Genomic DNA, 144,179 nt, shown 5'->3' on the forward strand with positions numbered 1-144,179 from the left:
TTTGACTGACAAAGATGACTACCAAATGTTGTCTTGCATTTTACTGGTATGCAGTCTCCACTAGCAGCTCTTTTTCTCTTATATTTTAAAATTATTTCCCTAAATATTTCTAGTACAAGACCATCCATTCCCACAATTAAAGATCAATTTCATAAATGAGAAGTTTATAAAACTGACAAAACCTAAACAATGAGACATACAATGCTGGCATTTCATTGGCTTTTGGTCGAACGTTGTTACCTCCGCCAGGAGGTATTGTGATCACTTTGCTTTGTGTGTTTGTTTGTTGCCTGTTTGTTTGTTTGTTTGTTAGCAACTTTACAGGAAAACTATTACAACCATCTATACCAAATTGTACCCACAGATAGGCCTAGGCCCTGGGATGAACCCATTAAATTTTGGGCCAAGTAGGCCAAAGTTCAAGGTCACAGCAAGGTCACAAAATCTCAAATTTTCCTATCTCTCATCATTGAGCAATTTTCGAAAATTCATAAAAAATTCAAAACAACTCTGATTAGTCTCCAATTTCATACGCCCATCGCTCATAACAATATCTTGTATCTGGCACAAAATTGTCCACATCCACTGTGGAATGTGGACTCTGTGGACATTGCAATTTAACATTGAAAATCCCATTTACAACACATTTTTTCATTCTAACTCAACAAATATTGATTGGAATTTAATATAATTTGACATACACATGACTGGTACCAAGCTTCAACTTTTTCTGCTGTATGGAACAACCTTGAAACTGTTTAATTTAAAAAGAAATAGTTGATCCACACATGCACACCGTTCGGGGAGCTTGGTGGAGGTTTGCGTTCTCTGAACACTTGTTAAGGTTTGTGCAGTGACAATATGTTTCAACGTAGTTTGGGTTGCCTCACCCCAAATGGTTACACAAAAAGAAAGATCATGGCATGCATACTTAATTATAGTTTTAGGGAATAGATAGAGGTCAAAATCTTGATGAATTACTAGAAGAGACCAAGAAAGACACTTTTTTTTTTTTTTTTTACTAAAGTGGTAAGTATTTGGCTGGCTACTACACCAAATACATCAGATTAAAGATGTAACATTTTTCCTATTTTAACTCATTTTTATTTGTCAGTACCTACTTTTTTAAATTATTTTCTTTTCAAATTCACATTAAACCTATGATAAGATACTAGATCCAGTTTGGTTTCAAGTTTTTGTTGAACATTTTTATTTCAAATATATGTCTAAACACCATCACATAAATGTTTATTCAATTTAAACTGCTCCTGAAAAGGAAAATTAAGCCTTCTGGAATTGATAAAGCTTCTGAGAAAATGCAAAAGTTGCCACTTTTTTTTTTTTATTTTTTTTTTTCAACACCTACCCATATTCACCACCAGGGGGCGCTGTAGTTTGACGCACGTCCCTCTGACAACCGGAAGTCAGCCTGTGTTTGTTGCTCCCTGTAAATATGGCGGAGGGGACGCTGCGGTTCGGAAGGGGAGTCTACAACATTGCACAGAAAATATGCCGCCGTCCCCTCCTGGAAAATGTAAACAAGCAGAGAAAAAGTGCGATACGTATTTCGTCTCTGTCTGCGGGGTGTTTGTTGACTGACACCTCAAACGGTAAACTTTATGGAGCTGAAAAGGCCGTGACCCAGGGAGTTTCACCGGACGGTTACACAAGGGTAAAAATACAAGTCGGTGTCAACACGAATAGGTTCGAAAGGGAAGCTGTCACTGCTGTTGGCGGATATAACGGACTAAACAAACACTATCCACTTAAGAAACCTCAAGTTAAGTTTTCTGAGAGGAAACTCCGTCGGTGTTGGACTCACCCGGTTGTACGGAGGACTCTGGGGACGTCCAGGTGTGTTAGCCGGCAGCAGAGCCTCAGTGGCCGGTATGAGTGGTGTGTTCACGGACCGTTTGTGTTTATCCGGGCTTACAGCGACAACGGAGGCCGCTCACAGCCTCTGTACAGATCCAAAACGGGTTATTATGAAATCTTGGATGTGTCACCGACTGCCACCCAAGCCCAGATTAAAACAGCCTACTATAAACAGTCGTTCATCTACCATCCGGACAGAAACGCGGGCAGCGACGAGGCCACCGACCGGTTCTCGGAGATCAACGAGGCCTACACCGTACTGGGGAACAAGGCGCTCCGGAAGAAATATGACCGGGGTCTGCTGAGTCAGTCCGACCTCACGGCAACAGGTAGACCCTCCGGTAAGGGCACCACCGTGAGCTCCGCCAAGAAGCAATCCGACAGCCGGCGGACCGTCATGGGCACCGGACAAGACCGCATCTTTGACTTCGACCAGTTCTACAAGGAGCATTATGGTGAGCAGCTGCAGAGAGAGAGGGACCTCCGAGCCCGGAAGGAAGAGATGAAGAAGAAGAAAGAGGAGAGCATGGAGGACATGAAAATGGACGGGCTTCTGGAGCTGGGAGTGTGCGTGATGCTGGGGCTGGTTTTCGCGATACTGGTGAGCCACAAACGGGGCTGAACCTCATCAGGATGGGACCAGAATCAACACCACCATACACTGCTGTGCAACTAAACCAGGGGTCTCACATCTAAGGTTCTGATCTGGTTCACAGCTACACTGAAGATTTTAACAGTCAACAATGTCAAACTTTTTTAACAGGAAAAAATTATTAGACCATTTTAATACCTGGTACAACTGAAGGTACATTTGTTCAGACAAATATAACAATAACAACAAAAAGAGCTCATAAGAGTTTAATTTCAGAGCTGATGTCTAGCCATTTCCATGTTTTCTTGATAATAACCAAAATCACTTCAGTGCTTACATCAATATCTATGTCATTGTACTGCCAAAAACAGTGGTTTTAGGCATTCCATGTTTTCTTTTCTGTCTGTTTTAGTCACATGATACACACAGGAGTTAGTACTTGATTGCATAACCACTGTTTTTGATGACTTTTGATGGTCTAGTAATTTTTTCCACAACTGTAGTTCAGGGGCCACATACAGCTCAATTCCATTTCAAGTGGGTCAGACCAGTAAAATAATAGCATAACAACTTGGAAATATTGACAACTTCAAATTCCAAACTCTAAAATGTTAACAATATTGTGCCTGTTACTAGGTGTTTTTGTACTGTTGCTTTGTAGATTCACTGTGAACTGTAATTTCTAATGCACATGTATAGATAAGTTGAGGCATAATGTTAAAAATTTTACTTCAGGTTCAGATTATTCACGTTTTTTGATAGTTTGTAAATGTAAACATGTATAATTTAACAAAGAAAAATATGGAGTTGTCATTATTTATTGGCTATTATATGATTATTTTACTAGTCTGGCCCCTGAACTAAAATGAGTTTGACACCCCTGTGCTAAAGACTGTCCTTATTCATCTCTAGTCGGATCTCTGTGGAACAAATATTGTGCACATAAATCATGGGGTCACAGGGACAATAGTGGCAATGGGTTGAATGACAAGGTCCTAGATTAAATATTCTGCTGCAATATGCCAACCAAAAAGCAGTCAGTCGACTGGGTTATTCAGTGAAAAACAAAATACTTGATTTGTATTCATTGCAAATTATTTTATTAGATTAATATGCAATGCCACAAGCTTCTTTAAGGTAAGGATTGTGTGTAATCGTCTTATATCAGTGGAATGAATATCTTTAGGAGTTTCCTTTTGAAGCATTTTAGAAATCTTACCTCAGGAGTATTTTTGCAGATTAGTCGATCAGTCAGTGGATTAATGGATCAAGGTAGGACTGTTCCATACCTTGTCAGTGTTTGCAGTGTTTATCAGATTCCCTGGAAAACAAAATGCTTCATAAGGAGACACTGTTGTGTCATTGCTTGTTTTTACTTCAACCTCTGTCACACAGTCCGACTCCCATCACCTCTCTGTGTTGAACGTGTCGTCACACCCACACAGGAAACTTCATTGGTTGATTGACGACCTGGTGATAGCACTATAGTTCTCTTTTGGCTTTTATAAAGTCATCTGTTTTACAGATTTCTTTATTTATAGAGTACCTCAAGCAATGTAAATAAACAAGTGGACAATAATATCTTGAGTGGTTGGATCAGAATCTATAAATACATGCTCTGATGGTTGAGTTTAAGAATGTGCCTTGGATGATATAATATTCAAAGGTTGTATTGTCCAGATATTTATTTAAATAAATGACTGTCAGTGCACAGTGAACTACTGTAAATGTTACCTTGATCTCTTGCTTCCTGAGCATCAACACTGATTTTTTCTTTTCTTTTTTTTTTTTTTTTTTAAAACAGTACAATAACTTCTAACCTCAAAAACTAGCAAAAATACCCAACAAGCCAACTGAAAAAAAAAACAGCACAAAAAAGTATGGAAAAGGTTGTATTTTAAGGATCAAAAACTGACAATTTAGTGCATTAACAAACTCACTGTTCACATAACATGAATAAATAAATAAACTGCATATTAGTAATGAATGAATAAAAACTACAGTGTTTCAACACATACAGAAAACCTACAGTATTAAATACAATTAAAAGTGCTCACATTTCAACATAAAAAGTCAACATAGCTTATCTTTTTTCTTTTCATCTCCTCGAGTTGTGTTTCCTCTGACTGGGATGTAAGTGTGGACCAGTCCGAATAAATGTCTGCTGATGAAGTTTTATGAAAAAAAAAACTTGAGCTCACAGTAGAAATATAGATGCCAGACTAGTCGTGTTGAAGTCACAACCAAGCCAAGATGAGCACGGGAAAAAATCTGAATCTTACCAAGTGTATTTTTCTCATTTCTGGTCAAAATATCTCATCACACTTAAAATAAGACATAAATACCTAAAATGGTAACTTTTCAGTGAGATATAAGAACTTATTTTTAGACAATAGATCTTGAAAATCTTATTTCAAGAAATCTTACCAAGATAATTTTCACTTGTTCTATTGGCAGATTTTTGCTTGAATTAAGCAAAAAAAAATCTTGAACCAGAAGCACTTGGAGAGCGCAGACCTCCGCCAAGGCCGATCAGTGGGGCCCCCCCACCCCCGATCACCACCAAAATTTAATCATTTGTTCCTTGTGTGAGTATCACCATTTCCTGAAATTTTCATCCAAATCCGTCCATAACTTCTCGAGTTATCTTGCACACAGACAGACAAACAGAGGAGGTAACTGATCTGCCTTGGCAGAGGTCTGCGCTCTCCAAGTGCTTTTCTAGTTTTAAGTGTGATGAGATATTTTGACTAGAAATGAGAAAAATACACTTGGTAAGATCTAGATTTTTGCAGTGACATACACAGCAAGGGGCTTCCAGATACTACACACTGATACGGTGTAAAAGGTGAGATTATTTCTTTTCTCAGTGAGTATCAGAATGAGGCAGCCTGTGGAAGAGTAAAATCAAGCATCAGCAGAAAAATTTTACTCCTAAAGAACAAGTTTCTAAGTGTTTTTTTTTTTTTTTTTTAACTACATTAATAACAACAAATCGGAGAAAGCACCAGATATATAGCGACACCCCTACAGCTGTGGTCTTGACTGGCCTCAGGGTCCTGTTTTCAGCCTTCATGTACAAATTGCTCATTTCTCCTTCTATTCTTCCATCTGTGATAATGAAGTCTAAATAACCCCAGCCCTTATTCAGTCATTAAATGCTTCTAAATGTCTCTGCAGATGTTTACACCTTAAATAACAGGGTTGAGGGCGTCGTAGAGTCGCTGAACCGCCAACTCCACCATCTCTCTCAGCGAGTCGTCCTCTGTGCACTCGTCCTCGCAGCACACCGACTAGTAAAAGACTCAGAATCACATCAAACACACTCCACCAGATGTATGATTATTCTGTAATTTAATGGACTGTGACAGATTCTCACCCTTGTTTCCACACAGATGTGAACCGTCTTCCCATCTACAGTCACAGCGATGTTTCTACCGTCACTGAAATCTACACATTCCTCCCCAAACATGTCCCTGAAGACGGAAAACACACAGATTATCACTGTGATGCAAAATAAGACACTAAGAAACACAATTTGGTAAACTGAATTTTTTTCAGATATCTATAGTTATGCAGATATGTCATAAAATAAGTTAATAAAAGCGAAACAAATATGGATAGTGTTGTATTTCAAGTGTTAACTCTTCTTCTCTGTATTACAGTTATATTAAAGAGGTGGGCAATGAAATTAAGTTAAAAAAAATCACCTCAGAACAGTGTCAGAATATGTGTGACACTGTTTTTTCAACCTCATGTTCTGACTGGTGTGAATTTTGTTGTAAAAACCCTGTTTGTTTTTTTTATGAGACCAAAAATAAAATCACACTGAATGTTATCTGGTCGTGCCTGCTGGAGGAGCAGCTGTGGAAGTGCCAAAGCGAGTCACAATTTTCAGACCGATCCAAAAAATGAAGCATTTTTTGAAGATATTTGGAAAATCATACAACAAATTCTGCGTCTGCAAGTCCTGCATGACACAAACGATTACAGGCTGACCCACCAACAGTTTAAAAATTAGAGACATTCATGAGATTGAGAGTCTGTTTTCTGTTAAGACTGACAAATTACTTACAGTGGCAAGAAAAAGTATGTGAATCCTTTAAAGTTTTCTAGTTTTCTGCATGAATTGGCCATAAAATGTGATCTGATCAGCATCGAAGACAAACTATAGACAAACACAACGTTCTTAACCACACAAACAATTAGAATATTCTTGGTCAAGTCTCCCTCGAAAAAGAGGTTTAATCTCAAGGGACTTCCTGATTAAATAAAGGTTAAATAAAATAAATAAAATATTGCAGGCCTTCATTGAACACAGCTGTGAAACACTCAGTGCTGCAGGCAAAAGTAAGTTGGGTCAATATATAATTTAGGGACTTTTGAAGTCCATGGGGTATATCTTGCACACATCTTTATTAAAAGTAAAAAAAAAAAAAAAACTAATATTTTTTTATGTTCCATAATTATTTAATTATGGAAACAATCACTTGTTAATAAATGATTAATAAATGAGTAGATATACTAAAATGTCAACTAAATAACCATCCAAATTTAATAACAACCACCTTCTAATTCACTAAACAATAATAACATGAGCTTATTCAAAAATTGTTTTGATTGTGTTCTTTTTATTGAGATAATCATGACAGATGGTTTTGGTTTTTTTTGTTTTTTTTAGCAATATATCTAATTTTATATGGAAAATAACAAATAATATCTGTGTCAGAGAAATCAGTTTCATCTAAGTTACCCATTATAAAAACACTTCTAAAGGAAGTGTGTTAATTCCGAATCACATGACCTACTCCACATGATGTCATTTCCTCCTGGAGAAAACACTGACAAGACTCCAACATATGTTCTTTCTCCTCTTTCTTAGTTATTTAATATAAAGTAGTGTGTGGGTCAAATGTGTATTTATTACACTCTTATGTCAACAGTGTTACTACAATATCTTTATAAATAACTTTCAATTTCAATTTTACTCAATTGTATAAATTATATTCAGAAGAATCTTTCTGTAAAAATGCATGTGGTGTTATGGTTATGTTGATTTTAGGTCTCAACAGCAAAAATGTTAACTATACCTGTCAACTATGCTACCCTGTAAAGGGAACTCAAAAAGTCCCACAATTATATATTAATTCAGTTAACCCTTAGGTTAACGACTCCAAAAAGAGATAATGGATGGAGTCAGGACTTAGAATACCTGAAATCCAATTAATGAAATAAGATTTGAGCCAAGTGTGGAGCCACTTTGACCCATACAATCTAACTCACACTTCAAATCACATTTTCGAACCATTTCATGCAGAAAACCAAGAAATTTCAAATGGTCAACATGCTTTTTCTTGCCACTGTATATACTTAAAGATGGACAAAATAAATCATGTGTTTATATGAATAGTAAGAATGGTGGGTACTTCTGTGGTTTCCTGTCATGGTTAAGTTGGACTTGTGAAAACTCATATACAAAGAATAAGAATGGTACTTGGTGTTGGTGAGTGGTCTTAAAGAAAATTGAGTATATAAAAAAGAAAATAAAAATGTAACAAAAACAGTATGGATGGAGAAAGTTAGTAGAGCACTCACTGCAGCATGACTTCTAACCGGGTCTGGAAGACATCCATGTCCATGATTGTGCTCTGTGTTTCCATAACTGTTGATGAAACACAGTTTGATTCCATTAGATCAGTGGTTCCCAAATTTTATCAGCTCAAGACCCAAAATATAACATGTTGCATCTTCTCTAGAATTATAATTTTACATCATGTACTGTCATAATGGCTGCATTTTTACTGACTCTTCTATCATAACAAGAATACTGAAAAAAAATGCATTTAATGACAGAAGTGGTCGTATTTAGATCTAACATGTCTTTAACCCTTTTGTTCAGACAATATGAGATTTATGGCATTCATTTTCTGATGTTTTATACCAGGTTTCATTCAACATGTCAGATGTTTCTAACTATTTGTGCTGCTTCTTGTCATGGGGTCAGAGGTCACACTAAATAATGACTTTAACCTTTAAAACTCATTTAGTTAAGTTTTTTTGTGTCTTTTAAGGCATATTTCCTCTATTTTGTTGTTGAATCTGAAGATGAGAAAAATATATATATGATCATTTCAACCCTTGGGGGAAAAAAAAAAAAGCTAAAGGTGGAATAAGACTTTTGCACAGATCTGTATATACTAAGTTGTTTACCATACGTACCTTTTTGAGCTTTTGGATTCGACTGGACCTCCAGCACTACTGTGGTGATCGCATCTGCGTACATGTCATTTAAAGGGTTCGCGATCCACTAGGAAAGTAGAAAAGGTGAAGACATTAACTGAAGCCTTTATAGTGACATCTGGATCTGAGAGTGTTGAGATCTGAACAGCTGTGATAATATGTAACATCAGCTGATCTGAACCTTAACCCATAAAGACACCAGTGCTACTTCTGTGACAGTTCCCAAATCAACTTTTCTCTCTATTTAACTTTTCTTCACTATTTAATATAATATAATCCTCTGTATTTTACATTTTTTAGTCAAAATTAGGTATTTTCCATCATTTAATTTGTTAAATCATGTAGATGTTCATTAAAGCTCAAAGTAAATTCAAAGGTTATTATATCAAAAACAGAGAAAACTGAAGAAAAAGTGATTTTTTCAGTAAAATATATCATTAATTGAACATAAACCAAGTGTCTAAAACCACTGTCATTGATCCAACTCCATGGGTTTTACTGGTGAATCAATGTTGTAGAAGATGATGGTGTTTCCACGTTCACTGCGGAGCCTCTGAACGTCTAAATGGGTCATATCTGATGACCGTGAAAAGATGACAAACTGTATTTTTACATGTATTATTAGGATTAATGGATCAACAGGTATTAAACATTTAAGATCAGTACGGTTTTGGTCACCAGTGGCTGTTTGGATCTTTATGGGTTAATGTTCATGTGAAGACAAGACGTCAGTGGTTAGATCTGACTCACCTCCAGCAGCACCATGCCAACCTCGTGGATCAGAGTGATGCTTTTAAAGATCTTCAACGTGTTCTTCTCTGTTCCCTCTAGTTCCTCTACATCACCTGAGAGACAAGGAAACAAGACTTTATTTATACAGCGCATTTTGTCCCAGGTGGAAGTATGATGTTTGCACAAGGTGTAAAAAATATAACAGCAACAAAACTGTTAAAGCTCAGAATAAGACCTCATAAAATATTTTCACTGATTAAAAAACAATCCAGTTTTACTGATGTTGACTGATATGAAGTTTGTGTGATGATATCTTGCAGAACTATCTGTATCTGTATCTACATCTATATCTATATATCTGTATCCATATCTGTATCTTTAGCTATATCTGTATCTCTATCTGTATCTATATCTATATTTATATCTATATATCTATTTCTATATATGTATCTATATTTATATCTATATCTGTATCTATATCTATTTCTATATCTGCATCTATATATATCTATTTCTATATTTATATCTATATCTGTATCTATATATATCTATTTCTATATCTATATCTGTATCTATTTCTACATATATTTCTATATTTATATCTATATGTATATTTATATCTATATCTGTATCTATTTCTATATCTATAGCTATTTCTATATCGGTATCAGTATCTATATCTGTATCTATATATATATCTATATCTAGTATAGCTATACTTATATCGGTATCGGTATCTGTATCTCTACCTCTGTCTGTATCTATAACTGTATCCGTATCTATATCTAGTATATCTATAACTGTATCTGTATCTATAACTGTATCCGTATTTATATCTAGTATATCTATAACTGTATCTGTATCTATAACTGTATCCGTATCTATATCTAGTATATCTATAACTGTATCTGTATCTATAACTGTATCCGTATCTATATCTAGTATATCTATAACTGTATCTGTATCTATAACTGTATCCGTATTTATATCTAGTATATCTATAACTGTATCTGTATCTGTAGGCTACTGAAATCAAACATGGCGGACATAAAAGTGAAAATAACGGTGGTTTTACCGGTGAGGTTCCTCAGATGGCAGACGAGCAGTGAGTACGGTCCAGTGAAAGGGATGGCCTGGGTCTGTTTAACGGTGCTCATGGCCAACTCTGTGTACGCTGCAGCACAAAGACACAAAGAGGTCACCACATAAAGCCCTTATATGTTTATCAGGAATCAGAAGATGGAGATGAGGCTGCTACTCCAATGCTACTCACTTGACAGGTCTGAGGGGTTGAGGATGTGGTAGTTGAAGTTCTTCTTCACCAGGATGCCCGACACCCTCTGGCCCTGGGCACACTTCTTATCGGCCAGAGAACCCATCACCTGAGACCAGGAGAAGAGTCGGTGAGGCTCCTTCTTTCTCATTTTGGACTCTATTAACCATTCTTTATTTGTAAATTTCCCTGTTGTACATTTTATAAAGGATTTTGTTATCTTATCTTGACAACTGACAATACATGAAAAAACACAAGTGCAATATTTAGTTCAGACGATAACTAATATGTCATTGTGGTTGGTTCTGCTGTCCATCCTGTTTGACTGCTGTATATTTAATCTGTTCTGTCATTTGTACATGCAACCTGTGCAGCTATTTATTCTGTTTGTGTGCTGCCTCTTGGCCAGGTCGTTATTGTAAATGAGAATCAGTTCTCAACTAACTTACCTGGTTAAATAAAGGTTAAATAAATAAAAAAATAAATAAAATCACAAAAACATACAAAACAAGACATACAAGCAATTCATTATCAACAATGACCAATAATATCTATGAGACTATTATGACAGTGTGTTATCTAGTTGATACACAATTTAGCCTCACATCAAAACAACCAAAAGAGATCATCATTACAATAAATAACTGACACTTTGTGTAACTGATGCACAATTAATATTTATGAGGTAATTTCTCTGTCAGTTCCTGAATCATTATTTTATCATAATTCCATGATGCATCTGGAGTATTGAGATACATTTAGTTTTTTTATTTATGAAATAAAAAGTAACTACGTATTAATGTGGCTGAAAATATTGTCAGTTTCTCCATGTCCTACAGAGACCATGTTTACATCTTAATTTTTCTCACTTGAGTTTTTATTGAATTTTCACACAAAAAATAATCTTGAACAGATTAATTATTATCAAATTAAACAGTTTCTGTGTCTTTTGTCATAAAAATATTCTCTTTTATTCAATATTTTGGTTAAAAATGTCTTCTTTGGTTCCCAAACACATGTGTCAACTTTTCCACAACAAGAATATCCCAAATAATTTCCATGTTTACATCTTTTTTCAATTATAAAATCACCAAATTATGCTGTTTTTCAAGGGACGTGCACATTTTTACATAGAAAAGAAGCACAGCAGCATTTATTGAATCACCCTATCTTAACTTGACTTAACTATAATATTTATATTTTTATACTTTAAGTCTATTTTGTTTGTATATATACTTTTATCTGCTGTGACGGGAATTGTATAATTGTATAATCATGTGTAATGACAATAAAGAATCTATCTATCTATCTATCTATCTATCTATCTATCTATCTATCTATCTATCTATCTATCTATCTATCTATCTATCTATCTATCTATCTATCTATCTATCATGTGTTATATCAAGAGGAAAAATAGGACCGACCTTGGCCAGTTTCTCTCCTCTGAAGTTGAGGGTGACGGCTTCAGTGTTACGTGGGTTGTGGACTTCGATGTGGACCTGGTCGTTGTCCTCGTACTCCCTGATGAGTGCCGCCTTCAGCCGGGCCATCTCATTCTGCTCCCCGTGGACCAGGATCTGAGGACCGGCGAGCACAGGAGGCTTAAAGCGCCGTCTTGTAAAACTGAAGTAAAGGACGGTTCTGTTTCCTGTTCTCTCACCACATGCGGCGGTTTCAGAGCCCGGATGAACTCGCTGGTCTGCTGGTAGTCGGTGTGAGCAGAAAAGGAGATGTAATCCACCGACATCTTCAGCTGGAGCTTCTGTCCTGACATGGTGGTGATCTCCTCCGGCTCAGACATGATGTGCTGCAGAGAAAAAACAGGAGAAGAAACACCCCAATGCTGTGATCTTTTCAAATGTAGAATAGAATAGAATAGAATAGAACAGAATAGAATAGAATGCCTTTATTGTCATTATACATATGTACAACGAAATTAAGAAAATGTAACTGGAAACGTTCCTTTTTAGCTGCACTTTCCAATAGTTTGGTTTCTATTAATCATTATTTTCTTTTACAGGCTTTAACTCATATGTTTTATCATCTTAAATACTATTTAATCCTATTTTTTATTTTTTATCTTACTTTTTTATTGGTTTTGATTCATATGCCTTGGTAATTTCTCCAGGTGGCAACCATCTTGTCTTATTTTATTTTATTTATGGTTTTTAACTCACATGTATAAGTTCTGCCTTCATGCTAATTGGGCTCATTAAGGTTTTATCTTTACACTTACCATTTACTGAAAAACTGTAGATTTAAAACATTTAGAAAACAATACAGTTAATGTGGTTGCTTTTAAAAATGCACTAAAATCATTGTTAAACTCGTCCTTTATTAATCTCAATTTTTTCTTGTATTATATGATGTGTATGATCAGATACTGTTTTTATTTATTTGTAATGTATGAAAATGCTTTGTTTAATGTCTTGATATATTGTTCTAACAGTGTCTGTGCTGCTCTATTGATCGAGTCACTTTTGGAAAAGATATTTTTAATCTCAATGAGGATTTCACCTGGACCACCCAAAAACACCTGTGGTTTTGGAGATGTTCTGACCCAGTCATTATCACAGTTTGGTCCTTGTCAAAGTTGCTTCCATCCTTATGTTCAACCATTTCGCTGCTTCCAAAGTATCAGCTTCGAGGACTAAATGTTCACTTACTGTCCGATATATTCAGCCCACTGAAAGGTTTGCTTTGCTGTTTGTGATCATTTCTGACCTTGGCCAACGTTCCCTCCACGCAGTATCCAGCAATGATGACTCCATTCCTCTTGTCAGTGCACCAGCTTTCAAACAGTTCCCTGGACAGACCGCTCTGCATCATCCCTGGAGACGCCATGACCACACTGGGGCCGATGTCGTCAAAGTGATCCATGCTCTGGAAAGAACAGACGGATATGACAAATCATCTGCTGACGCTACATATAAATGATCGGCCTAAACATGTGACAGACAGATAGAGCTCTGACCTTGAGGTTGCTGATGTGTTTGAAGACAAATGGGTTGTTGATGTTGATGGCCTTGCGGATCTTGTCGTTCATTGCGTTGACGTACGTCTGGTACACAGCCATGCACTTCTTGGCCAGAGATGAAGCGTAGTAGATGGGGATGTCATGGAGCTCCGGGTGATTCTGCCAATACTCATCTACAAAAGAGCATGAAGCCAAGGTTAATACAGTGGCTTGCAAAAGTATCCATACCCCTTGAACTTTTCCAGACTTTGTCACTCTACGACCACAAACATAAATATATTTTAGTGGAATTTTATGTGAAAAAATAGAAATACTTTTGCACATCGCACTTTTCAGTTTTTTATTTGTAAAAAAAATTTAAATCATGTATCATTTTCTTTCTACTTCACAATTGTATGCCACTTTGTGTTGATCTTTGACATAAAATTCCAATAAAAATATATTTATGTTTGTGGCTGTAACTTGACAAAATGTGGAAAACGTCAAGGGGGATGAATACTTTTGCAAGCCACTGTATTATGCACAGAATCTAACAAAAAATATAAAACTAGATGTAAAAACCTGAGATAAAAATAAGTGAGATTCAACAAATATATTAGAACCAACTATTTATTGTATGTTTGGAAAACTAATGAAAATAGACAAAAATACAAGAGAAAATGTCTTTAGTCGTCACCTTTGGAAATTTATTTCTCTCATCTGACTTTTGTTGTGTCAGGTTAAGTACTTGTGGATAATGACACAAATGATCAGTCTGACCCACCAAGGTAGATCAGTGTGCACCCCCCCCCCCCCAATCACCACCAAAATTGAATCATTTGGTCCTTGTGCCAGTATCAACATTTCCTGGAAATGTCATCAAAATCCTTCCATAACTTTTTTAGTTATCTTGTTAACAGACAAACAGACATACCTCAATGAAAATGAAATAAAATAAAATAAAACGTCAAATGGTCTGATGAGGAGTCATGTCTCTCACCCAGGATTAGCAGCAGTTCCTGAGCTCGACCTAAAGCGAAAACAGGGATTAAACATCGTCCTTCTCTGTTGACGATGTCGTGGACGGTGTTACAGAACCGAGCTTCACGCTCCTCCCTCTTTTCATGGATGTGGGTGCCATAGGTCGACTCCTGCAGAGAAAACAACATTTACCACCTTGCGATCAATGAAAAGTAGATTATAATACGAACTCTGATTATATACAGATGTTATAACTGCTTCATACTATGATCAGGATGTCAGGTTTGACACTGGGGATCTCAGCTGCCATCAGATGCCTGTCCTCTTGTCGGGAGAAGTCTCCAGTGTACAGCAGCTTTGCAGGGACAAATTAGAGAGGCAGAAATAGTAAATATGGGAAGGAACATTGCTGTTATAAGCTAGAATTTTGCATTTATCCAAGTTTTTCATGGCCTTTTCTGCAAAATGAATGCTTGAATGAATGATGTTGCAAAATCCTGAAGCACCAATCCAAACAGTTTAATAGATCTGAATTATTTAAAGTTTGTCCATCACAGATACATGTAATCATTAGTTTAATTATCAGATGAAACTTTACTGACTATTCCTGTACTCTAAGCCTCACATGATGCTTATTTTTCACTGGAATGGGTTGAAATTTGCATCATTTAAATATATTGTGAATATATTCAATATAGACAAAATCCTCATCTATAGCAATACATGTAAAAAAAAAAAAAAAAAAAAGTGGTGAAGATGGAAAGTAAACCTGGGCCTGCCTTGTTTCTAATCATAAGTAACTTTGATGCTTATTTTATTTACCAATACATTATCAATGTGTAGGTGTCTCCAACCTATAGAAGATAACTAAAAGCAAGTACCATGGTGTTGATAGAAACCCTAATTCTTTGTTACGTTTAACAATTAGTTAAGCCTTAGGTGAAAATGTCATGATGCAACAATATTTTCAGGCACATTTTCCTTTTTTATGGAATGACCTTTGTTGTGTACAAAACCTGTGAAACTCTTGTCCCATACAGGACAAAAAATTAATTGTTGGGTCTCGGGAGGATGTTTGTATTTTGCTTAAGATCAACAGTTAATCTACACTACAAATTCAAACACACATGTTCTTGAATGAAATTATTTGGACCTGTATAAAAAATTAGCTACCACAAACTGAAATATTGACTGTATATTTTATCAGTAAATTTTACTCCTTAATGAATTTCAGCTAGGGTGAGGGGCTCAGTCACCAGGGAGGAGCTCGGAGTAGAGATGCTGCTCCTCAACATCAAGAGGGGCCAGCTGAGGTGGCTCGGTAATCTGTTTCAGACGGGTAAGAAAATGGATGGATGGATGGATGGATGGATGGATTTCAGCCCAATTCAGTGAAAAATAAGCCGTTTGTGGGGCTTATAACACTTGTAATAAAGATTAAGTGAGCTCTAAAGGCTTCAAAACTTTTTTTAAAAATCTGAATTTTAAAAGTATTTACAGTAGAGCTTTAGAATTTTATTAATTGTTGTGAACTAAAGAGATGTTTTCAAGAATTCCATGACATGACCTTGATGAGTTGGTATGGAATGACCCATATCTAAACCAAACCAGTGTGCTGTGTAGATACCTTGACTCCAGCTATTTCAATCATGAACATAGCAGCTCCGAGAACATGGCCAGCGTGGTAGCACCAGAACTTGATCCCAGCCACTTCCTTGACCTCGTGGAAGTTGATGGTCTCGATCTTATCCATGCTCTCCTCCAAGTCAGTCTCTGTGTACAGCATGTCGTCTGCAGAAATGTTGCTGAAGTAGAAAATAAAGATTGGAGGTTATATTACAGTAGGATATCACAGACTCGAATGCAAAGACGAGGGCACCGGTCTGACCTGACTTTGACATAGTCGGACAGGAGCCAGCGGTAGATGGCTTTAGTGGCATGGGTCATGAAGGTTCTGCCTTTAAAGCTGGTCTTCTGGAGGAACCAAGGCAGAGCTCCACAGTGGTCCAGATGGAAACTGAAAGGTATCCACACATAATTTACACATTATTATGGAGGGTTTCTGCAGGTTTCAACAGATTTAACACCATTATGAACCCAGTTTAAAATCTGCTGCATGTCTCATTGTGCTGGGTCTGGACTTTGATGAAGCTCCACATAACAGAACAGTGCTGGATAACAGCGGGCGTTTGCTTTTGGATTTTCAGCAGCTTTTGTTTTTTTTTCTGACTTCTGATAAATCTAGAATGATAATTATTTTTGATTTAATTTTATGTGATTTTGGACAAGTGCTGTTTTTAAAAGTGTTTTAAAACTTTACACCTGCTTTATATTTTTTGCTTCACATGTTACTTTAATGCTTTTATTGGAAGTACGGTGATAGAAATATATTTTAAAAAATGACTGTAACACAATTTCATGTCCGGAAACACAATATTGCATTGTGATAATTTTCCTTCAAGATTAGTATTTAGGATCATTGATTTTCTCTTATAATTAATATAGAAATAATTATCAATATTGCAATATAACATACTTTTTTTGTTGTACTTCTGCTTATTCAAATTTTTAAGAAAAGATTACAGTATTATTTCATTCAAATTTGTTTTATTATTATTATTAAGTGTTATTAATGTCCTGGGTGTGAAGTCTTTATCATGTTCTGGCCATAAATAAAAAAAAATTAAAACCACAAATAACCATCTGGTTTCTACAGTTGTCTCTTAGGACCAAAAATCAGCATTTGAATTAAAAAAAAAAAAGTAGAATGAATGATGTGATATGTTTTGTGATAATTGTCAGTATTGACTGATATGAACAGTTTAATGATGATAACATGTTTGGCTCTGTTGTTTGACCTTTATATATAATTTTCAATTTAGGCTTTGGTTTTAAAAGATCGAGAAAGCTTCAAATGTATTATTTAAAGCCAAACACTAAATTCAATCAATTTCCATGTCCTTTCAAAGTCATACTTAAGACCCAAAAAGTAGATTAATGGATTATAGGCTTTTTAAGAGCCCACGGAAAATGTGCATCATTGTTTTTCACTCCTTTTTAAGATCTTGAGGATGGTACAATATACACCATCAGCACCTTTACATATTAAATCCTTAACCACCCACACGTAGACAGTGCATGGCATACTGTAAAACAGAGATGGAATGACTCACTGGCTGATTAGCAGCAGGTCAATCTCTGCTGGATCGATCAAATCTATGTAGGGGAGTGCATCCATTCCTTCCAAGCCAGGGTGAATGCCACAGTCCAGCTAAAACACAGAGATTATATTAGTGAGGAAATGAGTAGTAGGAGCTTCACTGTGTCAAAAATACAAAATGTCGATATAGAGTATGTGCAAAAGTTTTTGGCCGCCTTTAACTTTGATGTTTTTACAGGGTTGTAATGGTTGCGTATCTTTATTTCTAACAAGAAGCATGCAGGAAATATGTGTATGGTACTGATAGACACACATAAAGAAAGAAAAAAATCTGAACTTTACAGCTTCTGACAGTGAAGGTAAACTCAGTACATCTTTAACTCTCTTGGGTTGACTGTCTGGATGTTGTCTTAAATAATCTTGTGTTCGATTACACACCTTCAGAATGTCCCAGAGGCTTTCATGGTATTTTATCCTTTTCTCTGTCCGGATGATCCCAAACCATTTCAACAATATTAATTTTTTTTGTCTGAAATATATTTTTTGTTTTTGACACTGTTTAGAATATTTGCTGTATATGCCAGTTGTATATTCCAGAGATGGATAAATGTGTGGTCATTGTCTTTTAGAACAACAAACCTTATGGTGGCCTAAGCTTTTGTCACAATACTGTGTATAAAAGAATAAGATGCTCATCAAGTTCAGAGTGTATAATTTTCAGATAGATTGCATAAAACACAAAGTATGACTAAAAGAATACAACATACCACCCTATTATTTTAGGCTCCTAAAAATAGTCAGTTTTTCACCAAAATTAAGTATAAAATTACATATAAGCTATTATTATTATTAACACATAATCACAAAAACGTACCATTATTTTCCTTCCTTTGAACTCCAGGATAATACAAGACCTCCCAACTTCCTGACCAGCGCCCCTGTAGATTAATAATATTAGTTATGGATATTTAACGCAGTAATGCATGTTTATCACAAGTTACTTATCATTTCAACCGATTAATAATAATAAAATATTAACTCACAATGGTCGAATTAAGAGCTGGTCGCTTTCCTCAGCGGGGACAATCACCTCTACTTTTCGCTTTGCAGCCATTTTTAATAAAGTGACTGGTTTAATTTAAAAATCTGAAGATAAATAAACGGATCCAAACATTATGCATCGAATCATGAATGAATGGGGGGAGGCGACGTTTTCTTAGCGGCACACTTCCGGTGCGGTGCCAAAATACCGCCGGTGAGCAACAGAGACGCTGACAAAGATTCCGCCAACGGCCGTTTACGTTACTTAACACATTTTTACAAGATTTTTTTTTATTTATGTGGTGTTAACTTCAATTTATTCAGCCTAAAATTAGATATATTTAAATTTTGTGGGTGAAAATATTAACTTTCGAGGTGGTTTTGTGGTGCAGTAGTACGTGGTGGCGTCTCCTTTAACTGGTTTGGGTGGAGGCTGTGAAACTCAGAGGGAAGCCAAAAGGAGTCAAACTGTAGGTAAACATAACACAGAGAGGAGGAAAAAACAAAAACGACACAGTGAAACGTTTACGGCACAAACAGGTAAGCCGCTTGCTAAAAAAAAAAAACTAAACCGAATGCAGGTAATGGGTTGTATTTTCCAGCCCTCAGTAGAAGTTGAATGCGTCTCAACTTCAGGGCATTTAAGGTGGAGTCGATGAGTTTCCCGTAGATATTGGGTTTATTTCAGGGTCTAGTTAAATAAAATGTTTACCTCACTGAGTTTTTAGCTCGGTTAACATTGTTAGCTGTAGCTATCTGATGAGGCCAAGTGAAACTGGACCGTTTTTGCGGTGTATCATGTCTCTGGGGGTTTGGTGTAAATTTTTAATGGCCCCAACACATTAAACACACAGGGCCCTTAAATATATTTACCAGTTATTCATGATACAGATTAAAATAGATACAACTTTTACTGGTGAAACCTGCTTCCTATTTGTGACCTTACCTAAAATGACCACAGAGGTATTTAACTCTATGTCCTTTTACATTATTAAGACGATTATTTATTATTTTTGTCTCATTTTTCTCATCTTAAACAACCTTTTAATGGAGTCATAATGATGCATCCTTAGAACAAAAGGAGATGCTTCAGAATTAATAACTTATGCACTATTTAAGGAGTAAAACCTTGGAGAGAAAAGTGAAAATGAAAGTAAAACAATCGGATATCTTCATTAATGTTCTCTTGTTCCCAGGCTTCTAAATTCTACTTTATATTGCATATTAAGGAAAAGACCATTATGTTCCACATTATACTATAGATTTTAAGTGTTGTTTAAGAGTATTGCATTCAAAACAGTTGCAAAACTAGATATAAACCCATTTACTGCATCAGTTTGACTTTACACTTTTCTTACATTGAAGAAAAATGGAAGTAGATGCTTCATTCAATAACAAAAACACAAAATGCAAACGTATAGGAAGGAATTCCGTACTCATCAAGGACATGAATGAATGAAAAACAGTTTTAGTTTAGTTAATTTCATGTTTCAGCTCTCTGACATTTTCTAATTTTCTCACACACAAAAAATTAACCTATTTACCACATCTTGAAATTGTCTGTTAACATGTAACAACAAGATAAACATATAAAAGTATAAATATACAAAGTTTTAGATTCTTTATGGTCAGAGCATGGTAAACACTGACCAAACAACAAAAACTTCACAAATTTAGAGGTCGGACACTCAAAACTATCAGAATGATAAAATATTGAACAGTAAACTCTATGCAGCATTAGTTAAAACATGGAAACATTTGGTAATGTTTTAACTGAGAATGAGAAGGAAGTCAACTCTTAAAAACAAAAGAAAAATCCCTATTTTGTAAATTTTTTGTAGATGTATAACTATGTATGACTATACATGAAAGTTCTTTGTCTACAGTGCAATGCAACTGCATTTGGAGCATTGTCGTCTGTGTTACTAGTGGTCGTCGGGGCTGGAGGGCTGGATGCGGTCGTCATGGTGAAGGATGTTCCGGAAAGTCAAAAAGCGCCACAGCAGCAGCAGCTCCCAAAGCAGTGAGATCAGCACCAAAAGCAAAGTAAAGTCACACACGTATACGCTGAAATGTTAGGACAGAGCAGCTGTTAAACCTGTGGGATAGTGTTTACATTCTACAGCCCTGTGTTTGTTTGTCTGTAGTCTGTGGACTCCAGTTTGGGAGGCCTCTCCAGATCCAGCACCGTCGCCAGCCTTGACACAGATTCCACAAAGAGTTCAGGTCAGAAACAGGAACAGCTCTCACCTCTGCTGTATTTTGCTTCCAGTTTATTCTTTCACTGAATCTGTGTGGTCTCGTGCAGGTAACAGTGCATCAGACACGTGCGCTGAGTTCAGGGTCAAGTATGTGGGAGCCATCGAGAAGTTACAGTTTGACATGAGCAAAACCCTCCAGGAGCCTTTGGACCTCATCAATTATATCGATGCTGCTCAGGTAAAGAAGATGACATCAGGGTTGAAAATGTCCCGAACATAGGTGTTAAACATACGGCCTGTGAGCCAAAACCAGCCTGCCAAAGGGTCCAATCTGGCCTATGGGTTGAATTTTTGAAATGCAAAAATTACAGTGGCATTTATCAAATTCCATGGGTTTTACTGGTGAATCAGTGTTGTAGAGGATGACGGTGTTTTCATGTTCATTATGGAGCCTTTGATCGTCCAAATGGGTCATATCTGATGACCATGAAAAGATGAAAACCTGTATTTTACACCAATTATTTACATGTATTGAAAGGATTAGTGAATCAACAGTTTAGATCAGTAGTTGCTTTTGGTCGACAGTGGAAGTTTGGGTCTTTATGGGTTAAGCTTAAACTCTGTTGACTGATATTTTTATTTGCGTCCTCTACATCTATGTCATTAGTTTAAATACTGTTATGACTGTCGTTTAACCTCTCCTCTTGTGTTTCTTTTTACAGCAAGATGGAAAGCTGCCCTTCGTTCCCGGAGACGAGGAGATGATCCTGGGAGTGTCCAAGTACGGAGTCAAAGTGGCCTCACTCGACCAGTGTGTGAGTTGTGTTTCTCTGCAGCAAAACAGTAGTAAAATGATAAACTGCATCAGAGACACAAGACTGTACGGCCATTGATTAGACGGAGCCGTGCTGCTGTTTCATCACCACAGATGGACAGAGCTGTTATGAATTCAGCACTAGTTTGAAAAATGTACAAAATTCTTCGTTTTTTTCCTCTTTATCTGGACTGGTGTAATATGAGATGAAGTTTCGCTGAAGTTTTCATCATCATATCATCATGTTTCATCGTATTTTCCTTCTGAGAGCAGGAAAGAGCTTTAAATAATGGAACGTAAAGTCATGTTATAGCCTCTTATATTGCTGGTGGTCAGATTATAGTGAAATCAGTTTACAGAGACTTCAAGTAGCTTATGATGATGCTATGAGATTATTAATGAATAGGCCTAGATGGTGTAATGTGAGTGAAATGTGTGCGACTGCAGTTCTAATACTGTTAAAGCGGTTTTATTAAATCTGATTTATTAATGTGTTTGTTGGCCTGTTGTAAAAGTAAATATCAAGGTTCAGGTTCCATGGAGACAGTTGTCTTTTCTAGGGTGTTTATTAGATCATTTTATAATTTTTTTCTGTTTTCCACTCTTGTATTTATGTTTTTTTTAAGTCTTGTCTTTGTTTTGTTTTGTTTTTTTACTTGGACCCTGAGTCTGTAACAGAGTGTAATGAAAGGTAAAGTAATTCTAAAGAAGGAAATCAGATAAATTATGTTATTATATTAATTAAGAAATACATTTTTTTTTTTTTTAATTTGACCTTTATTTACCCAGGCAAGCAACTAAGAGCAGATTCTTATTTGCAAATGCAGCCTGATAAAGCAAAAATAGATTACTTTTACATTTTTAACATCTTAATAAGCTTAATCTAAAGCTATTACGTGTCAAAAGTAACTTTTAATATGATAAATAACCACTTAACCACATAATATTGTGTATTTTTGTTGCATTATATGGTGTCATACAACTATGTACGAAGATAAGGGCCACTGGAAAAAAAAAACAAATTAAGGTCCAATATAGTTCTTTTTTATTATTATTCTGAGAAAAAAAGTCAGAATTCTGAGATTAAAGTCAGAATTATGATTAAAAAAAAACATCAGAATTCTGACTTTAATCTCAGACCTTTTTCTCAGAATAATAATAAAAAAATATATATTGGACCTTAATTTTATTTTTTTTTCCCAGTGGCCCTAATCCTCTTCCTTATACAACAGCAATAGAAGATTTCTCACTATTTTTTCCTGCAGTGACCTCAGGGAATATGAGTTTTTGTGAGTTTAACTTGTAAATTTACCACTTTAATCTCAGTGAATATCCATCTATATTTATGACTTTAATCTTGGATTTTTCCTCCATATCTTGTGCATTTTACTGTTTTGTATAATGGTCCTAATATACCACCCTTTTGTACCAATGCAGAGGAGAATCTCATGTTGGTAAAAGTTTTTTTATTGGTTCCTTCTTCCAGGATGTGCTGCATCGCCACCCGCTCTACCTGATTGTACGTATGCTGTGTTACGACGATGGCCTCGGTGCAGGGAAGAACCTGCTGGCTCTTAAAACCACCGATGCAAACCAGGAGGAGTGCAGCATCTGGGTCTATCAGTGCAGCAGCTCAGTGAGTTTAGAGCGACAATAAACACCAATACAAGACATGTTTTTGAGCTGTAAACAGAATCATATGACTAAGTGGGAATAAAACACATCAGTGGTGGCGATAATGGTCACGTAATACTTCCTTCCCATACATATCATGACATAGTTGTACTTTAAGCTTTTTTTCCTAACAGCTCTACGTAATGAAATAAATTAAGTGTCACTGTTTCTAATCACAGGTGTTCATTCCTCATGTCCTTCAGTCAGATTTGGCCAAATCTGGAACTGCAGCCATTATATCATCCTATTCTGAACCTCTGAACTCAAATGAGTAACTTGATTTTCACCTCATAACAAAATGCTGCCTTGATCAGATAATTTACTTGTTGATTAGAATCTGAAATAACACCACAATGACAAAACAACACAGGCTGTAGAGGTTAACCTTTTGTCAGTGAACTTTAAAAGTGCTTCATTTCTCCATAGGAAAAGATTGTGACTGGTTGTATTATTGTATAAGCAGTGAAAATATTCTAAATATGCTGTACAAAAGGATATTTATTTCTGTTTATTTATTTTGAACATGCAAAGAAACAAAATAAAACAAAACAAAGCAAAATAAGACAAAAACCAAATAACATTTAAATGAACAGAATCTATCTTCAAGTACGTGCAAGTCTGAATTTTGCATGGTCGAAAAGGAGTAGGAAGAAGTATAAACTTATTTAATCCTACCTCAAGTGCTTTTACACCTTTATCACTGACTTAATACAACAATCAAACAATACATTTTTCCTACTTTTAGCATTCAGCCACAACTAATACACAACAATATGTTCATGGCAGTACAGTCATACAATCAGACTCAACAATTCAAGTTTTCTTCAATAATTACAGCATATTTATCAATACAACATTATCCATAAACAAACAGCCCTCATTGTCATTACTACATACTGTACCTCACAAGAATCAATACTTTATATCTTTTTTTAAACTGAAGTATGTTTGATATTTGTTTTATCTCCACACACAATTTGTTCTACAGTTTTACTCCACAGACAGTGATACAGAAACTTTTTCACATAGTGTGCACTTTATGAATCTTTGAATTTAACTTTCCCTTAAATCATAGCCTCCCTCTCTTTCACAAAACATTTCTTGAATATTGCCCAGCAGTAAGCTGTTCTTTACTTTATACATTATTTGAATAGTTTTGAACTGCATAAGATCAATGAGTTTTAAAGTTTTAGACTTTCAGACCCATATTTATTATATAGTAAAACCAGGATAAAAACTAACCTTTTTAGAGGTTAATGTGGTTCTGTGTAAGTGTCCTGTGATTCTCTGTTGTACAGATGAACCTGAACTACTATTCAGACACTGATCACCTTCATCTCAGCTTGTTTCTGCCTTTATAGAAGTTTTTGGAGTCATACGGTTTGTGGAGTTAGGAGGTCATCTGTCAGAATTATCTCACATCTTTCTGTCTCTCTACACCAAGGTTGTCAAACTCATTTTAGTTCAGGGTCACATACAGTCCAATATGATCGCAAGTGGGCCAGACCAGGAAAATAATATCATGATAATATATAAATAACACTGGGTTACAAAAAAATGTTTTTTGCAAGTTGTCTAGGTTTTTCAACTGAATTAGGACCATTTTGCAGCGCTAAATCCAAAAATGAAATCTGTTTTTCTCAATCAGGTCAGGTTTTTTTGCTAATTTGATTTTGAAAAATTTGATCTTCTCACAAAATTGATTACATTTTTGTGACTTTATCAGTTGATTTTTTATATACCGTAGTTCTCACCCAAAATAGGTTTTAAGAGAAAAAAAAATCATTTTCTAACAGGATTCCTGTTAGGTACAATGGTGTATTCACCGCAGATGTAGCAGAATACGTCAGGCTTATTTTTGCAAGATCTTCTAGTCGAAGCCATTTCATTCACCTGTAATATTAAAAAAAAACATTAATCATAAATTGTCAAAAGTAAAATCTTCAGAACTCATTTATTGCAAGAAATATGAAAGAATTTTGTATCATATGATGTGAAAATGCCCATAAATGTAAGCAAAAATGTTAAAAAGCCAATATGTAGCATAGTTCAGAAAGTTGACCTGATTGAGCAAAATTAATGTGATTTTTGGATTCAGCACACCAAAATTATCCTAAATCAGCTCAAAAAACTTAACTTTGACCAGTGTAATGTCAACTCCAAACTTTTCTCTCTGTTTTACAGCAGGGAAAAAAAGTCAAATTCCATTATGAGAACATGTACATTATACAAACTATCCTTTAAAAAATGTGAGTAACCTGCTCAATGATGGAAAAACTGAAATTTCTTAAAAAAAAAAAAAAAAAAAGTGCAGTTTTAACAATATTACAAGTCAGCTTCTCATTTGCACATGTGCATTACAACTTACACATCACAGTGGATCTACAAATACACAAAATGTTTAGTACTAGACAGAATATTGTTAAAATTGCACTTCTCTTAAGACATTTCAGGTTGTTGATTATTTTTTCAGGTTATTCACTGTTTTGTGAAAGGATAGATTATAAACGCAAACGTTGTCGTAATGTAATTTTAGTATGTTACTTGTCCGACTCACTTGAGATCAAATTGAGTTGAACGTGGAACCCTTAAGTGTAATTTTTTTTTTTGTTTTTTTTGGGGGGGGTGTTTCTAATGTTTCTAATAAAGGCTCAAAAGCCTAAAAATGGTATTAATGGTATATTAAAAGGGTCATATTTTGCTAAACCGACTTTTATTTGTCTTTGGTACATTTGTTTGTATATTTGGACCCTAATAGTTCAAAAAGTTTGAATTTGAACCCTCCAGGTGCTGCAAAGCTATCTTTATATTGATTTGAGTGGATTTCTACAACCCGTTTTAATTCCTGCTTGATTTGCTGTGTCAATAACTAGTTATATCACGACATTTGCACATATAAGGTCAAGACTTCTGATGAACATTTCTCCGAGTACGATATAATTGCTTGTCAGCAGCAGCGGTTGTAGTCCATACTGAAAATATGTTCAAACTTCAAGCCGATTACCTAAAATGTTCAGTTGTTGGTTGAATGGGACAGAGCAGGACAGCCAACAACCTGGAGAGGGCAGGGCCTGAAGTGGTTCATGTGTATTTAAAGGGCCAGCGCTGAAAACGACCTTTCTGGTGTCATTACTCAGAAATAGGGTTGAAGATGGACCTGTGGAGTTGAATTATTGAAGAATTCAGACCCAAGCAGAGCATTTACAGTTTATGTAGACCACAGGGAAATGTTTTAAAATGCATGATTCCATTTAAAAAAAGCAAAATATCACTTCTTTAAGGCGTTAGTTTAACCAGCACTGTCTGTCCTCATCTGAACAGGATCAGGCCCAGTCCATCTGTAAGGTGCTGTCGACCTCCTTCGACTGCGCTCTGATGTCAGACAAATCCTGAGGAACGAGGGCAAATGGACGGAGCCGACATCTGTCCACAGTGATGAAACACCTGCAGAACCAGCAACAGCAACATGGCAGTCGCACTGCAACAGACCAAAAAGAATTTCTTTCCCTTGTTTTGCAACTTTTCACCCTTTAAATTCAGCTTATCCACAGAAAAGTCATGAAATTGACTTGATTTTTAGGGATACAAACTCCTTGTCTTTAGGTCTTGAATAGAACAGTAAAGACAAACATCTAGGCAAAGTAAAATAATTAAAATCATTGTGTGAGCAGTAAAGCTCATTCTAGATTGTTTTTCCCTCTTGTGATGCAAAAATTGACTATAAATCCACATTTTAAAGCTGATATTAAAATAAAAAACTTCACAAAACTAAAGAATAAAACTCTTAAGATTTAGGGAAAAAAATGAAAGATGGATGAAACGACAGGATTTTCCTTAGGTTTGATGACAATTTAGGTGTTTTGGTGACTTTTTATTGTAATTACTTGACTAAAAATAATGCATTTTGAGTACTTTTGAATCTATATTATTACAATCAAACAAAAAAATAATGCAGTTTTTCAATTAGACAATGAAAATTTGACTTTTCATACAGTAATAATGTACTTAAAAGTTGTGGACGGCCTTGAGAAGGAATTTTACAGCATTTTGTCTGTAAAATATATATATATATATATATAAACCCTTTACATGCGTTTCGAACAATCCCCTCAGAAACTGTGAATTGATCTTAATCTTTTCTTAGAATCATATCCCTCACTCATGAAGTAAGAATTAAGAGAAGGGAAAGTTTGAGGAAAAAGGACAGAAATGGGTGCCTTTTTTATTACAGTACAGGGAATTAATGTAACTTTATATTATTTAATGTAAATTATGGTACAAAAAAAAAACAGCTGAGTTGAAAGAAAAAAATGGGAGATAATCATCTGTAGAGGTTTAAGGAAGTTTGACTCTCTTCATGTTGAAAATCTCTAATGTCCATTTGTAGTTTTTGTGTGTTTTTTATGCAGTATTGGTACTTTTTGCCTCAAAGATACGTTACATAGACGCTTTAACTGTGCTTCATATTCTGCCGGAGGAATCTGTGTTTGTTGTTACTCGTTGGACCTTTTTGTAATGATGATTTTGTCTTTGTTTTTAATATTTCTTTTACATGTTACGAGTTTCTTGGTACCAAAAGCTTGATGTGTTTTCTGGTTTATTTTAGTCTGGTATAAAGCCTAATAATCTACGAGTGGCTTTACAGTTGTGGTACTAGCATTACTATAGACTGTGCTAGATAACAATAATAATAGCATGTTCTTGGAGTTGAATTTGCTTTAGTTCAGACTGAACTGAACAATCTGGTACAATCTCGAATGGAACAGTTTATAATTATATTTCTTAATAAAGTGTCATTTGCATTTTGCTTTCTGTCTTGTTTTTGCACTTATCTTGTCCTTTGAATATTTGGAGGTTTTTTGCAATGGTATCTTCAATATTCTTACATTTCCCCCCAACTTTTAATTAATCCATTTATTATTTTCCTATTTAATGAACTACTTTTTCGTTGAATTGTGATAAAAACGTTAAAAAGGGTTTCAGAAAGTCTCAAATATCACTGTCTACAACCAAAAGATATTCAGTTACTGTCACATTGGACGATTTATGATGATTGATTATAAAAAGAATTTTAAAGATCGATATCTTGCCAGTTGATTGTTGCTGCTCTACTATGATGCACTTTATGTATGTAAGTGCAACCTCATGCAGCGCTGTTTAAAAATATCCACCAGAGGGCGCTCTTGATGCATAATCTGTGTTTAGTCTGAAGGGAATCACAGCAAATGTACAAAAGCAGATATTTGTTTTGTTGTTGCTTTCTACTCTGCAAATATGTGTACACTTCATCTAGAAAGAAGAAAAAAAACACAATAGCACTGTTGTATTTCGTATTTTATTATTCCAGTTTCATTTTCCCGTTTACTTGCACAACAGAGTTAAGAGCGGATACCTCGATCCTCTAACAGTTAATGTGAAAGGATTACGTGTATTTCCCAGATGTGTGTGTATTGTGTATTTCTGCACACCCACACACACACACACACACACACACAAGTCCAGCTGAGGTTGTATCTGTAACTGCTCATCACCACAGTGCATTAAAAGACATTTACTGCCCAGGTTAACGCTTTACATTTAAATATCAACAAACAAACCAAATCTATGTACACGTATAGATTAATAAATCTTCCTGTTTCCAGTGAGTTTATATTAAACGGAGTGAAGAGTGTTTATCACCTTCAGTTCACATGCTTCTCTTTGTGTCATTCACAAATCCATAGAAGGCTCCGGTTTCCTGTTAAATGCCTTAATATCAACATACAGTATTTATAAACAAAGAAAGTTGCTCTGCAACCAAAATGAAGTTAATTACATTGAATGTTTTAGATTTATTTCATAACACTATAGATAAAACTCCTCTTTCTACATTATGGGACCCCAGAGATGTACAGATACATTAGGTTTACATAGTCTCTCTATGGCTGCTTGTATAGAGTGTCAGATATAAACTGGATTTAGCTCGAATGTGAACACTGAATCAGCCTGTAAGAGTGAATGTGCTCAAAGGCAAGAGGAAGAAACTACAGTCACAGAGCGGCCTCCCTCTTGTTAGCATAGGCTCTTTTTTTTAACGTCCTACTATTTTATTGTTCTTTCATCCTCAGCTTACTCTGTGAATGAGACACACTTGCTATTTTGCTAAAGCTAATAAGGCAGATGACAGGCAGAAATAGCCTCAAGTGTCGGACGAAGCAAAAGGTAATTACTACTGGCTGCTGCAGCTTCAGTCAGTGTCGTCATTTGACCTAAAACAGTAAGACGGGGGGAAAAAAAAACTGGAGTGTTGTGTGGATTAATATCCTCCGTGCTAAAACTGTACTGGCAGAATGAGCACGTGGATGAAATTAAGACACGACAAAGCACTCGTAGAATGACTGAATTCATTTGCAGCGCTCACACACACATGAGAAAGTGTGATTTCCCAGGTGTCATGAGTGGAGGGCTATTTTCTGCATGCAGCAACCCCCCAATTTTCTTTTTCAACACCGGTCTGTCTTTAAAACGGGGTCAGGGAAGCGCTCCCTCGGGGGGCGGCTTCGAGCATATTCCAGGTATAACTTAGCACCATTAAGAAGTGTCTGGCTCCACACAGGAGGCCTACTGCACTACAGATTCAACAGTTGCACCTAGAAGCAGGAAGACGCTCAACACAGAGGTGGAATGTAAGCATGTTCACATTTACAGTTAGTAGTAAGTTTAAATACATTGCCGTCTATCACTTTTAACAGAAAATGGAGGAAATGAATACTGTACATATAACCTTCATTGTGTCAAATGTTAGGCTGTAACGAGGACAAAGACGAGGAAAGTGCATTCATCGCAAGAGGTCATTCACTACAATCATCACTTGAAAATCTTATAGTCAGAAACATCAACAGCAAGCGTTAAAACCACATATGGTCCTACAGTATGAGTACATGGCTGCGAAAAAGTGATACCCAGACTTTGTGGTGTGACCGTTGCCGTGACCACGCCCAAGCGGAGTCAAGGTGTGGTTCGCAGATGGTGCCACTAAAGCTGATGATGATGACGACGACCATGATGATGACGACACAACTGTTAGCGGTGTTCTCGCTGGCTTTTGGCTAACAGAAACAAAGGTGATGGGAAGACGCTGCATCCCAGACCTGAACCCGACACGATTACATTTATCCTTCAGTCTGCAATGAAGTGCACAAATGTGACCGGGAAAGCTCCTCGCCTCATCGGATCACCTTCGATGTGGCCAAGCTGCAGAACGGAGACAGAAAACAGGTTCAAGGATGATACAAACGCATAGATTTACAGTGTGGGAGTTAAGTCGGGTCTCTTTAGTTCTATAGGGGAGTTTTAATACGGGCAAAAATACAGCATTTAAGTATCGAGGCAATAAATAGTCTAAAAGATACATCGGACATTTTTAATATATTGGTGCAAACTGCAGATGGGTACTACAGATGTAAAGTAGGTTTTTGACTAATTCTGGCATATTTACATTGGTATGTTCATCAATATGCACAGTCCGCTTTTTAAATAAATAAAACTAAAACAACCAAAAAAATACATATCTAAAAAGCATTTACAATAAGTAGGCAAATCTTACGTATTTATTAAGATTCTTCTTTAATCTGATGAAATCCAAAGTAATATTTCAGATTGCAGGAAACTGAATAACATTTATATTACAATATTTTGTTGGATTGCCTTTAGGTTTGATTAAGGCAGACATTCGCTGTGGCATCGTTTTGATAAGCACTACATTTATTTCTATCGTTTTTTTGTGCACATAACATTGTTGAACTGAGACCTGATCAACCGTACAGAACAATTTGGTGTAAACTACAATGCAAGAGGTTAAAACTATAATAATTTTTCTTACCAAGTGTCATTAGCATTTTTATTTCTGTCTTGTGCTTACATTTATTAGTTCTACCCTCTGAATATCTGGAAGTTTTTGTAGCAGTTTCCTCAGTATTCTCACTTTGTCCCCCCAATTTTTTATTAATTTATTGATTATTTTCTCAATTAATTGATTGGTCTATGAAATGTGAGATAATGGTTACAAAAAAATATTCATTTACTGTCACACAGCAGGAAAGAAACCAGAAAATCTAAAGAAGCTGCAATAAGAGAATTTATGATGAAACAGATTGACAATGACAGATTAATTTTGCAGTTTAGGCATTTTTCACAGTTTTCATTAAGCAAAATTTAAATTTAACTATTTGATATATGTTTCAGTAGTTTTGGAAGACGAAGGAATAAGAACGAGGTAGAACAAGTTATAGTTTTTTATGTACGGCTTAGTGATTCTGAGGCTGCATAATTTAAATATATATATTTTTAGCTTCACTTTCAAAAAAGAAATCAAGGTATTTTTAACAAGATGGAAACATAAGCCTTGTGCATCTTATTCCTGTATTATTTTAAAAAAGTTAAATCTTAGGACATTCAATACACCACCTACCAACTGCAAGTGTCCAACATTAAACAGGTTTCCTGCTATCTACTAATATGATGTTGGGTTTCTATAACCAACAGAAGAACCTTAGTAAACATGTAGGATCTGCACATTTAAATGCTTTTTAAGTTAGCTTTTTAGCTGCGGGACTGCAGTTTGTATCTCTTCAGTACAATGACACATACACAAAGCTAAAACACAACTTAACTATACAACAAAGCACAAATATAAAATCACAATTGTTTTTCTGAATGATTCAGTACTGATTCTTAAAATCCAGAGATCAGTCTAATTTCACTGTGCACAAATGCTGCAACACCCATTACACATACTGAAGTATATAAAAATCAAGTTATTAAAACATGAGGAAAATCTTAAAAAGGTATGAGCTTGTATCTCATCTCTGATTGGGATAAAATCCAGACTTTGTGAATCAAAACTGAATCATTTCAGGATCCTAACTGATAATAGACGATGCTACGTCACCACAGAGATGTCAGTAATAAGTCAAACACCTCTCCAGGGTATTACCTTATGTGATAAAGAAGACAGAACTGAAAATAATCCAGTTTTTTTAACGTCTTCTATACCTGAAAATAAAAAGCTAGGACATGTTTCTTTTCTGATAATAGTTGCACAAAGCTACAAGTCAAACAGGATAAGCCTCTGTACAAATAAAAAGTAATGGTACAAATATGGTCTGATCTGTGTAAAAACAGCTACAAATAAAAGGATTTATTTGCCAGTTTTATAAACTCTAGATCAGGGGTGTCAAACAGACGACCTGCAGGATTATGCTTGTTATTAAATGTTTTATACCTCTGTAGATAGGTTATTCTCATTTTTTGTAAAGGCATAGTTGTAGATGTAAACATTTCCATAATTCAATTTGACTTTTTTGCACCAGCACAAAGAGAAAAATTTGGAGTTCTTACTTGTAGGCTATTATGCAATTATTTTGCTGGTCCAGGCCACTTGAGATCAAATTGGGCTGTAAGCGGCCCCTGAACTAACAAGTTAATTCAACACCCCTGATCAATATTAAACTTATTATGTTTGTGTACAATGAAAAACGCTGGTGTAACCTGGATCCGAAGCACCAAAATGACCCTTGTTGCATCTGACTGTATCTCCCGTTTGTGCGTCTTCATTAGTCTGCAACCATTTTCATATTTCTCACACAAATACACAGATGATGCTTTTCCACAGAGAAAATATGGCGGGAGTTTGGGGACCGAAAGAGTGACTAAATACGGTCATATCTGCAGAGGTGGCTCAGAGGAAAACAAGTTGCAGCTGGTCCATGTTCACACAAGGGGCTCCACAGAGGAAGCAGCAGCGGGCGGAAAAGGAGGAGGGGGTGGGGGTATCGGCCAGAATGAGGTCATGGGTTTTTAGCTTTTAGCCTCCATGGTTACCAAACGCAGTGACATCCACTATCCACATTGGGAAACAAACTGAGTATCCAAAATGCAAAAACAGACGACCCAGGCTAACGTGAGATACTGACCCACCACTCCTGGTCCTCCTCGCCGTCCACCACGATCACCTCGCCCTCCGAGAAGGTCAGCTCGTCAGGGTTGTCCGCTATACAGTTGTAGATGGCCTTCACTCGCTTCGGCCTCTGTTTCTGGAGGATAAGGACAAGTTTAATCAGCTTTTTGGTTAGAAGAGATTAATGGTTTCAAAGAGGGAATATTAAGACCCTCAGAACCACTGAATCATGCAGTGATAACATGTAGTGGGATATGAAGCACAAAAGACTTTGTATTAATCTGAAATTCCCCGTTGAGGTCGAATTTGGTGCTACTAATTATAGGCTAAGAAGCTGATAATTAATCTCCTTTTTGCATTAAAAATGAAAAAACAGGGATTTCGGTAAATCTTGGTAAATTAAATTAGTTTTTTTAATTGTGGGACGGCACTTTGCACCAACTTTGGAGAAACTATATGGTATACGGTAAAACAAAGAGGTAAATGCATATCACTTTTGACTGATTATCAAATGATGGTTCTTGATGTTCAGATCCATTTGTGCAAATGAGTTTTTTGGTTATTAATCGTACATGCAAAGCAAGTTGCATGATGTATTACATGCAGAAATTACTTTTTGCTAAGTTGGGAAAGTTCTTTCAGATGTTGCCGTTGTTCATTTTTCCCTGCAAAATCTTCGGTAAATTAAATATGGGTATGGAAACTCATGGTGTTTTGTACTTTTACTTGATTTTTTAATATTATGCCACTAGAGATTTCTGTAATTTTCTGGTCATCAAAATTGGAAAAATCTAGTTTTTTCAAATTTCACTTACGACCAAAATCTGTCTGCCTTAAAACTGGAAAGACAATGACTTGACCTAAAATATGATACAATATTTTTATAAACACATTTTTCAGGGTTCGTACACATTTTTCAAGGACACATTCAAGCACTTTTCAAGTACTTTTAAGGGTCATTTTCAAATTTTTCCAGCACGGCACCTTATCGCTGGAGTAAAATACATATCTACAGGAATACATATACTCATGATTACTTTTGTCACTTTTAATACAATGATGTACATTGTATTATGCTGTAAACATCTAACATTATGCTTCACCAAGTCAAAGATTAAGATAAAAATGTACCTGGAGTCGACCTGAGAGCACCCGTTAATTTTCTTTTTTGACATAAAGTTTTATTTTTCAAAATGTATCACCTCTCTGTAAGGAGCTTTGGCTTGCCTTGCCATCTAACCTGGCAGAGTTAAGTTAAGTTTTTATTAGTCCCACAAGGGTAAATTCCAGATATATTAAATTAATATTAAGAATAGATAAACACATAAATATATCAGAGTTATAATTACAAGCCCTTTCAAGCACTTAAACTAAACTTTTCAGACCTTGAAAACACAACATTGAAATTCAAGCATTTTCAAGAATTTCAAGCACCTGTACCAACCCTGATTTTTGGTCATATATCATTCAGCCCCATTCCCTCTAATCTGAGGCTGAAAAGTTGCCAATTAATTCCTTTATTACAACTTTAAAACCAGAAAGGATTTGGGTTTTAAAATCAACACTTCAGTCACTTCCCTCTTTCTTGGTCATGAACCTGATGGTCTCAGTAAAAATGAATCTTACCTCCTCAAGATCTTGCTGGCAGCAAGTAAAAAGACCATTACAAACTACTGGCTTAAGAGAGAATGTCCACCAGTGTCTTTACCAGTATTGTAAAACATCTCCATTTACTAGAACAGATGACCTACACCAATATGACTTCAGAAAGAACTGGGTGAAGAACTTTGGGAAAAATGGCACATTTACATAACCTGTGAGACAAACTTGTAAACCTTCAAGTGAAAAAACTGTGTTGTTTGTCAATGTGATTCATGTAATCCCTTGACCTCATGACCTCTTTGTTTTGTTTTTGAATCTGTAAAAAAAAAAAAAAAACAACTCATAAATAAAGAGTTAAAAAAAAAAAACCAGAAAGGCGATAAAAACACAGCTTTTCTTGCAAGCACAGTGGGGACCTTGCGGACTCCAAGAGAGTGAAAATAATGTTTGGCCGAGCACAAAGTTCAAACTACAGGAAGGAAATCCAGTGGGTAAGTAGACACTGGAAACACTGAGACAATAGGTCAAACCTGCAGCAGCAGCAGCAGCGTTCTGCAGTGGACTGGGCAACACATTAACAGAACAAACCATGACTTGGAAAACCAGGAGCCATTGAGTCAGAGTATCTTCACTGATTAAGCACATTAAAGTCAACAATGGCTGGATGAGGATGAGAGGATGACGGGGGGGGGACGACTCACCGTGTAGGCCTTCCTCGGCATGGGGGCTGGAGGCAGGGACTGACCTATGGAGTTCTGGGGGCATCCTGGCACTTCCTTAGCTGGAACAGGAAGAGGAAATTATATCACAATGACAACAACTGTTTCACAGAAGACAGATAGTCAAACAATGTGAATGTAACTTTCCAGTCTGTATGTGAGATTAGACAGTGCTGACATTTTCTCCTTCTTATCTATTTACTCACCTGGTCTTTCGATAGATTCTGTTCGATTCAGCGGCCCTCTGCTGAAGCTTTTGTCGTTGCTGAGAAACAGAAGTATGCAGTTTCAGTTGCCAGAGCATCTACTACTTCCATCAGCGTAGTAACAGCCATATAAAGACAAAAATCAGACTGAAAACCGTCCAGCACCGCGGGGCGCTTTAACAGCTCAGTTACAGATTTATTATAGCACTATCGGACCTGCGGGAGATTAGAAGACAAAAGGGTGACTGTGGAAGAGAGTTATAGGTTGTCTGGCTCGACGTAGGGCTTAGCCTCGGAGCTAATGAAGCGTCTGAACAGCAGCCATGCAGCTCGTTCCTCTCGGGAAACACATGATACATTACAAGAAAAACATCCAGAGTAAGAAAGATGCACAGCCCCAGGTTAAGAGCTGTGTTTCTGTGTGTGTCCACTCACTTCTGTGGAAGTTGTGAGAATTTTACTGTATGAATTTTGATTTTCTTACCCTGCAGGGGATTTGGGTGGTGCTGCCCTGGACCCCGCTGGTCCCTGACCCGATTTGGACTGTATATTCATAGCTTCCATCATACCCGCCGCTTTCACCACAGAAGGGGCCAGACCTAGGACACATAATCACACAATCACACCACTTTATCGCAAAATACTGTAGACCAGGGGTGTCAAATTCATTTTAGTTCAGGGGAACACATACAGCCTAATGTGATCTGAAGTGGACCAGACCAGTAGAATAATAACATAACCTGTAAACGATGACTTTTTCTCTTTGTTTTAGTACAAAAAAGTGAAAGTGCAATTTTAACAATATTATGCCTCAGCTTCTCATTCACACATGTGCAACTTAGAGATGGCGATGGATCCACAAAGGCACACAATATTTAGTAACAGACAGTGTTGTTAAAATTCCTCTTATTTTTCTTGAAGCCGGAGATAAATACATATTAATATTTTACGAAGAAGGAGCAGGATTAAATAAGCTGCACTTCTTCCCACCCCTTTTCGTGCATGTAAATGAAACTGTTGTGCTGTTCTTCTTTCTAAGACTGTCTTAATTGTTGATTTTTATATTATTTGTGTTTTACTTGTTCACATATGTTAAATTTCACTGCATGTTCGGAATAAATCAATCAATCTTAAGAATTTTCAGGTTCATGGTTGTTTAGATTATTCACATTTTTGTGAAAGGACAGTTTGTAAATGTGACATTTTTATCAAGTTATCTTGCTTTTTTCTGAAGTTATTGTGCTATTATTTTACTTGTCCAATCCACTTGAGATTAAATTGGTATGTATGTGGCTCCTAAACTAAAATGAGTTTGACATCCATGACTGCTAATATCTTCAGTGTAATTTTTGCAGCTTTCAACTTCATCCCATGGGCCGGATTGGACCCTTTGGCAGGGTGGTTTTAGTCCACAGGCCGTATGTTTGACACCGCTGCTATTGACTAATAGGTTACACTTCAGATCAAGTTGCTCAGATATTAAGAAATAAGGCCCTGAAAATCCTTAAAAGGGGATTACTAACTAGGGATATGTAATTGATTAGTCAGTCGCAATGATAGGCATGGCTGACACCCTTTCTAAGAGATCAGTAATTTTTTTCACCATAAATGTTAAAAAATAAAATAAAATAAAATAAAATAATGATAATATATATATATATATATATATATATATATATATATATATATATATATATATATATATATATATGTCAGGGTAGAGACTGCGATCTGGTAGGATTGGCGATTCTACCAGTAGAGACTCCGATCGTAGTCCCTACCAGTAGAAACTCCGATCAGAGTCTCTGACCCTAACCCTAACCCAATCGGAGTTTCTACTGGCAGGATCGGAGTTTCTACCAGTAGAGACTCTGATCGGAGTTTCTACTGGTAGAGACTACGATCTGAGTCTCTACTGGTAGAATCGCCGATCCTACCAGATCGCAGTCTCTACCTTGATATATATATATATATATATATATATATATATATATATATATATATATATATATATATATATATATATATATATATATATATATAAAGTACATGTAATCTGTTCTGTTGTTCTTTCTGTTTGTGTGCTGCTTCTCAGCCAGGTCGTTACTGAAAATGAGAATCAGTTCTCAACTTACTTACCTGGTAAAATAAAATAAAATAAAATAAAGTAAATTAAGTACAATAAAATAAATAAGTCTATTGTGTTTTTTACTGATGCATTGATGGAAAAGCAAAATGCTAATAACCAGCTAATAAAATACCTTAGTATAGTACAATACACCTTTCAACAAACAGTTACATGCACCTTAATATAAAGTGTCAAAGAAAATATACAAATATATGCAACTGACTGGACCAGACTTCATACTAGACTCTAAAAACACAGCTTCAAAGCAGAAATTAATAAAACAAAAACAAGACCCAGGTTGAGGTTCTATCCATACCTCCAGTTGAGGTGAGTCTCATAGGGGGGACAGGGGGGTGCATGTTGGGAGGGTCCGAGGACGACCTCTGTCGCCCGCACAGATCTAAAGAGCCAGGCTTCCAGCTGCTGGATGCTGAGGACTGACCCATTCCTCCCAGACCGGATAACTGGACTATTGAGGGTCAGAGGGATGGAGAGAGAGAGACAAGTGATTGTTAAAACGGAGCAAAAGGAGAGACCGCCTTTAGCAAGAGAGTAACTGACAGCTACAGTTAATGAGGAGGGGGAATGTGCAGAATGTCGGGGGCTGCACAGCTGGTTGTTTCTCCTCTGCACTTTGGCAGAGCTCCAGTCGACTACAACCATTATTAAAGACAGAGAAAGGTGGACAGGTCACAGTATATTAAACCACTAAATAGACACTCCACGAAGGACATTTTAGTATTTTCTTTTTCAATCCAAACCACCTCTGTTGAGCTTTAAAAGACATTTCACAATTTACACCTGCTGCTATGCTGTTAAATATTGTTTCTTTTGTGATATAACATCTTCAACTCTTTAATAAACTGAAAATACTCCAGTACAAGTACAGATTCTGTATTCAAAGTCTTACTTTAGTCAAACTATTATCAGAAAAATGTGCTTTAGGCATGAAAATCAAAAGTCTCTGTGCAGTAAAATGGTTGCAGTCAGGGTTTTATTCTTAGATATAATAGTTTTGATTCACAGTACTTCTGCATTAAAGAGCATGTTGCACTTTACATGTTAGTCCTTTATATGCTGTTGGTAGTTTAATCCAGTGGTTCTCAACTCGTCTGCCTTTGGAACTGTGGTCATGGAGTTGCAACAACATTTTATAGATGTCAAACCAAATGTACATTAAAAAAAACAAAACAGGTTCGTAAACATGGGGTCAATAACACTGTGAGTTTTTAAGTAAAAGATAAACAAAACTCTAATGAGAAAAAAATAATAATTCAGTCTCAGTTCAATTTTATTTATATAGTGCCAATTGTAATACAGTACAATTGTGTGTATCTGACAAAACTAGCGGTTTTAAACAAGAACAGTTTTGGTTCTGTCTCTTTTTGTAAATCCATAACTCACACTGGGTCACATTTGCGATATATCTCACCTATAATCTTATTTCAATCAAATTTTGGTTTCGACCACCAACGACTGCACGACTTTCACATATATCACGATAAAAGTCTGACAGGAGATTTTACTGAAAGCAATAAGAAGCAGAGTCCACAACCCACTTTTGGGTCTCCCCCTAGTTGGGAAAGTTGGGTTTAATCTACAGCAATGCATCACGCTCTACAAGATCAGCATATATTTGTAGTGTCACTGTCCTGAGCTCAGAAAAACAGGCCTTTTTTCAGCTTTGTGTCTATACATTTTTTAAAAATTTACACAGCTTAAGGCAAAGGAGGAGGATTTAAAATTCAACCGATAAAAGAACATTTCATTCTTTAGTTTAATCAAAAACCTTCAAAATCAAGACATTTGGAGACAGGGTTTTCACAGGAGAGAACGAGGATGTCAGACAAAAGTAGTGAAGTAAACACTTGCCTCTGAGGTGCAGTGGAGTAGAAGTATAAAGTAATATGAAGTGGAAATACTTGAGTGAAGTACAAGTACTTCAAATTTGTCCTCAAAGTACACTCAAGTACAAGTGCAGTACTTACATTCATCCACTACTTTCCAATGCTATAAACCTTTGTCTGTTATTCTCGTCCTGATGTTTTTTCTTGTTTGAACTTACCCAGATTCCTTGGGGGCAGGGGCGGTGCAGAGGTGGTGGAGGGCATTCCGGGCTGGGGTGGATTTGTGCTGAGGATGGTGCCGTAGGTCTCATTGTTGACCAGGTTGGGCATGTAGGCTCGCTGCTTGTCCTTGGCGAGGTGGGAGTTACTGCTGGGGGTGTAACAGCTGACGGGACGCTCGTCTCTGCGATGAGGGCTCGGCTGGAAAACAGATTTAGGCAATAGTCACAAAAAAAGAAAAATAACCAGGAAATATGAGATGCAATGTTAAGGTTGTTTTTCCAGATTCGTCAGCCTCTAAGAGCTGCTAAAATACTTTGCTTCACTTTACTTTTTTAAAACTCTCTTTAACCCTTTAAAGGGCGCTCATAGAAATACTCTAAAATTCTAAATTTAAACCTCAGTGTGTTATTGGAGGACATAACAAGACTATTACTTTTGAGAAATTTTTCAAAGATTTTTGTCATGTAGAAACTCCAATGAAAGGCCGATGAAGTAACCGTATTTGGTCCTTTGCCCATATGTGGCAATAAATAAATAAATGAATGAATGAAGGAATGAATGAATGAATAAATAAATAAATCCAAGCGGTATGTCGTCGCTGTTGGGTGGAAACCTCATAAGTCCATTTTTGGTCTTTTTTTTTTGTTTTTTCATAAAACGATTCTATTAGTCAGTCTTCACGTTGACCTGCCAGTTTTAGAAATATTTCACCAATGAAAAGTGTTGAAAATGGCCTGTGACTACATCTCTTAACTCCATTCATTTATTTAGAATATACATTGTTTTACCAGTTTCCTGAAAAATAACCGTTTTGGACATAAGAGGTTTCTGCCCGACAACAACAATATATTAAAAATACAAGAAACATGCATGCAATGTGAAAGGAACATGTATTTTAGAACATTAGAACATCAATTTTAGAACATAAGTGCTGATCCAGACACCTGCCAACATCCACATTATCCCTTTGAACATCATCCCTTACATTAGTACCATTACTACATGGTACCTAACAAAGCAGGTGCACTCACTGTTCATGCAGAGGTGGACCTTACAGACCCTGTAGACCACACTGAACCTGAGATTGTTGACTCACTGTCCTCACTGTAACTGTTGATGTCACTGTCTTGTAATGTGTGTGGAAATTACCAAAAATAGTCGCTTGCCCCATAAAGGGTTAAAGATAAAACTTCATTCTAGTCACAGCCCCCTCACCTTCTCATCCAGATCTTCGTCGCTCTCATCCAAGTCCTCATGCTGCAGGCACCATTCATACTCAACGTGAACGTGGGCGTTGAATTTCCCTGCCAGCGCTTGGTTCAACTGTACACATAAACATAAATGAGTGACGGCATACGAGTACAGTTTCAGGAAGGGATTTCTCTGCAGGCATGAGCCAAAAAAATAAACACAGTGAGCTCACCAGCTCCTCACACTGTAGATGTTTGAGCCTCCGAGCGATATCCAGTGGTGTCTCCCCAGCCTCATTAGCTGGAAGGGAAACACAGCACAAGCATATAATCACTGCTGTATCCACATGCCGCATAAACACAAACACACAGCCCATTTTCTTTCAGTAAGAAATGTGTAATTAGACCATTTCCCACACTAAACAATTCTATGTGTCCTCCCTCTTGCTGTATCTGTAATCTGGGTGTTTTGTTGATGCAAAAAGATTAGCCCTGTGAGAAAGAGTTCGCCACAGTCTGTTGGAAAAGCCTGCACCTGTGGGAACTACACCTGCAAGACTCGGCCCAAAGGGGGGAGGGGGGTGTATGAGAATAAAAGAAAAGGAACAAGGAAGACAAAGATAATCAAAGAGGAAGAAATGGACAGTGAAAGCACCACAGCAGTCACCAGCTGCTGAGTGTTTTCTGTTTTCTTACCGATGTCTATGGAGGCCTTCCCTCGCAGCAGCAGTTTCAGACACTCGCTGTTGTCAGTCAGGCAGCAGTAATGCAGAGCGGTGCTGCCTTTGGCCGTCTGCTTATCCAGATTCAGACTGGTAGGACACACAGTCAGGCAGAGACCACATCAGAATCAGGGATCACCGTCTATTGTTCATCCTCAAACACTTAATGCTATTTACCTCCAATGATTCAATTAAACATGTGGTCTCTTTCATTTAAGATGCATCAGTTGCCATTTTCTTTTACTTTGATTCGACAAGGCGTGACGTCATTTTAAGATCACAAATTTCTGACGAACCCAGACATTCACAACAGACATTTTTTTTGCTAAAATGAATTTGTTTTTGATCATGTAATAGTTTGCTATACAATGTTGCAAAATAAATGTTAATTTTAGATGACATTTAGTCTATATAATGTATATTATTATGGACGGAGGCAGAAAAGCCAGGTGTAGATTACTGCACAAAGTGAGAATTTTATTTTCCTTGGTCAGGATATGTACAGTCAGTCCAGCTTGGATTTAGAAGGCTAACAATTAATACTGAACAAACAAGAACTCAAACTATGAATTATGAAGGAGCTGCGACATCTGAAACTGACCACAATGAACATTTGAAAGACAAACAGTACCACAGTGCTTCAATTTCAGCTTGAGAGATTGTCATGTCTTTTATGTATTGTGATTGTCTCTGTCAACTCACCATATATTTTTTATTAGTAAGTTTTTATTTTTATCAATTACTAGAAAGACTTCCGATGAAGATTTCTATGAGTACGCCATAATTGTTTGTCAGCAGCAGCAGTTGTAGTCCATACTGAAAATATGTCCAAACTTTGAGCCGATTACCTAAAATGTTCAGTTGTTGGTTGTATTTACAAATACAAGTGGCTGAACAAGACAGAGCAGCATGGTCAACAACTTGGAGGGGGTGGGGCTTGAAGTGGCTCATTTGCATTTAAAGGGCCAGCGCTCAAAATGACCTTTCTGGTGTCATTACTCAGAAATAGGGTTGAAGATGGACCTGTGGAGTTGAATTAATGAAGAATTCAGACCCAAGCATAGCATTTACAGTTTATGTAGACCACAGGGAAATGTTTTAAAATGCATAATTCCATTTAAAAAAGCAAAATACCACTCCTTTTAAATGTGCTTTAGAAATAAACTGGATTGGGTTCTGTGACAATGGCTTTAAAAAGGTGCTAGTGTTTTATTTCTATTGTGTTTATTTAGGAATTAGTATTTATGAGTTACATTTTATTTTACAAAGGCAGACAGCACCATTCAAAGTCAAACTTCATCGTATGATCCCAATATGTTACACTTAGTGAGACACTGATTATTAATTTCACACTAGAATAGAATCAGTAAAATGTTGGATCGGTGCATCCCTGGCGTTCATAATAATATACAGACAATAATGTAAATTCATTCTGAAACTGTTGAAGTAACTGAACAAAGAGAAATCAACTCCAGTCTATTCCACTTAACATAACATACGTTTCATTTCAATATCCCAGCACCTCAACCATAGAGACGTGATGTTCATTTCTTTTGGCAATTCAACTCTTAATAAATTGTGTATTAGTGTGAAGAGTCTGTGTTGTTGTGTACATGACATGTACCATCGTCTGGCTTGTGTTTAAATTGGACCGGCACAAAATCTAATATATTTTCAACTAATAAGCTCTAACAATCGATCGCTGCGTTTGATGCGCTTACACCGAATTGTGTGTACAAGAAAAGAGTCAGGCCCTCTGTTTTTCTCATTGTGTTTACCTGTTTTGTGTGAGGAAGTCAACAATATGAAGAGAAGTTCTATCGACCAGTCTGACTGCTAAATGAAGCGCTGTCTCCCCTTGTTCCTGAAAGAAAAAGATTGATGGGAATGTGAGGTGATGGTAGGAAGACGTCACAACACAAGTGTTACACAACCTATCAGTCGAACCATGACAGAAAAGCACGTAGGATATGGTGTATTAAAGGTGGGGTGCGAGATGTTTTCCTGGAGCATTTTTTACTATATTGCTTAAAATCCCCTTCACAACCAATTAATTAAATCCTCTAACAAAAATGAAAAAAAAAAAAAAACTTTGTCACCCGTGGAACAGACAGGACTGAAAAAAACACCATCTAATCATTTTAAGCACGAAATCGAAATCATTGAATGGTGATATGTCTATCAAACTCAACTGCCATTTGCCCCCCCCCCCTTTGTGCATGAATCATGCGTTCTCAAAGGCTTGGAGCAACTGTACAGGAAACGAAGCCAGAGCCAGAGCTTGGCTATATTAGTTACATTAGGATGGAAAGTTCACCGACAAACTGTTTTGTCACTGACATAAATCACTAGGAAATGTAACATTAGCCAGATAGGTATGAACTGGGGCTGTTCTGTAAGAGCATGGATCGGGGATGGAGCCGGAGTTGAGGCCGCTGGAGCCGGGGGTGCAGCACTCGTGAGCCCTCAGGAACAAGCATTGTGCGTGCCAGTACTTTGGAGGCGTGGCTTCCGGGGAATGTCTGAAGAAAGGGGTTTGGACTTTTGAATTGTGTCTTTTCAAAATGTAGCTTGCTCGAACCGTTTTTCTAAGATCTCGTACCCCACATTTAAATGACACCATTGAAGTCTCAAACATGATGCAGGGTTAATATAGTGTGTACTGACGTGTCCGTTGGCCAGAGGAATGGGCTCCATGAGGTCGATTCCCTCGGCGTACACCTGGATGAGGGAGAAAATATCCCGGGCCTTCACTGCCTCACACAACGTATGGAGCCGCGACGTTGAATCCGGACACTTCTTCCTGGCAAAACGCTTCTCGGTGTACTTGGCTGTGATGAAGTCTTTCCTCGCCTGCCTGGTGAGAGATGAGAAGAGGCAGCTGCTCAGTTACGACTCGAATTGCAGAATATATTGTTTTTTGGCTTTTGAGCAAATGTGTGTGTGACTCAAAATACAAAATTAGGCAAAACAGCAGCATTAAGTAGAAAAAGTATAACTGGATTTTATAAAAGGTGCGTAATTATTACCTCTGCCAAGGTGGTTATGTTTTCATCGTGGTTTGTCTGTTTGTTTGTTAGCAAGATAACTCAAAAAGTTATGGAAGGATTTTGAGGAAATTTTCAGGAAATGTTGATACTGGCACAAGGAACAAATTATTAAATTGTGGTGGTGATCTGGGGGTGGGGGGGTGGGGCTGATCTGTCTTGGCAGAGGTCTGTGGTTGGAACGATGTGACTTCCCAGAACGTCAGCCAATGGGAGCGCAGCGTCACAGAAGGTCAGCCAATGACAGCGCAGCGTCACAGAACGCCAGCCAGTGACAGCGCAGTGTCACAAAACGTCAGCCAATGAGAGCGCACCATCACAGAACGTCAGCCAATGAGAGCGCAGCGTCACAGAACGTCAGCCAATGAGAGCGCAGCGTCACACAACGTCAGCCAATGACAGCACAGCATCACAAATCGCCAGCCAATGAGAGCACAGCGTGATAAAACGTCAGCCAACGAGAGGACAGCGTCACAGAACGTCAGCCAACGAGAGGACAGCGTCACAGAATGCCAGCCAATGAGAGTGCTGCGTCACAGAACGTCAGCCAATGAGAGCGCAGTGTCTCAAATCATCAGCCAATGAGAGCGCTGCGTCACATAACGTCAGCCAACGACAGTGCAGCTACCCAGAGCATCAGCCAATGAGAGTGCAGCTACCCACAATGTCATCTATCTATCTATCTATCTATCTATCTATCTATCTATCTATCTATCTATCTATCTATCTATCTATCTATCTATGCTGGGGAATAAATTGAATTAATCATGGTTTTGCTTTCAGAAAACTGTGATAAAAATACCTTCCTTGTAAAACTTAAATTATTCCTTTGCAGAGCTTTCTTGCTCAACAAATACTGCAGGTGCCTTCAGCCATGTTTTCAGAGGCCAAACACTGCAAACTGGCATGCACACCTGGAATGCTGCTGCTTCTCCAGGGGATGAGCAGTACTGTGAGTTTTCAAAGTGCGGTAATCAAACACAGTTATTGTGATAATTTGAATTTAAACGGTAATACTAACCATAGTTAATTTTACCGCGGTTTATTGTCATACCAGTAATTGTTACATCCCTAATGTTCACTATATGCTCTTATTGAACTTGATGAGAGAAGATGCCACATTAACTAACACACCATCTAGTTGACTCTGACCAGGCTGCACAGATTGAATACAGACTACTGTGGCTCATCCACAAACCGGAATGTTAACAGTTCAATCCCCAGTTCCTGTCCACATGTCAAAGTGTTAATGGAAAGACACTGAATCCCATTTTACTCACAGAGGCTGCGTACGTGCAACTGTGTGAACGAGTGTCACTTAAGCAGAAATGCATCTATTTTAGTGCTTCTTTGTTTCACTTTGTGGTTTTGTTACAGTGTGATTAATATACGTTTTTCTCAAAGGCACATTTAAAGTGACTGTGTTAGTACTTGGCAGCATGACCAGAAATCTGCACAATTCAAGTGGTTCGACTTAACACCATAATTTTTGTTTTTTGTATGACAGCCTTTAAATATATTTGTGGCTTATTTTAGTGTCAGGGGTACTTTCAGTGTCAAATCATTTTAATTTAATCAACTATGTGATGTAAGCTTTGATTACTGTGGGGTTAGTTTGAACACAAAAAATGACAGTTGCAGAATGTAAACAATGTTTATTGTACAAACTGCAATATAGTAAAAGTAGAACTTAAGTATGAAGAGACACGGAAATTAAATATTCGCTTCCTTTTTAAAATGAAACAGAAACTATATTTATTATGATATTTGTTAGAAGGATCTGCTCTCAATACTGCATAGCACGCATCTAACTATGAAGAGTATTATATAATTTGCTGGTATTTGAAGTGTTACAGCTGTTAGGTACAGTACGGCATATGACAAACTCATACAGTAATTAACCCCTTGTAGACTATTGTCAAGAATTCGACTCAATATTCCACTGTTTTTACCCCTCGGCCAACTCTGGCCAGAGGGGTATTGCAATTGTTTTGTCATCTGTCTGTCCATTCTGTCCGAGGGGTATTAAAACTGCACAGCACGTTATGTTTTAATTAGGAACTGCTCAAAACTCTTTCTGAATTTTCACATGTTATCTGGTTACCTGTGATCACTAACGTTCATGGATTAATTTCAATAGCCTGTTTCGGTAACAGTGTTCATTTCATGACATTCTACTGATTTTTGGATCATTTTTGTTTTCGTTTGGATTACTGAATGGAGCAACTGCTTAAAAGTAGCATTAATAAAATAATCTACATACCTGAAAGTGGGAAAAATTGTTTAAATACTATTAAGCCTAATATCAATAATTTGCATCATAGCTATTGTGTATGCTATATTCAAATTAAAAACCTCCACTTAATTTAGAATCTGCTCGACAGCAATAACTAGGGATGTGTATTGGCAAGAATCTGGCGATGCAATACAAATGACAATAGGATCACGATACGATATATCACAATACAGTTAAAAAGGCAATTTCTTATTGGTTTTGTTTCTTTTTTTAAAAGATTATTTCCTGGAAGAATGGAATTACACCGGACACACAAACACTAAACACATTTTTATTTGATCAGAACAGGATCTAATGCTATATCACAAAATTTTCCTCTGTTACAACTTAAATTATGTTTTACAAATGTTACAGTTTAAGATCTTGTTCAAATGTTCCTATTTTATTAGTTCATAATTAACATCATGACATTATTTTTGTGCAATCCTAACAAAGGAATGACCATTATTTAATTAAAAAGTGTTAAATAATAATAAATAAAATATAAACAAAAAACAAAACAAAACAAAAAAAAAGAACCTCTGCCATATCGGCATTTGAATAAATACCTAAAAATATCAATACAGTCCTTTTTAATATCGATACAGTATTGTGAAATGAAATATCGTGATATATTGCAGAACCAATATTTTCTTACACCCCTAGCAATAACAATTTTTTAAAATATAATTGCAAATGAATTTAAATAGTGAGAGATTAAAAGTGGCACAATAATTCACCTGTGTATCATCTAGAATCAGTACAACTTCATCAGAGCTGGGACCATACTGAGACATTGTAAGACCATGATGAAATGATCAGGTTATTGGATTATAGAGTTCAACAACCTGCAGAAACCCTGTGCGTGTCTAAAGCGAGACAAGTGAGAAGGCGGTAGAAGAAAAGGAGGTGGGTGTCGGGGTCAGAGGGAGGATATGGAGTGTGAAGGAGAGAATGGAGGGGTGACTTACATGTCACTGCCTGGGTTGGGTTTCACCACATTTTCGGCACTTAAACAAGCCTCCATGATTTCATTAAAGCCCGCATTCCCCACATTCTTGGCCAGCTGTTGAACACACACACACACAGAGACATAAAGTTATACACACCAGTTAGAGTACGCGCCATTTCCTGCACCGCATGCAACCTTTTCAAACATCCATTTAAAAGTCATCAGTTCAGCCCACACCTCTATCAAGTGCATGGCAGAGATCCTGAACTGTGTGCGTGGAGCTTTATGACAGCGCTACGCCCGTCTGATTGTGGTTAGCACGACTGGCGTCTTTAACACTGTGGACAGCAATCACGACTGGAAGCATTTAATCCCGCAGGCAGTAAATCTAAACGCCAAACATTGATTAGAAAAGCCAAATGACATCTCTGCTATTCTGAGAGTGGAGGTTTTCCACAGTAGGATCTCCTTGCTGATGATGCTTTTGTTTCTATTCCTTTTCATTTCCTTCCCTCTACTTCAGGGGTGTCAAACTCATTTTAGTTCAGGGGCCGCATTCAGCCCAATATGATCTGAAGTGGGCCGGACCAGTACAATAACTACAATGAAAAAGTTCAATTACATTATGAAATTGTTTATATCTACAAAGCTTCCTTAAAAATGTGAATAACAAACAACCTGAGATGTCCATTATAAATAATTGTAATTTTAACAATATTATGTCTCAGTTTATCATTTTCACATACGCATTACAACATACAGAACCCAGTGGATCTACAAAATACACAAAACATTTAGTAACAGGTAGAATAATTGTTAAAATTGCACTTCTCTTAAGACATTTCAGATTGTTACCTCCACGAAGGAGGTTATGTTTTTGCCGGCGTTGGTTTGTTTGTCTGTCTGTCTGTCTGTGTACAAGATAACTCAAAAAGTTGTGGACAGATTTGGATGAAAATTTCAAGAAATGTTGATACTGGCACAAGGAACAAATCTGCCTTGGTGGAGGTCTGCGCTCTCCAAGTGCTTTTCTAGTTCATATTTGTTCAGGTTATTCACATTTTTTGTCAAAGTATAGTTTGTTAATGTGAATATTTTCATAAAATGTTACTCAGGGTTTCTACAGGTATCAGCAAATCTAACTGAATGCTTTTTAATGCCCTTTGTAGTGCCACTTTAAACAAATTTAATGCCTGTAACCAACTGCAGATATAGTTTTATATATAGTTTTATGACAGTTTACTGCTGACAAGCTTTAACCAGGTTCTGAATAGTTCCTCCTCCAATCACTTCTGCTGAAACTTGCATTTTCCCATTTTTCCAACATTTGATAATTTTTCCCTCTGCTCTTTCACCACAGCATGAGCACACTCACAGCACGTTGCATTCCAAGCATCAAGTGTTGTGACTTCGTGTGTTGGCCATAAACAATAGCCAATTAAAGGGTTCCGCCTGTCAATCATCACACTGTACTTCCAATCAAAATTATTAAATGTTTATATAATCAAAATAAATTGTGAATAACAATCCTTTCTTTCCATCAAGTGTATTTCATTTTCTAATGCCTCTGGACATCAAATTTAATGCTTTATAATGTCATTTAAGGCCTTAATTTTCACAAAATTTATTTAATGACTTTTAATGTTTTTTAATGACCCGCAGAAAACCAGGTAGTTTTTTTTTTTAACTCTACTGCTACTGTTATGATAGTGTTTTACTGGTCCAACCCATTTGAGATCGAATTGGTCTGTATGTGACCCCTGAAACGACATCCTTGATTGTTAATATCTCCTGTGCAATTTTTCATTTTACAAATTCATCCAATGTGCCGGATTGGACCCTTTGGCCGGCCGATTTTGGGCCACGGGCCATATGATTGACACCTGCGCTCTACTTCATTTCTATCTTGCCTAGAGGTTGATGCACACAATCAATACTGCAAATTGACAATAACAGGATGTGAGGTGACACCATGAGTAGATGTCTGTCGTGATCAACTTACCAAGAGCTCTGAGGTGCTGAGTACATCCAGAGTGAGGGACTGGATCCTGGAGTAGTGCACACCCAGCTCCCTGTGGATCCCTGAACATTCAATACACGTGAGGATGCCCAAGTTGGTGGACAGCCATGTTGGATCTGTGAGAGAGGAAAGAGAAAGAGTTAAAATACATTATAAGATGAGAGAAGAGGCGTGAGGAAGGAGGAGGAGGAGGCGACGTGACCACAGCCGACTCACTGTCCTTGGGCCAAAGTCATTTCTGCAGCACGTGAGCCAACTTTGATGTGTCCTTGTGGAAAGCTGTGGGCTCGGGAAATTTAATAGCTGCCTGAAGGGGTGTTTTACTATCTCACAGCGCACAATGTCAGAGCAAAGTGACCAAAGCTGAACTGTAACCAAGTCTGGCCTAGTTTCTGCTGCATGGTGGGTAATGTACAGCATGGAGAAAAGCACGCGTGCATACGAGAGAAAGATTTCATGGGATTTGACGAAATATGATTGGATGACTTCTACATTCCATCATTCCATGACTACATGTATCTGACAGCGTAAATATGTGTAAAATAGACCCAGGTTCCAGTCTGAGAGAGTTTTATCATTTTCCCCCAACAAGGACCATACCAGGCTTCTACATACTTCAGCTCATAACTATGCAAATACATCACTGCTAGCTGCTGCATGCCACATTTCACACCAACTTCCTACCTTCTGCAAGCCACTTTTTTTTCTTTTTTTTTTTAAAACAATCCTCTGTGATCATGAATGCATTAGGAGAACTGAATACGGCAGCACCGTTCAGAACTGTCATCATTTCCTCCGATGTCCACTTGCTACACTGCAGTGGAAAAATCCCCTGAAGCGTTTTCCCCACAGACCATAATGATAAAAGGGAGACTGTGAAACTGCTGACAGGACACCTACAACTGGAGATCACTCTATTTATCATCAGTTTTTATAATAGGGATGATTTGTGTGTTTTAGACATACTGAATGTACCAAAAGAAATCTGTAAGTCACTACAGTTTACATTCCGAGCGCCGACCAGTCTGAGGAAACTGAAGCAGCAGGTGAAGCACACGCCCACATACGCAGCAGGTCTGGTCTTCATATGTAATGGGCTGCTAATGTAATGCAAACTTATGCACCAACAATCAGCTTTCTGTTGAAAAATACAGGCACCAGAATCAAGTTTTAACAATACAACCATGTCAGTGATGCAAACTGAAGGCACATAAGAAAATATCGCTATACTTGATAACATAGTTTAATATTTTGTGATACTGTATTGTGCCCAAAAACACAATAAATCAATTTTAAATGAACAGTTACGTGCAAGTATTCCTGCAGAAATTTTTATTGCAATAACTGAACCATGGCAGCCAGTCAGTGCATTTAAGCATGTAGAAATTATCAATAGAACTGGCTGAAGCTGAAACCGAGCATCAGAATGTAGAAGAAAGTTGATGGCAATAACTCGTGCCAGACTCAGACGCTGGTCTGAGTATTTAAGAAACTGCTGATCTACTGGGATTTTCACACAAAACCATCTTTACAGAGAATGGTCTGAAAAAGAGAAAGTATCCAGCAAGTGACAGTTCTCTTGAGTGAAAATGCTTTGCTGATGCCAGAGGATTGCCAGACTGGTTTAAGAAGATAGAAAGGTAACAGTAAACTAAATAACCACCAAGGTAAGCAGAAAAGTGTCCCTCAACACACAACATGTCAAACGTCGAAGTAGATGAGCTAAAGCAGAAGGCCACTTTATTAGGTACATCTGGTACTAGCAAATTGTACCTAATAATGTGACCATGAATGTGTAGCGCATGTGTTTCTATCTTTGATTCTTGTTCGTTTGAGCTTTCTAAATACTATACCTAACCATACTGAAGCTGTGGAACCAAATAGTACTTTTCTTTGTACTGCTTTTTTTAAGCCTTATGGTGGTGTGGTCTTCATACAGTGGCTGCTTTTTAAAAATGAGTAATGCTTGCTTATTGTATCTCAGTATTATGCTTTTTTAAATATTTTTTTATATTTGTAGCACACTGAATCATAGCCACTGTTGACTTTGTATTTCAGAGTTTTTGCCGATGCACATCCCTATATTGAAATGACCAATCATCTGAGATATGAGTTTTCTGTAAATACAGCTTATGATGCACTGTATTACACAGAAGATATAACTCAGAAGATAAATGGTAAGAAAACACAGATGCTGGGGAAAAATATGAGTTTTTAATTTGAAAGCAGAGTAACTGACTTGGAAATCTACTATATCTGAGTTCACTGGGTGCAACTACGAACAGCTTTCAAAACAATCGCATTATCAGACACTATGATGGATTACTTACGCAAATACTATGTCTGTGCAAGCTGGTTTTCATATGATAATTAAATAAATAGGAACCAAATGTTGCGTAGAAGATGGAATATCTGTCTAGAAATGTGTGGTATGTTTTGGAAAACTGTCAGAGTTAATGTCCGTTATATTGGATTTAGAAAAATCACAGGTTGAGGTTATATCATCTGTCACATGCCACTCACTTGGCGCTCCGCAGTCACAGCAAACGTCATTTCCCGTCATCCTCTTGACCTCGCCCAGGATCGCCTTGGTCAGCTCCTGCACTATGTTGTTCTCGCCGACATGCTGGTCCCCTTTAAAGGCCTGGTTCAGCGCCTCCTCCTTACTGTTTTGCAACACTGAGATCCAGCTGGAAAAAAAAATAATAGAGGAGACAGGGAAGGAGAGACAGTGAGTAAACATGAATTAGAGGTATGGCAGGAGGAGAAAGTAGGTTGAGAGGTTGGAATGGGAGCAGGAAGAGGAAGAAAAATTAGAGGGGCTAAAAAAAAAAGGGAGGGGAAAAGGCAGGATTAATGTGCAAGAGGTGGAGGTAAAGACAAGGCTAAATGTCTGACATGGTGTGAGCTGGGAAGTGTGTGGAAAGTGGAGGAGGCGGTAAACAGGATGCACTTAAACACAAGACTTAACACACATGTAAAGGAAGGAAGGAACTGACACTTACATCTGACAATCCTGGTCATCCTCAGCTTGAAAGTGATACGTTCTGTCATCTATAATAAAAAGTTGAAAAGGACAGAAATCAGCCTTGATCAAAAAGGTCAATTAAAGACTCTAAACCAATGGTGTCAAACATAAAGCTAAAGACTACCAAAAGGGTCCAATCCAGGCCCATGGGATGAATTTGTGAAATGCAAACCTTACACTGAAAAAATTAACAATCATTAGTTCAGAGACCACATACAGTACAACTCACATGGGTCAGACCAGTGTACTATCATAATAACTTATAAATAATGACCACTGAAACTTTTCCTCTTTAAGTGTAAAAGAAAAATTAAAATTACATGACATGTTTACATTTACAAACTGTCCTTTCACAAAAAACCTGAACAAATATAAACAACCTGAAAGAAAGAAAAGTGCGATTTTAACAATATAATGCCTGTTACTAAATGTTTTGTGTTTTAGAAGATCCACTGTGATCTGATTGTAATGCCTATGTGTAAATGATAAACTGAGGCATAACATTGTTAAAATCTTTAGAAATTTCATGTCGTTCATATTATTTACATTTTTTAAAGGATAGTTTGTAGATGGAAACATTTTCATAATGTCATTTTCTTTTTTCACTGTAAAACATGCAGAAGAGTTTGGAGTTGTCATTATTTATGGGTTATTATGTTATTATTTTACCGACCTGGCCGACTTCAGGCCAAATTTGGTAGTATGAGGCTCCTGAACTGGCGTGAGTTTGACACCCATGTTCTAAACTCTACAAAATGTCACTAACATGATGTAACAACAGGTCAGACTGAGGATACACAGCTGAATACAAACTAAATTCTCCAGTGTCTGCACATGGGAACCACTGACAAATAACCAAGGACACTTTTATTCAACATTATATCTCCATTGGCTGATAATGTAGCTGATATCGCTTATCAGTGCAGAACTTGAGCTAACTTTCAACAAACTCGAAGTAAATTTTGGTCTCCGAATCAAAACAATAACAAAAGATGTAGTTTGGTGATGCTGTGAAGTAGCGTGGGAGATTGCTGTTCTCTCTGCCATGACTGATGAAAATCCATCTGATGTGACTCAGGCAGAAATCATGTTCACACATGGATAACGTGTTAAAGCAGTGGTTCCCAGTTTTTTTCAACTTGAGACCAAAAGAAGAACCAAACCACAGATATACATTTTTATCAACTCCTCTGATGTTAACCCAGCAACTCTAAAGGCTTTATTTCACAGTATTTTTGACATCTCTTACATCATTTTTCTTGTCTCGTCTTTTACATCATTTCATTGTTTCATTATTTATGCCATTTTCATCTTGTTTCATTATTTTCGTCATCTTTTACATTTTTTTTTACAACCAAAGAGTCCTCAGATCAACATTTATAAACTCTTCAAGAGGACATTCTAGTATTGAAATATATCTATAAATTAAATATATACTGGATTACCATGTTGTATAATGGCACATAAATAGTCAAATACACTAGCCATCATGCCACAAAAATATAACACAAGCCTAGAGTTTATTTATTTATTTATTTAAAGATATTTTAATGGAAAAAAGCTACACATAGTACTGTGCAAAAATCAGGGGCTGCCTGTGGGTTTGTTGTTTTAGCTATATTATAATGGCAAATTATAATGTATATTTGCATTTCTCAGTCTCCAAAATGTGATATAACTGATATATAAGAACAACATTATAAGAATAAGAATTTCAGAAAAGAAACAGAACAGGTTTCATTCAGTATATGTCAAATTTTTCTTACTATTTCAACTACTTTTTCTCACGGGAATACAGATCTCTGTTGTCTATGGAAGTCATTTGGCACATTTTTTTTAGGTTTTAAAACTGTGCACAATATTTCCCTGTATTCTCTTGTTGTATCCTAATACAGAGACTGAGAAATAGAAATTGGGCAAAAGTGGCCTGAGATTTTTGCACAGTGCTGTATTATATCCTTAACCTAAAGCAGTCCTATTTCATCCCATAACCCATAAACCATTCCACATACATTATTTATCTGTGTTTAATTATATAAAAATGTGCTAGACACGTTTATTATTGAAAAACAGAAACTAGCTGCATCACAAATTGAAAGAGATATCTAAAATCCACACTTGTGTATAATAAATCAAGGCTTGCTGCTGCCTGTGATGAACAGAGCTAATTAAAATAAGACATCTGAGAGCAAAGAACACAGATTATAGACCAGAGAGAAGAAGCTGCCAAAAGACGGTAAAAGAAAGTATAAAGTACTGACAGAAGGCTAAACTTACGAGAGATGAGGTCAAAGCTCCTCTTCTCTTCTGGATTGTGTTTCACCTGGCAGGTGAGCAGGTTGAGTTTAGCTGGTGGTCTGTTCGCCTGCCAAAGGAGGAAGAGGGAGGGGGAATAATGACAACAACATAAATAAGCAAAGAGGTTTTTGTTTGACCATATCAGACTGGTCCCAGAGCCAAATGAAACATCTGATAAGCTGCAACTGAGTGTGAGAGGAGTTAAAACTTTATAAGGGAACCAACAGAGGCCTGACTGAGGCAGCGACGTGACGAGAGTTTTAAATCCTGAATCTAGTCTCCGCTCTCTGCTGCTCGCTGTTAATACATTCATGCCTAATGGGTGAAGATAATGACCAGCGAGGGAGACGGCACGGAGCCAGGATGCAATGAGGCGGAATATGGCTAAGATGGCAAAGATTATTTAAGTGTCTGTTCATGTGCATGAATATGAGCGTGCATATGTTTTAATTAGAACAACCACTTTGCTTCTTTCAGATGCTAAAAATAAAATTCCTAAACTTTGAGGTGAAGGTTGAGGAGTTGCCGTTTGCTTACTGTGCCATGTGAGATGGTGAGGTATCCATTTTTCGCTGTGCACTTCCTCTTCTGCCACACTTTCCTCAACCTGCAACACAGATGTTAAAGCTTCAGTAGGCAGTAATCGTGCAGAGATTCCATAATAACCTTTCAGTGTGTTATAATTCACGTGGCCTGACAAGAAACCAGACCTTCTGAACCTCCTCTGTCTGCAGATTTTAGAAAGTCAAACCTGTGAGATGGAAAGAGTTTACCCTTTGATATTTTCAGAGAGAGGGAGGGTGTAAAAGAGGATGACTGACAGCTGCAACAACCAATCACTGTCAAGACTCCAGGAGTATATCTCCCGAACATTCCTTCTTTTTTTGGTTTCTGTTGCATCATGGCAGGATTGTCATTCTCCTTCCTTTTGCTACCTATTCACTCTGAAATTTCACTTCACTGCATGAAAGATCCTGCAACTGCATGCTGAAAATGGCAAGTTAGACACACACTCATTCTTCTGTGTTCTGCTTTCTTTTGTACGGATTGAGTCACTTTAATAATACAACAAAAACATCTTCTCTCTATGGCAGCATGTTGCATTCAGTGCTATGAAATGCTATCCAAACAACCCAGATAATGTTTACTACTGTTCCAGAACACTATTGAAGGGTGCCAGAGCTATCTACAGTGCTTGTACATCACTAACAAATTGTGGAGACAAATTTGGCTATGTGAGACTACGCTGCAAATTCTGCAAAAAATCCCAAAAAAGAAAATTGGCAGCTCCATTCATCTTTCTATGCAGTCTATGCTTAGGACAGAAAGTAGAGCACTGCAGGAATAAGGCGTATTTTCTGAGTCTGCCTATTGCAGCTTTAATATGTATATCAAATCCAAATAAAAGTCATTCATAGAACATATATTAAACATTAACACTGCTGCTATAACTCAAGACTGCCTTGAAGCCAGTCCAAGCCATGAAGTAGACAGCTTTCCTGTCCAACATCTCCTGAATATGAGATCAGTGTGAAAAACCTAAAGCCTTGGTCAGTTCAAGCAATTGGCTCCAGCGTTTGTAATGCCCGAAAACAAGAGCTCATGGAACAAGAGGGGATGAAGCAGAGTGTGAGATGTCATGTAATGTTCGTTGGAAGAGTAAGTGTGGTTTTAGAGACTCCCACTCATAATAAGGACTGTGGGAGATTAGATTAGAGGGTGTTAATATATATATATATTTTTTTTTTATAGAAATTTCATGTCATAAATAATTTACAAGAAAGTTTCATTCAAGTACAGTCATATCAGGTTAATCTCACACATTTATACAGAATTTTTACAAAATTTCAGAACATTTACATGATTTTGCAAGGGCTGGTAGCAAAATCTGCATGGCCTTTCAAACTATAAGCATATAAATGAAAGTATACATTTGGTAATTATTATGAAAATGAAATGGCATGTTCATTTAAAATATTCAAACTCTAACCTATTAAGCTATAGGCTGCAATTATTAAATTATTAATTATATAAATTATCCAAAATGTTTTATTTAGTGCAAGTTTGAGGAAAACCCTGATGTCCATTTATTAAAACTTCTCTCTTGTATCATTGTCTATATTTTATTGGCTGGTTCATTTGATTTGTTAATTTTATTACAAACAAAATAATTACGATTCAGGATTTTTCACAATATTTCTGATTAAGATCTGATTAAATTTCACCACAAAAATCCCAGGTTTTTCAGGACTGTGGGAACACCAATATGATTTAATTTAGAGCTCCAACTACATAAATACGCAAAGCCTCTTAAAACTACAGTGATCTATAAAAACAAAGTGGAAATCTCACCCGTCACTCTTCTTGTAAAGGTACCCACTACGCTCCGTGCCATGTTCCTTGTTGCCTTGCGGTTGGTGCAGGCTGTATGTGGTACTCTGCCGCACCTGGGAATCCTGGGAAAACACAAACACATGCAAACAAATAAAAAACACAAACACAAAACAATACAAAAAGCAGGACTGGGACTTTTTTAGGGAATTGACACTGCAGTCAAGTGGGAGCTATAAGACCAGTAAATGAATCTGCTTCTAGCCCTTCATCAGTGGAGGCAATAGAGAGAACAATGGCTCCTGTGGGTCTGTATGCTTTTTATCAACAAAATGAGAAGCGTATAAAATCTGGGTCTGCAAACAAAACAAAAAAAAAGAACGACCGCTTTCCTTAGCCTTAGCATTTTAGTCCGTTTAGCTCTTGAGGTTTGACAGCAGTGTCACTGCAGCTCCACAGAAAAAGACCAAACAAAGGCCAATGATGTCACTTCCTTTCAGGGAAACACAATGAGAAATGGAAAATGACTTCTGATGGCTGTTGACAGGGATTTAATTTTTTTTTATTTGTGCATGCCGTTATCAGCAGGCACACACAGCCAACAGGATAATGGAAGAGAAGAACAACGGCTGTACTCATTCAACTAAAACAGCACAGGAATTATCCATAGGCAGTGTGACTTAAATAAACAACGATTATGATCCATCATAAAAAATAAATAAAAACAAACTACATAGTGAGCAGGAAGCAAACAACCACAGAAAAGGTTCTTTAAAAAAGTCCACTTACTCTCCTAGACTTGTTTCACAAAAGATGGAGGAAGCAGAGGAGAGAAAAAACAATTTTCAGGTGAGATTAGGAGCTGCTGTAATTCGCATTACATCTAATGGTTTACTCCCTGCAGGGCTAGGATCAGTTAAAACCGATTCCCTTGGTAACACCAGTGTTAACTTCACATTATTGCGATTGTGCTCCTAATCAAATCAGTTGAATTGCTAATTCCAAATATAATCAGATTTCCAAAGAGAACAAAGAAGATTAAAATGGGATATTTCACTGAACATGGTCCTTGAGACTGAAAGTCAAAGCAGCTTTGCATTTTTCTGCATGTGTTACCTCCTTTTGTTCCACCTGTAGTGATGACTTGAGAACGTCTCGTAACTGAGTAAGCTGCTTTCTCTCCTCGTCCTGCACCTGTTTTATCTGATGCAGAGGAAACATCGGGGGAAAATGTGAGAAAAGGAATAAAGAGAGAACATTCAGATACATGACTTTTATATAAATGTATATATGAAGTCCTGGAGCTGCTGAGGTTCCCACCGTGTGCAGATCTGTGGCCAGTTTCTCTATGGAAGGCTTCAGGTTGTCCACAGCTTTCAGACCGTCCTGAAAGAAACTGCAGAGAAAGCCAGTAAACATACAGAATGTGGATACATGTACCACAAATCTAGTGAAAAATATCAACCCACAATTATCTTGCAACCTGCTACATTTGCTCATAAAAAATCTAGTGTGCATCTTACTTGCACTGCGCATGGAAGTACTTGATGAGGTTCTGCAGCAGATCCACACCCTTCTTGATCTTGATCTCGTTGACTTTGAGGAGATACTGTAAACGCAAGGAATACAAATCCAGCTCAGCTTCAAGCAGCGTGAAACTGCAATCCAACTCTGAAGCTCCTACTGTGATCCATCTCTTTCATCATGTTAGACACTTCAAAGTAGAACATCATTAAAAGCAAACCATCACAGAACAAACCACACCATCGTACCAAAATGGAATGCATGACTATCTATTGCATGAATCGTCGACTGCATTGTTACATCACTTCCTATGTTGCATGTTTTATATACGTCAAGCATGCTAAGGGATTTATTAGTCAAATAAAACATTAAGTATTAGCGGCACTAACCTCACACATCTGCAATTGGAAGAATCTCCTCTCTTTCTCCATCTCTTCTGCAATCTCAGCCCCGCTAATTTCTGTCCTGATCATCCCGTGTTGCCTTGCATGTTCCTTCTTCTCTTTTTCTATCTTGGTGCTGCCATTAAGTGACAACAAGGGTTTAAAACACATAAAGATGGTGATAAGACACTCATAAAAATGGTGGTGATGTGTAAAGTCAGGCATACTGCTGTCTAGCAAAACCAAAGCTTTGTTTATGACAGGCTGCACTATGAATCTATGCTTCCACCAGTTAAAGAGTTTAAGAATTTGGAGACTTTTGGTACCATGCAGGAGATATTTCAATGTTCCACAAAGCAGCATAAAGTATAAAAAGCTGATTTAACTTGTGGTCCATATCCAGATTACTGTTAGAATTGATTTATGTATACTAGGCAATCACTGTTTATGTATTATTAAGATTTAAATGATTATGCTGAGGTATGGATTTAATCTTCCTAAAGGTCAGGATTAGTGCACACAAGGGCGTAAGCAAATTTAATGCTTGCAGGCTTGGTGGTAGAGCCTTGTTAGAATTAGTCTGGTAACAATACATTGCTTAACAGACAGTATTCAGGGCTGATTTTTCACAAACACCATACATTCTGCATATCTCTCACAGGCAATGAACAAAACACAGCACACAAAAGAGGAGGGGAGGCACCAATCCATGCAACAGGGCATTCTTTCCCATATGCTGTTTTTTTCTTCCCGACAGCATATTTTTCCGACTAAAAAGGATGCGGCGGTATGTTTTTTTTTCTTAGCGACGGGAGAAGAGTCGGTCATCTGTGAGCAACAACGCCTCTTTGAGAGATGTCCAGCCTGGTTCATGTGCATCAGGACAGATATGATTCCCTGATGTTCAGCTGAAGACACAAATAAGTACAAAAAAACTGAACAATAAGTTGATATTAAAGGGGCTATATGTAGTATTCCTGCTTTCAAATATTACAGTGACCTAAAATTATCATTACAGTGTTGAGAATAAAGAGCTCTGAAGTTGTGACAAAGATGACATTGTATATGATTGTAGATATATGAATTGAATTTATTTACACCGATGGGATGGGGGATTTATGTGACCATTAGGGGGAGTAGTGAGTCACTCTGTCAGTCTCCCATGGTGAGGAAAACTCACACTACAAGGCCGTTAACCAAAGCATCAGAAAGTGGTCAGATCAGAAGAGAACCATTAAGAAACAACTTTTAAAGTCAAAGAAAGTGACAAAGTGATGAAAGCTAGAAGCACTGTTGCTATTTTATCCACTGGTCACAGCTCTAAACAAAAAGAATTGCATCTGATTTCTGGTTTCTTCTACACGAGTGAATTTGATTATGAAGCTTATGAAGGTATAAAGTTATGTGATACTTTTTTCTTTGCAAAGTTGCCTTTTTTTCGATTCACAGCTCAGCCATAACTGGAATTGTCCAAACAAGGTCAGAACTATCAAACAGATCTTTAGTGCAATTACAGAAAACTTAGGTGATTTGTGGTTTTACTGTGGCTGTTTTCAGTCTAAAAACAGAGCTGTAATGTAAACCATCAGCTGATGTTGTACATGATGATTATAAGAGTGTTATTTTGCAGCAATGAGTTACAGTTTGAAGAAGAAAACTCAATACCATACTACTGTTGTGTGTAAACAATGATCTTTATACTTTATTGAGTGAATGCCACAGGCTGTGGATGCATAGTGTCAATTTGTTGGTGATTTTGGTATTCTAAGTGTATTCTGATATGTAACTTTCCCCTGTTGTTGCAAATTTGGATTATCAATACTACATATAACCTCTTTAAAGTGCATAAGCCAGCTATTAAAAAAAATCCTGTAATGAAAATGTCAAACTTTGCAAAACTTTCATTATTTTCTTATTTAATGTGATTCATCTTGTGTCATTTTTTTTTTTTTTTAAAGAGGAAGAATCACACCCTTATTCTTGCTCTTGCACATTAAAATTATAGCCTCCTTCAAGGATGGTGCTTTGTATTTACTTCTTTATTTGGACCTCACACCCTGTCTACAGCTGCATTGGTATTGTTTGTTTTAGACAGGAACAATAAAAGAAACAACACAAAATTTGGCTTGTTCTCAAAGGCTGCATTACTGACCTAAATGAAACAGAATATTTCAACTGCTGTTTTTTGTTTTTTGGTCGTTGGCCCATGAGAACAGGCCAAATTTGATTTCATTGAATGTATATTACTGGCCTTTGTCAGCACATGAATCTTCAGCCCTGACAGCATTACACTGTTATCAGGGCTGGGACTAAAAGAGAGACACATGTTAGCCGGGCTGTTTGGAGGCCAGCCAAGCTGACAGTTGTTTCGGCTGATGATGAGGCTGAGAACTCATTCACTTTCAGTTCTGTCAGTTCAGGAAGTGGAGGCCATTTTGAAATACTGACATGACTTTGGGTTTTTCGCTGATGATTTCTCTAAAATGCAGACAGAATTTGAGCTGTTAGTGATTCTACTTCAGATTCAACACCCTTCCTGAATAAACAGCATTGAAAGTGAGACAGCTCAGACCTGGACACTGAAAAAACTCAAACTCAGGGGTTGGATGCAAAGAATTCACAAACCGGTTTTAGTGCGGCAGGCGTCGAACCTGCCTTTCAACCACATAATATCATCTCTCTGTGTCTGTGAATATGAAAGTAGTAGGCTATTGTGACAGAAAACAGACAGATAAGAGATGACCAGAGGAGTGGATTATTTCTGGGTGTTTGGGTGGCTTTCCAATCAGGCAGAAAACTGGATTCTATTGATGGCAGATGAAGCCGTCAATAGAGTCAAATCATAATAATAGGGCGGCAAAAAGAGGAACAGTCACATATAGCATCCAGCTGAACTCTCGATGTCGGTACAAAGTCCGTACTATCAAATCGAAATGGTTCGGGGAGAGGTGATATATTACCCTTTCAGTAAAGAATGTCCTTTGCAGCTTGTAAAATATATAAAAGTGCTATAAAAATCAAGTGCTCGTCTACGTGCACAGTCACAATGGTGTATCAGTGAGGAGGAGGAGGAGGAGGAGGAGGAGGAGAGGTGACGGCGAGTTATTCACATTATTAGGGATGTGTTAACAGATAATCACAAGGGCAGAGTGGTTAGTCAAGACAATCACAAGTTAGAGACAAGACACAGAATGCACATTCGACCTAAAACCAAATCATAAATTAAAACTAGTGGCAACTGTGCAATAATAAAGTTAGACCGTTAACTGAAAGAAATACAGGACTATTTTACAAAAATTCCTTATGAAGCAACTGTTATGGATTATTATAGAAGATCCTTACACTTTCGTTTCATAGTCCTTCCAAGCTTTATCGAAGGGTTTCTTCAAATCCTGTGACAAAAAAAAAAAAGACATTTGTCATTTAATCAGATAATTTACAAACAGTACTAGTGGTAACTTCATTGAACATGTCATTTCTGAAGACAAAATAGTATTGTCAATGTTAAACCTTTCTGTCAGGAATCACTGTAAACTAAACACCCTTATTATTAATTAAAAACGAACAGTCCAACATTAACTAAATCCCACAGATAAACTCATAGTTGCTTCAAAATATAGTGTATATATCCAAGTATTTAAAATGCTTCACTTTCACAGGACTTCACTTTCAATATCTGTCCATTAATTATCATTATTATAAACTATAAATGCTTAAAACAGTGTTTTAGTAAAAAAAGACAAAAAAAAAAAACAGATTTAGGTTTTTAGCACATTTCATATCAGAACAGCAGTGAATACCCAAAACATAACTTTGAGATTACAGAAATAAACTTTCAACTATTTGACATCTGTTCAAACATGATTTTTGGTCTTGAACATTCAGTATCCATATTATGACTTCATATTTTTTGTTTTTTCCAGGCGTTTTTAGCCTGTGAGGAAGTCTCTGACACAGTTCCTTTCTACTTGAAATACAGTCCCACATTCCTGCTGTAAAGTTTTATACAGTGTCAGAAAGCTCGGGATCTCAGCTTTCCAATGCCGTTTGAATTTTGTGGATAGTGCAAACGGTTCAGGAGCTCCAGTAACTTGAATGCTGTAGAGAGCAAAATGCAGCACCGGAGACATTGCAGTTGTTAAAGGGTTACAGCATCCTCCTCACAGATGCAGAATAGCCCAGAGTTATCTCAGCAGACCTGGACAAGGGTACATTTCAGGGTTTTTTTGGAAACCATAAGTGCAACACAATTATTTCTGGCATTTGGTAACCGGTTCCTGTGTTAACGCTGATGACAGACAACGCTGAGTTGTCACTGTCATGGGTAAACTTCCAGCAACTGCTTAAGCAAAACGCTTGACTGAACAGCATCCCCACTGCTGCGCCACTGATTGAACAGAGATTAGGGCAAACAAAAGCAGACATTACTGAGGGAAATTGTCCTTGTCATTCTACAAAAGAACACCATTCAACTAAATTAATTGTTGCCTTTAAACAGAAAAAGGATGCCAAGGAAATCCGCTTGAGAAAATTATGATGAATTTAACTCAACTTCTCTCTTGCAACAATTTAGACTAATGTCCATTTCTGTAGTTAAATGAAAATAGCTCATGTGTCTGTTTGGTTGGAGAGGCAGTTTATGTTCCAGTGCAGTAGTTAGGGCTCCAAAGAGGACCGTGATCCTGCTGTTGACCTCCTCTTCAACAGCAGCGGAATGGCAGCTTCAACCTGTCAGACCACAGGATCCTGGTGTGGTTCAGCGGGCCAAGTCGAGGAACACTCAGCCATTCACTCAACCAACTCCAGAGCTCAAACCACCAGAGGGAGAGAGTATAAAAAAAGAGCTAACGTGACGGATAAGGGAAAAAAAAAAAAAAAGAAACTGGGAGCTGGCAATGCAGGTCAGGCAAAAACCAGCAAGAAAAAAGCTCGGGAGCGGAAGGAAATGTCAGAAAAACGGCAACAATGGCTAAAAATACCAGACGCAGGCATCGCTGGGCAGAGCACAGGGTGAAACACTCCCTCAGAAAGCGGCCAAGACTCAGCGCCCTGTTTCCCAGTCTGATGGGAGGACAGGAGCAGGATTAGGAGGAGGAGGAATGTCATGACCTTGACGACAGTCTCCATTTGCAAACTTATCACCTTTTCCTACCTGCTGCCACACGTCCCAGAAATAGCCTTTTTCCTATTCCACGTTCCTCACACCTTTTCAAACTGAAGCACTGAAATGCGGAATGTGATAAAGAAGAAAGTGACACTTACTGAGCAATTTCTGATAGTTCACTGTTAAACTTCATCCGCCTCCACTGTCTTCAGCAGAAATGCAGACCCCAAATGCGCAACAAACTATATGAAGGAAAGGGTTTTTACTAAACTGAACTGAGCGGTAATCTATCATCTCTGCCATTTTAGCTCGATAATAAAGTTACAACTAACAACCTTTAAATGTACATGTGTACAAATCCTAAACCTACGAAAGATTTATATGAAAACATCAAAAAACAGAAAACGTGAAATAGGAAACTGCCAAATCCACATTTAACATAAAAACATTCATTTATTCATTTTCTGAACCCGCTTTATCCTCACTAGTGTCACGGGGGTCGCTTGGAGCCTATCCCAGCTACATAGGGGCGAAGGCGGGGTACACCCTGGACAAGTCGCCAGTTCATCACAGGGCTGACATATAGAGACAAACAATCGTTCTCACATTCACACCTATGGGCAATTTAGATTAACTAATTAACCTATCAGTGCATGTCTTTGGATGGTGGGAGGAAGCTGGAGTACCCGGAGAGAACCCACGCAGACACGGGGAGAACATGCAAACTCCACACAGAAAGGTCCCACCCCCCGTCAACTGGTGTTGGAATCGAACCCAGGACCTTCTTGCTGTGAGGCACGAGTGCTAACCACTGCACCACCCACATGAAAACATACACATTTAAAATAAGTGCAGATTTGAAATTGAACATTGAACTTGAATATGTTTGAGCCTGTTTCTGAAAAATACATTTGCTTGGTTTGAATTCATTAGTTTGTCATTTTAATACGAGATATAACAAACAAAACCAGTGCGTTGTTACTTTTAAAAGATGTTCAAGAATTAATAGATTGTCTAAGCAGTTGTGTTTATTTACTCTACTTGTTAGTGATTAATTATTGGGATTTTAAGGACAATCAATTAGTAATATCTTTAACAAAAAGTCATAAAATCAAAACTAAAAAGAACATTAAAAATAAAAAGATAAATCACTTTACTGTTGGCTATGACAGAAAAGCATTAAATATTAACTTCTGAAACATCTGACAGAATACTACAGTCAAGCAAATTAAAACACATCTTATCTATAATCTGAAACAGAGTATGCGTGGGTGGTTTGAGTATCCACATCCCATTGACGGACGCAGTTGGACCGAGTTCCCCCTCCTCACACTTCTGACTTATACAAACACAGTGGGGTCTAGAGCAACTATCCCACCCTGTGACTGAACAGTGATAAGCTGATGTGACTCATCGTGGGTTAGAAGTCAATAAGCAGAGGATGAAGAGGGTCTGCAGCAGGCATGACATCATGCTGCCGTCCACTCTGAAAACCTGCTGCTAGCACAACAGACTCACACACTCAGCACTTTGCTTTTTCCACTGAGTGTGTGTTTATCTCCAGTAATAACACTACTGGGTCTTCCAGGGACCCCACCCCACCCCATTCATTTTTTGCTTGTACTGCAGTGGTTGAGCTTTACTCGGAGAAAGTGATTTGAAACATTTTTCGGTAATCTTCGAAGTGCTTTCCCGCGTCCGTCATTTCATCAACACCTCCATAAATGTGGAAATTACAAGGCGGCAACCTAAAAATGACATGGTCGCCCTCTTTTTACACATGAAATCCCAATTGCCCTCGGTGGTGAAAATGGCTTAAGAGGTAGACGAGTTGGAAAATGGTGGGTTTTTAGCTGAGTAACAGTGGTGACAGGTTGCTAGGTAGTGGGCCTCTAATCACACAGTCATTAGCAGCTGCCTCCCTCAGGGTTAGTTCATCGCACTCATTGTAAAAGACAGCACTGGCAGAATATTAACAAGCTCCGAGGGAACAACGGCCACTAGGAACCCATTAAGCCCAGAGTTAAATCAAATGAAAAGGATGGTGATTATTTTAGCTGCTGGGCAGCTACATCACATTTTAAGAATCTGCACAGTTAGAAGATCTGAATGAAAATAAGATATTTTAGAGCTTTTTGGGAAGATCTGTCACATTATGTTCCCTGTTGATGTGGGTGGTGGTGAGGTTCTCTAGTTCTTTGCATCACTTATTTTATTTTACTTTTTTTTTTTACAATTGATCAACATCATTTTTACAAAACGTTTCTCTCATAATGTGATTTTTTTAACACATTTAACTATCTAAATATTAAATAAGTTTATACTTCTTCCTACTCATTTTTGACCATGCAAAATTCAGACTTGCACATACTTGAAGATAGATTCTGTTCATTTAAATGTTGTTTTGTTTTTGTCTTATTTTGCTTTGTTTTGTTTTATTTTGTTTCTTTGCATATTCTAAATAAATAAATAAACAAATAAACAAACAAAGGTTCAAAGTTAAGATCTGAACAGGTTATGTCCATGCATATGAAAGAGGATTAGAGCCACATTGATAATTAAGAAATATCACTTATAAAGACATAATATTTCAAGTAAAAAGCCATAAAGACTTACGTAAAAAGGCATTATATGACAAAAATAAGGTTACAATTGTTTGAGGAAAAATATTTGGTTTATTGCCAGAAAAAGTTGCAATATTTTGAGAAAAAAAAGTCACATTTTTTCAAGAATTACCTCATAAAGAAGGGTAAGTAGCAAAGTAACAGTCTGTAACTTGCATTAAAATTAGTTAATTAGTGTGTCTTATTTATTATATAATTTTATTACTATATAACTATCTCTGTAATTATATAATTTTACTTTAGTGTAGCCAGTAGCTTTTTAAGTCTTATGGGCTGTTCAGCTGGTAATCTTGATTGTTACTTTGTTCTTTCCATTTATTAATATATATTATTCAGGGTGGTCACAATTCTCTTTCATACATTAGTGTTTGTGTTGGAGTGCAAGTTTGAGAGCAGGTGTTTATTGATCTGAATGGCTCCATTTGTAATCTAACCATAGTATTTTTCAGTGTGAGGGGGGCGTTGAAGAACTCATGAGCGAGTTATTACCATGGATGAAAGCCACCAAGACACTGTTAACCTTCAAGTTTCAATAATAACTTTGTTTATAATTTATATATAAGACAGAGAGGTGAAATCAAGTGTTATTACCAATAATTTTTTATGCCAAACAACTCAAAATATAGATGCCTCTGCATAGAAATGTTATAATTTATGTTCTTGCCTTTAATACAATGTGTTCAAAGATGAAAAGATCCTAAGAAAAAATCAAAAGCATTAAAATCGAAATAAATTTCTTTGCCTATTTACTTTTAGATATACAGTATTACTATCCTCAGGTTTAAAGATGAAATAAAATCACAAAAACTAGAATAAATCACCAAAAATTGTGTCATTAATAGGTAAATTTTTTTTAACAAATGATTATACAGGTGTCTTACTTATGAACTACTAAAGTAATCGATGCCTATGTTGACAATTAGTAATCTGTTTGAGTCATTTCAGTTTCCATATCAGTGAACAGGGGTGTGTATTAGCAAGAATCTGGCGATACGATACAAATGACAATACAGGATCACGATACGATATATCACGATATATCACAATACTGTTAAAAAGGCAATTTTTTATTGGTTTTGTTTCTTTTTTAAAGATTATTTCCTGGAAGAATGGAATTATACCAGAAATATGCACAAATACTAAACACATTTTTATTTGATCAGAATAGGATCTAATGCTGTATCGCAAAATGTTCCTGTGTTAAAACTTAAATTATGTTTTACAGACATTACAGTTTAAGATCCTGTTCAACTCATTTTTGTGCAATCCCAACAAAGAGTGTTAAATAATAATACATAAAATATACAGAAAAAAGAAAAACAAAAATGATCCTCTACATTTGAATAAATACCTAAAAATATTGATACAGTACTTTTTAATATTGATACAGTATTGTGAAATGATATATCGCGATGTATTGCAGAACCGATATTTTCGTACACCCCTATCAGTGAATGTGAATATTTTCTGGTTTCCTCCTCTGTGACAGTAATGTGAATAACTGTAGATTGTGATTAACAAGACATTTGAGGAAATCGTGCTGGGCTTTGAGAAGTACTTTTTGTAATATTTTACAGACCACACAATTACTCAGTTAATCGAAAATATAATTAATCGTCTGATGGACAGCCTTTGATAAATTCTTCTTTTTTTCTTTGTGTGCTTCTCAGTATTTCTAACAGGTGCTTCCGTTAGGAGAGAAGATGAGCAGAAGATAATAACAGAAGGAAGATGACGATGATGATGATGATGATGACGATGATGTGACACTAAAGCAGCAGGTTGGAAAGCAGGGTGTTCATGGACCAACCCATTATTTCTTCACTGTCCCACATCCCTCCTTGCTCCATTTCTTAATTTTGAGCTTTTCTGACATTACACTAACAGCGACATTTCATTCATGGGTGTATGTGTGGGTGTGAATGTGTGTGTCTGGGGGTATAAAACACCGAACAGCTCATTAGCCCCATGTCATCGGGGTAATGAGAATCATCCATGAGCTAATGAGCAATAAGTGTGTAGGTATTAAAGATGTGACAGAGTGAGGAAGCGAAGAAGACGAGAGACGGAAAGCGGCAAAGAAACAGACGATGACACCGAGAGGGAATAATGAGGTACCAAAGCTGACAGACGCTAAAACAGAAACGTTTCATTCGAGAGGCTTCGAAAAGAGCAATCAAAAAAAGACAAACAGAGAGCAGCGGTTCAGAGGTCTAGTCAAGAAGGGTCATGGGGACAACAGGTGTTTCTATGGCAACCAGCCTCATTAGAGACCCAACTTAATCACATCATACCTTGGTGGCGACCACAGCCAATCATGTGCCTCGGCGGTGAAAGGTCACAGACCACGGCAGACAGTAATGAGGGTTGATTACATTAAAGTGGAGGCAAAGACTGGTCCAGAGTGTCTGTCTGGTGGACGCACATGACCGACTGAATAACTAACAGCCCGCATCATTAAACCCACCGCAGGGATGTAGAGCTATTTTTTTTTTTTTTGCAATTTTTCACAAATAACCGAGAAAAATGGGGAGTTTAAACTGAATTTTGCAGCGTCGCGACAGTTCCTGCTGAACACTGTTAGCTACTGTATCAGTCTGTTTTATAAATGTAAAAAATGTCATTAATCTCACATGACTGCTTGTGTTTTGATCATGTTTAACATTTGTGAACTAATTCCAAGTTCCAAGATCCTTCTCCATTCATTTCATTATTACGACAACTGAGCCCAAAATCCTGTTCACTTGTTTGCCCTAAAGGGGTAATATGTAATAATATTCATTTAAAACAGAAATTTTTCATTGTCTGGCAACTGTCTATTGACTATACTGAAAACCAGCTACAAGATGGACTAGCATGATCTCACATAACCTTTCATGGCCCATATGACTTATTGATTTATCTATTGTTTCCTTTGTGTTATTTTAATCTAATCATATCCATCAGTTTAGCTTTTTTATTATAACCCCCGCCCCTCATTTTTTTCCTAATACTTTATATCTGACAACTGAATGTGAATATGTCCAATGTATACATTTCTTTGCTTTTTTTGTATGCAAGAATGTTTGTTCTCTGTTGGAGCTGTACTGGGGTGGGGACTAGTTTGTTGTTATGTTGTTTGTAATTAAAACTTGCTAAAATACCAATATATAAAAATGATTTAAAAAAAAAAAAAAACTTATGTGATACATTATTGGCATCATTAAGCATAGATTCAATAATTACCTTTCAGCATATTGGGATATACTGACTTAATTTTTCCACAGCGATATGAAACAATCTGTCTTTATGTTTAGTCACTTATTGAAGACAGATGAGTGAGCTGCAGGCAGAAGATATGTTTTCCCATGTTTCTCCCCCATATTTCCACCTCCTGCAACTCTAAAAAAAAAAAAATCACAATCTGAAGAAGTAGGTTCTCTCTCCAGCTGAAGTTGTAGAGATATCCTACTTCGTGCAAACTTGTCTATCTCACTGGAGGTGCTCGTCTAGAATAAGGGTGAATATTTCACAGTGGCAAAACCATTGTTATTCTACCCTCTGCTATTTCTGCGTTATCGCTATCTACAACTTCCAAGCCGCAATATGAAAAGGTTTGTCTTTTTAGGTGTAATTTTCTTCTGCGGGGATTTCATCACAGTTACACCAAGACATGCAAAAAGACACTTCTCTTCTGACACTATTTTGCAAATGCAGTCACAGCATCCTGTACTCATTCATGCCCATGTAACAGCTAAAACAACCAAGAGAACTTTTCCACTTCCATTGTTCCTGAATGATAACAGAGGGTGCCAGCTGCTCTCAGTCCAACAAGGTAAGAAGAAGCAGTGCTGTTCAGAGGGTGGATTCTAACCTCTTGTCAGTCATATTGAAGGATGGAGTCTGAACAGTGAAAGCAAAAAACACCACCTGCTGCTGTCAAGAATCCACATCAGACAGTAAAGACAACAAGTGAGAGAAACAGAAGCAAAACAAGAGATACTTTCCAGTAGAGGAGGCAGCTGTGGTGAATAAAGTAGCTTAAATGCTGCTCATCACTCTGCCTATATCTAATACATTCATCCCATTGTACATAATATTTGGAAATCCTCTGTATTCATCATTTATTTAAATGTCTGTACACACAGCACCTGTTGTAGCGGGACCCCTCCTCTGTGGCCCTTCATGAAGTTTCTACCAATTTTTTGCGAAGTAAAAAAAAAAAACTGTTGCACAGGCTTTCAAACCCTTTTGCAGCAAATCTGATATTAACCTGCATATGAATATAACTGCACTGATAAGTAATAGCCTATGGTTGGAACTAACTGTATAATGTCACTGACAGTGTTAATATGTTTTTTTATGCGTTAATAAATTTGCTGTTTGTTGCTGTAATCTTCCATCACCACAACTTCATTTTAAGATGGTGCCTCGTCTCTTGATAGATCGAATTGAATCTTAATCTTACAAATTGCCTCTTTAATGCTCCATAAAAACATACATTACCCTGAATAATTACAGACCAAACGCTAGCTGTGTTCCATACATCCTCTTGAGTGATTGCAGAAATGTTAAATATTCAGTGCACATTTGAGTGATTCTGTGTTTCCTCTAAACATCGATCGTAAAGACTGAAGGCCTTGGTTTGCAACGTTCATTTTGAGATCCATAAATTAGGTCAAACCAGGTGTATTCTGGGAATCTATGCAGTTTATGTCACTTTTAATGGAAACGGCAGAAAGTAAAAGAGGTGGATTAAAATCACAAGGATGGCAAAAAACACGTCAAACTGGTTCAGTGGCTCATAGCCCACATGCTGAATAGTACATACTTGCAGGACTGATCTTGTAATGTCACTCAGATGAATCAGCACTTGCATTTCTTTTTCTTGCTGCATTTTTAAGGCCGATGATGATTCAGTGCACCAGCCACTGACATCTACTATTCTGTTGTAGAGAAACACCAGAACACAGTGCTTTGGCCTCTTACCCCTTTGACTCCTTTCAGGTCTCCTTTCAGCAGGCTGTCCAGAGGAAAGGTGATGATGTTGTTCATGTTTTGGAACTGGAGGAAGGTGAGGAGAGACACAGATAAGAGTTGAAAGGTTACATCAGAGGATTTAAAGCTGCAGGAGGTTGAAACTCTAAGGTGAGTGACCCGGCTAAGGTGTAATCCCTTTAGCGTGTGTTGTTTGTGTGGTCTGTGCATGTGGGCAGCGTGTCCAAAATGATAACTGGTAGGGGGGGAAGAGAAGGGTTCTAACCTTAACCAAAGCATGGGAATTTTCATGACTTTAGTCTTGGGAGACGAGAGGCTAAACTGGGTCAAACAAAGTTAAAAACAAAAGAATAATAAAAAATTCCAATCACTAAAACACTAATAAATTGTGTATAAGTGGGGTCATCACTAACATTTATCCAAAGGCACTAATGTTCTAAGAAGATGCTCTGTAAGTCAATATAAAAACATTTGCACTTTTTAGCTCTAATTAGGCTATTATCACACTGGCCAAGCAGGAAACCCCTCAGCCAAAATACATAAATATTAGGTATGCTGCTGTAAATCAACTTACAACTACTTGGGTCCTGTTTTACAAGGATATTGCAGACTTTGTTGGTGAAAATTTGAGAAGATTTTAGGGAATTTTGTACAGAAGTGTAATATTATGATTTTAGCATCTGATTATTTAAAACAAAAAAGGAATGAGAGATGAAAAACATATTTACACTATGACATTTCGATTGACTGTCCTGGTCATTCTAGCACACATTTCTGATTTTACAAGGTGTATTTGAATGTGTCTTAACGATACAGGGACTAAAAGACTGGAGGCAGTTTACTGAGAAGTGATGGTTAAAATCCAAATATTGATTAGAAAGAAATAATCAAATTTAACTAGTTTTGCCACTATTATGGAGTGCGGTGGGTGAAAAGGCTTGTCTTAAGTCATGTTGGAGCTCCATAAATAATGTGACAAATGGATTTATACCATTTTTAAGACCTGTGGGTCAAAACATGTTTGGAAATAGGTACTTTTTTTTTCTATCATTATGTCTATCTTGACAGTTTTTTGGGGATGGCTTCAGCGAGGGCTTGTGGATTGAAAAACAGTTACTGCTATCGCTATATAAATAGTTGACTCTAAATGTAGCATGTATGTATGTAACATGTAGATATATTTTACATTTGTCATTTCTGGCCATAAAGAATAGTTTAAAATGCAGATAACTTTTACGTAATGTTCATCTTGATGCACTAATTATTTTTGATTTATTCAAATCAAAATAAAGAAAATGATGAAAAGAGCCACTAAATCATGAAATCACATTTGTGCTTCCATATCGTCTATGCCAAATTTCCCCTTGTTAAGTCTTTTACAAATCATTTTAAGCCGCAAATAACCATCCAACATCTTGAACATGCAATCAGACTCAAAAATCAGCCTTAAAACTTTCCGAGCCTTTAAAAGTACCGTACTTTCCGGTCTATAAGCCACTATTTTTTTCCACACACTGTGAACCCGCAGCTCTAAAATGATGCGGCTAATTTATGTTTTCTGGGCTAACAATTGATCCGGCTGACAAAGAAGGAAATAGAGCTGCTGCACGTAAGCTTGGCATCAATGAATTGATGGTGAGACGTTAGCAACAGGGTGGGTGCGGCTTATAGTCAGGTGTGGCGTATAGTCCGGAAAGTACGGTAATAATGATTTAGCATTTATCATAATAAATATCAACATTACATGAACATTTTCTATCATAACATTTTCGGCCAGCACTAGATTTAACAAAATGCTATGTATCATGAATACTGTAAAGCATTTATTTCCTCATCAGATTTTCTGATTTTATTATCTTGGGTATCAGAATGTGCCCCAGTGATTTCTGCTGTGTAGCCTTTACAGTCTCATAGTCTCCTCTTCCACCACCTTAAATCTGTTGAGGGCAGAGATCACCGAGAAATTAAATTTAAACATCTGTAAAAGCAAAACTAGTAATGTTGCATCAGTAGCCTAAAGTGATTTAAAACCATCCAGTCCAAGTAATTCCCCTTTTTGCACAGACCTCAGGCCTCCCCCTGTGCATTTTGCAGCGCTAGTAATCTAAGAAGCAGGAGCTTTTTGGAGCCTTAAGAGATTACATCTTCACATCCAGGTCAGACGGTTGCTCATATTTCTTTAATATAGGGGGTTTAGATTACACAAATACAAAATCTCAGATTAAGCTGATACAATGTCCACGGAGAGAAACTGACCTCCCATAGTGGTGTGAAATTTTTCTAATAAAGCTTTGGCTTCAAAACCTGACTTTAATAGAGCTGGATCAGGCTGAATTAGATCCAGCCGATGCTTGGTGTTGCAGTGGCTCTTTGGCCGTTTCAATGGAAAACTAGAGCCTCCTCCTGAGGGCTTTAAATTCTCAGTGTGTGTTATAGAACACACACAGGGACTCAAGGGGATAGAGACAATTAGGAACAGGATGGAAATCTTTCTATGTCCCCGAGGGTTTTACCCCTCCTACCTCCATCCACTCCGACCCACTCATAGAGCGCACTTACCAGGTTTTTGAAGAGTGCAGTGAGCTCCTTGGTGAAGACGGAGAACTTGAGGAAGGCTGAACCCAGATCAGGATCATCTCTGTACACGCAGTTTTCTCCAAACTTCTCCAGGGCCTGAGTGTACTGCTCCTCATTCTCTACATGGGCTGGAAAACACAAACAGGTGGGTCAGCATTGACAGGTGTCAAACCAAAGTCTTCCACACTGATCATTAAAAGTCAAAAATCAATCACTGGGTATTAATAATGAATGACAGTCTTTCGCTGAACAAAGACTTTCAAGCTGATCAATTCTTGTGTGTCAGTGTTTTCTCCAGGATATTGGTTGGTACAGTCCATAACTACTACTCAACACTGACTCGTCTGATTCCAGTATTATCCTCCTACATCCCAAAGTCTTGTTGTAATTAATTATTGAAAGGTGAATATACGAAATGATCAGTCCTCTATTGGGCTGAATCCTCACAAATCTCATTTTGTTAACAGATTTGGTGTCTATCAAGATGTTCTGCCTACAAAAAACACAGATGAAAAATACCTCTACAGATCTGGGACAATAATAATACAAAGGTAATCACTGAGGGAAAACATAATACGAGGCATAAATATTTTTATTTCATTTTTAATATTTTGGGGTATATAAATATGGAGGTGAAAAAGACCAGTTTGTGAGTAGTTTTAAGTGAAATGGATGGGGTTAGGCCTGAATGATGAAAACAAAAACAAATCACATCTTAATGTTCTTATCCTGACCAAAAGAAAAGAAAGGCTCTCATCCGGATTTAACTAAGCAAACAGCTCAGATCCTTCCATTGGACCATTACTGCTGTGATTAATATGTTGCAGCAAGTTATTCAATCCCAACAGATGCTGTGAATTACTTTTCATTTCTTAACCATGTTATAACATGTATCCCGAAGACGTGTAGAATATATAACAGAGCACAGAAAACGACCAAGAAAATGTTGAAACTACAAAAATTGGGTTAATTGGTCAACACATTATTTGTTAGTGATGAACCATCATGCACAAGGAAGAAATTTTAATCAGAACAAAGATTAAATGTTTTGTGGATAGAATCATAATCAAAGCTAAATGCAGTCTAACAAAACTTTACAGTGTGGGACTTTTTTGGGGCCAAGCTGTGATTAAGGCTGCATGGCAATATCATCTTCTAAGAAACCAATAAGGATTTAACACTACTTTGATCGCTGCTTTAATTGTTTTACTGCCTGCAACAGAGATTATAACACCACCCAAAGGGAGAAAACGAGAAGTTAAAGGAAGAACCACAGTTAAAGTTTCCATTTCTGCCTTTCCTTTCACTCAGATGGACAGGAAGGACGGGGAGGACAGGAAGAAGAAAAGAAATACACACCAACTGTCAATCAAGATGTAATCTAGGGGGAAACCCCTAAACGAGCTATGACCGAAGTCTTACACCGTATCTAAGCTATCGCGGGGTTAGGCCTAAATGATCCCACTTGATACACTTCATGGCAGAGTGGGCAAATGATAACAGCTGATGCCACCGGGACAGTACTGGCGTGAGGGATGAGGCTTCGGGGACTGTTGCTATGACGATGCTCGCAGAGAGAAACGTGACGGCACAATGGGGAATGAGTCGAGCAACGAGGTGGGGAGGGTTAAACTCAAAGACAAACTAAAAGACACCTGCTGCCACATCATGACTCAGCTTTTAATAATATGAACACAGAGATAAAAAGACAGCGAGACACAGGTTCATAGATGTGGCTGGATTTATAGACGTAGCTGGATAAGCTGCAGAGATATCCATCATGTTATTAAAAGTGGAAAGCTAAAAGCCTCTGAGTCACTACCTGCAGACCTCCTCACATCAGACAAATCTAATTTACAGGAAGCTTTACAAAAGGGCCATTATGAGAACGGGCGTACAAATGGCTAAATCGCAGGGCTGAACTCCTTGTATAAAGTACAGACGATAACAGATTGCAGTTGGAGCCTGAATATCTACAATGAATATTTTATTCCAAGTCTTTGTTGTTTATTAAATCTCCTGCTTCAAAGTAGTAAAACGTGTGAAGATATGAGACTTTAATCACAGTCATATGTCCCTCACATCTACCACCTACTGTTTACACATCAGCTCCAGCTGTTTGGCGGTGGCTCGGTCAGGCTGGGAGCCAACAGGGCGGTGGCCTTCTGTTGTTTTTGAAGTGGCACATGAGAGCTCTGAGCTGCGCTATTCAGCACCGACAAACAGCCCAAACCCCCCTGGGCTGCTGAGGCAGTACATGCATATTTGTTGTAACATGACCTAAACTCATCACACATGCAGGCTATGGTTGAGAGCCTCTAAAGGCTGCATGACAAGTTCAGATCTGAAGCAACATGGCAGAGAAAGTACGAGACAAAAGGACAGCAGTGACTTTGACAATAGTTTATATTGTAAACATGTCTGATAACACTAATCTGTAAACTGTTAGAAATGATCTGCCTCATATTAAATGTGTTAAGTCTTACATACTTTAATAAGATGAATTGGAAAACAAATGACAAGAGTACTGGTTAGGTGATATTTTCAATGAGTGATGAAATGTTATTACACATATATATTGGCTTATGTATATTTATACCTTACATTTACAAACATTCCAGTAGGTGGAACCTGTAATCTCAGTGTATTGTCATGTACAGACAGTGTTCTAAATGTGATCTGGTAGCTCCGAGACAAACATTCCTTTAGAGTAAAACCCATTCTCTCATGAATTCCCACAATTTCATATTTTGACCCAAGGCTGTATCAGAAACTACAGCCAACCAAAAAAATTTTATTTAATTAATTTTTATTTATTAGTGACTCAGTCTTGTTTTTCTACTTTTAATGTGGAGGCATTTTACTTGTAGAGCAGTGAAATGCAATGTTGGCCTGAAAGTATTTCAGGGGCCAGTTGTGTGAGTTTTCAGTCAAACTCTCTTAAATTATCTCTTATAGACCTTTTAAAACCACAAGAAAAACAGTGATACTAAAGATATTTACAGTCTATTGTATCTGTTACATTTAAGTGGATGTCAGTGAGCTGTTGTGTAAATCTACTCTGAAGTTGGTGTGCTTCCAATACAGCCCATTCATTAGGTCTACATCATTCACTGCTGAGACTTACACAGCAAATTAAATAAATAAATATCCACACAGCAACATTTTAATTTAGATATAAATTGACCACTTCACCTGAAATTCTGGTTATGACATTGAACTTGACTCACAAACTCCCCTACATAACAAAAATAAATACAAATCTGAACATTATTTAACATTACAGCTATGTTTCATAGCATGAATGGCGTATAGGAACAGCATTGAACACACCAACTGAAACTTATTTAATACATAGATAAGCCAGTTTGCCATGACAGGTTCCAGACACTTCCTGTATATTGTGGCTCACAGGATATTCTCTACTGGAATAATTCTGCTATCGGGTGACTATTTCAGTTGGAATTCTGGCATCTGCAGTATCCTGGAAGTCTTCCTCACTACAACAACAACGGCAACAGCATGCTGAAAATGGCATGTTTTCCCAAAGACAAAATTGTCTCCATGGTTTGTTTTGCAGGGATTTAGTCATTTTAACATTGAATTCTGCGGTTTCCAAGTTTGGGATCAATAAAGTATATCTATCTATCTACAGTCCATCAAAATGTCTGCTGGACATAAACTGTACATAGAGTTAGCGGACAGACAAACCACAACACCAGCCACTGGTTGCTAAAATGCTGTTTTGGAGATAGTAGTTTGAGGTTTGACCATCACCATGTTAGCTTTTTGCAGATGGAAGTGATCATACTTGGACAAAAGGCGTGGAGCTGCAGGAGTGTGAGGGCTCATAGGTGAGCTAATGCTAAATGCTTGTGTACTCACTCTGTAAAGCTTCAAGCATTTGTATAAGAAAGGGCTGTGTTATCTGTTGTTAGTGTAGCTTATCAATCACAACTACAGCTAAGATGTCTACAAGGAAAAAGAAAAAAAAACAACATCTTCAGCTCCAAAACTCTGACCCAGAAACCAATGAGCGGTCATATACGTGTCAATCAAAGCCCAACCCAGCACACAAAGCCTCCTATTTGCCTTGAGATCTTATTAACAGAAAAAAACAATGGACCAGAGCACTCATTAGAAGGTCCACAGACAATGAATATGACCGGAGTGGTGCCAGGAAAAATAATTATTAACTTTATCTTTTTTCAAGAGAAGTTCAATGTACGTCTATATAAGCCAGGGCTTTTAGGAGCCAGGACATCAGCCAGGACACTGCATCCTGCACTCAGTACTGGCCAAGATGAGTGCAATGACGAGTGAATAGTGCCAGACTCATCTCCAGTGCTGGCACGACACTAACAAAGTGACATGATAGGTCTGTAAGGCCAGATTACTTCCTGCATGAAGAAACTAATGGCTCCGATGCCAAAGTGGGATTACGTCCTCTTGTGAATCATGATCTTCATCTTCTTCTACTTTAATTTTCTTCCTCTGGAACCAATTGAGAGGCTTCACTGAAGTGTGTTTTGGATCACTGTCCTGCTGGAAGGTTCCCTGTATCTCATCCTCATCTTCCTCTAGGATGGAGCAGATTAATCTCAGGAATTTGCCGCTACATGGCTCTATTCATCTTCCCTTCAATAATATGGATTCTGCCGGTAACATAAGAAGATAAAAGAAGCAGCTCCGCACAATGATATATCCACCTTCAAACTTCTGTTTGTATTTTTAGAGCCATATGCAGAGACATTTTTTCCTCCAAACCGAGTCTGTTGTATTATTGCCAAGAAGTTTTTCTTTTTTTTTTTTTTTTTTTTTTAATCAAACTGCACTCTCTGACTCTTTCAAACTTTGAACAAACACTCTGTTTCTTCCATAAAACATTGTTCTGGGTTGGCTCTGAATATGATAGAGTAACAAGAAGTTTGGAGGTGGAAACATCATAGTGTGAAGTTGTCTCTCTTCTCATTATATAGGAAGAATCCATATTATTGGACTGAAGTTTGAGTCACAGACTCGGAAGCCAAGATCCCATCCACCAAAATTTTACATAATCAGTGGCAAATGTAACTGTACTTGATTAAAAGATACTGACAAGTTTTCCCACATAACATAAAAAAATCTTTTTAGAGTTTTTAATCATAAATCAATAAGATAAAAACTGAGTGCAAAACCCTTAAATAAGGAATGTAAGCAGAGCTTGGTTTGATGTTGCACAACTGAATGTCAAGGTCACAATAAGCAAATCTCTAGAACTTTGGAAATAATTACACATCTCTAACTTTCTGTAGCAATTCAATATACCAGCCAATATTGTAATCTTCTAATATTTTTATTTTGCTAGTTTCATTATTATTATTTCCTTGACTTCTCAAGATCGGACATTTTTATTTTATATACTACATACTGTAAAACAAAATACGGCATTTGTCATGTACATGGACAGTTCGTGTGTCTTTTACCAGACAATTCCACACAGCATTTCCATAGAAAAGTCCTATTTATGAAAAATCTTGACTTTTCAATGCTTGGACATAATGGTCAGTTAATTATATCTCAAAGCCACTTATCTACAGATTCTGTACACAGATTTCATTCAGATTTTATCTCCATGAAGCCAATTTGATTTCCAGTATTTGCCTTTTTTGAGTTATAAGAAACACACTTAGGGGATTCCTTTCAGCATCATTTCTTTTTCATATCAAAGTAAAACTGGTCTTGTGACTGAAATATCCCTTAATCTATTCAGGAAGTCAGTTGTGACAAAAGCCCTTCATAAGATGCACAGAACACTGACGCTATACCATATGTGTTTGTTTTGACTAAATATGACCTTGACCATGACATGATATATCAGGTCATATCCAACAGTCCCTCTCCTCTCGTGCAAACACACAGATCCTCATGTGGAAAAACATCGGGTGCAGCTTCCAGGCGTCTGCTGAGGATTACAAAACATCCCAGAGGTTTGTTTTGCGAACTCTTGGCCATCTCCTGCATTCTCACTCTGTCCCACACATCAAGTGTAATCACTAGACGGCAGCTGCCCTCTGCTTCCTCCCCTCGTCTCTCCTACTCTCATTCCCTTAGACTCGGCTCCATCGCGACGCTTGGACGCTCACTAACACAATGTGCGCTGACCTCAGATCAATGCTGTATCTCCCTGTGGACTCTGGGAAAATATCACTGGACCTCATGTTCACTGGTGTAGAGAGGGGAGGAAATGGTTACCTTTAATCCAAAGACACAGGAAAAAACCACAGTGTGAGTGGGAGATAGACAAAAAGGGGACATATTCTATAGTGGAACTTAGAGAGAGTGACCAATATTAAACTTTCCAGTTGGATATAATAACTTTGTTGGAATGTATCACCTCAGAAAACATACAAATTGTTCCCATCTAGCTTTTATGTATAGTTTTCATCATAATACAGTTCCTCATACCACTTGTGAGATGTACAGGGTGGGGAAGCAAAATTTACAATATTTTGAGGCAGGGATTGAAAGACAGTGTATGACCAATTAGTTTATTGAAAGTCATGAGAATTTATTTGCCACAAGAAAATTTACATAATAGAAAATGTTTTTATTCTATGTGTCCTCCTTTCTCAATAACTGCCTTCACACGCTTCCTGAAACTTGCGCAGGTGTTCCTCAAATATTCGGGTGACAACTTCTTCCATTATTCTTTAATAGTATCTTCCAGACTTTCTCGTAATAGTTTTGCTCATAGTCATTCTCTTCTTTACATTATAAACATTCTTTATGGACACTCCAACTATTTTTGAAATCTCCTTTGGTGTGACGAGTGCATTCAGCAAATCACACAGTCTTTGACGTTTGCTTTCCTGATTACTCATATGGGCAAAAGTTTCTGAAAAGGTATGGATAATAGTGTTAGGTATGATTATGACATCAATATATGTTTGGTTTCAAAACAATTGACGTAGTGCCCGCTGAGAAAAAACAACTAAATGTTCATTGTAAATTTTGCTTCCCCACCCTGTAGAACTGTATTGATACAATATAACTGCAATTACTATCTTACATTTTCAATATTTTTCGATTGGCGACATGCTCAAATCAAGATGGCCTCATGCAGGGAGAAACCAACTAATCAATGCATGTCAAGGTCATATAAAAATGGAAAAGGGTAACATTAAGTCATTTGTGTGAACTGTTATTATATCTGTTGAATTTGCTCAAATATGGTTTAAATCAGGTCAAATAGACAGTAAATTAATAACATACAGGGGAATTACACATTACTGTATTCAATTCCAACTCATCACATCTATACACAGACAGTTGTTCAGTTTTACAGAGTTGCAAGAACTGATTAGTGGTTAGTGTTTTTTAATGTTATTAATATAATATAGTATAGTATGGTACAGTAGAATACAATACAATACAACAGAATAGAACAGAAAAACACTTGCATTTCTCGCCATTTTCTGACTAAAAGCTTAATTCATGAATAAAACACTCAACAGATGAATCAAAATTGAACAGCATTGTTAGCAGCGCTAGTTGATTAATTACTAGCTAATTACTTAAGTTTGACGTTCACTTCAGTTATTTGGTTTCTTGTGAAGAACGAGATTATTACAGACATGAATGATATGTTTTCAGTGCTAAATGTTTTTGAGGGAAAAGAGGCGAGGACGATAGCAGCTCATTAACCAGCTTTGAGCTTTCTCCTGCACCAAACTATTGTTATAACAGCCTTTATAAAAGTCCACCGTTGGTCTACCTCTAATATATGTTTTTCATTTTCACCTCTTTCTGAGCACTGTTTCTTTAATTTCAGCCTCTCCTCAGGTCTTTCTCTCCAGTTTAATTACAGAGGAGCCCATGGGATCATTTTCTCAGTTACCTGGCAGCCTGGTAGGACACAGAGCAGCAGCTCATGGTAATACACAAGCATGTGACCCAGAGGACGCCACGGATGCCACCCCATGTTTTTACCCCATGCGACGTGGGCCAGGCTCTGCATAATTCACAGCCTCACCAAGCCGTCCTGCCTGACTGCAGAACAGCTGAAACACGCCGTTCACTCTTCTGCTTCAGGTCGTTATCTGTTCAGCAGCTCTGGCAGGTCTGTCCTGGCTTTGCTCGATCAGCTCCAGGTTCTTCTGGGGTTTGAGATGCTGCTGCTGGTTTATTCATCATAACACACAACCTGACAGGCTGACAGGTCCCTGCAGCAACACTGGGCTCTCTCCTGTTCATCTGTGCAGCTTCCCTTCTCTCTCGCTGCTTTTCACTTTCCAGTCTTTTTCTTCTTTTTCTCCAAGGTACAAGCTAACACTGCTTGCTCAGCCTTGGTAACCCTTACAATCATATATACATTTCCTCACCATTCTATGTAAAGTGCAGACAACCCCTTCACCATTTACGTCCTCTCCCATCTCCATCGTCATCACTTTTCATCATATCTTTGTCAGAAATATCTTTGCTCGTCATTGTCTGTCACAGAGAACCGAGGCAGTCGCTCCCAGTCATGAGTCTCATTATTTTTCCAAGAATTCTCTCAGGAAGACATTAAGAAAAGTCTGAGCTTTCAATGTGTCCAAATGTTGAGTTGGCAGAGATGTGACATACTGTAGATACTGTAGCACAAGTACGTCTACAGTTGACACATCTTGTCATTTACTTTCTAAAACCCAATGTCAAGATTTTCCCCTACTTTCACAGATGATTTACTTGGTTTTAAATAAAACACTCTTTAGTATATTACATATTTTATAATATGAATATTCTGCATTGGTTTTACATGTCGTTCAAATCCAAGATGAAAATGTTTAAAGAAATATATTCTAGAGTTAAGATTTCCTTATATGGCATCCAATAACTAATCATCAATATTTTACTTTTCAAAAGGAAATAACAGTTTTTAATTGTTAGCAAAGGCATCAACTACTCCCATTCTATATTGTGTTGACTAAACAACCAAAAACAAAGTATATTATTGCAATTAACTTGCACTAATAGTGAGTAGTGACTACTATTTACAGAAATGAATGGAACAAACTGTCTGAGAAGCTAAGTGTTACTATACTGTTTATGCTCTCCATCACCTTCATCAAAAACAGCAAATGTGGCCATCTCTCATTGGAGCAATCCTGCACACCATTCTCATCAGCTTCCCTTCCAAGTCCATGTCTGTTTCATGTTTCCATCAGATACAGGGCTGACATAAAACAGCAGGCTTTACGGAGCCATCCTGAATGTGTTACTCCAAACAAAAAGGCAGAATACAGACAGTTTTTCTTGTTTGGTTTCAAGGATCATTGATAAGTAAAGGTGACCTCAGTTGAAGTACATCTACAAAACTGCAAACAGCAGCTTTCCCAGTTGCATTTCCACAGACAGAAGGAGTGTTTCTACTGTCAACACTGATGCTAAACTAGATAAACTTCACCTAGAGGCAAAAAGGTACATTTGAGCCTTCGCCTTCTACAATAAGTGATACAATTTTAATAGATACGCGGTAAAAAATAATCACCGAACTGCCTGAAACACCTGCAGGTCTCAAACATGATGTAGCCTGCTGTCCTACTCAAACAGATTCAAATGAGGGTCGACAATGCAGACATTCACTTCAGTTAAACCGAAAACTGACTGGGTTAATCTTCTACGCGTACACCTGCGCTCACAATCCCATCAGTCATGTCCTGCGACGACACTGTAGAGTCTGTGAGTCTGCCGAGCACAAAGAGGCGACACGTTTATGTTTAAGTGAAGAACGTGAGCGACCATGCTTCAGCACCCACACACAAACACAGGGCGCCCCTCCCCAGCTGTTCCTTTGGGGGGTCTGGGTCCGACAGCTGTCCCGCCCGGCCTGAACAGAGCTTGCAGTGTTTGGGGAAAAAGACATGCTCAGCACATTGTTCAGAGGTCTCTCTCTTTTCCCTCTCTCCCCCTCGGCCTCTCTCTCTCTCTCAGCGGGGTTCTGTCATGCAGACCAAACAAAAGACACTGGAAACACCCAGCACTGGCACTGGCCGCTACAATGAGCATGGTAATAACATATACAGCCATAAAAAAAAAGACACTCCCCTCCCTTTGCCTCAAAGGCAATGGAACAAACCATTTGAGCAGCAATTAATTACCGTTTTATTTATCTGCCTCCTTTATTAAACCATTTATGCATACAAAACAAACACAAAAGCTCATCAAAACATAACCACACCTGAGGCTATGTCATGAAAAGCTTGTTTCATTCTTTGACAGCCAAGTTTTTTTTATCATGAAAAGATTGCGGTGAAGATAATTCATCAGTGTCACTCACACACCTACGGCACAACTTATTTATCTGCCAACACTACAAGATTAACATGAAATTTGACCAAAAAAGATAGTATTTAGTTTTAATTTTTCATGGTATGTGACTGTTAAGGTGAAAATGGATCGCTTGGCTGGAAAGGTAAAATCTTCAGACCTCTGGGCACCAAATAAAACATATAAACACACTTTGACGAGGAAATTAAAGTTTTTTGAAAAAGAAGGAAGAGGGAACGGTTTCATATTATATTATATTTGTTGGGACAGCACCTTAAACTCACAGTAGAGAGCTTGAGTTAATGTTTATCCTGCAGTTTGTTTGTTTTTTACAATATAATACTGTCAATATACCTGTCAAAACTTGCACATTCTTGAAGTTAAGGGGAAGTATCAAAGCTGATTTTAACAACTTTGTCACATCATGAAACAACAAATTATAAGCATTTCAGGTTGTCCTTTTTAAAAGCTTCTTTAAATTAAGGTGTAATTAACACAAAACCATACTTTTAAGCAGCCCTGCCGAAATGATTGTGAGGCCTTTAATAAGACAATAAACTAATAATCCTGATGCAACACACAGGAACACTCACCCAGACCAGACGTGTAGATGGCCTTCACAGACTTCTTCATCTTGTATAAAACACTGCGGTCCACATCCAGAGCCTGGACAAGAGAAAGAGGGGAAAATATTTAATCATAACACCCTGAATTTAGTGTGGTGATATTACAGCAGTATATTAAATATTAATGGAGAAAGTCCCTTAAATTAGTAGTGCAGGCAGTAGGGTCATTATTTAGCTGGCATACATTTATCTTACTGGTCTGAAGTGAAACAGGATTTTCTCACTTCTTATAAACCAGGTGCACAAGAGGGCTAACAAAAACACCTGACGAGACAAAAATAATGCAGTACCATCCCTAGAAACTGGTCCAATGTGTTTCAAAGGGATGTCCATTCAACATGAGGTTGCACTTTGAGTTGTTGCATTGAAATTTATGATATTATCTGCCTGTATGCAGTGGGCACCATTTGTATGAGTCCTCGGTGTGTGCATGCCAACTCCACTCTGCTGCAAGTAATGCATTATTCAAGGCAATGCTAAGAATAGACCTGAGATCCCTAGTCAGTTATTGTGTATGTGTGTGTGTGTGTGTGCACGCGTGTGTTGATTTAATAGTATAACAGCTTGTAGGATAGGAACAGTAAGCGTTGCAGGTTCCTGACAAAGGGCACTTTCCCTGAGTTTCTACCGTCCTTCACATGCATGACACCCGCATTCACACACTGTAGTGAACCCAGCTGAGACAATGTGCTACTGTATCGGTGATGAGTGAGTGAGTCTCTCAGGATGAGGGGGATTTTGGGAAATGAGCTTTTTGGGACTTTATTAAGTACGTCCGCCCGACCAGGCAAAAGCCGGCGCCACTATTCCCCATTCCCCATCCGACTGACACATATCAGATCCCCTGGACCCCCTGAAAACAAAAACACACAATGGCTCCTATTCAGCTGCCGTACACGATACAATACTGTACACACAGACTCCAGAATGACACTAGATGTGGTGACAAAACTTATTAAATCCATAAATCGGGACTGTATTAATATCCGAGCAAGGAAACTGGAAGAACAGTTCCTTATTTTCCCCTTAGGTGTTATTTTTCTACACTCTTGCAACCATATATACAAGGAAAAGAGAGAGGAAATGTCAAAATGCACATAACAGACTATTAAAGTGTCTGTGGTCATTACAGGGACAGGGAGAAGAAAAGGAGAAAGAGCTTAGAAAAAAAGACAAATGCATTGACAATATGGTCTTTCAGTCCTCTATCAGTGTTGGCTGGGTGTTTGACGGGGCCACCTATGAAGCATGGTGAAGGAGACCCCCTCAGCCTGTATACAGTTACACAGGACAGACTCAGTGAAGAGGGAATATAATGGGGGGGAAAGCCCAAATAATCCAGTTCTAATGAAAAAAGTGCCTGATAAAACTAAAGCCTGCTCAAATTTGTGCATTCTTTTAAAAGCTAGATTTAAGTTACCTATGTGCAGAGAAAATGATTTACCCATCCCTTCATCATTTTAATGAAGCCAAATAAGTTTCACTCCCTATTTATTTTTGGGCTTCATTCCTCTGTTAATAAGATGTTTGGGTTTTGGTGTACACCGTGTGGGAGTTCACTGGCAGGTGTGATTGACAGTTCACACACCAGCTTCAAAAGAGATTATTTTAATGAATAATGCATTTTTTTTCCTTTTGAACAGACAGATGTTAAAGTCGAGTCGAATGAGTTTACTATGCAAATGTAACACAAACTTTACCATTACCTAGTTACAATACCAATCGTTTAACATAACTTAGCTACATTAGTGACAATTCAGTAGAGCATTTTATAGGTATTAGCTTGGTTGCTGATGGTGTAATGTAAAAACACTGTATTTGAAGTTACTACTATCAAAGACAACTGTACACATTAGCATTTCTCTAGTAGATTAAAATTACTTTTAAAGTTTTGCACAATATTTCCTTGCAAACAATGTGGTCAGTGTTTTCAGTGAATAACATTACAGTCAGTTCAAAGAATCTCACCCTTTGTTGTTCTCCAACGCTCATTATCTCATTAAAATGCAGTCACTTGAGGCTCTAAAAAAAAACATTTGGCCTCTACTAAAGTGTATAATTAAATGCAGCTGCCCATGACCTCGATCAAGTCAGTATAATTTAGCTATATTAGCATTAATTCAGCATAGGCCTATAGCTATATTATCCATTAGCATGCAGATTAGAGTCTATACACCAAGTTGACATTACTGTTATCAAATACAACTACATGTGTTAACATTAAGTATACCAACTGAAATTACATTAGCGTTTAACATAAGGATTCATTTTTAGCAGTGTAGTAAAGTGTTTCCAGTGACTTAGCATTACCATTAGCCTATAAAATTTTATTTGTTCCATCCCCGTGCCAATATTTCATCCAAATATAGTCACTTGGAGCTCTAATAAGAAACTAGCATCTAGTATAATGTCTAATTAAATGTAGTTTTAAATAAACATAATCATAACACCAAGCCTGTTAGCATGAATTGCTATATTAGCATTAATTCAATACAACATTACACTGTCTATAAGCAAGTCGGCTGATAAGAGTTTATACACCAAGTTGACATTACTGTTATCAAATACAACTACATGTGCTAACATTAAGTATACCAACAGAAATTACATTAGTGTTTAACATAAGAATTCATAAGCAGTGTAGTAAAGTGTTTTCAGTGACTTAGCATTACCATTAGCTTGAAAAACTTTATTTGTTCCTTCCTTGTGCCAATATTTCATCCAAATATAGTCACTTGGAGCTCTAAAAAAAAAAACTAGCATCTAGTATAATGTCTAATTAAATGTAGTTTTCAATAAACACAATCATAACACCCAGCCTGTTAGCATGAATTAGCTACATTAGCATTAATTCAAATTAACATTACACTGTCTATTAGCAAGTATGCTGATTAGAGTTTATACACAAAGTTGACATTACTGTTATTAAATACAACTACATGTGTTAACATTTAGCAAGCCAACTAAAACTGCATTGGCGTTTAATGTAAGAATTCATTTTTAGCAGTATAGTAAAGTGTTTTCAGTGACTTAACACTAGCACTAGCTTATTCAATTTCACATGTTCCTTCCCTATGCAAATATTTCCTTCACATATGGTCACTTGTAGCTCTAACAAAAGAATTAGTATCTACTAAAATGTATAATTAAATGCACCTGTACATAAACTTAATTACATTACCCACTTTGTTAGCTTAGGTTAGCTACATTAACCTCATTTCAGTACAGCATTATATCGTCTATAGTACATAGTCAGCCAGCATGCTAATTAGAATTTATACACAAAGGTAATAATACTGTTATCAAATAACGCAATCTGCTAACATTTATCAAGCGCACTAAAATTAGCTAGCTTAGTGTTGAAGTTAAGATTTCTTTGGTAGCAGTCTGGTCAGTGTTGTCAGTAACTGAGCCTTAGTGTTAGCTTAACAAAACTTCACTCCATGTTCTTCCCAAGCACCATTCTATTATCCAAATACAGTCTGTTGTTATTCTGAACAGCAACTAATAACTATTAAAATGTAAAGCTAAACATAGTTCTTTACAAACTGGTGATGTTGCAGTGGTTTTGTCCACTTTATACCAAGAATCCTAAAAATCTATCAACCTATTTTTACAGTATTATCCATCATTTCCTCTTATTTACAGTATAATTAAAAATAAAAATAAAGTAACAAATGTAAGATGAAAACTAGTGAAATACAAGCTGAAAATTTGTGTTGTAATGCTGAGAAACTTGCAGACAGTGGTGTGTCCAACAAGAATTACATGCTAAGAAAAGAAGCTCTACAAATTAAAAGACAACGACTGGAAGCTACTTGTTAATCTGAGTAAGAGTAGGACTTAGAGTGCTGTGGTTTTAGTTCCTTCAGCTCCTGTGAAATGACTCATCGGGTGCATATGCCATTATCTCATTAGCTCTGTCTGGCTCAGAGAGACTCCTCTGACTGCAGGACAGACCCCACACAGCTCCATCCATCCATACAGTCAAAACAGGTATTTCCAATGTAAACGCTGAAGACAAACACAAATGAAAAATGTGATCACAGTTTTATAAGTTAACACTGCAAGTATTTGCTTAGATCTGATTCTTGGTTCTCTATTGAAAGTCTACTGAGAGGACCAGACAGAGTACTGAAAGCTTTTGTGCTGGCGTCTGAGCTTATGTGAAATTGTCCACAGTGTAACACCAGATATTGATTTACTATTCAGTGTTAGATGTTTAGTACATGGGACCAAAAAAGCAAAAAAAAAAAAAAAATTTGATCTATCTGGTAAGAAAACAATTCACAGTAAAATGCATGTTGATTAATGCAGAAATCTACAGAAATTCTTTACATGTCTTATCACGGACTTGTTTGGCTCCACTGGGGTTGTAGGAAGTCATTTCAACCATACAATGTACTCGAAATGGCCATCTATTATTGATGTTATGAATGTGTTTGGGTGTGGATGGTGAGGGGGTCAAACAAGGGTGAACAACTGAAGTCTAAGCATGAACCAGTGTTTAACAGATGAGTGCTGCACAGAATCCATTACACTGTCTGTGCATGTTTAATTCATAGTTTAAAAGGAAACGGTGTATCTGTGCAGCGATATGCTTTACAGCACGCCTGCCAATACTTATGCATCTGTTTATTCTTGTATTTAAATAAGGCATCACCATCTAGTTGAACAACTTTGTCACGTTAAGCACAATGACCAATAGGAGGCGAATCAAAACAAGGTGCTCTGACCAACTCAGCTGGGCTCCGTGGCTGTAGCTTTCATGTTTCATTGAGGAAGACAAGCCAAATGTTCCTGAGATTTATAGCAATCTGTTCACTTTGTGACTAATACCTTGGTGCATATGCTGCATCAGCACAGTCAGATGGCTGGTATGTGTTCTGCTCTAGTATCACATAACCGCTTTGATACTGAGGCTCTTTGTCGGCCTGTGCTGCAGACACACAAACATACTTTTACCCTGCTTTAGGGTCAAAACACAGTATTCGAAATCTCTCTGACGGGACATTTTAGAGACAATTTGACAGATTAATGTTGCTAAATGACCCACATTTTTACTTTTAAATTCATTTTTCTTTTAGTTGGACCATAAGGGATTATCCAAAACAAGGAGCTACTTTATATTGAAATAAATGTTGGAATGGCAATCAATTAAATTTCACTCTCTGACAGGACATTACTGTGATTTGATTTGTTTGTTACATTAAGATAAAGTTAGCTTCAATATGACCTTTAATCATATGCAGTCACACAAATGCATCAACTCTCCCAAATAAAATGTAAACACAGATAGGAATAGGGACGGGAATGGGGAAAGTGCCTTCAGTTGAAAGAACTTCTACATTTTCAGATACATCAGAATTGCATTAGCTCCTTTTATCAGTGCTGGCATACATCTCTGACAGCTGCAAAGTTAAAAAAAAAAACAAAAAAAAAACAGCCATATCGAACTCATGTTTCTATTTGATTCAGTCTTACAATGGTAGCTGAAATATCTGTAAAATGGTCATTTCAAGAAAGATTGACACATTACACCCTGGCAGCTATTGACTAAGAAAATCTAAATGAAAACAAATGTATTCTCTTTTTTCTTTAGTTTACATGACAGACTAAAAGGTTAAAGGTTAAGTCGCTTCATTAACCTCATGAGGAAATACAGTCTATGCATTTTAACCATCCTAATACACACACTGCCTAGCATTAGCATTTGCAATTAGCACTTTAGGAGTTGTGAGATGCCATTGGAAGTCCTCTGTGACCAACTGAAGATATCCAAGAGTCCTTCATTGTCATTCTGAATACATGTATGGATGTAGTACAGAATGAAATTTGAAAAACACAGATAAAAACAACAGTGCAATAGGCTATATACTAAAACTACTACATCTAGTACAATAAATCGGGGTCTAAGAAAATATCGGTTCTGCAATATACCGCAATATTTCATTTCACAATACTGTATCGATATTAAAAAGTACTGTATCGATATTTTTAGGTATCTATTCAAATGCAGATATTGTGGAGGTTCGTTTTTGTTTTTTTGTTTTTCTTTTTGTTTAGATTTTATTTATTATTATTTCACACTTTTGTGTACTCTAATATTAGTTCCTTTGTTGGGATTGCACAAAAATAATGTTATGATATTAGTTATGAACTAATAGAATATGAACATTTGAACAGGATCTTAAACTGTAATGTCTGTAAAACATAATTTAAGTTTTAACACAGGAACATTTTGTGACACAGCATAAGATCCTGTTCTGATCAAATAAAAATGTGTTTAGTATTTGTGCATATTTTTGGTGTCATTAAATTTTTCAAGGAAACAATCATTTAAAAAAAAAAAAAAAAAGAAACAAACAAAAAAATTTCCTTTTTAACAGTATCATGATATATCGTGACATATTGTATCATGATCCTAGTATCATGATTTGTATCGCATCATCAGATACTTGCCAATACACACCCCTAACAATAAAAGGCCTGTAATACTCCGGCTCCAGATCTTCATCAGTACCATGGTCAAGGGCACCGACAGCAGCTATATGTAAATGTTTTTAACGTCAGGGGAAACCAGATGAAACCCGAACAGGCTCTAGACCAACAGGGAAAACCCAGAAATTTCTATCTGTCAGGCAGAAGTGCTAACCATTATGCCACTACTTTACTGTTTTCACTTTACTATTATTGTTTATAAAAATGGTTTCCCCATCAGCTCTTGGCCAGAAAAACCATTTCAGGCTCATGAATGAAACAGTTCCGTCGGCAATGCAAACCTACTTTTCTCCCCACACAGGAAATAGATCAGGAATCAATAAGAAATCTGATGAGCAGAATAGATAATGGCGTTGGTGTCGATATAATCTTATCGCTTCCCTCGGTAGGGGGTTGAACTTCAATCACAGGATGAAACGTAGGGTTAAGATGTTCCAATGCAGGTAGACCACACACTGCCCAACTCCTTTGTTGACCTCCACATACATTAAAGTCAGTGATCAAACAGTGAATCGATGTGACCGGCTGAAGACTTTACACACACTGACATGGACATCACAGCTCCTATCGACCCACAGTCTGACACAAACACGCACACAAACCATCAGGCGGTATCACGCTCCAGCAGGCCCTTTCAATCTGCCGAGAGTAGGCCGCTGGAGAAAGGGGTAAGACGAGGGGGGCAGCAGACAGGCGGGGTAATAAACCAATCCCAGCTGAACACAACAAATACAGACACACAGCACTCCTAAATCACTTTCACACATTTCCACTTCGATTTGTGCTCCAGGGTTGCACAGAGTGACTCGTAACCAAACACAGGCAGGAACATTCTCAAGTCTGTAACAGCGCTCACTCAAAAATAAATAATACTTTTAATCCTAAACCAGGGCAGAAAGATCACAATGACAAAACATCTCACGAAATTTAGTTACAACCAAACTCTGGAAGGTTTCCCCCTGGTTCTGTCTGGTTTCAGTAGATTTAGGCTGACATGATGGCTTTTGGTGGTTGTTGTTGTTGACAAAAATCTCAGATGTTATTCCAAGATTTTAACTAAAACAGCGAAAAGCCGCCTGAAACAAATCTGCTGACTGATGATGTGAAAACTAATCTATGTTTTCCTACTGTACACCCATATGAGACAGCTGCTGCGTTTAATTACCTAAACTGTTGTGCCTAATTTATCCCCCAAGAGTTTTATAATGAACCAAAAATGTTTCTACCCTCTAATGCAGTGTTTTGCATCATTGCTTTGGTGAAACGTCAGTGTAAAATCACAATCTCTGGAGTCAGAGTTCAGAGGTCAGCTGAACAAACCACACTGTTACTGTAATGGATTGTTGTCTGAGCTCATCATTTCATCAGTCATCACTCCTTCACATTACACCAACTCTGCTGGTCAAAGTCAGCGAAAACCAAAGACTTTCAGTAAAGACAGACAGTGAATCACTATGAATGCCCTCAAAGGAACATTAATGCTACTAGGGGTGTGTATTGGCAAGAATCTGGTGATACGATACAAATCACAATGCTAGGATCACGATACGATATATCACAATATATCATGATACTGTTAAAAAGGCAGTTTATTGTTTGTTTCTTTTTTTTAAAATGATTATTTCCTTGAAGAAAATTTTCCTGTGTTAAAACTTAAATTATGTTTTACAGACATTACAGTTTAAGGTCCTGTTCAAATGTTCATATTCTATTAGTTCATAACTAACATCATAACATTATTTTTGTGCAATCCCAACAAAGGAACTAACATTAGAGTACACAAGAGCGTTAAATAATAATAAATGAAATATGAACAAAAAATAAAAACAAAAAAACAAAAATGAACCTCAACAATATCTGCTTTGAATAAATGCCTAAAAATATTGATACAGTACTTTTTAACATCGATACAGTATTGTGAAATGAAATATCGCGATATATAGCAGAACCGATATTTTCTTACACCCCTAAATGCTAAAAACCTAGAATGCAACATGGGGCTTTGCAATCTCACAATCTACTTATAGGCATCATATAGATTGTGTCCTTAAGCTGTCCTCAGCTAACATTTGTTTGAAATAGCTTAGGGTTTATTAGTGTAATTACAGTCTTTTTACAAGTACATACTGTAGGTGCTGCACTAATCTATGGATTTGTAGGATTAATGTCGCTAACACAGGGTGGCCAGACTTGTACGCTTATTTCATTCTATTTACAGCAATACTTCAATGTCTGTTCACAATTTAGGATTTAGTCCGTATTGTATTGACTTGCAGAGATTGTGTAATACGTTTTACTGCTGCTAAAGAAACACTGACGAAGAATAACTAAGTCCATCATCTGCAGGTCCACCTTCTGAGCTATGATATGCAGTAATTCTGATTTTAATAAATACTTTAGAGTTATATTGGTGTGGATGCATTATAAAACTCTGACAAGAAAAATCTGGTCGCCACAATGTAGGTAATTAACAGAAACACTGCAGCCGTATTTACAGGAAAATGTAAACTAGTGTGGACTATTTGTTATTTCAGTCTAAAATTATTTGGATCGAGCAAAAACCTGTCAAATACAGCCTAAGTCTCCATTATAGTTTGGCTGTAACTAGCGATACAAATTATCAGTTAATCCATTGATCATTAGTTGGTTGACCTCATTGATCAATTAACGATTAACTGATAAGCGGCGATTTTACTGAGAACCTGAATTTCTCTTTCGATCAGGTCTATAAGATTAAAAGCTACATATTGTTTATATACTTCATGAAAAAAAGCATTCCTTATTGATTGATTTATTGTACCATTGGATACAGTACAGGCAATGACATTTATGGAGTAGAACTAAAGAAATTCCACAGAGAAATTAAATAAAACAAATGGATCTGAAGAGCGGCAGTTTAGAAGAAATGGGCATTTCTGACTTTGCATCACTGACATGATGGAGTGAGATTTCAGCGGAGATACGGATAATCTTACCAGAGCAGGAAACTTTCTCCAATGTTATGTATTTATTGACCTAATCTGTGGGATCCATGTATAAACCAGATCACATGACAAATTAAGATCATCCACGATATAAAATCAGAGATAGAGGGAATTCCTCTTCCGGACAATGCAGGGTAAAGCTGAATCGACACACAACAGACCTCACCTCTGAGCATGAAGCTGATTCACAAGCACATTTAATACAACAAAACATAACCGTAGAGTCAGCATTTTCCTCCTTTGGACTACACTTTATAACAGCGTGTCTTTCTTTTGCCCTCGTCTCCGGCTGCAGGAGGTGGAAGGCAAACTGAATTAATTTAATCCTCGTCTTAATGCATTACATCATCATCGCCAACATCATTGTGATTACAACCGGGCACCATCTGCTGCAGCCAATCTACACAGACTATCAAAACACTGCTGGGTCATGGAGGTCGTTGCCAGGGTGATCCATTCACTTATGGGCCTCCACTTCCTGATTTGTATAGTAGTAGTGTCAGATAAATTATTCCTGACCACAGTACATAAAGATAGCATCTTAATATATGTTCAGAGATAAAAAGAGCACGAAAGAAGATACTCTAAACCTAATTAATGTTGAACAAATTCAGCTTGATTACAGTTGGAATGAAAACTAATAAGTAAGTTGGTTATTTTCCTGCTTAGCGTGACATTTTTTGTTTTTTCTCAATGAGACTGTGCAAATACAGTATGTTGTGTGAATGAAATAACTACAGTCATCACCTCGTGGTTGTATGAATCCACCAAGCAAGCAACTTTCTGTTTACATCCATGTCTATCCTGTCCTGAGTGGGCTTGTTGGGGGAGTCCCGCTTTCTTACTCAGCAAGTTCTGAAAATCAAGTCAACTGTTACACACCATTTGCCAAGGTGAGCGGTTCTGTGCTCTTTTTAAATCTTTGCTAGAGCTGCCCCTGACAAAGGAACATGAATACCATTCAGTTACTCATCCCTCTTTTTTTTTTCCCTTTGGCATGTGCTTGATTGATGATTTTGATGACATAAAAATCAAGTAAAATAATCCACAGAGTTATAGGAAGATGCTTTTTGAGCATTTATGGCCAAAAATATCACAGGTAGCTGCGACAGTGATCAATGACTACATAAGTCACATTAGTTTTTTTTCTTCGTAAACTGTCATTTTTGTTGTTTTCATGTGTTTTTTCCTCCTCTTCGAGCAAATATTACCCATAACAAAGGTGATGCAGTGTACATCATGTGTCGCAAATAAAATAGTACACTTCCTGTCTTCTATATGAGAATAATGTGGATTAATTAACACAAATTAAAAAGAATTAAATAAAACAATAATACATCGATATCGTGTTTTGATGTGGTTGAAAATTAAATCAAGATTTTTTCCAGTGTCATGAACAACTTAACATTTTAATCAACTGTTTTACATGAACCTGATACAAAACTCATGCCAAACATTCCTTCTGTACTAAAACTTTGTCATTTTTAACTGCAGAAACACATACACCACTAATGTATCACAAGACACAAACAGGTTATATTCTGAATTTTTGTTGAGCGAGAAAGTCACTCAAAAAAAAAAAAAAATTCAACCAAGAGGAACCAACCCAGGACTAATACTCCAAATGTACCTGAACCAGCATCTGCAAAGGTTTTCTAAAGCAAACCGAGAGAGGAAATTGCCAAAGTGGATTCACTCAGTCCCATATGAACACAGCCATTGTCCACTGAACACTGAAGTCCCTTTATTTGACCACTGTGCAAGAAGAATGTGAAGAAAATCCTGTTATGGCAAGGTAGAAGGCAAACAGTTTTGGTTTTATGACAGTTGTTTTTGTGACGGGAAAATATATTCGCTGAAAAGAGCACCTTTTTGTTTTATAAGTTGACTGAAAGGCTATTAAAGTGTACACAAAAGCAGTGACTGACTGCTGTTTTAAAATGATGGTTTCTGTTTCTTAAAATAAAATGCTGTCGAGTGCTTAAAGAGTGTGAAAACAAAAGGAGCTCATTCAGAAATAGAGCAAATGGGAGGAGGGTAAAACACTGCTATGGTAAGAGACGAGCTATTGAGTCTTTTCTACTGCAGCGCTGTGTCTGAAGAAGAAGAAAGGCATTCCTGGATGACTGCATGTTCGACAGACAAACAAACAGACAGACAGACAGACCCAGCCCCATTGTTCCTGCCGTCTCACTATCTGCTGATGACAGCATGTCTGCACGGCTAGACCCGCTTTTCTTCAAGGTCTGAACACCTCCCACTCACACACATTGGATCTTGACAAAAACAAAAACGGAGCAGTCCTAGTCGTCTGTAGTACTACTGTCATCACCACATGCCTCTTTAATGCTGACACACATACACACATCTGGGTTGTGTCTGGTGTTTCTCTATAACGCGTCTACCAACCTCGCCTGACCCCCCTGCCTCCCCCCCTGCAACAGTCATGCGAGGAAACAGTCTGCTACATACCGTGAAAATCAGGCAATAAGAAGGCAGTAGTTGGGGATGTAATTATCCAATTTATTTGCTGCATGTGTGGGTACAGTATCTGTGATGCCGGCGGTGGGGTTGTAATCCGCGTTTCATCGAGGTTCCAGATGTTACACAATAAAACCAAACAAACTTCACTCCCCCGAGAAAACTACTAAAAACTTCTAAAAAGGGAATAGCTTTTGTAAAGCCTACACACACTCACAGTTCGTAAATAATAATCCGGAGCGTCTCTGGTTTAGATTTGACATGATGTTTACCATGCCATGTGTGGTCAATCTGCAATGTGTGGAAAAGCAGCGAAAAAGTGAAACTGCTGTTCTGAGAGATGGATCTAATCTATTCTCCGCTTTGGTACAGTTTGATGTCAAGAATAGTCAAAAAATCTAAATCTAATTGAATCGAATGAATAAAAATGTCAACAGGTTTAACTAGCAGCAGTACACCAAGAGCAGGGGATTTCCTTTTTTTTTTTTTATTTTTTTTTTTTTACTTATACTGATTATTAGTAAAGACAGATAGTCAGTGTTAAGAGCTGGTACACATTTGCAGTTAAAAGTTTCAATAACTTAACGTCTCAGATAAAAATTTGTTGAGATCCTTGAAATAAAAAATTTTTCAATATCATCTTAAGACAAAAGCAAAAGGAGTTCCCAACAGTATTTCCTATAAAGTTGAATATTTTAACAGAAAAAACTCAAGAGTAGAGATGCATCGACGGACAATTCTGGGCCCATACCAACACTAAATGATAGTATATGTTGATACTGACATCATTTTCCGTTTTAATTTTGTTTTGTTGTTATTTTTCCCCCTATTTGGCCCTTATGTTTTATTGTCCTTCAGCCCAGCATCTGACAAAAGAATTAACTCACATATTTTTTTTTTAATGGTGGGTCAAAATGGAAGACACAGGGGGAGCAAGCATGGCACAGTATGTTGTATAACAGTCAAAAAAGGCATTGAATGTGATGCAATGCAAGTAGAATGGTGCTATAAAAGTCCATTTACCCCACAAAATTTACTTTCAATTAGTAGTCCTATTTAAGCAGCACCAGACTGTGGTACAGAATGTGCCTGCAGACAAAGATGTGGATGCATCAGATCCATAGTAAGTAGTACATTTTCAGTTTAACCTATTTGATCATAACTACTGATAATTTCAAAAATGTTGGATATTGTACCTGAAAATTTGGTAAAACCTAATAGGAGTGTCTCTTCTTATGTCCAATCAACACTTGAGGAGCTACACATTCTCAAAATCCTGATGAGAAAAAGGCTTGGTCAGTCAAAAAATACCATCTTCCTACATGCTGCCAACTCTGGCACTGTGTAAAACTTGTGTAAATGATTTTAGATTAGATAAGCATTTAAAATCTCTAAATGAATGACCAGTTCTACCTTTGCAAAGCACAACGTTATGTATTAAAACTGTCTTTTGGAACTTTTCAGTTCAGTTTTCACATCAGAGTAGCTGCTTCAAGTCAAGTTTCATTTTATAAGACGACTACTACAACTAAAAAGAAACAAAACTGCTCATTTTCTCATAATAACTCCTCTGTTCATTTCTTTTTTTTTCCTAATCCTTAAGTACAAACTAGTCTTAAATCCTTAAAGACCTGGAACTATTTTTGAAGCAGCATCCAGTTGAATTTTCCCTCAACATTTAACCATCCTTGAATGATTTAATCACCATTTATTGTAATATTATCCTCTGCATTTAGCATTTTTAAGTCAAAATCAGGTATTATCCTATATTTAATTTACAGATTATGTAGAAACAAAAGCTGAGAGTAAAATCAAAGGTTATTATATAAAACAGACAACTGAAGAAAAAGTGACTTTTCCAATAAAACATACCATTAACTGAACATAAAAAATAGAATAGAATAGAATAGAATAGAATAGAATAGAATAGAATAGAATAGAATAGATCTTTATTGTCACTATCACAGAAACCATGTAATGAAAATCTGTTAAGCGGATCTGTCTCAAACAAAAGCAAAAACACTTTGACTATGCAAAAATATCACACAAATTACTAAAGAAAAATATAGGCATGTGCAAAAGCTCCAGAATAAAATATTAAATACACATATGCTACTAAAGTACAACTAGAAATACTACTGAAATATACAAAAGCTAACTCTATGATGACAGATAATGTACAACAAATGAGGATATATGCAGGCAAAATAGGATATGGACAAGGTAAGATTACGAAAAACAAGGTGCATGTGTTGTGGTAGGATGAGTATCGCACTGAAAACAAGAAGCTACAACCACACTGATTTCTTAAACTCCATGGGTTTTGCCGGTGAATCAATATTGTACAGGGATATTCAGAAAGAATGAACTGATTTCATTACACAATATTTTAATAAGGAAAAGCAAAAGAAAACGCCAGCCAAGTCACAAGTGTTCTACTCACAATCAACTTTCATTTCCTGTCTTACAAGTGCTCAGTGTGGCCTTGACCTGCAGCACGGACAACATCAATGCGATAAGAGACGCGTATCAGCATATCATGACCCACTGAGTTGACCACGATCCAGTGACTTGATCGCTGTTGTTATTTGATGTTTAAGCTCATCAAAGTTAGTGGGTAGTGGTGGAACATAAACGCGATCTTTTACATATCCCCACAAGAAGTGAAGTCTGGGGATCTTGCAGGCCAAGTACAAAGAACAAGGTCTTGGGCCCCCTTCTGACCAATCCATTGCTGGGGCACTTTTTCATTTAAAAAAGCTCAAACTTAGAAAACTCCTCTTTCAAATGGTCACTGACTCATTCCATGATGACGCTTGAGAACTGAAGCAATGTGTCATGAAATTAGTTCATTCTTTTTTAATAACCCTGTAGAAGATGATGGCATTTCCACATTCACTACAGAGCCTCCAAACTAGAGCCCGACCGATATGGGATTTTTGGGGCCAATGCCGATACCGATATTGGGGGCTAAAAAAAAAAGCCGATATCCAATATATCGGCCAATATCCGATATTGGCCGATAACCGATATATTGGCCGATATATGAAAATAAGAACACTGATCTACACAGGATATAATAATCCTATATTAGATAATTGTGGACAGGTGAATAAACAGTTGCACAAATCTTTGTTTATCTCACAAATATAATTTACACGACTTTCAAATGCAAATTATGCAATCACAAAAATAATTAGAGCAAAAAATATTACTGAGCACACAATTATGTTTTCACTCACAAATTTTTATGTGTCTGCCTACACTGCACTACAACTTCTTATGTGGACGAAGAACTAAACTGAGCATGTGCAGAGTGAATTAGGAGAGTCCTAAGTTGTTCCTGATTGGAGCAATAGCAAGAGTTACAACTGACCCGTGTTACAACTGTCCCCAGTCTCCCCTACACTATTAACACCCAGGCCTGCCTGCAGAATCAAACTGTGAGGTAGACAGGAAGTGCACGGACATGGGTGTGTGTAGGGGGGTGAATACTTCATAAGAGGAGGGGGGATCCGTGATTTTCGGAGCGCACACACACACACACACAGGAGCAGCGAGCAACAGAATCTCCGCGCAACAAAAAAAGTTAATATATCAGCTACATTGGCTACATATTGGCCGATGTTGATTAATTGGTGATACGCTATAATTGGCCGGCCGATTAATCAGTCGGGCTCTACTCCAAACATCCAAATGTGTCATATCTGACGACCATGAACAGGCGAGAAACTGTATTTTACGTAAAATATTTACATGTATTGATAAGATTAGTGGTTCATTGGTTATTAAACATTTGTTGTGTAGATCTTTGAGGGTTAAGCTGAGACTCAGGAGGATTTCACCACATAAATCTTACAAATGTGTCCAAAATAGTAGAGTATTATTAAGCGTTGGTGTGAAGTACCGCAATTTTCTTCCACTCTTTCAGCATGGTTTAAGTTGATCTCACCGACTATTGGTCTGTGGTGAGTTTCCCCAGTGAGCGGTCTTGTCGGCCACATTACAGAATGAGAGCAGTCAGCCTTTCTGCAGGTGTGGCGTTACAGCGGTCGTCTGGTCCGATGCCTGTTCTGCCGGCCAGACACAGGGCTGCTGTCCATGGCTCCACACGTGGCACAGTCAGGGTAAACACAGGAAGAGCGGTCTCTTTCTACCTCCACATCCAAAGGGGGAAAAGCTGTGACTTATTCAAAACATATGTCAAATATACAGTATGCACATCAGGTTCAAGGCTTGCCAGCTTGGAATGCAGGCAGATCTCTGAGGAAGATGTGCAGCGCAGTTTCACATCCATTTACATTAAGGAATCATTAAAACTCACTCTTTACTGTAAATCATGGAGTTCATTCATTCAGGGAAGCCAAAATTACATCAACAAGAATTATTCTCAGTGCTTGTTAAACTATTTCATTCACAGTTTTCCTACATGCTGATTGAGCAGAGTCAATATTTAGACAGAGGTGGGTTCCATCGAGCCGACCGCTGACAGCCAACAGTTGCACAGTTCCTCTGTACTCAGAGAGCTGGGATGTGTGGAGTCAGAAAGGCCTGAGGCAGAACGGAAAAGTCCAGCCTGAGAGGTCAGACCCGAACAGAAAGAAATGAGGAAGGGCTGGGCTTCTTTTTTTTTTTTTCTTTTAACCGTGTCATAAGACTGTCTGACATGAGCTCATTTACAAACAGACATGCAGATTTAACTCTCAAAGACCTAAACTGCCACTGGTGGCCAACAGCATCTCTCGATCTAAAATGTTTAACAACTATTTAACCTCTAATCCTATCAATACATTGAAATAATCCAGATAAAACACAGTTTCTTAACTTTTCAGAGGCATCACATGTGCCTTTGTCTGATGTCCAGAGTCTACATAAGGAATATGGAAACACTGTCATCTTCTGCAACATCAATTCACCAGTAAAACCCATGGAAGGTCAAAACACGGTATTCAAAATCTCTGACGGGACATTTTAGTCACAATCTGACAGATTAGTGTTAATAAATGACCCACATTTTTACTTTCAAAGTTATTTTTGCTTTAGTTGTACCATAAGGGATTATCCAAAACAAGGAGCTACTTGTTTTTCAGAATAAATGTTGGAATGGCAAACAATTGAAGTTCCCTCTGATGGGACATTACTGTATTTTGACCCTGTAGTATGTTGTAGATGGTTGTTGTTTTCAGTTAACAATATATTATATATAGGGCTGCACGATTTTGGCAAAAAATAAAATCCCGATTTTTTTCCTCGAAAAACTCGATTTTCGATTTTGATTTTTGGGTAAAACTACAAAAGACAACAGAAGTCAGCATGTCGTTTTCATGAGCAGCCCACAATGCAAGGCACTGCTCCCTTCCTCAAATCTGTGATGGTATCACGGGATGGGCCCACAGAAGTTTTACTTTTTTCTTCATTCAATCTTTATTGAATGAAGTAGAGTATACAAACAATGTATACAACAAGAAAATAACAGAACACGTTTGCCAGGGGGAATACACTACAATACAATGTCCAAATCAGAGCAAATACTGATGTTTTTTACAGCCTTTTTGTTTCCAGATTTATCTAACAGCTTTAAATAAAGTTCAACATCTTTCAAAAAATAAATACCATTTGGTTTTGTGTTATAGAACTTACATTTGCGAATGAAAAATTTAGCAAGTAAGGAAAATAATTCAATTATATATTTTTTTTTTTTTTCCTTTTAGGGGTATCTGGGCCCACAGGGAAGCACAAGAGAGATGAAATCAATTTCACGATTTCCCTTTTTTAAAAATCATCCTACTTTAAAAATCCAGTTTTGATTTAAAATCGATTAATTGTGCAGCCCTAATTATATATGTATGATATAATGATTATGTAGAAAAATTCCCTTCTGTTTCTCTGCTCCGATACAATAACCACTAAATTTGACTGAGCTTTTATATGCATGTAAATTAAATACCTTCCTGAGACCCAGGGAAATAGCAATTCTCATTTTCTTGCATTAAATAATGGCCTTGATTGGAAACCGCATGATGCAACAGTTTTTTCAGACACATTTTTATTTATTTATTTTATGAAATGTCCTTTACAGTGGACAGAGGTTTTTTAAAGTCTTGTCCACTACAGAGGACATAATGCATTGCTGGGTCTCAAGAAGATATAGGAAAATACCTGGATTTCACTGAAAAATGCAAAATGCAGAGGACAACATTATAATGAATGCTCTTAAATCACTTAATAAAAGGTTAAGTGTAAGGAAAAGGTCATTTTAAGGAGTGAAAGATTTTATGTGTAGTCACCATCTCCCAGGCAAAACTGACATTAAAACTTGCCATCAGCTGCTAACAACTCATCTACTCTGCTTTGTGTAGAAATTCAACAACTTTTCCTTCCATTTCTTTGCAGGTTTTCCGCCCGACTGCGAGTTACTCAAACTTCACATCCATTCATAGGCTCGCTGGTATTTTAGCACTGACACACTTGGTGTTTTACGGCTCCTCTGTGAGCACTACAAAGACCACTGTTGGACCCGAGCCTTAACCGCCAGCTGCCAGAACTCACACTGGGATGACAACATAGGCTGCGGGACTTTAAGTGTCAGAGAAAACACACTTTGATTTTAACTGCCGATGTGTTGTTCGGGGCGTTTTAGGTTTTACTAGGTGAGAGACATGGGCAGGACTTCAGTTTCCGTTTGCTTTTCCCAGACTGTGTACTGCTCAGCATGTTCGGATGTAAATACTTCACTGGAAATAGTTTAATTTGTAGAGAAAAATCCCCAAGCTTACCACTAAAAGGTTTCACGTTTACCCTATCATTTAGCATTTGTCATCAGATAAAAGCAGGAAGGGTAAGCACATAAACAGACATGAATGTAAAATTATCTAACTTTGAACAAAGATAGACAAAAATGACTGTGGAGCCAAATTAAAATCTGTTAAAATAGTCGACTTTAACCCATAAAGACCCAAACATCCACTGATGACCAAAACTATCTGCTAATCTAAAATGTTTAATACCTGTAGAACCACTAAACCTATCAATATATGTTAATAATTAGTGTAAAATGCAGTTTGTCATCTTTTCATGGTCATCAGACAACATTAATTCACCAGGAAAACCCATGGAGTTTGATCAATGACAGTGGTTGGAGACACTTGATTTATGTTCAGTTAATGATATATTTTGCTGAGAAAGTCACCTTTTTTCTTCAGTTTTCTCTGTTTTGTGATAACCTTTGAATTTACTTGGAGTTTTCATGAACTTCTAAATTAAATATTTGAAATTTCCTTTTTTTTTTATGTGTACATGTGAGTGCGGGTGTAATGTTCTTGTTCTGACACATATATTGGATACAATAAATGACTTTTTTACATTGTAGTTGTTCTAATTTCAATAAAAAGAGTTTTTTAAAAAATATTGGAAATATAGGAAAATGCATGACTTACAGTGAAACATGCAAAATACAGAGGACAATATTATAATAAATGGTGATAAATCATTTAAGAAAGGTTAAATAGAGAGAAAAAATCTTTTGGGAACCCACACAAAAGTAGCACTGTGTCTTTAAGGTTAAGGGTAGTATGTAATGAAGTTAATAAACTAGCAGGAGACTGATAAAAGAGTAAGTCTGTAGGAGGAGCTGGGAAATAGGGACCAAATGTGCTCCGCTTTGAGGGAGGAAAAAAAAAACCTCTGACTTCACCTTTGAGTTTCCCTTTGGCTCTTTCCACAGATGTATGTGTCAGCCTCGTGGTGTCAGAGCAGAAGCGCCCAGAGGCAAAGTGCCCAGCAGTTACTACATAGTTTTATGGAGTATAATGATGCCTGAGAGAGACAGAAGGAAAATGACCTGCTTTCTCCTGGAAAACACTGAAGTGAGACAGAGTGTGAATGTGTGACTGTAGGCTTCAAAGCACACTTCAGTCACACAGGACAAGAGCTTCATTTTAACGTGTCATTTTCAAGTACGACGGGGACAAAGTTTGGAAAAGTGCTTTGTCTGACATCAACCCAAACTCTCTAGGCTTCAAGAGAACTTTATTGTGAGACTGTACGCAGTAGAAAATATTCTTGGTCAGTAAATTAAAGCATATATGATTTTAGACATTAATATCTTTTGGAAGCATAAGTTTGCCTTTCTATGCTAGGGTTGCATCAATAATCTGCCAAAATAAAATGAATAATACAGGGGGGTTACAATTCAATATATTGTGATATTCAGGCATGTAGGGACTTAAAGTCTAACTTTAAGAAAACTGTCATAGTATTAAAAAAATAATAAAATAAGACAAAATCAGTGGGGAAAAAGTAGAGAAATGAGATGGATTGTAACAGTACCATTTATCAGCTTTTGTTTATTTTTTATTTTTTTATTTTTTTTAATTAAAATAAATTAAATGTCTGCCACAAATCTTTACACCAAATCTTAATGTAACATGATGAAATGTTTCTGGGAATCAATACAATATAGAGCACTGAAATATGAAGTTATCAGTGGCGAGAAAGCAATAATTTTTTGATCCAATAAGAAATTTTATCATCATTTACACATACGATGTTCGTCAATTTAAAAGATAATTTTGTGCACAAACAAAGTCACGGTTTGTGGTAAAGATAGTAAAGAAACATCTACTTTTGTGTTGAACAGCTGAATGGACTGCGTCTCTTGTCATATGTAATACACGTCACTAACAGTTACTCAGCATACTTTACCTTTGTTTTTTTTAAGGCTTAAGTAAAAAAATATTAAGAGGTGAAAATCACTACAAGGCTGGTCATCTTCAGCAGCTTCAATAGATCATGCAGAGAGACAGTTATGACGTCACATCTGCACTTTGAGGCAAGTATTCTTTTGTATTCGTGCATTTTCACATTCTGTAACTTCAGTTTTACCATATACTGCTACTTTCTTTACTTCCAAAATGATGTTTTAGTGGATCGAGGAGTTTGAACAGACTTAATGTGACTAAATATGTAAAAACGAGCTTTAACAGTGCTCTATAAAGGATTTCAACTAAATGTACATGCAATAATAGAAACTCCATATAAACCCAATGTGATTGTTGTAAGCAAAACAAGCCAGATTGACGATGTATGCAATTTAGGTCAAAAAACATGAGTGAAAATTGTAAAATTATTGAAAAGCATGTTCCTATACTTAGTAAAACTATTTTTGTGAGCTGCCATAATAGAGCAGCTGGCTATGGTAAGGGCTGAATCTGTCACGCAAACAATCATTTATACAAATGAAAAAAGATCTATTTCCTGTTGCTGTGGTTTTCTGAAAACTTAACATTGCATCAGTAAACTGTATCAATATTTCTCATAACCCTACAACATTCTATGACAACTGCAAATCCACAAGTATTTAACAGATACAATACAAAAAAGAGGAATTGGAATAGGCAAGTGTTGCATAAGTCTGGTAATTTGTTAACTGGTGAACATTAAATGATCAAATTCAGTTAAATGTTCTCAAGCCAATTGATGATCAAACAGCTAGTTTGGTAAAAAGCCATCTGACTGCAATTTTCTTCAGAACCTCCGCAGAGCTCCTGTTAAATAACTTCCCCACCGCAGATGAAGTCTAAGTCTGTTCTTTGAGTGAAAGTGACAGCAGGACAACACAACGGTGAAGATTCACTCCTCCCACAGCACCCTGGCCCCAAGCAGAGTAGGCCAGTCAGGACTACAAATCAATGGTAGAGTTCATTAATGAAGAGGTAGGGCCTGTCAGGGGACAATAGACCACAACGGGAGCCGTCTCTGGAAATCTGGGCCAGGACACTCTGATGGATGAGAAGCACTTTAGGTTCGTCTTTACCCCCTAAGCCCCTAGTGTCCGACCCCCTTAACCTCTGTGAATGACCAGTTTGGTTTCACTTCTGGCTCCTTCGGCATCACCCTCCTCCAAACAACCAGAGTGAATACGCCTCATAAAACCCCAGTAATCCAATTCCATCTCACATCCCATACATACAATAAAGACCAGTGGTGCATCTAAGTGAGAAGAATCATATCACATTCAAACAGTCAAAGTCTATTGGGTAGATAAGAGAGATCATGGCTTTGAATTGATTGGGACAGGACTGTGACCTTCACCCTGGGGCAGATCCATAGGGAGGACTCCTGCATCCTAATGAGGGTTTGGACAGAGCCTGTATATGGATGATAACAAAAAACCATCTTTGGACGCACCTTCCATTTAGGCTGAGATCCCAGGGGTGGAGCTGAGAGACAAAAACACAGCTTTGTTCAAACAGAGGTGAAACATAAAGTGACGGGGCTGGAGCTCTCTGGTCTAGTCCGTTTCTGGATCTGCAATAAGGTCCTGAGGCTGGAGAAAGGAGACGGGACAGTGCTTGTCATGCCAGAAAATCCCCTTTCAATTACAGGAAGCATTAAGCTTCTTAGGTGGCATTCTGAAGTCTGGTCAGAGAGGCCAGGGGTTTTGGTTGCTCACTTGGGACCGAACGGCACATTTAGACGGTGTATGCGTGAGAACTCGTCGATCCATCCATGTGTCTCTAAAGCTATTAGATGTGGATTGTCCCTGCATCGATAATCCTACAGTCTGAAGCCTTGTTAAAACTTTCCTCCAGGCCACCTGTTCCAGAGGGGCAGCTGTTGTCCCCTTCCAGACCACAGCTCGTTCCCGCCAAACCATGCGTGGAATGGGGGGAGGAATCTCAGCTTGAGAGGGCATTCCCCCGGCCCGGGAACAACTTGCAGCAGACACAAGCTGACAGACTGACACAAGAGTTATGAGAGCACACTCACCCTAGGACGTTAACAAATCGGCCATAAATCACCACACTTTAAATGAGACGTTAATATCATAGGAAGTAATAGAGTAGAACAACTGTTCTGTTCTGCAAAAACAGGTTAGATAGATTACAGATTAAGTAGTGATGCCACTGGTGTAACAAGACATTACTATAGATATGACCTTGTCCTAACAGAAGATTAACTTTGGTAAAATGGGGTGTGATATAACATTATCCAATCTGAGTTTTCCTAGTTTGTGCATGTCCTCACGGATATACACAAACCAGAGTTTTTAAAAATCCCACTCTTAAAAAACATGGTTTACATGTGAACACAAGACCTAAATATAGTTTGTTTCATGAGTCAAACTCCCAACAAACCGGTTCTTAAGTTTGCAAGTTGAAACTGAACTGGCAGTGACACCAACCAGGAACCAGCACACATTTTACAGCAGTGGAAAGGGTGAATAGAAAAACATGTAAGCAACTGTACTATTGACTTTTCTGAAAAACTCATCACTTTCTATCATACTTAGAAGCTGTATGTGAACCGCAGAGGGCTTTTGTGGCCGGCGCTGTCCGTGTCAACAGTGGCTTGAGCATACTGTAAATGCCATGACCATTCCCTGGGGTACTCACCAATAATCTCTGTACAAAATCAGACAGCAGAGTAACAAGCCATTCAAGCACATAGCTGGCATACCAGTGTGATGGACCTCTGTCGGATGAAATAATAGCCAGATGGAAGACTAATGAAGCTAGCCCTCAGGACCGATCTCTGCCCCTCACCCTCTTCAAACCAGTAACAGCCTATGAAAAGCTGACTTGGCTATAAATAACCATTATTCATCAGGGAAAAATGAACTAAGTGAACAAAGAGATATGGGGCAGAAGGAGAGGCTTGGTGGGTGGTTGGCTGGCTGGGTTTCTGAAACTCAGTATGGAGGACACAGAACATGCAACAGTTCTGTTTTCTCTGCTTATTGGAGATGTTGTCTGAGCTCAAACGATGTACAAGCTTCAAAAACTTCCTTGGTCAAAAGATCAAAATGCTTAAGATGTTATGTAATAATGCAATTAGAATAGGAAGCCAGTAAGATTGTACCACTCCCAGGCTCCCAGGAAACTAAATATGACATTTGCTGATGTTTATTTAATCTCAAATGCCTACCACACTGGAATCCTAGAAGTTCTCGGTGACACTACATGACATATGACTCAGTGACATATCAAAGTCATGAAAGGGTTTTAAACAGACACCAGGCCACATCATTGCATTTTACAACTGAACCAGTATTTTGTTTATTTTCTTACTAACAGGGGTTTTCCTATGTCAAATAGAGGAAGAGTTGGTACTTTCACCTAGGTTAAACAAATACCTTCTACAGGTAACTTCACAGCCTGGCCAAGAGAAAAGTCCCCACCTGGATTTACAACACTAAAAAAATAGAAGACACCCTTCCACTTGATAATTACTCCAGTGATTAATATGTTTCAGTTGCAATAGGTTATTTAACCCAAACTGGTGCAATGAGAAGACTGTCATTTCTAAAAATTACATAAATTTGCATGGGAACATGAAGATTGCAGATGCCAGGATTCATCAGACTCGTGTGAAAGAGTGGTCCAGGGAACATGAGGTGTCATTTTTACACATGGATTGACCAGACCTGAAACCCATTGAGGATCGCTGGAAGGTACTGAAGATGTGCTGAAGACTTTACACAGTGACCTAACTCTCCATCATCAATACAAGATCTTGGCAAAAAAAAAGTTACAACTATGGAGAAGTATTGTGACATTAATTGTGACACCACAGAAGCATTGTGTGGCATTCAGGATACTATGGAAAAAGTGTCAAGTAATCAAAGCTAAAGACAGTCCAACAAAATACTGCATGTCTGACTTTTTTTGTTTGTAAAACAAGGGCAGCTGTCAGGCTAAAACAGTATGATGATCAGTTCTGCTGTTACTTAGGCCAACCAAGAATAGATAAGACAAAAAAGTTACTATCACTAAAGATTTACTGACTGACTTCATTATCTATAGTTTGGACAGACAGTTCAACAGCCAATAAAAAAGTTCAGCTCCATTCTACACTAGTAAAAACTTTATTTGGTAAAACTCTAATCAGAAAGACTCTTATAAATGGCAAAGTATAAAGACACTTAATCCAACCACTTAACTTTAGTACACCTAGCCATATCATAACCTAGACTACACCTTGCTTTATTGCTTTGCTTGTCAGAGCTAGAGGTGGCAGGAAGATTGAGTTCTCTATGCAGGAAAAAGTCTGGATTAAGCTTTGTCCAAGTCCAGGTGAGCAGTGCAAAGCAGCCAAGTCTTTAAATGCAATAGTGTTAAATGCTATGTAACTGTCTCTGTAAACATGAAGTGAACAATACTGAACAAAGTGTGATTGCAAGTGTAAAAGGTCAGAAGTAACTTGGGGATATTTTTATGAATGCAGTCATACATGGAATGCCCAAGACCACATTACAGACAAGCACCGTACTTGTCAAGTGACATAATTACAAAGTGCCTGTAATGTCAGGAAACGTATTGTGAGTCTGTCTGTGTGACTGTGTGCAGCTGACATGCTGATCAAAGCCTACACTGCTGACAACACAAAAGCTCGTCTTGAATGTCAATTGGCGATTGCCGTTTTGCAGGTACTCAGCAATGAGTCAGATCTGTTTCAGACCTATTGAAAGCAGTCAGCCGACACCTTAAAAGAATTGTTGATCTAAATATACACTGATCCCTACAACTGGATCGCTTAACCATAGAAAAAATATAATGCTTAAGAAAATGCTCAGCGGGCTGTAAATGCAGTATTTGCCCGTCTTCATACCTGAGCAAGCCTTGGACGCACCTGAGATGTGTCTAAGGAGACAACTCTATTGATCTGATCATTTTTGGAGCCTCTCTTTAGCCGGCAGGATTCAGCAAATGGGGCATAAAAAGGATAAATGCTAAAATAGAACAAACATGACTAGAGTGCATGTCAGTTTCACCATCAGACATACATCCACATGAGATTTCTTGAGTGAAACAGAATCACTGGAGCATTTGAACAACAATCAATACGTAACACAGAGGTCAGCTCAGCCCTGAAGGCTCCTGCAAATGGAATGCTTTCTTTTCCTACATTAACAAAAAAATATTTCAGTCAATTATTAATCATTTTAAGTGGGGAAAAAAGGGAAGAAAGTTCAGAGAGTGAAACCTGGGATCCTTCTACTTGTGTACAGAAATATTTTGCATTTCAACATCAGCCCATGTATGTGTCACAGTGTGAAACAATTTCCACTTGCCAAGCTATGAATACCACAACAGTGAGTCACTCAATAAACAGTGGAGCTCCACTAATGAAGATGAAATTTACAACACCACTTGAAGTCCAAGAGGCTATAACATAAATACTTGTCATTAGGTTTCATAGTAGGTCACATACAGACTTCAATTGCACAGTTTTGCCTGTTATTGAATAAATTCACTGTCAGCCAACTGAAACTGGGAACGGAAAACCAGTTCCTGGACTTTTAACACTCCCTCTCATGTCTTGCCAGGGAAAAGTCAACATAAATGTGAAGGAAGAAAAGCAAAGTTACAGAAGCACAAAGGGGGGGGGGGGGTCACAACAAAAAGCCCAGCACCCTCTTAGTGGATAAACAGGTTTTTATTGCTGCGGTTTTTACACAGACTCTCTCCGAATGGCCTCTAATAGCCAGCAGTTTAAGACTACTAGTCTAATTAAGGTTGTGTCAGTAGCAATTAGGTTCAGAAAGACATAATTACAAAACATTGTACTCCCATTTACATAAAACCTCAGAGTGCTTGAGACTCCTCTCCGGTTAATGTGTTTAAAGGCCATAAACAACCAGACAGAGATCAGTTAAAGAGGTCTTTTAAGAAGGTGAGTCTGTAAGAGCACCAGCTATTTTAAACAAAACTCAATGTGGAAACAGAGCAGGAGATGCTATAAGACACCGAGGTGGAGAAGCATGACTTTGATAAGAAGATAGATAAAATAGAATAGATTTTTTTTGTTGACAGAACCTGTTTAAACAGTTGACAACCTTATTCTGCTTTTATTTGTAACAGGACTGAGGAGTCATAGTTGTGTACAGGGCAAATATTACAACATTCAGTATGATATAGTAACATATGCTGATGTACTTGTATAAAATTTGTGCTCAAGTTTGTTTTTTATGTCGGAAACCACTCTGTTGACATTAGCCAACTCCATTTCTAATTGGAGTACTTGGCCTATATTCATGATAACAATCTGTATACCAATTTCTATGCAAAGAACTCAGGTAAAATTTTCAATAAAAATCTTTATTCTTGCTCCAGAGTTCTTTAGCGCCTCTTTTCTGCTCCTCTACAGCAGCAACATCATTCAACACTAGTGACTCAGTGTTTCCCAATTTGAAGCACATACAATGCACAGTGATGAAAATGAAATTAACCACACAAACAACACTTCTCAAAACACATTTGTGTGTGTGCACATCTGTGCAGAAAAAGGCACAACCAAGCTTATTAAACCACAAGAGCCGAACCGAACCCAGAACTAGCAGCCTATGAAACTACAAGAGCCATAGCTGCAACAGAGAAACCAACCAAACACAATGAGACAATTAGACTATAAATGGTAAGAGCAACATTGCTGTCATTTGTTTATTTGCCAAGTAACTACAGCCTTTATTAATTTGACTTGCAAACAATCCCGATAATGTTACCACTGCTGAGCTTGAAAATCATTAATATTATAATCTGACATCAAATAAGGTATGAAGCCAAAAAGAGCCCTTTGTGACTCTGTGTTTATTACAATGACAGAAACTGATCTGTTCTTACATTGTTTCTCACTGTAGAGATATAAGTCAATGCTAACTTAAATAAGCTAATGTCAACAAGTGACTAGTTCCAGTACAATACAGACTCCAACACAAACTTCACATGTAAATCTTACATATTGAACCTTTAATCCAAAAAGCAGGCATTGTAAATAAACTTCATCTTCTTCTTCATAAAATAGCTTGAAAGCACAATTAACTATCTGGTTTATTAAACATTTACTTATGAGTACAAATTAACCATTAAACTTAAAGGCTCAGTTTGCAAGATTTGCACATTTATGCTGCAGTCAGTGTTTTGTCAAGAGTAGGTAACAGTAGTTAGTGTTTAGAATGCAACTGCTGTAGAGGAGCAGAAGATGGGCACTGAGGAGCTCATGAGTAAATGCAATAATGATAGTGGAAAAACTGAACTGAGTCCTCTGTACAGGCCATTATTGTCGATTTCAGAAAGGGAGTTCCTTAAGATCAACAACAGAGGAGCTCCCAGCACAGACCAGCCTGAAACACACACTTCATTTAAGCATGCACACATGTTGAACCTTTAAAAGAAAGAATGATGTGACAGTCATTGTGATAAATAACATTTTCCGCTGTACCACCTAGTCCTGCCTCTAAATTACATGTACGAAACAAAGAGATGGACTCGAGCCATATGGGATGGAGGATTTTCACACTAATCACACTTTACTAACAAATTAATCTGCTCTGCAAACAAGCAGCACCCACAGAGGACAGAGCAGATGCCTTTTCAACACAAACCGATTAATCTTAAGACTTTGCATAAAGAATAAACCAATGTACTGACCATAAAACCACTGAGGCGGACTGCGAGAAACAATGTTAATCTCAATGTCAGCAGCAACTCCGACAGCCCATTATCAAACTGGAAGGTGCCAATTCACATAACATGAGGGATCCACTGAAATGATACACCAGTCCACTGTAGCATTACAGGAGTCAGTGCTGCTCCCATCAGCCTGTCCTCAACTGTCAGTTCAAAGCAAAGAAGTGAATGCTTATATAACAATCTGCAATGCAATGCAGGAAAATCTAGAATCAGCACAATGCTTGAAACTCAGCACAATGCTGAAAACGGCAAAGTCTGATATTTTTGTTTTCATTTGACACTCATGAATATATGCATGAATATTCTGCATGAATGACCTTCCCGCTTACTTTAGTCAAAATGTTTAACCTTTTATAGTTCACTCATAGAAATACTCTGATATTCAAAATTTCAACCTTAGTGTGTTATTGGAGGACATAAGATTTTATTACTTTTGTGAAATTTTTCAATTTTTTTAGTATGTAGAAAATCAAGGTCAATGAAGTTACCATATTTGGTTCCTTACCAGTAAGTGGCAAAAAAAAAATCCAATAAGTAAATATAAAACACACAAGAAAAGCACACGTAAGGTGAAAGGAGCATGTATTCTAGAACATTAGAACATCACTTTTAGAACATTACAAGAACATGAGTGCTGATACAGACTTTGAACATCATTCCTTACATTAGTACCATTACTTCATGGTACCTAACGAAGCAGGTACACTCACTGTTCATGCAGAGGTGGACCTTACACACCCTGTAGACCACGTTTGATTGTTGCCTCACTGTCATATAATGTATGTGGAAATTACCAAAAATAGTCACTTGCCAGAAACGCCAAAAGAAGGATGTAAGAGGAGCTCGTCTGTATTCTTGACCAACCCAGCGTGTAAACGTATGCAAATAAGTATTTGTTTGCATGCGTGCGTTTGAGATTCCAGTGCGGTGGGCGGACAATAAGTGGAAGTGTTCCCCATCCACTGCAGTGTTTAATTGGTCAAACAGACTGAAGTAAGCGAGGTCTTGTTGTCTCAACAATAAAGCCTTGTGTTCTGTGAGGCTGAGCGTGGAGAGGTCAATGTGAAACAATAACACGCTACTCCACGGCTCTGCAACAACAATTCAGCAGCTTCAATGGCAACACAACTTTAAAAAAACTTGCTGAATTAGGATCTCAACCCAACATTTCAACCTCACAAGCCAACAATTACTGCTGACCTACTATTTGCAGCAGTTAAATCCAAAGTCTTAGTTGCTTACCACTACAGAACCCATTCCTCGCTAAGCAGGACTGAGGTGGTTCCAAATAGAAGATTAACTGATATATGCTTTTTTTTTGGGGGGGGGGGGGGAACAGCTGCAATAAATGTGTCTGAGGGTAAATTGAAGCACCTGTCAGCCTAAGCAGGTGTATGTCTGGCTGCCTGGCTGACTCCTCTACAAACATAGGTTAAAAATAAAGCCCCAGCCCTCACCAAGGTGCAGAGGATCAGGGAGCTTAAGGTAAAGTTGACACTGAGCCCAGATGTGGATTAGCAGAGTAAAACTGACATTAGAAGCCAATTCTGTGTCTATTTTTACAAAAATAAGTGCACAGTGACACCTCATTACTGTCCTAATTTTACTTCTCAAAACTTTTTCACACTGAAACTGAAAGAACCCTTTTTATCCCCCCCTCATCTCACCCCAGCGTGAAGTGTGCCCGAAGCCGAGACACAGTAACACACATACAAGCCGGCCATGTGGGGAAATCTATTTTTACTGTGAGACAGGGCGAGGCTCTGCTATAGAGTGCAAAAAGCAGGGAAACTGTAACAAGGGAGGGAGGGAGTCAGTGAAAGGCTGAGAGGGAACAAAGCGGAAGTGTCCTTCCTCCTGATGACCTGCAAGTTAAAGGAGGAACACAAAGTGCTCTCTGTCCACTCGCAGTGTAATGCAGCAGGAAACTGGGCCAAATGCACAAGACTTCTTCCTTCTATCACTGCAAGAATAACCATTTGGACAAAATAGTTGCAAAGATCAGAACTTAAATATTGTCTACGATGGCTCACAGAGTTTTGACAATTATCTTTATGAAGATTATGCAGAATTTTCCTAACACATTCACTTCATGTTTGAGAACATGCAAACGAAGATGGGTTGAAGCTGGTGACTGATTGAACAAATATGGATAAATAAAGTTGTTAACGCCCACTGTATGTAATCTAATCATACAGTAACAACATAGGTCAGATTATGTTGCATTTTCCAGCCACATTCACTTCCTGTTTGAGAATATGCAAACAGAGATGGGTTGAATTTGGTGATTTATTGCACAATTATAGATAAATGAAGTTAATAAGACCTACTCTATGTAGTATAATCTGCTCATTTATAAGATTTCAATATAAATGTGCTCTGTTTTTGGTGGTTCATCATTGAGAATTCAATACAGACAGCTGAGCAACAAACACTACTGGGATAGAATAGGAATAAGCATGAGGGATTAACAGAAGTGAGGTGATGTTTTTTAATTTGGACATCTGAATATCCTTATGAAACCCTAAAAAAGAAAAGGTTTCGGCTTTTCTACATTAAATAATTGCATTTATTGGGAACAGCATGATGCAACAGTTTTTTCAGAGACATGTTTTATTTGTTAATAGAATGTTCTTTGCAGTGGACAGTTGTTTTTTTGGGGTTTTTTTTTTAAACACACATTTTGGTTATCCAATGTAAATACTGTCAAATGAGTTCATTTTAATTTGGTATAGGCCTATTTTGTTCATTGTTCTGGCTTGAAGTCAAAGGACAGGAGTGAGTATTTAAAATGTTATGTTAAGTTATTTGATGATGAGAATGGGGGTGGGATTAAATACATTTTTCTTCTTCCCACTCCTTTTCGAGTATAGATGAATGATTTTCTTTGGAATTTTGAATTTGCATGTATTCTGTAAATGCTCAAAATCAACAAATAAACAAACAGTGCTTCTTTTTTTTTTTTTTTTTTTAGTAAAGCTGAGAGACTCTTGTTCCCTATAAGAGGACAAAATTGCATAGCTGGGTCTCAGAAGGATCAAATAAAAAAGAGATATATAGATTAATCCTTTCATGCATAGTGGTCACTACAGTGGACAGTTACTCTACAGCTTTACTCTTGAATATTCATGGGTTTTGTTGTTTTAGTTCCATATCAACCAACACAGTGAACACTTATGCATCATCTCAAACTGCAATTCATACCATTATTGTAACTTTGCTGTTCTTGATTGGTTCTTAAGTGGAAATCAATTGTTAATATTTATTTTTTTGCATATTATCTCCATGAAGCGAGTAATAAGTAGTATTAGAATACGTTAAAATGTGAGAAAACATCAGATTAGCTGCATTAAACATGATTTCATTTCACTGTTTTCATATCACTTTATGATATTGGGTTTTAAATACATGTTTCTTTGCTTCAAGAATAAAATTCATGGTGTAGCTGAGTGGACATTTTGTAACTCCATGAAAAACAGGTTGATTAAAAAAAAAAAAAAAAAAAAAAAAATCACATTGTTTGTATTTTTTCCTGCCTAAAGAGGAATAAAAACAATCAGGGAAAAAAAATCTTGATTAAGGTTCTCATAATTCATGCATGAAAGGGTTAATATTAAATATCTGTCCCATTTTGGTTGAGTTTAGTGTTTATTGCATGGATAAAGACTCACCTCCTCCAAAGCAGCTACTGTATTCCTGCAGTGGGACATCCTGGTGGTGAAGTTGGAAGCAGTCGGCGATTTATAATCTTCATTGGTCTCTGCCACAAACTCTGAAACTGTGATTTGGTCTGGCATAATTAATCCCTCAGCAGATAAAACGCACAAGAAGAAAAAGAAGAAGAAGCCCTTTTCCTAATCCCCTCTTGTCTTGTTCAGTTCTAGGATAGAAAAGTTCACAGTAGAGTCTCTGCAAGTCTCCCCGGGTAGTCGTGAACCATCTCGGTGTGTGTGTGTGTCATTCCCTCGGTGCTGCAGCGGTGCTCACGCCGGCTGGAGGAGTCGTAGTGTCTCCAAACGCACCACGCAGCCGCTCCAAGGTGATGGATAGGTGAAACCCCCTTGGCTTCGGCCCGGTTTACACCCTTCCCATTCAGCTTCACAGATCCGGTCCCCGCGCGGAAAAAGTGTGCGCTTTTCCGACTAAAGATCCCAGGCGTTTTTTTTTTCTCCAAAGCGGGGTCAACTTCTCCTCCGAAGCCCCGGGAAACAACAGCCCAGGCGTTTCAACGGGAGCGCATGAAATTGACAAAGGTAGAGGAGGGGATTCAATGGACTCGGAGCAGCCAATGAGCGGCGGCGGCTGGTCATCAGCAGCCAATCAGAATGCACAATAGGCGTGGAATTGTGCTGCGTTCATGTACTCCTCGTAAACTATCACATCGACGTAGTAAATAGTCACTGCTGCGTTAGATGCGGGGCTTTCAAAGTCATTTTAGTTCAGGGGTTACATACAGCCCAAAAAAATCTCAAATGGGTCAGACCAGTAAAATAGCATCGTAAAAATCTATAAATAACTATAAATTTTTGTTGTTTTAGCGTAAAAGAGTAATTGGTGCAATTTTTACAACATTATGCCTCAGCTTTTTATTTATTTATTTATTTGGTTTATTTGATAGGGACAGATACAAAAGACATAGACCAACTGTAACACAGCAATCCCATGCATGCATCATAGTGCTTATAGCAAAAGCTAATTTGTAGCACCAGTCCCTAGATGGGCTTTTACGAAAAGTTAAAATACAGAGAGGAATGGAGAGACCTTTTACATACAAAACTGTGGTATAGGAAAGAAAATAATCAGGTTAAAACAAAGAAACAGATAAACATTATGCAAACATTAAACATGAGTACACTGCTGTTTCTGGCACATTCATTTTTTTTTTAGTTTTTTGAATGAACCTAAGTTTGTCAAAGATTTTATTTCAATGGAGTGTAGGTTCCACAGATTAGCTCCTTTCACGGAGAATGCAGACCGAGCAAAGGCAGTTTTTCTGTAAGGCACCTTGCAGTCTCCATTTGAGGCTGCTCTGGTGACCCTGCCACAGCTCTGCAGCCAAGGCACACAGGCACTCAGAGGCTTCGGGTCCAGTCCATTAAGGCATCTAAAAAGCAGTTTCACTATGTTAAAATTAATAAAATTGGTAAATGAGCTTCTCACTTTCACATGTACATTACACTTTATAAATCACAGTGGATCTACAAAGGCATAAACATTTAGTTACAGGCATGATTTTACATTTATATTTACATTTATGCATTTGGCAGACGCTTTTTTCCAAAGTGACTTACAGGAGGAAACCAATCAAATCAATCAATTAAATTTTATTTATACAGCGCCAGATCACAACAAAAGTTATCTCATGCATTTGGCAGACGCTTTTTTCCAAAGTGACTTACAGGAGGAAACCAATCAAATCAATCAATTAAATTTTATTTATACAGCGCCAGATCACAACAAAAGTTATCTCATGACACTTTATATATAGAGTTGGTCAAAACCAGACTCTAAGCCAATTTACAGAAACCCAACAGAATCCTCCAGAAGCAAACACTTGTGACTGGTGACTGGAGAGGAAAAACTACCTTTTAACAGGCAGAAACCTGGAGCAGACCCAGACTCCTGGAAGATGGCCGTCTGCCTTGACCAGTTGGGGTTAAAGGGAGAGAGTAAAGGAAGTGAACAAGAGAGAGCGATAGAGATAGAGACTGGGGGAGAGGGGGAGAGGGGGAGAAGGGGGGAAGTAGGGGGAGACACATGGATGCAGTTGAGGATAAGTGAGTGATGACGATGAAGGCAGGAGAGAGGCAGGACCACAGCAGCAGGTCCAGAGATGATCCTGGGAAAACCTTATTAATATATTTAAAATGGAATGTCTGAAAGTGCTAGGATATGATATTTACCTCCACCAGGAGGTATTGTGATCACTTTGCTTTGTGTGTTTGTTTGTTTGTTTGTTTGTTTGTTTGTTTGTTTGTTTGTTTGTTTGTTTGTTTGTTTGTCAGCAACTTTACAGGAAAGCTATTACAACCATCTTTACCAAATTTTACCTACAGATAGGCCTAGGCCCTGGGACAAACCCATAAAATTTTGGGCCAAGTAGGCCAAAGTTCAAGGTCACAGCAAGGTCACAAAATCTCAAATTTTCCTATCTCTCATCATTGAGCAATTTTCAAAAGTTCATAAAAAATCCGAAACAACTCCGATTAGCCTCCAATTTGATACACCCATAGCTTATAACAATATCTTGTATCTGGCACAAAATTGTCCACATCCGCTGTGGAATGTGGACTCTGTGGATATTTCAGTTTGCCATTGAAAATCCCATTTACGACACATTTTTCAGTATAACTCAACAAATATTGATTGGAATTTAATATAATTTGACATACACATGACTGGTACCAAGCTTCAACTTTTTCTGCTGTATGGAACAACCTTGAAACTGTTTAATTTAAAAAGAAATAGTCGATCCACACATGCACACCGTTCGGGGTGCTCGGCGGAGGTTTGCATTCTCTGAACACTCGTTTTAGAATTTCATTAATTTTTCTTACAAAATCTCTGGTTAGTTGTGGTTGTTTAGATTATTCACATTTTTTCTAAAAGGATAGTTTGTAAATGTAACATTTTCATCATTTAATTTTACTTTTTGCACTGAAACCATGGGAAAAATGGATTTGTCATCACTTATTGTTACATTGCTATTATATTAATGGTCCAGTCCACTTGGCATCAAATTGGGCTTTATGTGGCCCAAAAGCTAAAATGAGTCTGACACCCTTGACTATTAATATCATCAATGTTAATATCAAAAATTCATCCCATGGGCTGGATTTGACCCTTTGGCTGGATGGTCTTGGACTCCAGATCATATGTTTGACACCCCTGGTCTAAATAATCTGACTAAAAGATTATTAACCAGTACTTTGTGGTAGAATCTCAATCCATAATCACCATTTTCCCACTCCCTACTAAAATATAAATGAATTACAGCCAAACTATACAAAACTTTTCGTTATAAACCTCAGGATTCTGCAGGGTTTATGTTGTGTATAATGGCTTTTTTATCATTACTGATATAAAAACTGAAGATGTTATTGCAATTATCAGAAACTAACTACAAGAAACAGTTGTGCTCCTACTCAGTCCATTTCAAATCAGTGAACACTTTTATTTACTCAATTAAAGACACTATTTGTAGGATCATCCTGAAAAGCACATCTTATAATAATAAATTAAATTCATCCCCTGTATTAGACTGTCAGATTGCCCAGTCCTAAATAGATGTGTGTTATCTCGCTGGTCAAGTAAGTGGATGTTTAACAGACAAGGGACCTATAAAGTAGCCTTACCAGCTCATAAAATGGGGTTAATGTGTTGTATAACATCAAGGGCTACTAAGAGTAAAACAAATATGTCGTATTTGTGCATGCTTTTTGATGTTATCTTTGAGTTTTACTGTGCAGAATAACTCCTGTGAAATGTTTAAGATAGAACATTTCTCATGTTCACCAAAGATGTAGATTTAAAGGTCCAGTATGTAACATTTATGAGGACCTGCCCATATAAAAAGACTATAATATTCACAAAAATGTATTCATCAGTGTCTAATCACATTCAGTGTCTATCCACTTTAAAGCAGGTCCACACAGAATTCCTGATCTTATTTTTTCATTTTTGGTGTGGAAACCTGAAGCTACAACTGCAATGAAAATTTGTATTTAAAAGAATTAATACACCTTTACACACTTTTTGTATTTAGAGAGTTTAGATTTTTCAATGACGCTGGCGATATCTGAACATTTTTGTCAAAAAAAACAAACAAACTATATTTGACTTAAATTATCATAGTATGCTCATTTAATAGAAAGCATGTGGTGTTACAACACATTGAGAGAGGATCTGTATGGGACATATGTACAGTAGAATTATATCACTAGCTGGAATGTGAGTTGACAGAATTTTTCCATTTGTATGGTAAACATCGTCCGTTGTTTAAAACACAGTAGTTTGGTGTACTATCTCTTCCATCAAAATAACATGAGTTAAAAATCAGATAATGATGCTATAAAATGTCACAAAATCCCAAAACTAAAGCATGTCCAAAATGTTTAATTTATTTTTAAAAACAGATTACATAAAGAATATTATAAGAAGTAAATTAAGCCTATCATTTCCATTTAACACAGTCATTGTTGGTTCATTGTTATTTTTCCTACAGCACTTAAACGCATCAGTTGTATTACAGCATCACCAGTAGTTTTTCTTCTTAAGGTGGAGAAAGAAGACATGAGCTGTGTTAGGATATTGCAGAATCATTGTGTTTGTATTACTAAAGCTGTTCTGACACTTATTTATTAAATTGAAGGGCCTTTTTTTTTCTCATACTTCTATAAAAATAAAGAAATAAACCTCCTCAACCTCTTTGATAAGCCTCAACAGAATGAGCAGTGATGCTGGTAAGACGCCCTGACGGCGTGCCATCACAATATAGTAAACGAAAAGGCTAATTAGACACATAATTAACGATCATCCTTGTATTTGTTTGCTCCAAAGGATGCTGTGCCAGGAATGAGAAGCTACACATTATTCTTAGTGTGAGAATGTGTTCAGTCGTAAACCAGAGCCAAGAATAAAACTCAATCTTTTTAGAATCTGATTTCTGTAAATCCTGCTGGGAAAAGAGAAAGAGCAAGTAGAAGGAAACATTCTATCATTAGGATCTGCCTGAAACTTGTTAGGAGTCTGTCCCATGCTTGAATTTTCGTCAGCAGTGGATTGAAAAAACAACAACCCTCCTGCTCCCAGTGTGCTTGTACTTTTCCTGGGCTTTGGGATGAAAAATCTGCTGATGTTTCCCAGCTCATTCAGCACCGGCAGGACAACTACCGGTATAAATAGTATCAAGGCGTCTGAGGCTAAAACCCTGGGCAGCCTTTAAATCACAAACTGGGCAGCGTTCACACATTCTTTCAGCTCTGCAGCGTCTCCTGGCAAGCTGCTAAATGAAGAGCCCAAGACCCAGGCTGACCCCGACTGACTGAGGAGCCTCGACTCCCTCATGAAGCGAATACACACAGGCCTCATGAACATCTGCTACCCAGAGACGCAGCCGCTCTGGCAGTGAGGTCAGCAGAACCAAACAACACCAGCCGTCCTCATCACCACAGGCACGGTCTCAGATTATTCAGAGCTTTTCTAGAAGCAGGTTTGATCCTTTCCATAAACAATAAATTCAACAAAGTCCTGCATTACTTTGACTTTCCCTTTTTTTTTTGCTTGTGAACTGTATTATAAACCATGCAGAATGAGATGCATGTGCCAGCAGGTACAGGTTGGGACCATTATGTTTTATGGGACTTGGAAAGGCACAAACAAGCATATCAATGAGGTAGCAGCTCAAACAAATACAGCTTTTGCGCTGCCATGAATGCAGCCTTTGAATCCATTCATCATCTTGTGGCCACATTTATTGTATTACATAATCATTAACCCGTAAAGACCCAGTCCTACTTTCGTGTCAGTTCCCAAATGAATTTTTCTCTCTATTTAACTTGTCTTTACTGATTTATCACCATTTGTTATAATATTATCATCTGTATTTTGCATTTTTCAGTGAAAATCAGGTATTTTTCTATATTTAATTTACTGATCATGTAGATGTTCATAAAAGCTCAGATCAAAATTGAGGTTATTAAACCAGAAACGGAGAAAACTGAAGAAAAAGTGACTTTTTCAACAAAATATATCATTAACTGAACATAAATCAAATGTGTCCATCCACTGTCATTGATCCAACTCCATGGGTTTTACTGGTGAATCAACGTTTAAGAAGATGATGGTGTTTCCACGGTAACTACAGAGCATCTGAATGTCCAAATGGGTCATATCTGATGACCATGAAAAGATAACAAACTGTATTTTAGACCAATTATTTACATGTATTGATTGGATTAGTGGATCAACAGGTAGTAAATATTTTATATAAATAGACGGTTTTGTTCAATTTTGGATGCTTTGTATGGGTTAACTGATAAAGACCCAGGACTACATTTGTGTCAGTTCCCAAATATTTTTTTTTTCTCTATTTAACCTTTCTTAAGTGATTTATCACCATCCATTATAATATTATTCTCTGTATTTTGCATTTCTCACTGTAAATCATGTATTTTCCTATATCTAATTCTTATATTTAATTTAGATGTTCACGAAAATGCCGATTAAATTCAAAGGTTGTTATATCAAAACAAAGAACACTAAAGAAATAGTAACTTTTTCAGCAAAGATATCATTAACTGAACATAAACCCAGTGTGTCCATTCACTGTTATTGATCCAACTCCATGGGTTTTACTGGTGAATCAATGTTATAGAAAATGATGGTGTTTCCATGGTAACTACGGAGACTCTGAATGTCCAAACAGGTCATACCTGATGGCCATGAAAAGACGACAAACTGCATTTTACACCAATTATTTACATTTATTAATAAGAGTAGTGGATCAACAAGTAGTAAATATTTTAACATAAACAGATGGTTTGGTTCAATGATGGATGCTTGGGTTTTTATGGGTTAATGTTTGAAGTGAAGTTTTAAATTCTACATTTTGCAGCTTGCCTTCTAAGTAAGATCCCATAGCAGGAGCTGGCAGCTGTTTTATTAGGCTAAACAGAAGCAGCATTCAGCAGCAGAGGCCATCCCCAACATCGGACTTGTTTGTATTCAAGCAACTAATAGCCTTCAGCAACAACTCAGAAAGCAACCGGATCCACTGTAGTCATGGCTGCAGCGCTCAAACATATTAAAATCATTTAGTAATGGGGCTACTTTCACTTCTCTTTCTAACACCACGTTATACAAAGTTGATTTAGGAATTAAAAGCAACTGCAACCCAAGCAGCTGCAGTCAGAACAGCAGCCAAAGCAGGCGTCATGCTGCACAAACAAAGCCTTTAGGAAAAGATGTTTGTAATTTGTAATATGAATTTCACAAGAAAAGGAAAACAGAGGGTGTGTCCTACACTTTGGCCAAAATGAGTCCCAGACATCCAGTATAGTTTTACTGATTTGGCATTTGCATGTTAGTAGGAACAGACAACATGTCATAGGAGTAAAGGGGATTGAGGTTTGAGTGGGAGTCACTTTTTCCTAATTACTCTACCATGACTTCATGATTGTATAACAGGTGGGATCACCTCGCAATCCAGCTTCGTATGTTTACAATAACTCCAATGAATGACTTCTTTGTTTGGAATAATTTACTCCTAATGTTACCCATTCTACTGCTTGAAGAATACAGTGAAATATAAGCGCTGCGTTGTCAATGATCACAGACAACATTACTGACAAAGGACACGGGTCTAAAGATGAGCTTGTTACCCAAATGAGGCAGCTGCACAACTGACCGAGCAGTGTGTGGTGAACCTGAGCGGCTGCTTAATGGGAGGGGGGATGGAGACGAGAGGGCAAAGGAGAGCTGGGGGTTACAGTGTCCCCTAACAAGCAGGACTCTTTAACAGAAAAGCACAAACTTTTGTAATGGAGAGCCCCTACCCTCTGTCTGAAAGTCTACACTGCACTAACATGGCTTTGTTAACCCTCAAAGACCTGAACAGTGACCAGCAACTAAAAGCATCTACTGATCTAAAATGCCAAACCACCAATGTTAACAATACATTATATAATTAAAGTAAAATACAATTTCTGATATTAGATATTGTCCCAGTTGGAAGTTCATAGACTCTGTAGTGAGCATGAAAAACTCTGTATTTTGCTGAAAAAGTCACTTTTTCTCTATTTTTATCTGTTTATAAATTGTAACTTTTGAGTTTCCTCTAAACGTTTATGATCATCTATACAATCAGTAAATTGAATATACCTGAGAATACCTGATTTCCACTAAAACATGCAAAATGCAGAGAAAAATATTACAATAAAAGGTGATAAATCACTTGGGAAAGCATAAATGTAGAAAAAAATGTATGTCCTTAAGGGTTAGAGGTAAAAGCACATAAAAACATCATGCATGACTAATTTAAATATATGATATAACTACTTAATACAGTTAATTTATCCCAATAGTTTATCAAGATATTTACATTTGCTGTAAGATAAAATGTCTAGGCTTTAGAAAATTGAGAAGGCTCTTGAAATAACACCCAATCCAAACATTAAAACAGACATCCACCAGAGGTAATGTTTTTTAATTCAACATTGTCCTGATTAGCTTTTGATTTATTTGTATTTTCTGAATAAAAGTGCTGATATTAACCATCACCAGTAACTTGAAGTGTTATAAGTATAAACCACAACATAACTTTTGACAGTAGTCATTTAAGAGGCATATACTGTAAAGTAACTAACTTCAAGATGTATATAGTCCTTAATGCATAAAGACCCAGTGCTACTTCTATGGCTTCTATGACTATATTTAACCTTTCTTAAGTGATTTATCACTATTTATTATGACATAATCCTCTGTATTTTGCATTTTTTTCAGTGAACATCAGGTATTTTCCTGTATTTCATTTACTGATCATGTAGATATTCATAAAAGCTCAGATTAAAGTTGGGTTATTATATTAAAAAAAAAGAGAAAACTGAAGAAAAAGTGACTTTTTCAGCAAAATCTATCATTAACTAAACATAAACCAAGTGTCTCTATCCACTGTCATTGATTACATGGATTGATAGGATTAGTGGATCAACAGATATTAAACATTTTAGATCGGTAGATGGTTTATATCATCAGTGGCTGTTTGGGTCTTTATGGGTTAAACAGTCTTAATAATCATGCACAGCTTCTGCACGGTATGTTATTCTCATTGCAAGTTTAACAAGACTTTAGGGCAGGGTGTACGATAGCAAGCGTGAGTTAGATCACGTTTTGTTCTCTAATCTGCGTGTAAACCTATTTGTCGTTACTAAGCAAGTGTGCATTGCATGTCAGAGACTGGAAGGTAATTTTAAACATACATTTACAGTTCTGTTTTTAGACAGTTTCAGTCATGTTGCCCTCTGAGTGTCTACTGTACACTACGCTGTTGCATGAAGATTAGCACCAGTTTGGTTTCTGATCAGGAAGATGGATGTTAAAACCTGAAAGCTTAACACTATTCAGGTCTCCTTATTCTGTCACTGCTGTGATATAAATACTTGGTGATAATTTCGATGCCAAAATAAGATTTTGTTTGTCACCGTGCTGTAACGCTCTGCTGTTCTTCAGTGTTAAAAGTGCTAAATTTAAAGTGACTCACAGGCTCATTTATTATCTTCTAGCAGGTGAAGACATCAATAGGGTCAAAGGGTCAGAACTGGATGCAATTACACATTGTTCGATAAACAATGGAAATTCAATTAGCTGGTGGAGATTAAAAAGACTATTTTACAACGTGGCTGGCTTAACGGTAATGCCTGCACACTGCAAGAAATGATTGATTGTGTTAATTTTTCTATACAAAAAGGCACATTAATTATACCAATACAATGAGATGATAATTGAACTTTGACATTTCATACTGCTCGTGCAACATCCAAATCTAAAAATGTAAAGATACCAAGCAGGAGGAAATGCTCTAGCTAATTCTTCATTTAACCTTGGCACCTTGAAGGATGCCCAAGAAGCGATGTTCTGTGAAATAATTGCATGACATTTTTAGCCAGGCCCCGTCACACACATCCAGTTGACTGATGATCCCAAAGAGCCGGGGGTTTTCAGCTGCTTCACTATCACCATTAAAAGCATGTGGCTTTTACAGTAATTATGGCTGCTTTCAGGATTTTCCTGTGTTAGCTCAAGCATATCGGGTGTCCCTGTGCTTCATTATATCCTGACAGGCAGCATGTCATCCAGCCATATCTTCTTCATGTGTCCTGCTTACTTTAACTCTAGATGGTTAATTAAGCATTTGAGGTCTACTTCTTCAAAAAAAAAAAAAAAAAAAAGAAAAAGAAGAAAGAAGAAAAAAGAATCTGCACACGCCAGGAAAGTACATTTGGTCTTGCATACTGCAGCAAAACAGTTTCGTTTTTGTTGTCCAGAGTGATGTTATATTCTATTTATTCAGTCTCTCCTGGGATAATAGAAGGACAAGGGCACTTCTAGCTTTCTCTCACTGACTTCTGAACTAACAAGTAGTGCCAGGTACAACAAACCCCGCCCCTCACACGCATTGTAGCTTATTTTGGTATCGATCCAGCTGATGTCATCATGTCTATGCATGTGCTGATGTCAGCATATCAGTTGCCTCTATATATGTGCCAAGTTTGACGTAAATTGAAACAAAATCGATGTTTTTATAGACACGTGAAATTTCACCTACTATAAGTAAATGGGAGAAGAAAAAAGATTTTAAAAATTCATTAAAAATTTGAACTTTGACCTACTTCTCTCGAAATGTAATCACATCTATTCTGGGTCACTGGGAGTCTATAAATCCAATTTGGTTTGAATTCAATCTATAGTTTTGCTGCTACAGACATGTGAAATTTCGCCCATTATAAGTAAATGGAAAAAAAAAAAAAAGATTTAAAAAATTCATACAAAATTTTAACTTTGACCTATTTTCTCCAAAATGTAATGAGATCTATTCTGGGTCCTGGCAATCCAAAAACCAAATTTGGTATGAATTCAACCAACAGTTTTGCTGCTACAGACATGTGACATCTTGCCCATTGTAAGTAAATAGGGAAAAAAAAATTTCTTTTTTTTCCAAAAATTCATTGAAAATTTTAAACTTTGACCTATTTAACAAACAAACTGAAACAAAAACAATACCCCTTGCCTAATAATCATCACTTCTGGTTTGCAGGTAATGTAAACCACAAGAAATTCACTGTTAAACCATAGGAACACATGCAAACAGAAGTAATGTGGCAGAATAGAGTGACTCACAGTCAGCATTCAGGTAGACAAATTACTGTAGAGCTCTGGAAAAAAGGCTGGAACCCTGTTGAAGACATCTGGAATATGAGCCAAGCCATTAAGTAAAACTGACGCAATACTGGATTGTTCAGTATTTCCTGTGTATCATGTTGTACAGATTTGTTTCTTTCAAGAATTCTGTGGCTGATGACGTATTCTGCAAATAAAATCTTTAAATTCAGGGTTCCCAGTTTGCAGTTTGAGTCCATAAAGTATGTAGAAAGGCTAAAAGGCTTTCTGTGTTCAGATTTGCATGTATGAAACTAAATCATAACAACACACTTATTAACCCATAAAGGCCCAGAGCTACTTTTTTGGCAGTTTCCAAATGAATTTTTCTCCATATTTAACCTTTCTTAAGTGATTGATCACCATTTATTAGACAATTATACTCTGCATATTTAGTGTTTTTTCAGTGTAAATCATGTATTTTCCTATATTTAATTTACTCATAATATACTGATCATAAAAGCTCAGATTAAAGTTGATTGTTATGTCAGAAACAGAGAAGACTGAAGAAAAAGTGACCTTTTTAGTAAAATATATCAATAAACTAGAAGCACTCGGAGAGCGCAGACCTCCGCCAAGGCTGATCAGTGGCCCCCCCCATGGGCCCCCCCACCCCCGATCACCACCAAAATTTAATCATTTCTTCCTTAACCCATTTCCAACAAACCCTGAAAATTTCATCAAAATCTGTCCATAACTTTTTGAGTTATGTTGCACATTAACGGACAGACAAACAAACAGACAGACAGACAGACAGACAGACAGACAAACAAATCCTGGCAAAAACACAACCTCCTTGGCGGAGGTAACAAACATAACCCAAGTTTCTCCATCCACTGACAGTGACCAAACTCCACTGGTTTTACTGGTGAATCAATGTTGTAGAAGATGACAGAGTTTCCATGGCCACTACGGAGCCTCTGAACATCCAAATGAGTCATTTCGGATGACCACGAAAAGACGACAAACTGTATTTTACAATTATTTACATGTATTGATAGGAGTAGTGGATCAACAGGTATTAAACATTTAAGATCGGCAAGTGATTTTGTTCACCAGTGGCTGTTTGGGTCTTTATGGGTTAAATAATCAAAAGTCAACTGTTTTACATTCACTTGTATATTCATCCTGGACCCTGGAATATCTGACACCCTGTTTATATAATAATAATAATAATAATAATAATAATAATAATAATAATAATAATAATAATAATAATAATAATAATAATAATTTAATACTTTCTCCCATGAAGCCACTTAATATTTATGAGTGAGGATAAACATATGAGCAAAAATATTGGTTCGTATCTTCCTTCCAGCATGTAGGACTTCCCATTTCTGTTGCTTTTGAAATATTATCATGATGAAACTGTTCATGTCAGTTGCTGTCAATAATTATCAGAATAAATGTCCAATCAATATTTTTTCTAAGTTAAGAGGCTATTTTTTCTTTCTGAATAAAAAATTATGAAACCACATGATCACATGTGGTTTAAAAAGATTCAATAGTCAGAACATGACAAATATTGAAGAAATCTAAAAGTAAAACATTTTAAAACAATTAAAATGATTTTTAAAAAAAAAATCAAATTTGGCTAAAAGTAAGTAAAAAAAAATCTGAAGTATTTTGTAAGCTGAATTAACACTATTCATTGCAGTTATTTTATAGCTCAGTCCCTGGTTAGCAGTAAAACGCCTGAATTCAATCTATCTCAATTCTTTTGTCCATAAAATCTACCTTTTAATATAATTAAATAAAGGGGTTTATTATATATTCAAAGATAACTGGGAGAAACTAAATAGAAAAGGGGGAAAAAAACTGATGTGATATTATTTTTTGTCATTAAAGACTTGACATCACTACTTTCTTGGATCAGTTTGTCATAGAGACGAGTCAGATCGTAGTAAAGGAACTGCAATGTTTTATTTGTGTAGGATAAATGTGGATACTTTCACTCAAACACATAATCGAAAACAGTGATCTCTTTTCTTGGCTGTATATAGGCATCAAGGGCTCACTGGGTAGAAAAAAACTGACTGAGAAAATGCAAAGTAATGCATATCAGACTGTACAGGATCTGTCCAAACAGCACAAGGTCAGCACAGAGAGCGTATGGGGATGTGGCTGACTAAACAGAATACCCCCATCATCGCAGCTGGAGGTTTATCAATGACAGACCAAAGGTGAATTATGTCAAAGAAGGGTCATTTAGCTTATTAAAAACACTTATGTCCTGTCTCTTCACATATAAATTCACACATACTCATGATAGTATGGAAGAATATGGAACAAGGAGGCTTTCCTGTCATTCTGTACAAATACATGGTGCATGAGAGGAGCAAAATTAGACAATACCAAAGACAATACGAAAAATGATTTAAATAAATTATTAGGGATAAATCTCTATGTTTCTGCTTCGTATAAGAAGGTACTTTTCACATTGGAACTGAAGATCCTTTTGTTCTGGGTTTTTTTCAGGAGATGATACAGGAATCCCACACCTTCAGCAGTATAGAAGACAGACGTAGGCTCAGTCATGTCGCAGCTATGTAATGACACATTTTAATTGGATCACGTGGTGTTGGTGATGGTAGCAATTTGTGATATATGATGGGGGAAGCTTACTTTTTGCTTACCGCTTCTTGTTTTGTCCTTTTAAGTATATTTTGCTGTTATGGTTTACCAAAACGTCAATGAACTAAATCACAAGATGTTGTAATGCCTGGATGCCTGAAGATTTTGTGATACGAAATAAAGGAGCCTTGATTAAACTTCAGATTGGTCTTTGGACTGATGCGCGTTGGACAATTTCCCCCAGTTCAGCCGCTCGGCGACATAAACCTTGTTAGACAGTCACCAATAAGCAGGTTGAAATCCAAATCCTGACCCTGATGTCTTTGTCAGTTCCTCCATTCATTGTGCTACCCAGATACACCAATGATGACACACTGTAACAAATTACTGTAAAAAAAAAAAAAAACAGTAAATTTTGTACAGCATCATGCTGTTATTTGTAAATACAGTATAATGCTGTGAATTATGAGGTCTTTAAGGTGCAACTTTAAAACAGTAATCTACTGCAAAATTTGACAGTATTGTACAGTATTTTCTTCAATTCCTTAACTGCTGTCTGCCCAGAACTGGAATGAACAAAGTCATCTGGCGTCAAATCCCACCAGCTCATTTAGAAAAGATTCAATCAAACGAATGTTAATTATAGACTTGCTGCATCAAAGGTTAGTGGTTCTTTTTCAAAGCAGAAGGATAAAATAAAAAGAGAAAATAAGTGAGGATGACTATTTTCACCTGGACTTAACCCCATACAGAACAGGAACAGAGGTCACCTGATGCTTCTACCAACACTGCCAGAACTCCATCCTGCTCCAGTTGTTCATTTATCAAGTTAATTGTGATTTTATCAATGTAACTGTGGCATTTTGGGTTCATTAAACATTAAATTGCCTCCATAAACTGTGTTCACACCTGACGCAACTTGCACAGTATAACACACGTGATAATACTGCTTCATATTTCGGGGTGTTAGCCGTATGTAGCAAACATGCAGCTAATTTAAGTTGAAGCATACTTGCTAGCTGCGAAGTGGACACCGTTAAACTGTCAATTTACGCAATTATATGTTATAATGTCATGTCTCGTTTGAGCTTTTTCCGGCAATGTTCATGATATTGTATTTTGAAATGTAATTTGAAATGTTAAAATCCTAGATTTTCGCTGTGTTATACCGTAAATATTACATTAAATACGTTTGACAGTAATATATTGTTTCTTGGAATACTTAGTAGTTACTGCAAAATGCAGCAACTGTGGGTAACAGTATTTTACTGTAAAAGGTACATTATGTACAGCCCAGTACCGTAATACTTTTTACAGTAAGAAACTGTAGTTGTAGATTACAGCAGAGGTACTGTAGAATGACAATAACATGCTGGCAACTCTAGCTGCCAGTATTTTACTGTTATTTAACAGTAAAATTTGTTGCAGTTCACTTCTTCAAGAACATTATCGTTCATCTTTATTATTTCATAATCAAACTTTCATAATCTTGGTTTTGTCAACATTTGGTCTTAACTCTAGTGCAGTCAGATTTGTTGGCACCTTTGCTGTTTTGCATTTTATTGTTGGTGCTAGACAGCGGTACGATGTTATCTGCAAAGTCAAGGTCCTCAAGTTGTTTTCATAAGTTCCACTGAATGCCCTTTAGTTGGTTATCTGTTGAAGGAACAAGACATTACTAAAAGAACCAAAATTAGTGAAGTGAGATTAAGCAACCTTGTTTTACCTCCAAGGTGGAAAAAAAGACACTGAAACATTGCACAACTAATAAATAAAGCAGAATCAGAATGTTTTATTAATCCCAGAGGGAAATTATTGTGTGCAGTTCCTCCATTCAAGCATAATAAAAAGTTGCAGGAAATAAATTATCAATCAATTATCAACAAAAAAAGAAAAATAGTACAAAAAATTAATCTATACATAGATATAAAGCTCTAAATATACAAACATGTATAGCTCTGAATATATATATGTGTGTGTGCGTTGGTATTTGTGGTTTAGAGGGACATTTCACCTGACTACGCACCTGGGCTCCGAGGGCCTATGTGGTTTAGCCGGACCATGCCAGAGTCCTCATAAAACAAAGAGTGTTACTGGGTTATTGAGTGTCTAAATAACACTTTTTCGCTTTTTCTTTGAAAGTCCTTATGTATCACTTTGAGTGTATCCCAGTGTATAGGACAGCGTCGCCACTGGCCAGTGGTGGAACTGCACTTCCTTACACATTTTCGATACACACGTCAAATTTGGCGGGCGATTTGGCGGACTTTCTTCTGATTGGCTAGTTTTTGTCAGTGGGCGGTACCTACAATACGTCGACTCCAAGGTCCGCCCACACCGTCTCCAGACCTTCAGGACGTTTAAAAATGAAATACTGGAGGAGGAAGTCGCTGCTTGGTGGACTAACTAACGGAGTAAACACATACAGGTAAGGGGTTTTAATCTAATTCAGCCTCTTTTTGCTGATTGTGTGTCAAGCCATCGATGTGTGTGTTCTTTGCACATGGTAAAGTTCGATGAGAGAGCTAACGCTCATTAGCTAACGCTGCTATGGCTAAAAGCTTTGCTAATAAGAGGCCAAGGACAGCCGACAGCTCAGGTTTGGTTTTTGGATTCAGTAGTTATAAACCAGTATATGTTATGGCACCATTGTTGGTTTTGTGTCCTGCAGCAAGCTATAGCTTGCTCATTAATTAAGCCTAATTAACATTACGTTATGCAGTCTTTAACTGTAAGTGTACACAGAGAGTAGACAGCAGTCTGGCAGCTCAGGTTTGGCCTTATGATTGAAAAGTAACAGCACTGGATATAATATGACACCGTTGTTAGTTTTCTGTATGTGCAGCAAGCTACGGTGGTTGTTAATTAAGCCTCGTTAACGTTCCGGTGTGCATGCGGGGCAGGGGGAGAGGAGGACAGACAGCAGCAGGACAGCTCAGGTTTGGCTTTTGGGGGAAAATATGAACCACAGCAGGATATTTTATACTGTAACGATTATGTGATGATAGGATACCACTTTAAAATGTTCATGGCCTGCTTTGTGTAACACATGAGGGGGAAACAAACCTGACCTGTACCTGGTGCATGTAGTTAACTGAGGAGGCCAGGGGCAGGTGTTCTGAGCAATCAGCACACAGCTGAGCCTGCTTTAAATGTTGGCCTTTACACTAGTTCTTAGTACTCATCAGTTTGGGACTGACAGATTGAACAGGTAGAGGAGGATCTGAATGTCTTTCTCTTGTTGTTGGTTCACAGTTTTTTGAAGCATGCGTCTAGCTGAACTCTCTCAGTAATTAGTCTCTTGTAGTTATGTTTTTAAATAAGAATCAAACAATCAGAAATTAATCTGATGTCAAAATCACTATAGTGATACCCCCGGTTTGTGTTAATCTCACAAGGTTCTTGGACCCAAAATCATAATGTGGCTCCTATCACTGTCATATCACAAAATCAAAATGCTGCTGACCTGCTTTTATTTTTATTAGTGTAATATTATTGCAGTAATAATCTATAGTGAATGAAGTAGAGTGAAAGAAGGAAGATGTGATTTAGAGACTGAGGATGGTGATGCAGAGAATCAGTCAGATTGAACACCATTTAATTTTTTTATATGAAAACCATGGCTGCGAGTGGACTCCAGTTAAAATATTTCCCTTGCCATAGCCTTGTCAGTGTGGTTCTCTTGGAAGTTCACTGGAATGGGTTCTATTAGTGAAACTGTTTCATGTTGTGGGGGACATTGTGCACTATCAAAACATGTAACAACTAGAGCATTGGGTGGCAGAATGCAGTTCAGCCTTATGTAGTCAAGAACAGCTGCACATACAGCAACAGTCATCCTTCTCCTGTTAATGTCATGCAGACTCCAAACAGTGCATTTCTATAGTGGAAAGGTGTTTCTCCACTTAGGGAGAGACACATGCATTATACAGCCAGGAAACTTAATGGGTTCTTCAAATGTGAACCTGTTTACCTACTGTTGAACAACATTTTATCTGAAGAGTAGCAAGGGCCATATTCCTCCTGTTGCATATGACAGCAGCCAGAGCCAGTCAGCTGTCAGCAACCAGAATCAGACAAGTCCAGTGGTCAGTCTGCCCAACACAGTCAGAAAGATCAAATAAATCCAATTTATGGCTTAACTTTGAGCAAAATATCACAACTGCAAATGTGGTGCTGTGTGTGTGTGTGTACTGACATGAGTCTGACATGGTTTGTATGGACAGTAGTATGGTTTATATGGACATGGTTTGTGTGGACGATGGTATATAAGGTAGGAGGTAGAAAGTGCCCTAAAGCCTAAATAGGTAGGGAACTGCTGACTTAGAGGATAGTAGTTTTTGGAATCTACAGACTGTAGTCATGTGATCGGATAAGTGACTTAAGAACTGTTTCAGAGTGGATTTGTGTCTGACAAAAGACTTTCAGAGGCACAGCCATAATACCTTTCTTGTAATGTTACATAAGCAACATCCTATCTTCACATATTTAAGATATCCCTCTTTTTTTCTTCTTTTTGCAGGGTCTTGATGAGGAAATGCATTCAACAGTTTGTGGAGCTTGAAATTCCCCATCCACAGTCAAAAATATTAATGAGGTATAGCTTCATAATTGATAGATTTTAATCAGTATCTTACATTGATTGTATCTTGTAAAGCTATCTAGAGATTCAAAACAAAGTTTTCCTCTGTGTCCTTGTCAACAAGAGGATGGTTTCTTTTATTAAAGCCTCAAATGTCCTTTCTGGTGGTACATTTCCAGTACCTGTCTCTTTATTGTCCCTCTCCTATGTGTTTTATCCATTACAGGTGCTGACCGACAGCAACCAGAGCCAGTCAGCTGTGAGCGACCAGAATCAGACAAGTCCAGTGGTCAGTCCACCTAACATGGTCAGAAAGGTAAATTAAATCTGATTTATGGCTTAACTGGGGCAAAATTTCACGACTGCAAACATGTTTCATTGATGCTGTGTGTGAATAGAATAGGCTTTATTATGATTACACCAGTTGTGCAATGAAATTGTAGATGGTCTCTGCCAGGGACAGTGCACATACATCTGATAACAAAACAATAAGATACAGACATATCTTTTAAAAAAAAAACAAAAAACTTTAAATTATAAAAGTGTGCATTGAAAAATATATGCAAATTGGAGATATACAGTATGAAAGGCTAAGATTTTAAAAAACGCAGTAGTAGTAGTAGTGTAAGCAATGTAAACACGTGTTACAGTGACATGTCAGTACACACACTGTGTACTGACATGAGTATGGCATGGTTTGTGTGGACAGTGTTATGGTTTATGTGGACATGGTTTGTGTGGACGATGGTATAGAAGGATTCTCTCGTAACATTCTTTTCAAAGCTTCAGTCAGTATATCTGAGTGTATATGTGTGTTGAACTGTGGCCTAACCAAATGTGATTTATGAAGTCCTTATGATTTATATGGTCCTGCCATCATATGGAGTTAAAAGAAGCATCATATTGGTTTTTGAGAAATACCTGAATTGCTATACTTGATTTTTTTTTTTATGTTAAGTGTGTACAGTGGGTTGTTGACTTACATGTCTGCAGTAGATAAACAACGAAGTAATCCAGTGCTGATTTCATGAGTCAGTGTTACCTTAGAAGATAGTAGTTTTAGGAATCTACACACTGTAGTCATGTGGTCGGCTAAGTGACTTAAGAACTGTTTCAGAGTGGATTTGTGTCTGACAAAAGACTTTCAGAGGCACAGCCATAATACCTTTCTTGTAATGTTACATAAGCAACATCCTATCTTCACATATTTAAGATATCCCTCTTTTTTTCTTCCTTTTTGCAGGGTCTTGATGAGGAAATGCATTCAACAGTTTGTGGAACTTCAAATTCCCCATCCACAGTCGAAAATATAAATGAGGTATAGCTTCATAAGTGATAGATTTTAATCAGTATCTTGCATTGATTGTATTTTGTGAAGCTATCTAGAGATTCAAAACAAAGTTTTCCTCTGTGTCCTTGTCAACAAGAGGATGGTTTCTTTTATTAATGCCTCAAATATCCTTTCTGGTGGTACATTTCCAGTACCTGTCTCTTTATTGTCCCTCTCCTATTTGTTTTATCCATTACAGGTGCTGACCAACAGCAACCAGAGCCAGTCAGCTGTGAGCGACCAGAATCAGACAAGTCCAGTGGTCAGTCCACCTAACATGGTCAGAAAGGTAAATTAAATCTGATTTATGGCTTAACTGGGGCAAAATTTCACGACTGCAAACATGTTTCATTGATGCTGTGTGTCAATAGAGTAGGCTTTATTATGATTACACCAGTTGTGCAATGAAATTGCAGATGGTCTCTGCCAGGGACAGTGCACATACATCTGATAACAAAACAATAAGATACAGACATATCTTTAAAAAAAACAAAAAACTTTAAATTATAAAAGTGTGCATTGAAAAATATATGCAAATTGGAGATATACAGTATGAAAGGCTAAGATTTTAAAAAACGCAGTAGTAGTAGTGTAAGTAATGTAAACACGTGTTACAGTGACATGTCAGTACACAGTGTGTGTACTGACATGAGTATGGCATGGTTTGTGTGGACAGTGTTATGGTTTATGTGGACATGGTTTGTGTGGATGATGGCATAGAAGGATTCTCTCATAACATTCTTTTCAAAGCTTCAGTCAGTATATCTGAGTGTATATGTGTCGAACTGTGGCCTAACCAAATGTGATTTACGAAGTCCTTATGGTTTATATGGTCCTGCCACCATATGGAGTTAAAAGAAGCATCATACTGGTTTTTAAGAAATACTTGAATTACTATACTTGATTTTTTTCATGTTGGTTAAGTGTGTACGGTGGGTTGTTGACTTGCATGTCTGCAGTAGATAAACAATGAAGTAATCCAGTGCTGATTTCATGAGTCAGTGTTACCTTAGAAGATAGTAGTTTTTGGAATCTATAGACTGTAGTCATGTGATCGGATAAGTGACTTAAGAACTGTTTCAGAGTGGATTTGTGTCTGACAAAAGACTTTCAGAGGCACAGCCATAATACCTTTCTTGTAATGTTACATAAGCAACATCCTATCTTCACATATTTAAGATATCCCTCTTTTTTTTTCTTCTTTTTGCAGGGTCTTGATGAGGAAATGCATTCAACAGTTTGTGGAGCTTCAAATTCCCCATCCACAGTCGAAAATATTAATGAGGTATAGCTTCATAAGTGATAGATTTTAATCAGTATCTTGCATTGATTGTATCTTGTAAAGTTATCTAGAGATACCAGAGATATCCTTTCTGGTGGAACATTCCCAGTACCTGTCTCTTTATTGTCCCTCTCCTATTTGTTTTATCCGTTGTAGGTGCCAACTGACAGCAATCAGAACCAGTCAGCTGTGAGTGACCAGAATCAGACAAGTCCAGTGGTCAGTCCACCCAACACAGTCAGAAAGGTAAATTAAATCCAATTTCCTGCTTAGTAATGTTTGATGAAATATTGCATGAGTGTGACATGGTTTATATCAGATAGTAAAGTTCTCCGTCACCACGACGGATTTCCGTCAAATGGAAAAACTAAGGGGGGAAAAAAGTCATATTGAAGTAACTTCCCCACGTGTTTCGCGGAGTCCAGTCGGCACCGCGATCCTGTCCTGGGTCTGCTGTCCTGAATCTGCAGGTGTTTAACACAGGCACGCCACTCACAGGGGGCTGATAGGTTTAACAGTGATGATAAGAAGATGACTTCTTTATTTTTATGTCGGGAGGAGAGATTGATGACTATTTATCTTTGGAAGGAAACGCTGCCCATTCTGTGCCTCAGAAACACATGGACAAGTTCAGCTTTACCGAAGTTCAGCCTCCAGACGCTAACTTTAGTTTAGTGCTAACAAGTAGCTTTCATTATGAAAGAACCACAGCGAAAAGGGAAGAAGACAGAACTGATCTATATGTACCTTCATGTTTGGGTTCATAGCTTATCTCCTCTTGCCGGTATATGACTAGTGTGTGTGTGTTTGTGTTTGTGTGTATGTGCCCTTCCCGTGTGTGCGGCTGTGCACGCCGCGGCCTTACGCGATTACGCGCCCGACTGCATAAGTGCTTTATTTTGACCCGTTTAGCATCTTATTTCTATCTGTGGTACAGTACAAAGATAAAATTGAATGAATGAGTAACACCCTTGGTATTTGCAAAGCCACTGTATTTTAAATACCCTCAGAGAGTATCTGTAACGGAATATAATTTCTGTTTCAGTTGACGCAATTTCTTCCAATCAAAAGAGAACATGATATTGGCGGGAGGGGGTTGTGGACGCAGGTTTGATGACGTACAAATTATTTTGGCTAGCATATACGACATCATGGACACGTTTGTAGAGGAAGGTGCTGAAGTGGTGACTATTGAGATGCGTGAAAAATAGATGGAGGTGGGCGTGGCTTGATGAGAAGGGAGACGATGGAACTCCAAGTGGATCATGATGCAAAAAAATGAAGCTGCCTGGTGCGTGCATGTGCGTAGTTTGCCACAAGAAAATTCTGTATGATTCCAATGGTAAAAAAGTCCTGATCCGCCATCAATCTGAGAAGCTGAAGATTAGTTGGTTAGGGTTACATTTACACAGACATTTTCCCCAAAATTCCTGTGCTGTTGGAGTTGGTGTTATGTTTTAGGAGTTCCTAAATTGTTAAATAAAAAGTTTTTCACTCACTTTTTGCAGTAAGGTTTTCTTCTAGTTATTATTTTCACTTGCTTCAAAGGTTTTCATACCCTTTAAAATTAACCAGAGAGCACCAAAATTGACCTGAAGCTTTAAAAATTTTCTGGGGGAGGACCCCCAGACCCCCCACCAATACCATTCATGACATTTTTTCTATCCATGTTACTAATCTTCTACACCTGTACACTCTTCCATTCAGTGTGTTTCACAGTATTGCCAAATTTGACTATATAAACTTGTACGCTATTGTAGTATTATATTGCATCATTTTTAATAGTGGCCAATGATTTTGACCAGGAGAAAATTTTCAGTCAGATGAAAAATTTTTGCTTTAATCCCTGGTCTGAGAGGATCAAACATTTTGGGTGATAATCAGATTTTAGGGGCAATATGGATTGGAGGGCAATTATTAATTTTTAATCAGACATACATGGTACCAATGTACTGGATGCAGTTGTACGCAGAATGACCACCAAGGATGGCATGGATCTATTATTGTGTACAATATTGAATGAAACCTGTTTTTTTTTTTTTTTTTTTTTATCTCTCTGGCAGAAATATAAAGGAAGAATGGAAACTGATGGTGAGGGCTGCCAGTCAGTGATCCAAAAGGCTTGGCATGCTGTGGATCTAAGTCCTTTGAGCTCTGTGAACGAGGACGCACAAGAGACGTGTGAGGAGTGGATTCTGTGAACAGTGGTTGAACTGAGGGGGGATGAACTGTTGAAACATGAGAGGTGCAATGTAATGCAGGTTAACCATAAGATCTCTGGCCAGGAGATTTTTTTTTTTTTTTTTTTTTCTTTCAAGGGTGGCATGCCGTTGAAAACAAAAATGCATGTGTAAAAAAAAAAAAAAAAAAAAAAATGTCTGACAGTGAACACAACATTGGTTCAGTGAAATACACTTAGACTGTTTCACCACTGGCTACTTTAGGAAGGATGGGTTTGTCAGATAGTTTTCATCAGAGTAAAACCCCCTGTTCCCAATAAAACTAAACTTGTAGTTTCTAAATCTACCAAGAAGTTGTTTACCAAAAAACCCCCTAAAGATATCACTGACAACTGTTTAGAACATGTGAGTGTGTGTGTGCTTGGCGTAGGTGTGTGACGTCAGTGTAGACAGCTGATATGCAGACGAAGAATGTGGGTTAGTAAGCATGTGTATGACTTCTGCTGCAGGGGAGGGGAAGGAGAGGAGAGAGGGAGAGAGGTGCAGGTGTAGGTGTCTCACAGCCTAGTTGCTTTGGAACCGTTGTTGCCTGTATCCTCTTAGTTGCACAACTTGAACAACTTCTCTGCGGTTTCACATTGACTGAGCTGCTGCCACAGCTTCACGGAGGACAAAACTACAATCCCTGGCTTTTATTCAGGTTAAAATAACAAGCCTGTAATTCACAGAAACTGCTTTTCTTTAATTGTGTCATATCTGTTGGTGATACGATTTAATGCCCAACTTTTTACACAGCACTGTAGCAGATTATGTAGTTGGATCAGCAGTTACCCTGTTGACGTCTGTGGTTTCAGACTGTATCGTGAAATGGTTTTTAATTATTAGCTCGCTGCTTTAAGAATAACTTTTACACAATTTTGCTAAAATGACATTGATTCCTGAATATAAATGAGATGAAATTGTGGCCTTCATTGCCCATCATAATGTTTTCATTCATTCATTTTCTGAACCTGCTTTATCCTCACTAGGGTCGCTGGAGTCTATCCCAGCTACACAGGGGTGAAGGCGGGGTTCACCCTGGACGAGTCTCCAGTTCATCTCTGGGCTGAACATATAGAGACAAACAATCACTGTCACATTCACACCTGTGGGCAATTTAGATTAACCAGTTAACCTATCGGTGCATGTCTTTGGATGGTGGGAGGAAGCCGGAGTACCTGGAGAGAACCCACGCAGACACAGGGAGAACAGGTAAACTCCACACAGAAAGGTCCCACCCCCCATCGACGGTGTTGGAATCCAACCCAGGACCTTCTGTCTGTGAGGCACGAGTGCTAACCACTGCACCACCGAGTTGCTCATCGTAATGTTTTGTTCATGTTAAATCTGTTTTTGTCTGCCATAGTTTTAAGTCCTCTGAAGATGTTATTTTCTCTCCTCCATTTGCTTGTTAATTTATTTCTCTGAATATCCACTGCACATATATTCATGAAACCTGGATGAAGCGTAGAGCGTCGGCCATGGATGAACCCAGTAGTTTATGGAGCAGACATGTACAAATTGGATACTACATTTTTTTTTTTTTTTCTCATTGCAAGATTTTGATTGAATTAAATGACTTTCTGCAGAGGTATGTCCTACTTTTTTGGTTTTTCCACATTGTTTACATCTATTGTATATTTATTGTATAGTTAATTACTTTGGAATCAATGGGCCTGGTGCTTGTGGATCAAATATTTGCCACCAGATACCACTGATTTAATTATTGCCTTTGGAAGTTTTTGTTGAAATAGTAAACTAATTATGTTGGAGTTCAGTCTCATGTTAAACTTCAAAATATGGAAATGAACAATCATACCATTAGATTTAAGTGTCAAAATATGAATTCAAACCCAATCAGATGTTTGTTTTAAAAAGATGCAATAATATTTCTAATTTGGACTTAAATCTAATGCTGTTTATTGTAATGTACATAAAAGCCTGAATTATTTAGTTCAAGGCTGTTGTAAATGTGTTTTTCCATTATTATTATTTTTTTAATACTGAAAATGTTGAGTTGATGTTGTGACTCCTTTGAGCCAGCAATGAGAGCTTAAGGCCCTCGTAAACCGTTATTGTAGCCAAACAGAAGCGCCGCACTGGTCATAAACTTCGATCAAAGCCCAAACTAATATGAAATATTTGGTTACAGTCATGTAAAAGGTAGGTTTATTCCAGTGGCATTAGGTTTGGTGTAGGGTTATTAGTTGACTGTTGACCTCAAAATGAAAGACACTTTTGTGTTTTGTTTTTTTGAATTTTTAAATTTTTATTTCTTTATTTTTTTCATTTTTCTCCTTTTTTTTCATACTTTACTTACAAAATACCATATACACATAGGCCAGAAGATGGCATGGAGAAAAAAAAATATAATGCTTGAGGTGAGGCAGGAAGAAATTAAATACAATTACATAAATAGGTAAGTAAATAAAATAAAAGTAAAGGAATAAAGAGAAAAAAACAAATTACAACTTAAACTCTTCACATAAGGCTTTACTCTTCACAGCTTTAGGGTTAGTGCAAAAGTTAAGTGTCTAGATAGGATTTCAAATAAGATTTAAAGACCACAGAGCTGGGTTTCTAATTGGCAGACTTGCTTGTATGTATATGAAATTTAGCTAATAGGGAAATGAGATGAAGAATAAA

At 37.4% G+C, this 144,179-nt stretch overlaps 4 protein-coding genes across 8 annotated transcripts; 2 read left to right on the forward strand and 2 right to left on the reverse strand.

Moving 5' to 3' along the window:
• The first annotated feature begins 1,414 nt into the window (after positions 1-1,414).
• dnajc30a (DnaJ (Hsp40) homolog, subfamily C, member 30a) lies at positions 1,415-2,711 on the forward strand. Its single transcript, XM_030126227.1, has one exon. It carries the CDS (start codon positions 1,454-1,456, stop codon positions 2,495-2,497), a length of 1,044 nt encoding a protein of 347 aa, XP_029982087.1. The 5' UTR covers positions 1,415-1,453; the 3' UTR covers positions 2,498-2,711.
• A 2,551-nt stretch (positions 2,712-5,262) lies between these two features.
• Positions 5,263-19,039, reverse strand: LOC115414091 (cleavage and polyadenylation specificity factor subunit 3). 2 transcript variants are annotated; one of them, XM_030127292.1, is made up of 19 exons: positions 18,856-19,039; positions 18,687-18,750; positions 17,826-17,923; positions 16,541-16,669; positions 16,280-16,457; positions 14,918-15,007; positions 14,672-14,822; positions 13,690-13,865; positions 13,440-13,598; positions 12,376-12,522; positions 12,140-12,292; positions 10,713-10,821; positions 10,515-10,613; positions 9,458-9,552; positions 8,687-8,774; positions 8,063-8,129; positions 5,847-5,943; positions 5,658-5,760; positions 5,263-5,358 (listed from the first exon to the last, which is right to left on the reverse strand). In XM_030127292.1, exons 1-18 carry the CDS (start codon positions 18,924-18,926, stop codon positions 5,659-5,661), a joined length of 2,073 nt encoding a protein of 690 aa, XP_029983152.1. In that variant the 5' UTR covers positions 18,927-19,039; the 3' UTR covers positions 5,263-5,358; position 5,658. The 2 variants fall into 2 exon arrangements, with proteins under 2 accessions (XP_029983152.1, XP_029983151.1); XM_030127291.1 differs by lacking the exon at positions 5,263-5,358 and having other exon boundaries at positions 5,442-5,760.
• Positions 19,040-19,265: 226 nt separating this feature from the next.
• itgb1bp1 (integrin beta 1 binding protein 1) lies at positions 19,266-28,349 on the forward strand. 2 transcript variants are annotated; one of them, XM_030127702.1, is made up of 7 exons: positions 19,266-19,393; positions 20,740-20,899; positions 21,001-21,079; positions 21,162-21,292; positions 21,777-21,869; positions 23,355-23,504; positions 26,864-28,349. In XM_030127702.1, the coding sequence occupies exons 2-7, from the start codon at positions 20,828-20,830 to the stop codon at positions 26,933-26,935; spliced, it is 597 nt and encodes a 198-aa protein (XP_029983562.1). In that variant the 5' UTR covers positions 19,266-19,393; positions 20,740-20,827; the 3' UTR covers positions 26,936-28,349. The 2 variants fall into 2 exon arrangements, with proteins under 2 accessions (XP_029983562.1, XP_029983563.1); XM_030127703.1 differs by having other exon boundaries at positions 19,271-19,393; positions 20,783-20,899.
• A 514-nt stretch (positions 28,350-28,863) lies between these two features.
• On the reverse strand, positions 28,864-118,853 carry asap2a (ArfGAP with SH3 domain, ankyrin repeat and PH domain 2a). Of its 3 annotated transcripts, XR_003934473.1 has the most exons (30): positions 118,281-118,853; positions 86,139-86,211; positions 75,238-75,383; positions 72,670-72,744; positions 63,316-63,365; positions 59,980-60,109; positions 59,590-59,675; positions 59,387-59,462; positions 59,183-59,269; positions 58,856-58,864; positions 58,088-58,191; positions 56,273-56,342; positions 55,715-55,802; positions 53,415-53,463; positions 52,933-53,099; positions 50,392-50,525; positions 48,409-48,503; positions 44,783-44,972; positions 43,894-43,979; positions 42,090-42,205; positions 41,627-41,694; positions 41,419-41,526; positions 40,200-40,401; positions 38,451-38,603; positions 36,491-36,605; positions 36,007-36,065; positions 35,783-35,862; positions 33,496-33,615; positions 32,517-32,575; positions 28,864-30,775 (listed from the first exon to the last, which is right to left on the reverse strand). XR_003934473.1 is itself a non-coding variant. In XM_030126386.1 (29 exons), exons 1-29 carry the CDS (start codon positions 118,404-118,406, stop codon positions 30,701-30,703), a joined length of 2,937 nt encoding a protein of 978 aa, XP_029982246.1. In that variant the 5' UTR covers positions 118,407-118,853; the 3' UTR covers positions 28,864-30,700. The 3 variants fall into 3 exon arrangements, 2 of the variants coding, with proteins under 2 accessions (XP_029982246.1, XP_029982247.1); XM_030126386.1 differs by lacking the exon at positions 32,517-32,575; XM_030126387.1 differs by lacking the exons at positions 32,517-32,575; positions 58,856-58,864.
• Positions 118,854-144,179: the final 25,326 nt, after the last annotated feature.

This window comes from Sphaeramia orbicularis, chromosome 22, assembly GCF_902148855.1.
Source record: "Sphaeramia orbicularis chromosome 22, fSphaOr1.1, whole genome shotgun sequence".
Classification (NCBI taxonomy): domain Eukaryota; kingdom Metazoa; phylum Chordata; class Actinopteri; order Kurtiformes; family Apogonidae; genus Sphaeramia; species Sphaeramia orbicularis.

Coding starts and splice junctions, on each gene's coding strand:
- dnajc30a (XM_030126227.1), top strand. CDS start 1,454: ATGGCGGAGGGGACGCTGCGGTTCGGAAGGGGAGTCTACAACATTGCA.
- LOC115414091 (XM_030127292.1), bottom strand. CDS start 18,926: ATGGCTGCAAAGCGAAAAGTAGAGGTGATTGTCCCCGCTGAGGAAAGC. Junction 14,823..14,917: donor AACCTGACATCCTGATCATA/GTATGAAGCAGT, acceptor TTTTCTCTGCAG/GAGTCGACCTATGGCACCCA. Junction 13,599..13,689: donor AACACATCAGCAACCTCAAG/GTCAGAGCTCTA, acceptor TGTTCTTTCCAG/AGCATGGATCACTTTGACGA.
- itgb1bp1 (XM_030127702.1), top strand. CDS start 20,828: ATGTTCCGGAAAGTCAAAAAGCGCCACAGCAGCAGCAGCTCCCAAAGC. Junction 20,900..21,000: donor AGATCAGCACCAAAAGCAAA/GTAAAGTCACAC, acceptor GTTTGTCTGTAG/TCTGTGGACTCCAGTTTGGG. Junction 21,080..21,161: donor AGATTCCACAAAGAGTTCAG/GTCAGAAACAGG, acceptor GGTCTCGTGCAG/GTAACAGTGCATCAGACACG.
- asap2a (XM_030126386.1), bottom strand. CDS start 118,406: ATGCCAGACCAAATCACAGTTTCAGAGTTTGTGGCAGAGACCAATGAA. Junction 56,343..58,087: donor CTTTACAAGAAGAGTGACGG/GTGAGATTTCCA, acceptor TCTGTGTTGCAG/GTTGAGGAAAGTGTGGCAGA. Junction 55,803..56,272: donor TCACCATCTCACATGGCACA/GTAAGCAAACGG, acceptor CTCCTTTGGCAG/GCGAACAGACCACCAGCTAA.